The sequence below is a fragment of the Spea bombifrons genome, chromosome 4 (genome assembly GCF_027358695.1).
Source record: "Spea bombifrons isolate aSpeBom1 chromosome 4, aSpeBom1.2.pri, whole genome shotgun sequence".
Lineage (NCBI taxonomy): Eukaryota > Metazoa > Chordata > Amphibia > Anura > Pelobatidae > Spea > Spea bombifrons.
The window spans coordinates 79,668,635-79,812,813 of NC_071090.1; the positions used below are offsets into that span (position 1 = coordinate 79,668,635).

The following is a 144,179-nucleotide window of genomic DNA, read 5'->3' on the forward strand; positions in this document are numbered from 1 at the left end:
GTATACCTTAGGCAGGGCAAACACAGAGACTCAGTAAGTTGGCCCTTCATGATATATATATATATATATATATATATATATATATTGATGTCAGAAAGTTGGAATGTCTCAAAGCAAACAAATTAACTAAATTATCTAAATTAAATTACAGTGAATAAAACCCAGAGTCCCCCAGGTAGCCCTGTTACCATGGACATGAGACATACCGAGCAGCACTAAGCACACACAGAGCTCAATAGGTATTAGCTGTGTCTATACCGACTGACATATTTGTGAAATACAGCAGTCGTTCTTCTTAGAGTTAGTCCCGTCTCTATACGATGCCCCCTTTGATGTGACTGATTGCATGGAGATTAACAAAGCCAATATCATGAGATCTACAGAGATCAAAGCAAAGCATCAAAAGCCACAGATTATGCTGCAGTTGTGGGGAAGGCTCGTTAAAGTAAACTCCACTTGTCTCCTGTAAAGTAAACTATAAATAAAACAACTTGCCTCCCCTATGCCATGCAAGTAGAAGTCACACAGTATACATACATAGGCAAACGGAACACTAACCACCAGCACCACCAAAGAAGGTTGTAATTGGCTAAACAGAACAAGCAACTGGGGCTCACTGGGTTGCCAGTCACATTACATATATTTATATAGCACCTGTAGATCCCATAATGCTGTTACAATAAGAGGCAGCAAAATAATTTAACAAACTGGTACAAAAGGAGGAGAGGGCCCTGCTCTTGCAAGCTTACAATCTAGTTGGTGGTAGAGAGGGAGGTGAAAGAGCAGGAGAGGACTGCTTGGATGGGGATGAGTTGATGAAGGTGCGGATAATCTGTAGAGGTTGTTGATCACTAGGATGCTGGCTGAAAGTGGCTGAGGCTGTTAGGAGGAAAAGTTGTACATGGGTTTTCAGAGAGCTTTGAAATTTGCATACAAAGGTGACAGAACAGGGAACTCCAGAGAAGCATGGGTGCAATAGAGCTAAAAGGGTGTGCAGAGTTGTTAAGGGCTCTGTAGGTCAGGGTCGGATGCTTAAATTTAAGTCTGGAGGGTATGGGGAGCCAATGTAGTGATTGGCACAGTGGAGCAGCCGATAAGGAATGGTGACAAAGTCAATGCCACCAATTATATACTGTATTTGCTAGTTCATTAGTTTTATTTAATGCGAACACAGGACAGTCACTTGCTCCAATGAACCACTGTACAGTGCATTGTCCAGAATATGATGTGTGTGTTATCCTTGCTCTTCACTCTATGCAGTAGGACAGGACTGGCCATCTTACAAACTGGATGGATACCTGGTAGAACTGCATACTTACCGGTACAGACGCTATAACAGCACATTGAGTCTTACACAATGCACCCACTGGATGGGTTTGTGCAGCTGCACGCTGCGTGAAGGAAAACTTAATGTGGTACCCCACGTATCCAGACGGCTTCAACAAGCATATCATTTGTTGGGCGCTGGCCTCAAGTGCCAGTGTCGTCTAGTCATCCCCAGTTCAGCTCTTCTATGCAGTGATAAACAGCAACTTTGTTTCTCCCCTTCCTACTCCTGATCTGTCATTGTTAATCACGCTCGGATTAGCAAGCAGGACTCCATAGCCCTGCACTGCTGATCACAATGCATGCAATCAGCCAGCAAGGGGTTTTGAATACATTTTTCTAAAGTAATACACATTTTCACCTCATGGAAGCTGAGATCTGGGTCAAAAGGTGACACATTTAATATATATATGTATATTTATTTATATTGTAATAGCAAATTCCACAGCACTGTAGTTCTATATATGCAGCTGAATTCAAACGTTTGCACCCCTAACCAAATTACATGTTTTGTTGATCTCCTAAATCTAACATATCTCTGCAATTTGTCTGATTAATGGAACAGAAAAAAAATCAGGCAAAAGTGCAAAAGTTTGGGCACACTTCAAGTTTATTGACTTGTTAGGCCTTAAAAGCACTGTTCCACCTGCTCTGTGGAATTTGACACTTTTGTAGCTAAATGCAGTATTAGATAATTCCTTTATTTTTTACAAGAACACTTAATAATGTGACATAAAAGCAAGCACTTATAGGCACTTATAGGTTGTGAAATTGCAGTTGAAAAACAATGCTGCTTTCATGGAAACAAAACTCAGATCATACAAAACTCAAAAATAATAATATTTCTAATTGTTTTTTAAAATGAATGTTTACAATTGTATTCTAAAATTATGTAATTTTTATTGTGATATAATTATTGTTTAACCGAAAATCTGAACCATTCAGTAATCGTGTTTGCCTATTTTTCCCCTATAAACATACCTGGGAAGTCTCTAGGTTTGACCCGGAGATTGCCGGGTGAGCGTTGCTCCTCCAGTCCTCCGGTCCTCCGGGTCAAGACCCAAATCCTCTGGGTCGCGGGAGCAGGGTCTTGATAAGCCCCACTCCCGCCCATTTTTTTCCTTCAAATGGGGGTGTGCAGTGTGCAGTCCTGGCCGCGTCCTGCAAGGGAAGGCTCCGGGTAGCTTATAAGACTTCTTGCTGTTATAAAACACCATCCAATGTGAATCAATGTAACATCCTCAAGATTGGGATGGGGCAGCATTACAATCAGTCCTGGGACATAAAGGACAGTGGTCAAAAAATGACATCCAATGTTGTGCGCAGCTGTGAGTATTCATCAGTAGGCCACACAATAAAAATGGAATCTGCAACACTAAAAGCACCTAAATGTTTAGATCTAAAGTTTCAGCTACAGTATTGCCTCTCTCAAGGGTATGACACAAAAGTGGGCTCTCTAACCCCAGTCAGTGCTTCTCATTGAATAATGATGTAAGCCATGTTCCAGGACTACATAGATAGATATTGGTTGTACTAATTTGTTTTTATTTTCTGTAATAAAAAAATCTGTTCCAACCCCTGTGTGTCTTATGCCATCCTGCGAGTGCCCCCTGTCAAGACATTCCTCATGTATGATGTGCCACATATGACTATTTTATCTTTGAGAGTGGCTGAAAATCCCAATCAAACCTAATCAGTCAACCGAGCAACATCCTCCTCTATTGGCTGAGATGTATGTATAGTGATTAACATAAAACAACGGATGACAACTATTCATACAGGTGACAAAATTAGTCCAGCCCCCTTTGAATTTTTCAGGCAAGCGTAACGGGTTTTCAGATGCTCCTGTTGACGCAACAGACAGCATTGCTGGGGAAACAGAAGTAGGGGTAGCATGGATTGCAAGGAGCCTTGGTTACATAGATCAGTTACTTGAGACGAGTCCAGCACATTGTGTCTGTAAACTCAACATAATCTGCAACTTTTTTTCCAATTGCGGGGGCATATCTGATAAAGTCTTAGCTATGCCTTTGAGATCCATAAGATTGGTTAAGTTGTTCTGTCACCAGGAGATACAAAACTCCAGGAAGTTTCAGACCAGAGTCACAGGCAAAAGTGCTATAGTCAAAGGGCATAGCAAAACTCATGGTCAGACAGTTACTAGACCAGGGCGTGCAGCACAGGTTAATAAAGCACAGAGACAATCTGAGTCAAAACTAATAAACAATACCAGGATAAAGTGGCAAAAGCGAAACAACTAAGCACTGGTAACGTACCAAGCTGGGCTGTATACTGAAATATGGCTCCAAATTCTCTTTGGAGCTGCATCGTCAGAAGTTGCATGAGCTGGATGTGAAGACGCATTAGGTCTAGACATGAGATGTGTCCTACATTATGACACAGTGCGACTTACTCTGGGATACTCGAAATTGATGCATTGTGTCTGACACCATCCTGACACTAAGACAACGTTCTCTGCTACCATGAGGTAAACGTTTAGACTGCTATCTACAAAACAATTAGGCTCACCGTCAAACAAAATGCAACAGCTCTATTGGTAATCCTAAATTATGTGATGGTGACATTTCCCCATCAGTGCTCCAAGAAAATGCTTTTTCCACAGGGCTCCCCTTTTAACTAACAGAATTTCATTTGCTTTTTTAAGTCCTTGGCCAGAATTTTTTTTTGAAAAGCAACCACATAAACATTAATTAATGTAAACAGAAGACTTACCGCTTGCTGCAGGTGTGTAAACAAGAAGCCCTGGAACCGGAAGTCAAGTGATGTGTATGTAAAGTTTACAATCTCTAATGCCCTCAGAAAAGAGTAAATCCACAACAGAAACCTGGACTGGGTCAAAGCTTAAGGGTCATGGGAATAAAAACAAAAGCGAACATTTCCAAGTGACTGGAACAAACATAGAGATTTAATGAATGTGTGTGTTCATGGATGTGAATGAGTTAAAGCAATTGAGTTAATTGGGGGTGTAAGGTGGGCTCCTGAAGTCCATGGGTCCTATGTGCAGTCACTGGTTTATTTTTGTGCAACATTGGTACTTTGCTTTAATTTGCTCCATAATAAAACAACACACGTAGAGTGAAAAGTTTTCAAAGATTTTGGTTCAAAATCATATGGGAGGGGGTCTCCTCAACACAGATAAACATTTTCTATAGTGAAGGGACCACCCTTATTAATATTTATTTATATAGCTTCATAATATTGCGCAGCATAATAAACAGGACAGAACACGTATTGTATCACATAGCAATTTGAACAGAAACAAAAGGTAAACAGGGCACTTAAGGAATTCTGACTATAACATAAGATGTAACATATACAATATGACAACTTTTTGGACATCCAATTCCAATGGGCATTACTGTGTAGTTGGTCCCCCTTTTGCAGCTATAACAGCCTCCATTCTTCTGGGAAGGCTTTCCACATGATGTTTCTGTTGGGATTTTTGTCCATTCATCCAGTAGAGCAGTTGTGAGGCCAGGTACTGATGTTGGATGAGAAGGCCTGGCTCACAAACCGGTGAAACACCCACATTTGACATCCCCTCCCAGCACAAACAAGTCACGCTGGAGTTAATAGGCAAATGATGACCAAACAAAGGGTTTGGTTGTAAATAACCATGATATAGAAATAGGATGAGGTCTGTTCATGGCTTACATTTCTTCTTACCCATTGGTTATTGGACATTGACTTTCCACCTCACATAGTAGTCTCCGACCAGGTCATCCCAGGGATACTAGCCCAAGGGGCAAGTCTATCACAATCCGCCTTTTTGCTGGTGAATCTGAGCTGGCTGCCTGAAGACAACCAGTCCTCACACAAGAAATAGTCCCCCCTTTTAAAGCCACCACATAAGTCCAGCAAAGGTAGGGGGTGGGTAGGGAAAAGAGGAGGAGCCCTAGGCAGAGAACCACCTTGTATATTGTCTAGCAGAACGTTCCCAAAATCCTCTGCCTGGGGCTCCTCCTGGGAAAAGCCTGTCACGGGTTAACCCTATACTCCAGAGGGGATGTAAGGTGCACCCCATGATGTTTCCCTTGCCCTCCATGCAGATGTTGGTCAGTCCTCCATCCAGCTTCAGTGCTGGCTCACACAAGATTTTGGGGGGGGCTCCAACAAGACCCCTGTGCACATGCACATTTGTGGGAGTCCTTTTCTGACAGTGATTGGCTATTTCAAGGTTTTTTAAGTACCAGACTAAAAATGCATATCTAATTTTAATATGCATTCGTGTTTAGTTTATTATTATTGGATATTGGAATACTGAGATTATTGAGTTCAGGAGGTTTTCAAAGGATAACAATAGCCATGAAACAATAGCAGTCACAGTATTAAAATAAATGTTATTGATCAAACTTTATGGTAGAGGGACCTGGTTAGCATAATGAGATGTTGAAGCCAGTGGTCATGCTGTATAAAATGTTTTATCTTTGGAAAGACACAAAGAAAGCCTCTATGATGCAAACGTAGCATGAGGCAGATAAGGTAAATTATTAAAACATATTTTTATGTAAAGATCTATACATTTCTAGCAAATGACTAGCAGGGTGTACAGATCAGTTTTAGAATATATTCACAGTGGACTTGGCAGACATTTGGTGTCATTTAATACAGTATATATTTTTACATGTATGAATAGCACACATGCATTTAGCAGATACAGAATATGTGTCTCACAAGTAACCTTTTACTGGCTGATTGGGCTGTTTATCAATACGCAGAGTGAATACCACTTTATTAGCCATAGAAGTTATTAAAAGATCTTTTTGGTATGTATATCATGAATTGTGATTTATATTGCTTTGTGATGACTTTACATAAGAAATGAATTGTTGAATATATTTTGTGATTTATGTATTATATATCAGTTTGACTCTTATTGTGTGCATTGTGGTTATTATGTTATAATTATGTATGTAACCATGAGAAAAGAAATCATAGTTGGATAAACACATCTTTTCAATGAAGGACTTTAGATTCTACATGGAATCTGAGATTTGCTCCTGTATAGATCGTACGGATGGGATGAATTACATAAAACGGTTTATATGTCCTATTTCAGGCACGGTGGGAATTTCCTGTAAGGCACGCAACGCTTGAGACTTCACTACCTGATGTGAAAATTAACCTTCTTGAAAACAATAATATTTTCTAGTGTTTATTCATTCCTTCAATATACTTTGATCTTCTATGGGAGGTCTTTCATGTTTAGCCCTGATATCCCAAACTACTGGGATATGTGTGGATCATCACTGAGAAACTTTTATATCCATATGTGTCAACTACCTAGGGCTGGTTCCCCAGAGCTACTCCTTCTCCTGCATATGTATGTGGATGTCCGTGAGCGTGTGTCAAAGTATGGTAGTAAAGTGTCAGATGTGAGCCGGGAGTTATTGGTGAAAGGGATAGGTGAGCAGGAGGTAGTGTATGTACACTATGTATGTATGTGTAATTGTATGGTGTTAGAGCGAGTGTGTGTTAGTATGTGCCTGTGTTTTTGTAAGAGGGGTTGCCAAAGAAATACTGCCCCAAGTTGTCACACACCCTAGGCTGAAGCTGAGAGGTTTAGAAATAGTGGCCTGAAGGACTGGAGGTGTGCAGCCCTGCACTAGGGTATTTCAGAGGATTTTATCTTAATTTGCTAAACAAGGATTGACGTTGCAAATGGTTGATTTTATTGCTGTTTTTTGTGTTATGGTATGGACTTATCGCACAATTATTCTCTAAAATGGATTGTGCAGGACCATACATTTTAAAGCAATACCAGCACTAGATATTTTCCATTTATTGTAAAGTCCTACCAAACAATCAGTGTTACATGTTAGCTTTGTTGCGCATGTAGAGAACAGAAATGGGCAGACTAGATGGGCCTAATGGTTCTCAGCTGCTGCCAAATTCTAGGTTTCTATACGTAGTTATCATTAGATTATACCATTGACCCCTTTGAACAGCTCTAAGAAAGAATTATGAAATACAAAGTAGTGTGATGATGCCAAATTCTGCTGATTGACACATTTTCGTAAGACTCTGCAGACATTATAGATCATGTTTGTGCCCTACTCACCTGTCCTCAACGCTGCTAAAGTGACAGATTCCCTCTTCATTTGATAAGGATGAGAGTGATATAATTCCCTTAGGCAACCACAGCGGTTTTATTACATGACCAAAAATATAGGAATTTGTTTACGTTAGTAATATACCCCATACTGTCCACTACAAAGGAACACACAAGTGCAATTGATGTTTTTTTTTTTACATAAATAGTCAATGTTAAATTCCAGTCTTTCATATAAAACAAAACAAGATGTCTCCCGCAGTTTCTTTGATGTTGAAAAGGAATGCTTTGGAAAGAACATCTGACCCAAACAGTTTGCTTTTATTAATGTATAGAACACTTTAATTTGTTATATATCATTACTAGGATTTTGCAATATTAGAAAAAAAAATGCCAGATGTCCATTAACAGCCTGGTATCCTAAAACCAGGAAATGTTTTTTTAATGTTCCTTTTTAATGGCAGCAAATCTGATTACAGTGGAAATCCTTGGATATCGAATTTAATATTCAGAATACAGGAAAAATTATCAATTGTGTGTGTTTCTTTTTTGAATAATCTATCAAATTGGAGAACACTACAGTTATTGTGATTGATTGTGACATTTTACTTTAATGTGTACCGTAATTAGACTTCATTTTAGCATTTACATAGCAATTTATAGAAAAAAAGAAAGAAAAAACAACTAGTATTTGGTTGCAGAAGAATGGATGGCATATTGAGTCTTCCACCTTGAAAAGAAAAAGATTAGAGCTCTGTTCAATATCCTATTTAATTAGATTTGGCAACCATGGTATGTTCTCTGCCATGCAAAAGATCCACGCACCAGGCTTAGGAAACGATGACCTTTCCGATTTTGTGAGATTAAATGCTATGGCTGAGAATGATCGACCTGCTATGAAGAACTGCTACCTGGCACTACTCTGTATAGACATGAAAAGGGTCTTCCTAAAGATGAGGTAAGTGTCCATCATGTTTTTCAAGGATATCCGGCACTCTTGGAAGAACTGAAGCACATTGTGACTCACCCCAATAGAAACGGGAAGGCAGTGTAATCTTAGTGAAGTATTTAATCCATTAAAAACACCCTAAGGAAATAAGGCTTCAGGAAATGTTGTCACATTCAGGAAACTCACCGGAGTTTACGGTTACGGATGAAGCCAACATTTGGGACTACAATGCCCTCAAGGAGAATACTAGCAAAATAGTTCAGCGCAGAACGACAAGGAAAGCATGGAAAACTGTCAACGTGAAGATCTAATAATTACCACAATTCAAGTTTTACTTGGTGATTCTGCACATTGTTCTGTCTGTAGGAGAGGCTGATAATTAACTTACTATAAGCAGCAATTTTACTTCAGATCCCGGGTCCAAGAGCTCTTGGAGCATGGTAGGTCAGTAAATGATTACTTCCCACAAGGGATCAAACAGATTCTTTTGGTATGCTATCCCTCCAAGTGGCAGGTAAATAAGATTTGGGCTAACCAACCCATGTCCCCTAGTAATTGGCTTTACTACAACATGGAAATATTAAGCGGCCAGTTGTGGTCATATTGCAGGCATATGTTCATTAAATGACCACAAGAAGATAAATATTTTTCAATAATCAATAATCTCGACTTTATACCTCCCAACATTTTAGACAGCCAAAAGTAGGACATGTCTTTTTTTTGGGGTGTCGTTAGAGGTGTAGCAGGGGCAATTCTTTGCAGAGTTGCAGAGTTGACAGGAATGTTGTGGTTTTAACTCTCCCACTTGATTATTTATTATGAAGGGCCAACACTGGCAAGCTTCTCCAGTGTGAAGGGCTGTGCTGGCTCTACATAATGTATAGAGAAGTCAAGAGGCTGAAACACAATTCTCTTGCAAACTCTCCTTTTAGTGAATAACCCCAAAAGCTGCGACCTATTGATGCATCTTTAAGTAATAGAGTAAGTTTAAAGTGTACTATTTGTTATTAAACCACATTTTCTGCACATTCTTACAACTCTCGGAGCTCTCAGATGAATCTGGGGCACTTGAAAGAGAGGTATGGAACGACTACATAGCGCTAACAGGTTGGAACCGCTATTAGAACTCCAACTAGCCCTCTGCATTCTAATATTCCAGTTGAGGGCTCTAATACGCAACCTCCTTTTATAATCTAAACATCTGTACATCTTTGCATCTGTTATTCAATGCGCCATTTAGTACATTTAATGATGCAATCTGTTTTTTAAATGCTGTACAGAGAACGGGGCAAGTAGCCTTTCTGTCGGTATCTTACAGCGCACGTGATTTATATTGATTCACCTTCTTGGCAGATTGAAGACTGAACCATCCGGCCTTATCAGAAACTGTTGCCTGCCCTTTTCTTTTACTCTTAAGTGTTCCAGTAAAGAGCTGATAACATCTGCCGGCTTTTGTCATCATGACGCGTATTTGTTTTTCTGAATGCGGGCTGGTTTCAGTTACCTACTCAACTGCCTTAGCTGAAATGTAAATGTGCATATCAGAGAGGACTTCCTAATCGTCTGTACTGGATTTGTTAAAAATAATATTGGACTAAGAACAAATCTTCTAAGTTACCGGTAAGGTAATTACTTTAAGAGTTCTTAAAAAACACAGCAGAATTCAGCTTGGTCTGATAACCTTTAGGACCGAGGACCAGGTATGTGATAGGGCCCTATGTATTTATATCTTGGGTAGCAAATGTGTCTCCTCTTTCTATCCACGGTTTTATTTTAGACTCACAGGACAATGTATTGTTTCAGCAAATATCGTGGAACAGGTGCCTCATTATAAAACACACACTATATGACCAAAACTTTGTAGACACATACTGTGGACACTCATAATTATAAAGTTTAGGTGTTTCAGCCCCACTCATTGCTATCAGGTGTATAAAATCAGGCACATAGGCAGCCAACTGCACAGACGCACATTGGAAGTATAATGGGTCGGCTGAAGAGCTCGGTGATTGTGTGGCAGTGTCATAGGACGCCACCTTTGCCACAAGTTCATGACATTTCTGCCCTGCTAGATCTTCCCCGTCCACTGTTAGTGCTACTTTTGTGAAATGAAAGCATCTAGAAGAAGCAACAGCTCAGCCACGAAGCGGTAGACCACGCAGGGTAGCAAGGTGCTGAAGCGAGTAGTGTGTAGAAATGTGCCCTGTGGCATTACTGACTACAGAGAGCTGCACAGAAGCTGAACATCACTATGCACAATACCAAGCATCGGCACCCAGTCACTGGACTCTGGACCAGGGGAAACGTATTCTCTGGAGTGACAAATCACATTTCACTATCTGGAAGTCTGATGTACGAATGCCAGGAGGACAATACCTATAGGAATGCATAGTGCCTACGCTTTTTTTTTTGTAATGGGATGTCAAGCAACCTGATATGTGTGATTGTCAGTTATATATCACATAGTGTGTGCGCATGTGTGTGTGAATATATATATGTATGTACATATATTGCTCGGTTTTTGCAGCCATCGAAGAATATCCTGTGTATGTATAGTAATATACGTCATCTTGTACTTTTTTTTTCTTTTCTCAATGAGCGTGTATCTCATATCATTCACGGTACATGCATTTTACTAAATTACTAGTCTGCTGTAGAAGAGAGATGTAGTGTATTTCCTAATTGCCCTATTACAGAATCAGCACAGGCCAATGAGGTCATTTATTCCCTTAACTATCAACAGGCTCATTTAGAAGGCATTTTGGAAATAAAAGCGGGTTTCAGGTCTCTATTCACCACGATCTCTGCATTTTATGAAAGTTTCAGGAATATTCTATATTGGCAAATACATTCTTCCACCCTGCATGATTTAAGCCTAGCTGTGTATTAATCAGTTAATATTAATCAGATTCTGTAGGTGACTGTGATATTAAGCACTGAACCTATGATATTAGAAAAAATAACCCTGATTTTTTTTAGAGTTATGGTAACTATTGTTTCCCTGTTTTTTTTATATTATTTTTTTAGGTTCAGTGCTGAATATCACTTTTAGTTGGAAGAGAGTAAACTGCTGAGAGCCCTGTCAATCACAGCAGTTTTAAAGGACTGTTCTGATTTTATTGGCATACCTGTCAATATAAAATAAGGTGAATCCAAAATCCTCAACCGTAGGTTCAGGGCATTTTTAATTTAGAAACTTGTACTGCCACCATATAAATCGCGTGTAGGAAACGTGTACAGAAAAGAAAACAACTTTACCTGTGGATGTTTAATATACTGACCAACACAACATTAGTCCTGGTTCATCGTATGAAGTAGCGCTACTGAAATGTTCCATGGGTTGGTGTTAACATTGAACTGCTGTGCTTTATATTAGTTGTGGACTGTAAATATATGTACAATGCAGAAGGCCAATGTGCACTATGGTTAAAGGGACTCGAATGCATATAATGGCTGAATGGTCCCTTTACATTTCCGTATTGTGCCCCTTGAAAAGGAACGGATAATTCTGCAAAATCCTTCCGTATGCATCTTTTCCCCCACCCTTAGCTCCTTGGCTTGCAGGACATGTGTTGGGCAGACGCATCTCCTGCTGCCTGTGCCCTGTGGCACGCTCCCACCAGCCATCGCCAGTGCTGGCACAGCAAGTTTTCCGCAGGTACAGTCTAACAAGACTATTTCAGTTGTTTTTTAATAGGTTGAAGAATTTATGCTTATGAATTTTTTTCCCCATTATTTATTAGTGAGGCTGCTGCGGACACTGGGGTGTCTCCATATAACCCGATGAGCATTTGAGGCATTTTAGGTAAACGTTGTTGACTTGTTAAGCAATTTGTGAATTTACCAACTAAACTAAAGATTGTTAAATCCAACTAACTAAAGATATTTTTGATTATTTTTCTACTGAGTTTAAAACGAGAAAGCTGGAATATTTAATATTTAAGGAAAAGCTGCAACTTCCACCTCCTCTGTGGTGAGATGATTTTCACCACTCATCGGCTGCTTGAAGCAGGAAAGATCTCCCATCGAAACAGTGTCATGAGATATACTTACGGCCAGTCTGGTGCAGAACTGGCTCGAAAAACGTCACAAGGAAATAATCAAACGAGACCCCCTGTGCACACACATAGTATCATTCATTGTATGTATGTTCTGTATGTACCAGGTTTAAGACACCCAGAAATAAAACGTCAGGGCTCCTGTGTCCATTGCCTATACTCAAAAGGCCCTAGGCCAATGTTGCCATGGGCTTTATAACAGACTTACCTCCATCAATGGATCAGACCACTATTTTAGTAGTGGTGGATTCATTCTTAAAACAGGCCCATTTCAATGTACTACCTAGACTTCCATCTGCCAACCAATTGGCCTCATCTTTCATGTCTAAATTATTTGTATCCATGATGCCCCCAATCTATAGTTTGAATCATGACTTGTGTAAACATATGTGTATATCTCTTAATCAATCCTTAATCAAATTGACAGGCAGAGAGAACTAACCAGCATTAAAACAATGTTTGTATGGATGTACATATCTGAGGAACAATCCAACAAGCAGCGTTGCTCCACTTAGCGGAACAGCAGCAGCAATATGCACAAGGTGCATATTGTAAAGGTCACCTGCCCTCCCTTGCTAGTGTGATTGCGGGGAACGCAAAATCAGTTAAGGTCCCCTAACTTACCTGTTATCCTAGAAGGCATCAGGGAGGATACAAACCACTGCAACACACTCCGACTGCTTCAAAGTTGGTTTTATAAATCCCAGAATATGAGCTCAGTGTTCTCTGTGTGATGTTAATTATGGAACATTTGGGATGGGGTGGTTATGTGACCTAGACAACAGTGTCTATCTGATGCTTGTAAACCTACCAGAAGACAGAGGTTCTTAAAAAAATTACCCCAAAACAATGAACGAGCATGTTTGTAGCTTAGTAACTGTACTGGGAGAACCACTGTCTTTTAATGTGCCATTATATGCTGTATTTGTATTGTTTAGGACATCCCAACATAGCAAATTCCTATTAAAAGAAAGTTAATATAAATCTTACATCTAGTGTGTGGGACTACATCTCATACATAGCAACACAAAAAAGAATGTCAGAAGCTACTAAAGCACCGACAAGGAACATATGAAAAATAATAGCAAAAATATCAAACAAAAGCCTCAATATTATGTGTGCACACTCATACGTACATACATACACAGCACACACACATACATACATACATACATATGTAATACCTAGAGGATAATTAGCAGACCCATCACTAGAAGAAAACAATTACATCGATAGCACATATGGCAATGGGTGAAAAATGACGATAAGGATGATAGACGTAGTTTTCTTACATAGTTTAGAACAGAGAATAAAAACGCTGATTTGCCGAGCTTAAAAAAAAAGATGGCACATTTATTGCTACATAAATGTTATATACATATTGTGTTTCTGTTACATTGACAGAAAAAACTTTTGAACTTCTTGCTGCTGGTTGAAAAGGTTTCTCAACAATACGTTGAATTTGACACAGGGTACAAATCTGCAATAAACCAACAATGGAAACTGGAGAACAAGATGATAAGCACTTCATCTTGGACAATTAGCTCTTACAATACTCCATAGGTACTACACTGTATGCTAGGACCCTACTATGTTCTTATAATGCTATTGTAAATTTCTGATATTAATGAGCAGGTTATGGTAAATAACCCTACATTTTTACTACCTAATATAGTAAAATAAAGTAAGAAACTTTTTACTGAAAACTTTTTCGATTTCAAAAATCTAGAAAGAGTAATATTTAGAATTCAAGAAATTTTCTTACAAGATTATTGTATAAAAGACTAACTACAGTGAAAAATAAGCCAAATGTTTTTTTCTTTCTATTTTCTGAAGGAAAAGCTTCTGGGCATACTGCAAAGTCTATCATAGCCAAAGGAAAGAAGAAAAAAGAAAAGAAAAAGAAATAAAAACAGACAAGCGTAGAAGGGGAAAAAGACCAGGCAGTGGCACGTGAATGCTTTCACGTCATAAGCAACGATGTCTGTTTAGTCGATAAATACTGAAAAATAACAAGGCCACAGATCTAGTCCCATAATATTTGATGATAATATAAGCAACATGAAAATATCCACTAACTTCATCTCTAATTTATTTTTGAGGGACCAAGAATAATATAATTAAAGGTTCCCAAAAATGATTTTGTTCTGCTCAGAATCCTCTTAGAGTTGTCTGGAGACATTTTGTTCTAGCCAAGACACCAACTTCTTCCATGTTCATTATAGTGGAAGACCGCTTACATGGAAGTACGCAGGGCACTGTATAGATCAGGGACAAATAAATACTTTAAAAAAGGGTTTCTGCTAGAACAGATTTATGGATTTTAGAATGCACAAAGCCAACATTCACCACTTTGAGAAAGGTTGTGTGTGTGGCAATGGGCCAGATCACTCACTAAGAGTGGTGACCATTGCCGACGTTGCAGTTGTTTTATTATTAACCCACTGAAGGTTTTTTTTCCACTATACCTTCTAAGGTAAGCTTTACAGATAACTCAGAATTACTGCCTGAAAATATTCCCTTGTACTTAGTTTGTGCAAACATACTGGTAACAACTTATTGTTCTACATGTAGTACGGAAGAGACGGCTGTTCTAACAAAAAAGTACATTTGCCCTCAACTTACACTCTGCCTTTCAAGCTTTACTATGAAGCTGGGGTTTCATTGCGTTTCCCTTTAATAAACAATATGGGGACGATCCCTCTTTGTATGATGCTGCTAGGTCACAGTAATGCTCCAGTCTCCAACCTCTTCTACAGTAGCTAATGCCTTAAAGCATGGAGCTTAGCGTGGAGAGTTTACTATGACCAGAAACTGTTCAGGTTACCAGAGACAAGAAATAACATTTAAAAAAAACAACAACAAATAAAATAAAAGGTATACCAAGGAATATTTTCCAGTAGGTGGAAAACACTAGTTATATGGCAAAAGGAATAGAAAGGACATCGAATGATGTTTCCCTCTCTTCTTTAAGACACTAATAGGTATGCTGGGAATGCTAAGGGTGAAAGGTTGCCACTGCTTTTATTCTCTGTGAACAGCTATAACAAATGCTGGCATCAACTGAAATCTTTACCGTGTTCAGCCCAACTTTTCCCTTTTATATGTAGACCTTTACAACAGTTCCTTAACAATAAATAAAATTTGTAGATACAATGCATTTGTCAATTAATTTTAGGCACAAGGCAGCTTCCACAGTTTGTGGAGGAAATATGACAGTCTGATTGTGCAGAAACGACACACTGAAACGGTTATGATATGTTCATACGATTCGATGGGCTGAAATTCTATCACATGATTGGTAGATTTCAACTTCTTGATGCAGGTCTTCAACATTTGCTTTAAATCGACAGACTGTATTTTGGGTGTCTTGCTTCAAGTTATGAGTTATTACCCCCCCTCTTCATTTTTCTTATTAGCCTGTCAGGAGTGTGTCGTCAATGTTTAAGTTATCTGTGTCCTTGTGATGACAGGTCATCTCCTTATATATCCTTTTCATAGTGCGGGAGTCCTGGAATTGAGAACAGTTATTGAGATTATGCGTTTCATTACTGGATCATTTAACATTGTCCAGCGAGAATGTTATAAATGCATGAGCAGGGCATGGGCCAGGGTGGCAAACTACACTTAACATTGTAATGTGTTTTCCAGCTGTAGTAAATAAATGCCTGCAGTCTTCTAAGGTAATAAAAACATGTTTAATGTATTTAACCAAGTAGTGTAATTTTGTGATGTAGATATATTTTTTGGTAAACCATGATCTGCAAAAGAAATATTGAGCCACATTTTGCTATTATGTTATAATTTTAGCAAAATTTGACTCAGTATTGCTTTTGCTAAATTGCTATTGACTAACCTGTGTGTTTCATGAGTTGTGGTTTCAACCTATACGTTACTTCACTATACATTATACCATATTGTACAGAATATCATGGGGCTATATGAAGCAATAAATAATAATTATGAAGGGCCAACATAGTTGTCTCATAGTGAGCTTGGCTGGGTCTGGATAATGTATAGTGAAATCAACAAGAGTTCTTCAAAGTCTCCTTACACATTGAACTATGCATTATACAGGGCTAGCTCAGCCATTCTTTAAGGGAAGTTTGTCAGGGATGGCCCTTCACAACCTGTTAGGGATATTCCCTAACACACCTGAAAGGTCTCTGGTGGCCAATCAAGTGGTAAAATTAACAATAACATGGTATCAGTTGTATTAAACCACCCTGTCTTTTGGCAGAAACCAAAAATGAATTCATTCTTTAGCAAATAAAACTACTTGTAACCGATGCTGGCCGTGACAAATCTGGAAGAGGGGGTCAAGGACGGAGAGCTGTGAGACTCAAATACATGAAAGAACAGCTGCAAGTATAAAACTAGTCTTTATTCTGCAACTGTAGCCGGTCTTGTAGAGGAAAAGGGTAATTTTACACTCCTGCCCTTCTTATCAGTGTACACATTTAAATGTAAACATAATTATAGGTTAAAAGAATTCACAATGCCAACTAGTCCTATACTGCTATTTTGTAAAAAGGTGTATGTGTTACTAAATTGTTTACTACAATGTTACACAATGTCGATAAAGGTTAGCAATGTTAGTGAATTTATTAGCCTGTTGAGGATCAAGTGGTTTTTCCAGTAACTCCAGCTAAAACTGACTCATAATCAGCTATAACTCTATAGCGACAGCTGGACATATTACAGAAAAATGAATACCCTCTACATGAGCTGCCTTAAACACGTAAGTAAATAATAATAGCCGGCTTACCTGGCTGATGTTTACATATGACCCATAGGGTTGGTAGTATCAGTAAGCCCAGGGTGAGCTCCTGGGTGTGTGTTTGGGGGTTCTGCCGATACGGCAGAAACTTTCTCTTCTTCCCTTCTTTTAAGGCAGGCTGCTTTGGGGTTGAGGTTCCGCTCTGTAAAACATACAAACCAAATTATTAAAATCCTTCATTCTAAAATAGCGTTCTATGCTTTATATTAACAATGCACAGAAAGCTTGAAATCAAACGTCCTTCTTGAGATCTATAGTGCTGCCTTTGCGGACATATTTCAACTAATAAACTTCTGGAAAAAACTGGATTGCAGATTAGGAACACAATGCCAGCATTACAATGGCCTACAGAGACCTGCCATTTATATCATGTATAGATTTTGTTTTCCCTTTAAAGGGTAGGAATGTTATATGTTTAAGCAACAGGTGCAATGTACAACTCACTAAGACAACATACGCAAGAGCTGATGTAAGCAAGAAAAAAACGTTCCTGGACTTACATTCATCTCTAATTCATATTTCTATAACAAAACAAAATGTCTTTTTTACATTCCAACTAAAAACCCAGTGGAGTGCATAGAGGAAAGTATGTGAGCATCATATTCTGTTTCAGCACAGGGGCCTGTAACATTATAACGCCCGTTATTTCCCAGGCAAGCGGGGATATGCATCTGATTAATAATAATCCAATCATGGAAACAATCTCTCACTGGGTACAACACAGGAGGTCTTTGACCATTAGCGATAAATGCACTAACATAAAAAATATTCAAAACCAGGGGAAAAAATGAAAATTTGGAAACATTTGTGGAAAGACGTGGTCATTACTGCAGTTATAGTTTCTGCATAATGTAATGTTTTCAGGCAGTTGTATGTTAGCCATTAGACTGCTTATCATGCTGCCTGTAGTAAACTATAGAAAGGATTAGTCTTAATCGCCCAGTCAGATAATAAAAGTCTACAAAGGAAGATACTTCATTAGCACTGCCATAAAGAATCAGCTCAATGTGGTATTTGAGCAGGAAAAGTCACCCAAAATATCACGACGATGGCAGCCTCGGTAAAATTTTAGTTTTTCCTCACAGTCTGGGATAGAATTTAATTTTTTCTCAAAATCTGAACACTACGCTGTAATGAGCCATAGTCTATATAAAGCAAATTCCAGTTTCCCTAACAGTATGCAGGATTCAGATAAATAATTATGCATTTTCTAAACCCTGTCATATGTCCACTGAAAAGAATAGATTAACAAATAAATACCGCGAGACAAACAAAACAATTATATGCATGGCGGATGGGAAAGTGCTTAAGGAGGCGTGAATACTTTGATGTTTTAATAGTAATTCTGGTACTGACCTCTGACTTGTTGTTCTAGATTAAGTATAACTGCTACAGCCTGGTGAAGAATTAGCAGTTTTGTCTGAGGTTTTTCGCTCTTTAGGTGCAGCTGACACATGCGCCCAAGTTCTTTAAATGCTTCGTTGATGTCTCTGACACGCAAGCGTTCTCTTGCATTGTTGGCCATTCTCCTTTCTCTTTCCCTCTCCAGTTTCTGTTCTGGATTTAAGTCTTCATCTTCATTAATACTACTAAAATAAGCATGAAATATAAACCTCTTTTTAGTAACCAACCACATTTTACTAAAATATACATTATATATACACAATAATATATATATATATATATATATATATATATATATATATATATGTATATATATATACACACACACACACACACACACACACACACAACATATATATATACTGTTCTTCAAGCCTCATCAATGTCTCAATAACTTACAGAAGGCAACTTTTAGAATCAGAAATCTACAACTAGTGTTTCATATTCTGCACCATTTAGCTGAACACATAATAACATTCACAGGCAACATTACACCCATCCAGATGGTGACTTCTGAGAATGCTAATTTAAATTTTTAATAGAATTTACCATGTATTAATTATGTTTCCTTGTAGTTAGGCAGTCTTCTTAATAACCCTACAGGGAGCCCAGCAGCTTGCTAAAGCTTTCCTCTTCACAACCTAAGCACATCTATAGCTGTTTGCAAGCCTGCGTGGGGATTTACTCAATTCCCCACTATCCTGCACATTCGATACAATCGCTGCTTTGCCTGAGAAGCTTCGGGATATCATTAAAGGGACAGCACTGTCCAGTCCCACTAAGTACTTCCCATTGGATATTATGCAATTAAGTTATTAAACTGCAATAAGAAAAAATATAGGTATATAAGACCCCAACTCTAAGACCCCATGTGATATTTGGGTGAAGTAAAAAATGTGAAAATTTTCTTTGTTTTGTTTCTTTGTCTATAGTCTCTGTACTGTGCATTTTACAACATTTTCAGTGTTATTTTTCCTTTTCAGTGTTATTTTTAGCTTAAAAAAAATGAAAAATCAATCAACAGAATCAAACTCTCCACCACAAAATATTTGTAAAATGCAGACATCACAATCTCAGGAAAGTATTTCCTAATTGCCAAAACCCCTTTAACTGTAATGTGAAATTCAAGTGAAACTACCTTGTTCTCCCTCTGGAACTTTTTAAGTCTTTCTGCGATGATTCGTCGTCTGATTTCATATCATCCGAGGAGGCTGCGTCATGTAGGTTCTCGTCCTTTTCTTTATGCTCAGACTTGACTTCTATGAGGCTTGGAATCACAGGCTGGCCTGGCAATCCAGCAGACAATGCTGTAGATAACGGTAAATACATTAGACACAAATCAAACGTAATGTTCTCTTTAAGAGAGACCATGTAGAGTTTGCTTATTGAGCAAAGGGAAGTGTGTCATAGGTAATCACAGAGCGGTACTTCTTCATAACAGACACATTTAGCTAAATCAAAGTAGGGGCATTTCAAAAGGAAGGGCGAGAAATGGTAGAACAAAAGCTTGTAATCTAAAACTAGAGGGTGGTAGATAAATAGAACAGCCTCCCAGCAGAAATGGAAGAGGCCAATATACCGTATTTGCTCGATTATAAGACGAGGTTTTTTTCAGAGCAAATGCTCTGAAAAATACCCCTCGTCTTCTAATCGGGGTCGTCTTCTAATCAGACCTCAAATAGAGGTCTGATTAGGAGACTAAGATCCAGATCCCCCGCACCGCTGCAGGGGACCTGGATCCTCCTGTCTCACCCGACCCCCCCCCCCCATCATACACACTTACCGGTGCTTCCTGATGTGTTGCCGGGGCAGCGGGTTGACGTCTACGCGATCCGCGTAGACAACGTCCGCTGCAGCCGGAAGGAGGTGTGGCTAGCAGCGGGGGTTGTCTGCGTCCGTCGCATACACCTTCCCCGACTGTCAGAGATCAGACTTCCCCGCACCGGTGCCGCACCGGTGCGGGGAAGTCTGATCTCTGACAGCCGGGGAAAGTATACGCGACGGACGCATACAAACCCCCGCTGCTAGCCACACCTCCTTCCGGCTGCAGCAGAAGGCGACGTCAACCCGCTGCCCCGGCTGGAAGCACCGGTAAGAGAGGGGGGAGAGAGGGGGAAGGGGGGGGAGAGAGGGGGGGGAGAGAGAGAGAGAGTGTGTGTGTTAGTTAGTTAAATGGGGGTATAGGGTGTGTGTGTGTGTGTGTGTTAAATGGGCATAGGGCATTTCTGGAGTGGCGTTAAGGGGGCATTTAATAGAGCACTCTGCCTCCTGAAATGCCTTATACCTCCCTATATGCCACTCTGCCCCAAAATATGCCTTTTAACCCCCTAATTGGCAGAGTGGCATATAGGGGTATAAGGCATTTCTGGAGGCAGAGTGCTCTATACAATGCCTTTTAACTCCCTTAATGCCACTCTGCCTCCTGAAATGCCTTATACCTCCCTATATGCCACTCTGCCCCATAATATGCATTTTAACCCCCTAAATGCCAGAATGGGATATAGGGGTATAAGGCATTTCTGGAGGCACATAGGGGGTCAAAAGGCATACCATGGGGCACAGTGGCATATAGAGGGTTAAAAGGCATATCATGGGCCACAGTGCCATATTGGAGTGGCAAGCCTGGGGGCAGATGTGCGTAACTGGGGGACAGGTTGGAAAATACAAGAAATAAAAACAAAAAAAATCTTTTTCTCAATCATAGCTTTTATTAAAAAAAATAGTTTACATGAATTAACATTTACTGGTAAAACTTTTTTCCTTTGGGGTCGTCTTATATTCAGGCTTTTTCTTTTTTTCCTAAGTTAATATTCAGATTTTGGGGGGTCGTCTTATAATCAGGGTCGTCTTATAATCGAGCAAATACGGTAGTGAAATATATATATAGTCTAAAATAAGGAATTTAAATATGCATGGAATGGGCAAAAAGGTATTCTTGATCTAAGACAAATCAAGGTCTGAATCTTTACATCAGGAAAGTTGGGCTGAATGGTCAAGTTTTACGTTTCTACGTTTTAAGTTTGCATTAAAAATAACCTTGAGACGAGGCTTGCTGCACTAGCAGCGGGACGGACCGTCTTACCTCTGTAACTTTCTTGTGTTTTGTGATTGAGTTCTGTGCTTGAAGCAGAAACAGCGCTAGACAGAGCAGAGTGGTCGCTATTCAGACTTACAGATTCTTCTCTGTGATTTCCCAGCTACAGAAAAGGAAGGACAACATTTGCCATCATCAGAAATCCGTTTATAGGTATATATGTTCGTGCTGGAATTAAAGGATTAGTCCATACATAATTTCACTCAGTAGATATTTCAATTATAAACATGCAGATTTATGTTCATGGATTCGGAGACCGTGGCACAGCTGTTCTTTTCAGCAAAACCACTATAGAAGTCAGCTTTAAACAGTCTTATTTTTCCTAATGAATGGCTTTCTTTCAAGATGTTCATGATTAAGTGCATTACAAAATCAACACGTATTCACATCTACATGGAAAATACATTTTATCTTCTTGTAGTCACTTAATGATCATTCAAAGCAAACACAATGATATTGAATGAAAAATGCAAATAAACATTTCCAAAAGGTGTCCGTGAATTAAAAAAAATATGCAAAACAATCCACTGTGTGTTAGTCATTCATGAAGAAGAAAAAATCATTCATTCGCCAAAAAGATGTTTCACAGATTAAACACTTTAAATGCCGCTAACAGACTATGATCGTTTTGCTATGTGAATAGTGAGTTTTGCATCAGAGGCTCTCTATATAACCAGGATTTTCTTTTTAATAGTGATATTTAAAGGAAAATGACACGGCAGAGATATTCCTGATATTAGTGTTGCAGCTGGTAATTATAGGTTTTGCCCAAACGGCCGTTTGAACAGTACACACGGAGCAGCACCTCTTCAATCGATTCTTGGATTGCAGCGTTGAGCGTTAATGCTGCGTGTTATGCCTTCAAGCCTTGGGTGGATTTGTACAAATCAGAGACCGCCAGTAATCGAAAAAGCTCTGACACACTGACAGGAATAGCCGAGTAAGAATATAGATTTTACATCACATGTAGTCAAACCGATTTAAAATAAAAAAAATCTTAAACTAAATGAAACAAAAAGATGACCATATAAACAAAGACAATGTTCCGTGTGAATATTAAGGAGCACATGAGGGCGTATTTCCTCCAAGAATTGTATCCTTGAACAAGTAACACTTAGGTACGGAAAGACAAAGCTCTAAATCTGTAGCACAGATTCAACTAATTTGCGATATTTAGATAAAAGATGAGAAACGGCCAGCTCAATAGGGAGGAATTAATTATGGACTAACCAGCCCAGGAATGGTCCTGTGGATCGCTTCACACTTAATGGAGGAGGAACACTATAGGAACGAGATGCGCAGAAGGTGCTGCTCCAGGCCCGACGCTCTGGACCTTAGTGGAGGAAACGGGTGATAACTAAGGGGCACTGTCTTCTTCTCACCCCACTGTAACTTAAAGGGGAGGAATAATCATGCAGATTCTGAGAAGAGGCTTTTTAACATACTCTTGTTACACACACACTAGGTGGGTTTTGTAATGTGTGTGTATGTAAAATGTATGATTTTGGAAATGAGAAAAGATCCAGGAGAAATTGGTAAAAGCAGCATTCTCTTGGAATATATTATATATATTTGTTTAACTAAATGACCACTGGACAGGTTTAATAAATTTCACATGTCATTCAGTATTGTAGTTGGTGGAAGTGCGGTGTCAATTCCAGACTCTTAACCTCTCATCTTGGGTCAGATTATTATTGCCTCCGCACACATGCTCCTTCACGTCACAAACACACGCAGATCCTCGGGCCCTTTAATTATTTCACTAAAATGGTTACACTTTACCTAAGGAGCTTCCTTGGATTCCGTAAAACGGCTTAAAAAACAAAACTCTGGCAGTAAATGAATAAATAAAATGACATCTTGCTCATGATGTTGATCATGATTAAAATATTTGATAGAAATAATTGATCTTAGAAGGCATGCTCCTGAAATTGTACGGAAGGTTTAAGGGCAATTAAGCTTTTATAGGTGTGCCTGAAACCCCACAAAATTGAACGGTAATAACTATTTATTAGTGCTACCCTACTTTACTTCCGTGTTTGGTCCAACAATATAACGCGCGGATCTTTGTTTTGGAAGAGCGAAGACAAAACCGCCAAATACCAATTATTTCCGTGGAAATGGAATGTGAATCAAAAGCTCGTGTTTCTGATATTAAAACACATGTCTATAAAAGCGATGACCTTTCTGTGGAGTTCACTTTATTTACATGGTTAACTAAATCTTCCCATTGCGTCACCGCTCTCAGGAGCATGCAATTCAAGCTTAATCAAATTATCAGAACTTCCTTTCTCCCTATCTGTAACCGGATTCCATTTGCGAATGTTTCTTGTATGTTTCCTGAAGAATGTAACTTTCACGGCCACCGCTGTCCTTTTTAACTTGCGCTAAGCCGGCGGCTTTGTTCTCGTCTTTCAACGCCATCGCTGCCAAGAGGCTTGCGAAGCACCACACAGCCATGAATTGTAAGGCTCTGCAATCCCCGAAGTGTTAAAGCCATTAGGACGGCAATGTTCACACATAACAGGTGTACAAACAGTCCTTTGTCTCCTCGGAGTGGCCTTCTCAGCGTGGCCAGATAGGATGGCGCTTTAATTGTGCGGCTCATTAGCATACAGCTGACACGCTGCCGCACGCTTGTCTACATTTCAATGATTACAGAGAAGACTACGAGTGACACTACACCGGCCTTTGAACTTTCACCAGGGGCCCGCCGCTATCTGCTTTCTTCTAACGGATCGAACAGTTCGGCCAAAACCTTACGTGGAACGCACGTTGCTACATTTCATAGCTCTCTATACTAAATGAAGGCTTGCAGATTAATATAAGAAATGCGCACTCACACAAAACCCACCCAACACATATACAATGGGGCAGGGTATGATTATTCCTCCCCGAAGTGGGGGTCAGGAGGGGTGAGATGTGGGACAGGACATTTATTAAATCGCATTGCCTCAGCCATAAGCTGCTGCCAATCTCGGGTTCCATAAAGTCAACTTTTAATGAAATAAGCCTAAAACACACAAGCAGTTTTGATAAATAAACTTTCTAAAAGCAGTAACAGATTCCTTCGAAATATATAACTATTTCTTGCTCGGTACGGCCACTTTTACTCAAGCAATCACGGAGAGAACATGACGCATAAATAATAATTGGTCTATTTCATAACCTGTGTAAAAACATTAAATAGTACTTATACTAATCACATGTACATTGCTGAGTGCGTCTTATTTCCAGGCATCCTCTGCCAAGTTCATCTACTTGGTAAATTTAATTTACGTATTAAACTCAAAAGTCTAGTATAAAATGCGTCTGCCAGAAATAAAAATATCACTATTTAGGGCATTTCAAAAAATACATTACTTTTATTCTATAATTAGCTTTATTTTACACTAAAGTTTACTGCATTTAATTCAAACCAACTGGTTTGAAACATACGGCATATAAATACAGCGTAGTAATATTTTATGTACCTAATATTTTCTGCAAAGAAAGCGGTGTTTGCAATTAGGAAACGTATGCTGCTCCCAATAGCAAACAGACAAAAAGAACACGTCAGGGAAAAGGACAATAAGCTGCGGACAGGAACTCTCTGGATGCCGATGGTGCTCGGAAAGACAATAATTGTCCGTCCGCTTAAGCGAGGGCTAGTTAATTAATACCAAAGTTATGAGTTAATTCCATCTGGTACACGCACAGGAAATTGGAAGAAACTTCATCGGTAACGAAAACATTGTTGTAACACGACCTTAAGAAAAGAGCAGCCTATAATGACATGTAATGTTTTTCTAAAAATGCCTTCTGAGCAACCAAAGGATGGAAAACCATAAGAATGTGTAATACTGTTGTGTCTGCATTACAGGAGAACTAAGCGGAGCGGGTGGACGTAGATACCAGTCAGTCTCACACCAGTCAGAGTCACCACTGGCTCGCTGAACGCTGCATCGAGGGGTTTAGACCACCATGCGCATGTATAAAGTCTACCTATTGATTTCAACTGAAGCACTTTCCTACCACTGATTGGCTGCTCGAACTGTCAATCATTTTTTGGGACGAATGCATATTAAAGCACTCACAGGGTAAGGGTTACCAAGAGAGTAATTTAATATTCTTCTATAATAGGGGTGTCAGTGACAATAAAACGTCTTAAGAGAGAGGGAGGGGGTGAACCACGGAGTTCAGGATTCAATGCAACCCTCAGCACCGCCACTTCATCATGATACTGGATAGCTCTTCAACACGCATTAAAACACCATTAAAAAAGCCCAAAGTCTACATTTGTAACAGTGTCACAAGAATGCATATATATATTTTTTCCCAATGATATCCTCCATCTCCCCGCCATTCCTTACATGGTTCCCATGCCTTTAACACAGACGGAATGGATTATTTGACACTACTTTGGGATTAATCTAGAAATTGTTTCCTCTCCAGTGTTACTTCCACTACAGCTGTGCTCAAACTCCATTCATTTTTTTGTTGTTGTGTGGGGGGGGGGGTAGACATGGGGAGGAAGGGGGGCAAGAGTTAAAATTTTTAGGCCTGTTCAGACTAACATTCACATTCAGGCTGCACTCTGCCAGCATCTGCTATTGAAGTCTAGTTCCAATTTACAATAAACAGCTTTTCCAGACCAGAACGCTTGAAATTCAGTCCCTCTTGACTGCTTTTCCTATTCAATCTCTCTGCGCAATATTTCAAGGAGAAAAAAAAATGTTCTGCCAATTATTACACATCTGGAAAAAATGCATGTATAAGCTAAAATATCCTCGGCAGAAAGTCTCTGCTTTCGGCACAGCAGGATTTTATGGGCCACTGACAAGGTCACCGTGTGCGAGTTATTCATTTTCTTCACTCCTTACTAAATGCTGTACCTCAAATTTGAAATTAGTAGCAGGTGTCCTACCTTAATTTTGTTTGTCTGCCAAAAAAAGATTAGGGTTCAGCCCTTTCGTGGACGTAGTCGTGAAGCCAGGCTATTGCCATTGCTTAGATTCCCAAGACATTATTAACCCTTTATGGCTCATGCCGGAAAGAACGCCATTGCACGTTGTGCGAGAGAATTTCGACCTACCATTGAAGACTGTCGACTGTTTGCTACGAGTCCAGCTGTTCCGTAGTTTGAGGTCAGGCTGCCGATGGGTCCGTTGTGGGCTGCTCCGAGTAAACTGTGTATATCGGCAGACATGCTTGTGGAGGGGCCCACCGCGTGATTCCGCAGAACATGGATGGCATCATCGAGTCTATCCAAGCGGTCTTCCATTCGCGACTGCTGCAAAGCAATCCAGCGCTTGGTTAGAATTTTAAGCTGCTTCTTAAATTACAAACATGAAATTAACTTTCCTACACGGCAAGATACTGAAATCCACGAATCCTGTTATAGCCCTGGGTATGTTAGAGGGAGCAGTAAAGGGTTAATGAAGATCCAATTTTCAGCCACGGTAAGTGAAAAGGGAGTAAAAGCGGGCAAACTACTGGACGGTGGCACTGGCTGGAAGTATTCCCTTCCTTTCCATCCCGCTCCGTGTTTAAACACATGCACCTTTTCATTTGTAGGCTTTCGTCGCATGTAACAGGTGCTAATAAAACACGCAATTACCCTGACTTTAGCATATGCTGAGAAAATTCAGAAAGATACTTCCAGCAACCAGATATTTCCACATCATTTAAAAGACGCCAGCTGGGGACCCAGGTGAGAACCGGGCTTTTGTGATAATCATTTCTTTTCACAGTCTATAAATTTAAATACGGTCTGCGTTATTCCCATGTTAAACACTGCGGGTTGTGGCACACATGTCCGCTAATTTGGCCATTGTTTTTTTTCATTACGTATTTGGTAAATAAGATTGGTAAATTGGTAAATAAGAAAAAAAACTAAACATTTTGTTTTCCCCAACAGGTATAGTATGGGGGAGGGAAACAGATTTCACGTTTACTTTTAATGCTTTCTGTGAGCAGCTGCATCGCACATACCACTGGTATTTAAATGGTTAACACGGAGATACGTTACATTTAAACACATGCACACACAAAGAGGCACCGTCTAAAGAGAAATACTACTACCTCGCAGACATCCTTTAAGAAGGACATAGCATCTTGCAAATGCTCGTGTAGCTGCTGCTCAACTCGATTTTTCTGGCAAAGTCAAGACATAACAAGAAGCAAGGCAAAGGTTAAGACTAATTAAAGAGGAAACGAAAAGACAGCTGACATGCACGGCGGCGGGGAACGTTAGTCAGGTTACTGCAGGAGACCGATCGCACAGATAAGACCAGTGTTAAGGTTTAAAGGACCGTAACGTCTTACAGCAAAGAGCGTTTGGCACCCATTGAGAGAAGACAAGCAGATAGTGTGCAGAATCAGAAGGAAGAACACCAAAAACTGTAACGAGCCTTGCCACATTCCCTCTGTTAAATGTGTGATGCTGGCCATTTTGTATTGAATTTTGGGGGGTTCTTACGTACATAGCGTAAATGAACGTGTAAGTATATAGAAATACACACGCGCACGCACACACATGCTAACTCCACTAATATTTAACAACCTTGAAAACATACACAGTGTGTAATATAGAAAAAAGCTGACACGTTAGGAATATTCTACAAGAAAGCTATAATAAAGGATGTGTGGGCTGCACATACAGATGCCAGAAAATGTATCTTCCTCGCATGTATGCAGGAGAGAACACGCTTAGGGGCACAAAACAAAAAAAAGGGTGTTTTGTATGAACAATTAGGATGTATACATTTACAAATGGTCAGTTTCACGGAAGAAATTGCAAACCAGCTCGAGTGACGTGGGGTGGTTTAAGATGTGAATCTCGGCCAAGTAGCAACTTCTATTAGAGATTTGAAGATCGGTGAAGTTTTTTGCATACATATTGAAAGACAGATGCTAGAGACTGTAAGTCTTCTTTTTTTAAGTCACTTTAAGCATGTTAAATTCATTTTATTAACTCTCACTCTTTCAGAAGTATGAGCTGGCAGTGGAAATGAGCTTTGGGTTTATGGAAGGCTACTGGTCTCCCATAACAGCAATTTAGCAGCAGCTGTCTCTTAAACACAGCCCGGGCGCCCAAGTAACAGATGGTGACAGACACACCCTATATGTTTTATATTGTTCCGTGAAACCAGACCATTTGCTTGCATGGAATTTGTCTGTAACATCATACGGCTGATTTCTTCAACGAGTGGACAGTTATGAAAAATGCAAGAACTTTAAAAACATTGTGTTTCCTCTTACCAGGGAGTGGAGGGAGTTCTCATAGCTTGGAGATGACGGTGTCTGCCCACCTTGTCTCGACCACTGGTTAGCACCTGGCAAAAAATTAAAACATTTTAATACACAGTTAGACAAAAGGAGAAATAATAAAAAATGAATACAAAAAAAGATTGAATATCACATAATTTACTGGTTTTATCATGATGGATTCCACTGGTTTTATACAAATTAACTGTGGAAGCACGATTTAAAGCAACGTATTAAAATCCAATTTGGGCTATAAAAGTCAGAACAGAACTTGCAGTTTGCACAGTTTTGATCCGAGTCTATAATCCAGACATTTACATGTCATTGATGCATTGCAGGAATAACGCACAAGCCATCTAACTATTTTAATGGTAGAACAACGGGTTTCATAAACTGAACAAAAACAATGCCCTCGCGACATACATGATTCATGCGTTTAGGACCCACTTTTCATATAACGTCACCAGCTGAATAATGCAGTGATAACATTAATAAATTATGGAGATAGCACAGAAAACCAGAAAAGCACATCAAAGAAAAAAAAAACCCTATGGGTATGTTTCTTCAATCACAACTGTGTCTGGCGTGGGGAGGGATAGGTTTATTACTAATCCACAAGCGAAAAGCATTTCAAATAAGAGGAGAGCATGTTTGTGAAACGTGATATGGCTCCAGCGCACTAAATGCAGTTTAAGAAGGATCTTGAGGCCCTTGTTCTCGGAAAGCTACATTTCGCTCATGGACTTTGTCAAACATATTGATTGAAACCCTGACAATTTGTTACATGTTTACGCAGACGTACAGCGCCCATTGGGCGTTTGGGCAATGGAAAGGAGGCCAATTCTCAATGTATTTCCCTGCCATGTACAACGACTGCCTTTGTCACCCCGTCTGTTGATTCAGATGCTCACGGATGGCTGGTGTTTTATCAGCTGTTGTCACATATCACTCTACTTTGCGCACTTTAGGCAGAAAGTCTCTGTTCTGCTTTTGTATACTTGAGATATGTTTTTGGATGCTTTTGTCCCCTGGCTGTTGAAAAACGTGATGCTAGGGTTAATAGCACATGAACACTACTTAACGGAAACTTGAAAACTAATCTGAATATACAGCCAACTACAAACCAGTAAATTAAACAGTTTAACCTCAGCCTTGGTATATTATGGCCAAAACACCAATTTTTTATATAGCAATTAGCACTACATAATTATTAATGAATCACATATTGATGTTTTTTAACATCTAAATGGATTATAATAATAATTAACAATTTAATAATCAACAGTGACTTAATAGCAAAAGCCCACTGACGTGCCCACACTATCACGGATCAGACCGAATAAAATCCATGGTTTCCACTGTATTCCATCAATAATCTAACAGAGCCTCAAAGATATGTGCCCCTCTGTTCAAAAATGCTGACAGCAATTGAAAGAGAATATAATAATCGGACAGTGGTTTCAATTACATGCCAGAAGCTGTTTAAAATTTAAAATAAATACTGCTAAATGAAGGCAAGTGATGAAAATAATACATTGTATCGAATTAAAATGGATCCTCTTACATTAACGTGTCTTATTAAAAAAGAAAAAAATGTCAATGGAGCTTTCAGTGCCGGTGAAGAGCAGCTGCTAGGATTTCGCTAAACAGCTGAAATAGGAGGGTCGGGGTAGGCTGTCCACCACAGCTCATTCTTCACACACCAGATCACTTTCATACAGGGGTTGAGAGCAGCTTCTTTATTAGCTGCTATAGCGGAGGAGATCAGTCGCTAGTACAGTTATCTCTTTGGAAAGCAGCAACAAGTAACCGTGCAAAACGACTGATTTCCAACATACAAATCAGGTATTCAGGACTAGACATATATGATACAGTATTTAGAATAAGATCAAGCTCTACAAGAACTTTACTATAAATAAGCTAAGGCGTCTCCATCATTTATTTACTAGACAGCCTCAATGCTTACTTAGAAAAAAGCACCAGAAAGTTAATTCGAGTGTACCTGGTAGAGGTGACGGCGATCCAACAGGGGTTGAAGGATTTGATGGGAAACTACTGCTGGTGTGGTCTGGAGAATAAATCTACAATAAAGCAGAGAAGCAGGAGTTAATTGTTGATCATTTCAATGTACAAGCAGCACACCAAAGTGTTAAGCAGTCAAATCATTTTCTGTAGGAATGAATCCATCCTTGTCATAGGGCGTTACTAAATGCCTGTTATTATGACAAAGAATTCTGAACCCTAATATCTAGTGTTAACCGTACATGTCAAGCTTTGTATAAACGGTTAAACTTCTTACAGAAGTAGGGAGAGTATGAGCTGCACTGAATGAAGCCTGCAACTATCACACCAGTCACACATTCAGAGAAAAACTTATTTTCTGGGTCTAATCCCCCTTTTAAGGGTTTACGGATAATTAAATGTAATAGTTTAAATAATGATTCAGATGTGTTATTAACTAGAATGTAAGCTCGTCTGAGCAGAGTCCTCCTTACGTCTTGTTTCTGTAAATTGAATTGTTATGTTATATACTACTTGTTATGTCCCGTTTACCCATTGTACAGCGCCACGGAATATGATGGCGCTACATAAAACAATAAATAATGATTAACTAGGGAAGAGATTGTGGCACTTTGTAGGTTGTAACTAAAAACGTTAATAAATTGCAGTGCCAGGTTAATGCGTCTTTTCCGTCTGGTCACTAGGCTCCACTCAGAACCTCAAAGACAGCAGAAGCTCCAACAATTTCCTAAGCGGCCTGAAGTATTTTGGACAGTGTTTTTCCAGTGTTTATGGTAAGAAAAGAGTCATCACTTTAATGCATTTGCATAGCGAGGGGTTTAAAGCGCTCCTTAATCAATTCCAGCGACAGTGATAATCTTCCCTCTGACATTACATGATCTGCATGTGCATCAATAAACATACGTGTACAGTCGGCACAAAAGTACGTCCGCATTCAGCGCTTCCAGCAGTAAATGGCTAATATGAATAATTCCCACACCTTCTGCTGGGTCTAATGGCAACACGCCTCATTTTAAAGGAACAAAACCAGCCTCCTCCCACGGCGAGCCGCGGCCCATTCCTGTCAGCGGGGGGCCAATATGCCCAAACACAATGAAAAGGGACGCGGACAAAAGCCACACAATGGACAGCCAACAGAGCCAGACCATGGAGCTGTTAGGCCAATATTTTAAACACCACGGTGTACATTTCAGTTAAGCTTTGTCATGCTAATATTATTGAGTCTCGGAGCTACAAAGAAACTTAATTCATGAATTGCATTTTAAGTCAACTTCCCTGAATTTTCATTTCCTTTTGTGCACGAAACCCAGCGGCTTCTCCATGAAGCAGACGACACGGAATCATTGTACGGGGTTCATAACGCACGTTATCGTAAAGACGTCTCATATAATCAAAGTTAAATAGCACTCCTATTTGATCTTTTCAAAATGAAAGCCTGGATGTTTTGATTTGGCATCAGGCAATGAAATAAACCAGATGTTCCTTCCTTCATATAACCCTCCGCGGGCACAATCTTAAAGGGTTATTATTTGGCAACCGTTCAGGGAAACACATTAGAAATGGCACAAATACCCAGATTTTCTCTTTCTTTTCCATCTACACTAGTTCATTATCCAAACTAATGCATAATCCACGGGGCTTTGGGAACTTTGTGTAAATACTTTCATGTACAATTCTCTTTCTTGGCTACCCTGAGATTAAGACCACAATTATCCAGGCTTAAACCTAAAATAAAAGAACCTTTGCAAATGTATTATCTGGCCTTACATGTTTAATCACATAGTATGCTGTATGCTCTTTAATACCTAAACTGAAGAACAAACGCTCCATCTTCTGATCCTTTACACATGAAAGGCCTTTATGAAATTTGCATTGAGCAGCAGTTTTACAATAAGCGCTGCCTAAGACAGACAAAGATATTTCGATTGCCGTATTTTTATTTACAGCTACGCGTTTGCCTAACGCTTCATTTGAATACAGTTGAAGAGTTTTTTTTTTCTGAAATATACGGAGCAGGAGCTTCCTAACTGTACCGTAAATCTACAAAACAAATAAAAAAATTCAAAAAGGAAAAAAAATTAAAAGAAAATAAAAAAACAAACAAAAAAAAGGCAACCGAGTAGGAGGATGCGAGGATGAACGGAAGGAAAAGATGCAAAGTGTGCAGACTATGGCATGTAGTCACAGAGCAGATGGAATGCATCTCCATTGGAAATGACAGCAGTGATTTATGGAACGACCTGACTGCTCCTGCCAAACACAGGATGACAGAAGCAAGTCGCCATGACAACCAAAGCCCACCCAGCGCACGGATTAAACCGCTATGCTTCGGCTCCATTGGACGCGATTTGAGACGGTTTCTAAAAAACTCTCTGTTTCACGCAAACTGAACGATATACACATAAGGGCCCCATTCATCACATGCCAAGTACATGTAAACAATACTGTAAACTCAGGGACACGCACAGCAGCATCTCTAATTCTGTAGGGACAGAACAACTCTTTGCTGGCTTTACTGAAACGCTGCCATGAAACATATGCATATATACAGGCATATAAGATCTCTATTAAATGACTTCCGCGTATGTTGATGCTTTAGGGAAATAGATCAGCCAAGCATGTATCCATCAGTAGGACATCGTGTAACACTTGAAAAGCCGGAGGATGCTACTGAAGACTCAGTATTTTACATGGTTTGCGTGTACAGAAAAAAAACCTACATGTAGATACTTTCATGATCGTAAAATAAAAAGTCTCCCTGACTCAATGCTAAAATGCATGGCACGACAAACTTTAAATCTTATGAATGAATGTTACTCTTCACAACTTCCAACTTACATTCCAGTGGGAGAGGCAGCTGTTTCCTTTAGAATATTTTGGAATTATCAAACCCTGACCACGCATCAGCATTATTATCATACCGCTAGAAGTCTACATTCCCATTTAAAATAACCTTAGGGGGATAAACAGTTATTATAGGCCACTGTACACAAATACCCGTATTAACCAAGGCTGGGTGATGAGTCAATCGTTTCCGGCTCGTCTATACAGTGAAGAGGGGTACTTACAGAAGCCAGAGCTTTTCCAAGTGCGTCCCCTGTTTGTGAAGCCCCAGCTGCGTTAACTCGATTTCCTGCACCTAAAAACATTATCAAAAAGGGAAAAACATAACTTATTAAATGTGCAAGCATTCTAAACATAGAAGTCAGTAAGAACACTGAATTCCCCAAAACATTACATAAAAGCTTTATTAAGGTTAGCTCAATTTTAAAAGAAGGCATTAGCTGTTATCAGCTACAATGTGAAATTTGCATTAAGGTGTGGTGGTTGTGCAATATTTATTTATCTGCCTCATTATAAATTGGTTTGTTTCAAATTTTACAAACAACCTCTTTTAAAGCAAAGTGATAGCTAAACGGCATTCCCCGATTTAGGAATAAGACTTACCCAGTAGATTGTCTGATCCATTTACAGGGGGTGTGTGAGAAGCAGCCACATATGAAGAGCTGGTGCTGCCCCCCCTATGGAAGCTGGACATTGGAGGAAGACTGGCATTTATATCAGTTGGTGACACTGGATGTGGTGGGTAATTCTAGAAAGAATGAAAAAAAACACACACTTATTGGAAGGTTGGTTTACAACTTTGTGCTAAGTGATTCTTAACAGATTCTTATGATAGTATATTGCGTTTCAGATGAGGGGTAATGACAAAAAGTGAAGGGCGAAGAAGAAGAACACAACCTTAAATAACTTTATACAAAATGCAAGCCTAACAAATTTCAACTCAACTGGTCCCACGTCTCAGGAGGGCACTTGTAAACTGCACTTAAAGACAATTTGAAATAAGAACTCCCACTCTTACCAAGCGGTCATGTAGGCTGCCATAGCTACTTGACTGTGACATGTGTGATGATGAGCTGCCCAACATCCCGCCGTATCCGGGCTGGCTGATCCCATTAGTGGAATTCCACAGCTCTGATGAATTATGGCTCCCATCTGAAAGTAAAGTTTAACCCATAATGCATTGATAAAAATCGTTAAAAACTATTATCTTTACAGAGTCTATATATCCTCTGTGTGTATGTCCGGATAGTCCGAAACCGCATGCCACAATTGGAACTCTGCAGAGCCACCAAGACATGAGCTGTTGAAGTTCATCTCCTACAACAGACAGTTGTAACTCATACTTTTGTATCTTAAATCATGGAGAGAATAGAACAGGCTACTTGTGTTACTGTGCACATGATTACATGTATGTAACATATATTTTCCAGAGATAGGACAATTACACATGATTTCTTCCTAAAATCTAAAATAACCAGTGCCAAAATTCCATAATCAGATCTTTCATGTAACCTCCACATTTATCAAATCGTAAAGGAACGGTTTTCTGCCCTACATGTGTAACCCCCCCCTTGTAAGACATACCTTGGAGAAAGAAAGTGCTCGCAAACATACTGCTTGGTGGTTTGGGAGATGGGTAACTTGGAGATTCCCGGTTAAAGTCATCTGAATTTGGAGAAGGTGCATAGACCTGAAAGTAAACAAAGAATGTTTATTACCCTATATTCTACTCATACACAACACAATTGAACCGTTTCCTGCATTTCAAACTCATTAGATGTCATCCTGACGGCGGCAGATGAAATAAAGCAGATTAGGCATCCGCTGTATATAAATGCACGTTCAGTGGCGATTAAACATAGACAGCACCAGTGAGTTTGTGTGCGTACGTTCGGATAGTATAGACAAACAATTGTCTACCACCTCCTCCAACCCCCGCCGTAAACCACAATCCATGTCTGGAAGTTTCTCAGATTAGATGATCTTTGAATAAAAAAATCCCAGGCACGGGGTTTGGTTTTGCCATTTCCATCAGTGACCCGCTCATACAGATAAGCACTTTACGAACATTGAGAGTTGGCAAGTGGCCAACATCCAGAAAAATCCTGAAAACCAGAGTCAAGTAAACAAGCCATCAAACACCCCACCTACACCGAACATCTGCATCGAGGGCCGATACATCAAACATTTACATTTACTGAAAGCTGCAAACGTAAATGTTTTATGTATCAGCCCTCATAGCAAGGAATGTGTTTATAAATAAGCTAATGGGCTTCGGAGCGCGCAGAACGGCTTCCATTCCTACGGTGTCAGGAGCTTCCACCGGCGCAATTACAACAAAGCATTTAAGAAATACTGGCGCTGGAACACGCAGATGAGTATTAGAGGACAGGCATTAGTATGTAATAGACGCTTTACGACACATACGCATGATGCGGTTCCACTCAAATCCTTGAGTAAAGTAATAGCAGATTTCATTCTTGCATCAGAAGGTTTAAATCATAGGAATACAACAGTTATATACCCAGAAAGACCTTTTCAGTTTTATTAGCAACAACCTATCACTGTCTGCTCGTGTCACATGACCTATCACCCTGTGTCACATGACAATTAAGAGTCCCAAAAAAATGATAAATGAGAACGAGTCGTTAACGTCTTTTACAAAAACAGGATAATGGTACGTATTATCTTCTCCTCCCTTTAAACTATTTATTTCTAATAACGGTACAGCACTGGCAACGATGTCACTTTAATACCAGTTCCATTGAATGCTGATTAGGCGATCTACCAATCATAAAAGGTACCCTAAAATACGGATTACTCACAAAATCTCCCAATAGTACAAAGACTCTCTAGGTACATATGAGGACAGAGACTAAATTTTGGAACCAGATACATTATTTTATATAACGCTAATTTACACATAACTGCTTACATGACAAAACTAGCAGTGACAGACTAAGACAAACGGACACATTTGGTAAAGACGGCCCTGCTCGCAAGCTTACAATCCAGAGGTGTTAATGTGTCTACTTGTTCTAGGTGTGCCAGCTCGGCGTACACCTCCTATACACGGTAACATCTGGTCGTGGACGTTGTGGATGTCCGGAGATCACACTTCAAACATCTTCAAGACAGCAACGACTCAAGTGCGTTACCTACTGGGCGAGCCGACACGTCCATTGAAGAAGCGACAGGCCGGACACACGCGAACCGATAACAGCTCTGCCGTCATTGTACTACGAATGCACTAAAACCTATGACGGTTATAGAACTATACACAAGAAAAGGAAATGCGATCAATTACATTTTAGCACATTCTAATTTCACCTGAAACCTACAACACAATTTAATTTCTATAAGAAATCTAATTGTCAGACTGACTCCGGGCTGCAGAAAATGCCGCGTTAATCTATCACTGTCACAAACCAAGGATAGCCATAAAATGAGGCGAAACACCTGCAGGAGCAGCGCACAGATAAAGCGATTAATGGGAATCACATATGGCATGTTCCTGGAATATATCTTTACAGCGTGCCATAAAGATACTGCTATTGGTACATAAAGCCAAGCGTTACTCCTAGCGACTTGACATTATTAGTCATAAAGTCAAACGCAGAGAACTCGGCACTCCAAAAAGCATGCTCAAATTTAATTAGACTTTACTACGCAAGACTACCATACAAATAGATACTTTTACATTACAAACGTGCTGTGTTCTATTGAAAATAGTGTTTTATTCTGTATATACGGCTACGTATTCAAATGAGGATGTAAAGAATAAAAACAGTGCAGAATTTAATGCACAAAGCCGATTTCTGAAAGAAAACAAAAAACTGAACAAAATGTATATTTAGCATTTGGAATCAGTCATCCAAGATTTAAATAAAATTAAAACAAAATGGATTTAGGTAGAAGTGCGTAAGAACATTGTATTTTACTACACTTGTGCAAAAATAAAGAAAACGAAACAACTAGTTACTAAAAAAAAATAATAATATGAAGAATAATAAAAAAAAATATAGCAGTGATATTATGCCAACTACGATTCTTCACATCAAAAGAGCTACATTTCATTACCTCCAGATGCGAGGAAGTAGCCGGCCAAACCAGTGAAAAAAAGAGAAGGCCTTTTAGATGCAATAAGAAATGCCTACAAATAAAAAGCAGATGGCCGTGTCATCCGATCACCTGCAAATAAACGCCAGAATTTCTGTTTAATGCTAAGACTTGAGGTGGTGCCCGTCCACGGTGACTTCTATTAACTTCAGTCACAAATCTTAAAAGACTTAGATCTCAGTTTTTTCCTCTCTGGTCAAACTTGTGAAACAAACTGTAATGTTTTATTGTAACAAGTACCAAGAATCAAACGAATAGCTATGTGCCATGTAAACAGGAGTTATCACAGCTACTGAACCATTAAAAACAAATCCACACAGCGGAAATAATACAAAATAAAACCGTTCCCAAGACTAACACTTCATACATTTTACCTGCCGCTGATAAAATGCAGTTGTTTGTAAACGTAAAGAAGCAGAAAGGGAAAGATAATAATAAACTGTTTTAAACCTTCTGGAATGAAAGCTCAAACTGTGATGTGATCCTATACTTACTGTTTATTCATTTATATGGTGGCATCATAATCCACAGCAATGTACAACAGATAGACAGGACACAAGTAGTGTATAACATAATAAACAATAATAATATGTCGGTTTTACCCACTGCGCAGCGACACGGAATATCATGGAGCTATATGAATGAATAAATGATATAGCATTTCATTATTTAAGTATATTGACACAGATCTTCCCAGCTTCTCCCTTAAATGGTTAATACACTGCGAGGCCGATGGACATGGCAGACGAACTGGCATCGCTGCATCCTTTTCTGGGCTCTTAAGCGGCTAAACCATAGCTTGACTTTAGAATGAAATTGAATATGGAAAGTATCTTTGAAGTGCGTTGTATAATTTACAGAAGGAGCCTATTATAGGTTACACGGCTCTCTCGTCAGAATCTGGAACACAAACAAAGACTTTGGGAAGCAAACATGGAATGCCGACGTGGACAACAAACTCTACATGCTGTCACCGCAGGCTTGGAGGAATCTTTTACAGGGACATTAGCCTGAGACACGTTCCCGTAAATAAAAGGGAGCTCAATTAATCAAGGCAGATTTTCCCATGCTAATAAACAAAGTGCTAGCGGACACACGCCAGCTGTAACCCGCTCAGATTGAGCAAGCAAACCGGATGGCTAAGGATGATGAAAGTTGTATTCCAGCGCGAGGCATAAAGTTGCAGGCAACATGCGACCCCCTTCTGCAGTCACGCAGCCTTAGTGGGTGGGACAAGGATAAGACATACGGGACAATCCGAGCCAATCAGGTGCTGTAGGGTCATGGCTGGCTAAGCGTCATGGGAGCTGTAGTGCACAGTCTTACCGGGTGTCACATGCCATTGTGATTCCCGTAATGTCTGTGCACCTGTTGTGCTTACACTGCCTTCTCTGTAATGTAAAGTGCTGAGTACACTTCTAATGCATACAATTTGGTATGGAAACATGTTCACTACATACCATTCTCAAATGCTGTAGTGATCAATTATTTATTTGCACCACTAGTGTAATAAATGCCTTGCATTATCATAATTATCCTAAAAATACTTTAAACACATGCAGCCAGACAATTATTATTATCACTCATCACTTGGAAACCAGAATAAATTATATATATATTTATATAAACATATACATATACACAAGGGACGTTCGAAAAGTTTCCACGCTTTTATATTAAAACTTCCCATATATATATATATATATATATATATATATATATATATATATATATATATATATATATTTTATATATACACACACACACACACACACACACACACTCACTTACATGCTATGATTTCACTTTAGAAAGTCATTCAAACTATTTTGAGTTTTGTCTCTGACCCAAGGGAAAGTTCTTAGACATTAGTCCTGGTTCAGGGCACTATATACTGAGCAGCATGGCTATTGTGCCGGCACTCGTATCAACATGTCCTGCTGACGCGAGGAAGAACTAATCAGTAATAGAAGAAAGTAAGACGCAGGACAGCACTAACTTTCACCTGCGGGGCTGTAAACGTTACATATAACGCTCCTCTTTGAATTGGAAAACCTAAATGGGTGTGAAGTACTCTCATCATCACACAATGGTTTGAGTTATTACTTTATGAACCAGAGACCTAACGTTTTACCAAATCATTCCATATAACCTCGTTGGTGACACTCTGCTCGCCATATGAGATATATACGTCAAAATCTAATCGGTAAAAATCCCACACTACATTCTCATTTCAAACAGCAAATTATTGAGCCTGGTAACTAAGCTGGGAAAGCTCAATAAATATAGTCTTCATGGTTTGTGTAAGAGAGAGAATTATATTTCTATGCATTTAATACAAATAGGGGATGTTTGTGTGAAACTGCATTATTTTTTATTTTCTTAATATATACAATTAGAATATGGGATCTTTCCAGTGGCCAGAATACGCACGCTCCACTATGACTACCCAGAAGAAAAAAAGAAAAGGAAGAAAGTGAATTAACATACTGCACAAAAAGTAGAACACCGTGTGTATTATTGACCTTTTCCTATGTTGGGTGATATTTTCTCAGACAGGGAAGATAAATCAAATAAAGGACACCCAGGTATTCTATGATTAAAATTTGTGACTCTGTTTGCAATGAAGGACACAGCGAAAAAATAAAAAAATATGACCCAATGGCTCAATCGTGGAAAGAAGAAAGTGAAAGATTGCAGCAGTTTCCAGGAGCTGCACGGAGGGAGGATGCAGATTAGGCTTTCGGCATGAGAAAGATCCTATATTTGCTGTCCCGGGGCATTGTGTGCCTAGAATAGAAATAGGGCTGTGTAGGGGGTTGGTCGTCTATAGAAATGACCATTGTACAAGGCTCGTGGTATTAAATAATACAAAAAGGCCAGATTACCCCCAGTGTTTCCAATACAAATGCCCAGCCCACCGCTCACTCATCCCCCCTCGGCTGGCTGTCTGACGCGGGGAGGAGAGTTTCATTTTCTTTATTCAGTTAATGGCTGGGCCACCATGCAATTTCCCATCGGCTCTATTAAGCTTTATTAAACGGGGCCAGCTCCAATCTCTTTACTTCCCCAAAGTCTTAAAAATAAAGCTGTCTGCATTTTATTTATTTTCTCCAAGCATATCAAATGGAGTCTTCTTGACCCAAAAGATCATCACCAAACAAGTGGTTCAAGAGGTCTATTTTCATTTCCTAAAACATTTCAAAAGTGTACAAACAAACCCAAAAGCAGCCTAGAAAGTCTTACTACAGAATCGGAGCGGCAAATCATGATCTACTAAGAATAAAAATCTTTCCATATACCCTTATTCTGAACAGACAACCAACTGACAATCTTCATGTCCACGTAGCCGACATAAGCATAGTGAACGTGTAACAGATAAGCCTTAAAAAACACAAAAAAACATTGGGTGCTAACCACGACTTTCCTAAAAATGAGAAATCTCAAAAATGCGATATATATATATTTTTATGCATGCCTACCGACTACCTCGTTATCGTAGTGATTGTTCCCAGATACAGATATATCGAGACATAGTGTAATTATCTATCATTTGTTTACCAATTGCACAGGCTTGTAAATGTCACCTCTGACCTATGACATACACATTGTATGAATTTCCAGGCGAGGCATCCCTTTAATGTACCAGCAACCCCCCCCATCCCCTGGAAGCCTGGAAATGCTTAATGACATCAAAGATTTTTATTTCCCTTGCCACAGAACAAAGAAAAACACATGTTCCCAACTAAGTCTTTAGTCACTAAAGTTACATTTGCGCAAGTAAGTATCAAACTAAGTACATGTGTGTCTGCTAGGTGATATTTTTCCAGAAATCAAACATAATGATAAACCACTATTATTTTATTTACACATACATTATATACACACACACACACACACACACACACACACACACACACACACATACACATTCATTCGTATATACGCTCATCCCTTAAGAGAAGAACTGAAAAACTTGCGGAGTCTCAAACAAGTGGCTTTGATCCGCATGTTCTAGAACCTTCCGCAGAGGCATCAATGAACTTCAACCAATTCGATCTGTGACAGTACTTTTTAAACTTAACTAAACGATATTTGATGCGCCGGAAACTGAATTAATACAAAAAATAACTGCAGATAACGAAAACTAAACAAACAGACCTAATGGGATCCCTGAACAGGTCCTTTTGCAGGTACGTTTGGCCTGAAGGCGTAATGATTTACGGGCAGGGCAGGGTGAAAATGCTCATTTGATTGGAAGCAGATGGAATAACGCTTTGCCCAGCCGCTGGACCTCAGTCTATACAGGAAACCCCAATCTTCCCTTAATCATTCCCAGAAATTCAAAGTACTGCTTATTCTCAACAAAACAGAATTTACATCAACATTTCTTCTAAAACAAAATAAAACAAAAAAACTGCTCTATAACGGATCATTTATAACAAATGTCTGTTACTTGTTGCCATATTTATCATACATTTGGCACGCACACATCAGAAATGTCGTTCTACGAGCCCTGAGAAAATACATTTAATGGATATTCTGTCTTGTCTGCCCGTAGAGCTTTACTTCTAGTTAGCAAAATAACGTTTCACCAAAAAAAATTAAATAAGAAATACTATTCGGAATAAACAGCGCACAATCATTAGGAACTTTTGTTACGGGCTAGCGTCTTCTGCCTCAGGGAAGCCAAACACAAATAACAGGCTAGGACTGGCGCGTGACGCAGGCAGTTAACACACATTAGGCTATCTCACCGTTTTTCCATTGTAGTAGTACATCAAAGAATTGCTGCCCACTCCAGCCACAGGGTATGCACAATACATGTTGATCCCGGTGAAAGTGCTTCAATCCCAGGCATACATCCACCCGATCACACAGCAAGCCCACCAGCACTGTGCCTGCCCCGTCTACACATGGAGCTACTCAAAAGAAACTTATGCAAAACAGGGCTGAACCATCCCACACAGAAAAAAGGGGGAGGGCAGCCACATACAGTAATCTCTTTCAACCCTGATCACACCCTGATTGTGTAAGTGGTGTCGCGATCCAGTAACATCTCTCAGAAGGTCGGAGGGGACATCAAAGCTATGAAGCAGCCACCTGATTCTAAGGTTAAAAAGTACCAACTATGTGCGCGCAGAGGCAAAAGAAGAGTTAAATGCCTAAAAGTATTATTCAGATTAAATTCTAGCACTTGTTGAAGCCAAGGCAGAGTTGTCTCGTAAGTGGCAGCACTATATTGTAGGCTTATATGCCACAACTCTCAATACCTCAAGCAGCAACTATTAACCCTGGCACTGCCACAGTGGTTATTCAGCCAGCATGCGCAAACATGCTAGCCAAATCTGCAAAGGCATTGACTTTTTTTTTTTATCACAGGGTAAAACTGTATCAATTGTCAGAGTGTTGCAAGCAATAGTTTTTATTTATTTGCCAATGACATACTGAGTGAAACATAAAGGTACGCCATGCGCATGATGCAGGTACATAGAATATAAGCTCTTGCGTTAAAACAATACACGGCACAAGAACTAGAATTGCCAACACCTCTGGATTTTATGCCCATTTGAGCAGGGGTCTCCTCACCTGTTTCTGTAAGGTCTGATATGCTATATACTACTTGTTATGTCCTGTTTACCCACTGTACAGCGCTACATTATATGACAGCGCTATATAAAGAAATAAATAATGATAATCCAAACACAAAAGTCAATGCTTGTTAAGTGGTGGGTACACACATAAAGGCTAATATATATCTATATATATATATATATATATATATATATATATATATATAAAAATTATATGTGTGTACATAAATTAGCATGAAGTGGGGGGGGGCACTGGTTATTTAACCTGTGTCTCTCCCTCCCACAACAGCATCTCAGTTTCCCTCCCTTTTTTAAGCTCTCTCTCCTCTTTTATTTGTCCCTTTTCTTTCTTCATTTTCGGGAAGGGGGGGTTGGTTTCTTGTTCTACCTTGTATGTCGGTCTTGGCACACCTCAGACCGAATTTGCTGCCGTTTACCTCTGTATCCTGCTATATACAAACATACATATGAAAGTGGTGCTGTCTACGGATACCCCCTATATATTACATGCACTGGTAAAAATGGCCATTCGTTTTTTAATAGAAAATCGGTAATTTTCCTGTTCACCAGCAGAGTATTCAGTATCCAACAGCCCTGGCAACACACAGAATGCTGTAGTGAGGACCTTGTAGGCAATTAATCTATGTCTTTGGTCTAATTATGCTCTCTGATGCACAGGGAGATAAAATGATTTGTAACAAATTATAAGGAGAGCAGCCTGGCACCGGGTCCAACCGCAAGAAATGCGTTAAATAGTTTGCGTTAAAGTATCGCAAAGGTGTTCTATAAATCTTTCTTCTGTCTGTATAGGGAACACTTGGCCCGGCTTCTGGTATGAAAAACATACCTGCCAGCACCTGGGAATGGAGTAAAATATATAGAAAGGGGTACATAAATGAGAGTAAGAGTGTGAGAGCACAAGAGAGTGGCCACTAATTTTGTTTCAGAATGTAAAAAGCCCTTTGAATTTCATCTGAACCAGAAGGGCAGGAAACTAAACGAATGGAGCAAAAACAAAATGAACAATTAGTCCAAGTCTATTAGGTAACCTTTAATGTATTTATAGCAACCTATGAAACCAAGTCATCTATTTGATAGAGCATTTAACACACAAGGTTCACCTTTTTCCACATCATTAATCCCCCCATTGACACAGACGACAATCTGTAAGGTGATCCACTGCTTGCTTACGTTACCAGTTTGCGTGTTTTTCTCAGACCACACACAGACCATGCCTCCCCCAAGTGTTTCCATGTTTAGGATGGACCGCTCCTCTTCAGAACAGTGCGTTCAACAGCACTAAAAGTCGCCCCATCCCCTGAAAGAAGTGACTCTCCTGCTGTTTGAAATGCTGGGAGATGCACGTTTTTATTTTGACCCAAACAAAACTGTTTCTAATATTATGTTGCCCCAAACACTATATGAACTACAATATAATTACATTACACAAATCGCTGTATAAATAACACAACGAGGCAGCGATAACAGTTGCAATCAAAAGGATCTACGCTGTATGTGTAATGTCTGGGGTGTATTTTTGATTACTGTGCCCTTCTTGCATATTAGTAAATAACGACGGTTACTGTCACAATAACGCTGCAGAGCATTGCATCCGCCACGCTTTGCCAGCTGCCCGGACTGCTACATCCATGTTCATACATGTCATACGTCAACACTAACACAGGAACGTCTGCATGCACACGCCATTAGGATTTTTTGGTACACGCAGTCAGGCAAACATGCCTTCCAATGAAACAATTAGCAGTTTGTAGGAACGCTGAAACAATTTGTAGCTATTTACACCCAGACAGCATAAAACTTTACACAATGCTTTACATATTACATAGAAAGAAAGGGGGAAAAACTGTCTCAATAGAAAAGGCGCAGCAGCTGCTCAAAGGCATCACGGTGACTGCTGCTGAATGATCTGGGAGCTTCTTCCTCCCCCAAGGACCACAAAAGCTGGTTTCAGTACTCGGAGGGCTGGGTACGGAGCTTTGATTTGGGCTTTACAATGACTTGTCTCTATTCCCCATTAACAATGTGTAGACTGTTCCTAGACAGGAGCTGTCAATGGCGTACAAATGGTGTGGGGGTGTCACACACCGCAAAAACGCAAGCCGCGTCTCGTAAAGCACTGTAAACATGAAACGCTCCGGATTTTACCCCAAAAACCCTTCCGAGTACATCTGTAAGTCCATTTGGGGCTTTAAGGTTAATTTAACGACAAGCGTGGAGAGCGTAGCTTATAATTGGAGCGCAAGAGGGACAAAAACAAGTTTCTGAAACTATTCTTGAAGGGGAAAAAAAATTCCCACCAGCTTCAACTTCATTAAATCCCATTTTCTACCTGGTGGTCATCACTTTATACAAACGGATACATTTTTATATTTCACGTTTACGCTTTGCCAAATTTTTACACATGTTTCGTGTTTCATAGCTTTTTTCAGCAAAATAAACATAAAATAAATATGCCTTATTTACTCTCCAGGTCAATTTCCTCAAAAATAAAAGAACATTCTTTAAAAAAAAAAATACTATAAGTCACTTTATTCCAGAGGCCGTCTCTTCTGCAGAGTAGCAGTGAACTGACCTGCACTCCCCTCGCAGAATTGTTTCCATTCACAAGCCCACATTGTTAAGCTAAACAAACTGTGTGTTTCTCGGAGCACAAATACATTACATGGTCTGACGCACACAGAACTAGCTTCTAATTATGGATGGAAACCTATATGTTAACTCTTTCTCTCCCGCTTGCCTGTATTAAAAAAAAAAAAAATCCTTGATTCCGGATTAACTACACTTTGCTGGAGTATAATTTACCAAGACACACGTTTAGGTGCAATAAATTACATATGAGTAATATAAGCATCAGTTATATACAGTAGCTCGACATCCGTGCTTTGCTGTTAATTATACATTTGTTCTACAAACTTCTGAAACACGGCATTAAGGTGCAAACCAGTCCAAACAATCATGTCTCACCCAAGGACGCATCCACGCGGAATATCAAAAACGTAGGCAATGGACCTAACAATGGTTGCTGAAGCATAACTATCAGGGTGCTGGGATATCTCCGGCCATGAAATCGCAGTATTGCCTATTTATTTATTTTTTTGCTATCTTTTTACTGGAAACAGACAACGCTGATGTTTCAATTAATGATCCTTTAAAACATTGCAACTGTAGTAGGCGAGACTCTTTTTTTTTGTTATGTTTGTTATGTAGTGGGTCCAGAAGCAGACATGCATGTTTTTTGTTCCCCACACAGGGTTAATGACTCCAGAAGACAAGCTCAATTTGAATTATTCTCTACAAGGAAAATCAATTGTCATGTAGGCTTACTGCCACTATAAGAGTATTAAATTCCATCTCCGCTAACCTCGACTGCAAAGCCCAAGCACTCTGAAACACTAAATGATTCATGTAATCCTAAACAGCCACTGCCTGGGCCACAAAGCTCACTGTTTACTTGTGGAGGGGGGAAAGATTTGGGCAGATCTACGAAGCCGCGTGTAGACGGAGCTCATCAGCGTTGCGAGGACTTTCTCCACTCTGCTGAACCTTTTCAATCTCTCCGCAATAAAACCATAAAGGACAGAAATATGCTCACTGTGCTATAAGCAGTAAATAGGTCGGTGGTGTTAAAGAGAATAATAAAGTCACGCACTTTATCATTGCAGTCATGCGGACATGACCCGGGCGTGTGGATTGTTTACACTGCAAGCCAGGCAGATGGTCAACTAAAGTCAATTATCTTCAATTACCGTCATAATGAGCCACACTGTGTCCGTCACGGGGAGAGCAACAAAAACCCATACGATAAACCGCACTAGATCCTTTTTTGTACCCTAAACTAGCAACAAACCAATCAAGTCTTAATGTAACACCCCGACTCCTACATCCCAAAGATACTGGGGGTCAACAACTAAGATAAGAACAAAGAAACTACGTTGCGGACACACGGTTGTGTTCTTCAGCCGCTGTGTAGCTGGATCTTCTAGTAAAGATCAGACAATATGAAGCATTGCTATTGCCGATTTCATTTTCCGCATCACTATTGTTACAATAATATTATAACTAGTATTACTTGTAACAACAATAAACAATATCTCAGTGATAATGAACATTATAAATTTTCTTTTAAATGGTATAAATTAACCTGTTCCTGTCACGGGAAGCTTAACATTATTTCCAGGCCAATCTTGGGAGAGAGGGGAACTTTGAGAGGCTCGATGATTTCATTTTTTTGCAATTTATATATATAGAGAATTATGAAATGTAGCAAGAAGATGTTACCGGTGTAACCGACGCACACAAAGCCAGGGAGACGGCGTGTGAGAATGTAACGCTAAGTATATATAACGTCTAATTTATGGCCAGAAGTGTTTTGATTGTATGGCGGGCTACGCTAGGAAGCAAAAACAGCAATGGTTACACACTAAATTCAATGTAAACACAAAAAACACAAGACCTCACAGAGAGGGGGCAAAGATCATGTCAGTTTAAATCTGGTAATAAAGTTTCAAGTGAAATACCATTATGAGCAATTTAAATAATATGCACTGACTCGCAAAACCATATTTCATCGCTGCCTGACCCGGAAACATATGGGGCTCGCAATATGTTTCATTTACAAAGAACGCAGAAGTGCAAGTGGCTCAGGTCACCGTAACAAAACACGCACGCGATGTCTAAAATAAATGAAATTAATTTACTCTTAGCTTTAAAATGTTTCCTTTTACTTTGCTGCGCAGGGTGTACTATTTGAGACCTCCAGCCTTACCATTTTCCAACGCTGATTTCACAACGTATCACAGTAACGATCAGAAAACAAGCTGTGGCAGACAGTTACAGAAACGGTTAGCATGTCTGCTAACCGACGCTAAATTAGCAGGGTCATACAACCCACCGCCGGACAAATGAAGCCGCAACGTTCGGGGAAATAATGGGGGCATTCACACATCCAACTCTCATTAATTGCAGTTTAAAAAATATGAAACAATGCTAAACTGTTAGAGAGAGAATGCCTGCCTCCCACCGAGAAGCTCATGTCTGATACAGCCAACTGTTTCTTTACCCACATGCAGGGCATTTAGATCCCTCTCATTAAACCCAAACAATATGAAGTCATGGAGCTGCGCAGACCAAGTGTAAACGCTGCTGCTCGGGTGCAGTGTATCCAGCGGGCCTGCAGAGGGCGCTGTAATCTCAACCTTGGTAGGAAGAGACGGGAAAAAAAATACACGCCTGCAACTTATTTCATTTATTCGTGATCTACCATATCACAGTCATCAAGACAGGAATTATTGATTACAAACCTAAGAAGTATGAACCTTTTGAAGAAAGTAAGTGGAAAGTGAACACATATGCTAGAATAACGCATTTACATGGGTACCGGGTGTTCTTTGTAAACAACTCACACCCTCCTGCGCAGCTCTTCAGAGGAGCTGTCAGACGCACATGGCACTCATAGAATGGGTTATCAGAGGCGAAGCAAAAACATAGAGCCTTTAACCATTGTTATAGTTAAGAGACCTCAGGAGAATGGAGGTTATCTGATCATATAAAACAGATGTTAGCAGAAATGTTAATGGATATTCAGGTTTATTTCTCCATGCATTTAATTACGTCTCTGTAGCCTCCTTGTGCATGGCACAGTGTGAGTAAAGGGCTTCTTGGCCCAGTTGGCAAAGCACAAGTACATGCGACATTAGCCACTAGAGAAGAGTGCACGGAAAGCGCACACGCTAAACGTTAGTGGTACTTCCTCACCAACGTCTGCGGGAAAGTGAACAAGCTGCACTTCAAAGTTACAAAAAATAAAATTAAACTAAAAATCAAATCAGGGGAAACAGGTTGGAGGGGGAAGTGGTAAATATTATTTTAAACAAAATATACCTATGAGGAGTTAATAAGCAAACAACAATTCTTTAGAAACAAGCGTCACGGACATGTGTGCTGACAAATGCATAGGTTACGAGAAAAGCGGATGAAACTTCATCTGCCTTATGACATCATATGCAAATGGCCCATACCACTGCAACAACTATCACAAAGTCAGATTAAACCATTATGCCTATGACACAATAAAACATGTTTGGCGGAAACTTTTAATGAAAAAATAAGCATCTCATTCTTCAAATTTCACATCTTACAAACGTGTTATTCCCCCCACCTCAAAAAAAAGGCCATAAAAACACATGAATACATCAACTAATACAAGATATTATTAAGTAAAATAAGATTAAAAATGAAAGCAATTCCACCACAAGTATTAATGTGTTATTTAAATGTCACCAGCACTCGCAGTCGCATTATTATATATTAAATGAAAATTTGGGTGGGTTACAAGTTGTGATCGCTGGCACCTCTAACGTATCTTTTGTTAATCTGGCAGAAATCAGCGGTGTCAGAGCTGAGCCCCCCTGCATTAGAGACGCTGTTAAAATGTAAATCTCTGAACTATTTTTAGCTGCTAAGAGGCAAAAAAAAATATTCCTGGCCTGGGGAAAAATGATTTGAAGCATTGTGTTCATTTTGTTTATCAAGCAGCTATTCAGCCTCTAGTGGAGCCCAAGTGCTTATGCAAGCAAAAGCTTTTAAGAGAGCGTGCAGCTGCAGTCCTGGCTTCCAGGTATACTGCAGGTTCAGGGCACAGCTGCCCCGGGCTGTAAAAAAAAATTAACAAAAATCATATATATAAATAAAAAAACATTTACGCTCCATCAGGAAGGTTAGAAATGGATTTCAAATCAAGGATTTATCTGCGTTGGAAGAAACTAAAAGAAAAGCCATAATCCAAAGTTGAGTGTTGAGGAGCACCAAGCCTACGTACTATAGTACCACGCTAGATGTTCTTCAAACACTACTGCTTTCAGTCATGACTCGCCCGACTGCACCTGCGCCCATGTGTTAAGTACTGCCAAATAAAAGCCCTACGTCCATTCACACAACAAAGACATGAACCCCACAAGGCAGCAGGGCTCTCACCCTCCCTTCTCGTTTGTTCTAAGCAGAAGGAAGACAGAAAACTAAGGGGGGGGGTGACTTCCTTCGGTGCACTGGGATTGTGACTTCACGTAGATTTTTGAATGCAGATTCATTTACAAACAATTTTCTTCCTTTAAAGAATAAAGCATATTTAATACCACAGAACACCCCTATAGATTATCACAGCTATTAATGGTTTTTTTCCCCAGCCAAAGCCCTTCCAACATTTTTCATCAAAGCCCTTTATTCTCTAAGGATATATTTTCGAGCAAAGAGGGATCAACAAACTAGTTGCTTGAAAGCCTTCCTGAAGCTAGACTGAAGTTAGGAACGGCTTAATGAAAGCTTTAAAATCCGCCAGGGTTTCACGCTGAACATCTGACTCGGTGATTTATGCATATTAATAACCACAGCTCTACCGAGGCAAGCTGAGTCGTACGTGTCCTCCGAATCTTAATGTCTTCGGCTCCATTGGGATTATTACAAATGTAAATTTCCAAGATTCTTGGCTATTAATCTCTGTCTGTCCTCCTGCTCGGCAACATAATGACTAATTAAACATCAAAAGACCTGTACAGGAGATCTTCTTTGACAGCTCCTGGCCCTACACTCCTCCCATGAGAGGAATTCAAATGACAGGGACAAGGGGGCGAGAGCACATCACAGCGCTACAAATCATTGCCGTGAATCCGAAAACTAAACATCAAGTGTGGATTTCCACCTAATGAAGCTCTGCCATTGATCAAGGCAGCCAGTTTATGGTCACCGTGGAAAACCGGTTTAATATGATTGCTATGACCTGTACACACGGTCCAGAGAGCCCAATTTATTTCCCATAATAATTTTAACAATGTAGTACTTACGGAAGAAGGCAAGCCAGGGGGGACCTTTCTTATTTTCTTTGTTTGTACAGGATCTGCACATACGAAAAAAAATAGGAAACAAAATTGGGACATGAGCTAAGTTTTTAACATCGCAAAGTACTCAACATATAAGGAGCAACCAAACACCCGAGTTTTTCTGTACAGAAATTCATAGCCTTTTTAGAAGGAACTGAACAACAAAAAGGACATTTTCACAAAATGTAATCTTTACGATTTATTGTCAATAATATGACTAAATTACCAACTAGTGCTAGCGTGTTTAGCAATAATAAAATGAAAATCAAAAGACTGAATGCAGGCAATGGTGCTTTGCTGACAACTGCAAGAGAAGAATGGAGAGCTATTGTGAAAAAGGATCTAAAAGGTGGGCAACAGTGCAGTAGAATGCCGGGATGCCCCTCTTCAGATGACTAGTGAGACCTCATTTAGAAAGGTTTGCCCGGTTCTGGACACAATGTTTTCAGAAATCCGTAAATAATCGAAAGAGCCTTTTAGGGCCACTAGCACAGCACATGGTCTTTCTGACAAAACATACCTGGAAATAAACTTTAACATGTACACCCTAAAGTGTGAAGAGACAGAGCATGACAAGAAACATTTAAATAAGTCAATGGAATAAATCAAGTTGAAGACTGAAACATTTTTAATAAAAAAGATTGACGACCCTTTATAGAAGTGTAGTAGATACCTGCAAAAGCCTTTCAGTAGAAGGAGAGACAGCCAAAGTAAAGGAATTCAAAAAAGCTTGGGATGTACGTACGTGGAATAAACAATTAGAAATGATTCCAAACGAGCAGACTAGATGGGCCTATGATACATAAGGCCAGCTCAATATCAGACAGACGTACCGCAAAAATAAACAACTTCATAATCAGGACCAAAAATGTACTTAATTATGATCTTTAGGGATTTCAGCAGTAGCAGTGTGTAGGTTAGAATAACAAGTTGCTAAAGCGTCTGATACAGGGGCAAAAAATATTAAATGAAGCCTTTAAATGACATGGTTTTCTGCATTAATTGTTCATAAAATGTAATCTGATCTACATCTAAGTCACCGGTATAGTCAAACACAATGTGTTTAAACTAATAACACACAAATAATGATAATCTTTCATGTCTTTATTGAACGCACCGATTAAACATTCATAGTGCTGGAGGATAAAAGTGAACCCTTGGATTTAAAAACTAGTTATTGGCAGCAATAAACTCAAACAAGCGCTTCCAGTAGCTGCGGATCAGACCTGCACAACGTTAAGGATGCACGTTAGACCATTCTTCCTTACAGAACTGCTATAGCTCAGGCATACCCCTAGGATGTCTGCTGTGAACGGCTCTCTTGAGGTCATTACACAGCATCTCTAATAGGTTGAGGTCTGGGCTCCGACTGGACCACTCCAAATGGCAGATTTTCTTTTTTAAAGCCATTCTGTAATATACTTCCTTTGATGTTTAGGGTCACTGTCCTGCTGCATCACCCAATGTCTTCTGAGCTTCAACTGGCAGACAGTCACCCTGACATTATCCTCTATGATATCTTAATAAACTTGGGAATTAATTGTCCACTCCATGATGGCAAGTTGTCCAGGTCTAAATCATGATGCTCCCTCCACCGTACTTCACCATTGGGATGATCTTTTCAAGTGGGAATGGGGTGCTCTTTTTACTCCATGCGCAGTGCTGTGTGTTCTTCCCATACAATTCTATCTTGAGTTTCATCAGTCCACAAAACGTTGTTGTGGAGTGTCAAGGTGGTCTTTGGCAAACATAAAGCACATAGAATCTGTTCAACGTTTTGTGTATGGTAGACTCAAACAGAAATCTTAACCAGTTCTAATGATCCCTTCAAGCCGTTAGCTGTTATTGTAGGGTTCTTTTTCCCTAGCTTTTATTGAGGTGATTAGCCTAGGGGTTCACATACTTTGTCCAACCCGCATTGTAAATACTTGTATGATGTATTCCATATGGATAAAAACAATACAATTATTTGTGTGTTTTTAGTTAAAACAGACTGTGTTTGCTGAAGATTGGAATTTAGATGAAGATCATATTTTTAGACACATTTATACATAAATGATGATAATTCCAAAGGATTCACTTATTTTTGCCACTGTATATATCACAGCACACTGATCAAAGAGACAAGTGGCAGAAAAGGGCATTTTGTTTCTAAGTATCATCATGACAAAGTGCAATCACCATGCATGTGTGTCTTTTACTTCAGCTGCTTACTTTGTTCATATTTTGTTTGTATATATCTCTGAGTGCCTAGGGGCCAAATACCTTTTTCCTTGTGGGAGGCCCTTGTGTGTCAGAGTCAGAATTACATGACATAGATGCGATTTACCTAAGAACGATTATATATATATATATATATATATATATATATATATATATATATATTCAGAATACGTTAAACTAATCAGAAAAACCTACCTGAAAGCACAATTTGCATTCAATCACATGATATCATAGTAATAAAACTAAGAAAGGATTTCCCTCGTTTTAAAACCAAATAAATATTTCCAAATACGGGACCAAAGTATTATATAAATACAAGTATTGCATCATTAAAAATCTGAAAGCACAACTACAAAGTTCACATAATAGCGATGTTAGACTAGACAATGGGCAGATATTTGTACTTGCATACTAGCCGTTGTTAAAAGGTGTTTATTCGTATAGTAGATGCTAAATAACGTAAACACTTCTTGTGAGTCATCGGTACGCAGTGTTCGTAAAGCACACAGTTCACCTTTTGGCAAAGCCGGTTACATAATATGCTTTGTACAGACCCTATAAATATGAATGACATCACACGTATAATCTCTAAAGCCTTTTTCCAATCAAGGTCAGTGATTTAATCGCTGGTCTCAATGTTTCTTTTCTTTTGTTGCACGATACTGTTCAGATATACACTACCATTCAAAAGTTTGGTGTTGCTCAGAAATGTCCTTGTTTTTGAAAGAAAGGCAAATTTTGCGATCCTAAACGTTTGAACGGTAGTGAATAAAGAAGTCTGAATCATCAGTTGCCTTCCTCATAATTTCTAAAAAAAAAAAAAAAAAAAAACATGCCTTCCCTAATTTTGTTTTCTGATCAAATGTACCCCTCTTTTTTATATTACACAAAAAGAAAGGTTTACATATATATTCTTGACTGCATGTTTGGTTAGGATGGGTCCTCGTAACCTTTAAGTCTTTACTTATGTGTGTACAGCACAGAGGAATATGATGGTGCTATATAAAATCAATATTAATAAATATGTACATATTTTTCACATACTACAAAATACAATTAAATGCATTACTTTACTCAAAACTTAAATTACAATGTTGCAGGCTTAGAGAAAATTCAGGAAAGGGTAGTAAAAGTAGCAATAAATTGAATGCTCCCGCTGAACATGCCACTGATCACACTAGATCTGCTTTCCATAAATAACCCTTCGTAAATGAATAACACTTTATAGAATATAACTAGGTGATGGGTGAAGTGGCTGCAGTAAAGGAAAGTCTTGGCACCTGTGGATCAAAATCCTGACTTAGAGGAAGACTCCGCACAGCGGTCCCTCATTGAGCTATGTGAGAATTTCTCGGTTACATACACAGTGTAAAAGTCACAGAAGCTTGATTGTGTGCTGCCAACAAGATTCTGATCTCTCTGGTGCTTACCTGCCTTTGTCAGATCACTGATCCAGAAGACTACTATACAGCAGATACAAGGGTTTATTCACTAAAGGAAAAGATGTCAGGAGAGTGATTTCAACTCTCTCAAGTCACTTATTCATTATGAAGGGCCATTGCTAGCAGGTTTCTCCACTAAGAAGGGCTGAGCTGTCCCTACACAATGTGTGGATGACTCAAGGGATGAAGAGATTTAGGGGAAGGGTCACTGATTTAAATATGCTGTATAAAAGACCAGACAAGCTGAAACAACAACTGCCAATTCTCCCTTTAGCGAACAGACCAAACATACTATAACAATACATGCGTGCAAGGGTACAGACACATCCCTTACACCACACCGAGGAACAAAAAAGAAATGTAATAATAATAATGTATATGAAAAAAAACTTTCTTATGGCTGGAAAGCTAGGTGATATTTTTGAGCCATACATGTGCATACACACACGCGTACACAAACATACAAAATGACTAACCAATTGCTGCTGTATCCTGCAAGGGCCTCCGACGCGGATTTGAAGCAGAGAATGGGAAGTAAGGACTTCCTGGTTTTCCTGAGGGTGGAAGCTGTCCTGAACTTCCAAGTCCAATGTCTGCTCGAATGAGGTTGGGCTGCAGAAAACACACAAAAAAAAATGATTTATGCTTTAATACCAGGTTCCAGAGAAAGCTTTAACATATCTATGCTTCTTAACGAACCCTTCTGTTCAAACATATTGCTTGCCAACTTTTATTTTCAATAATTACAATTATATCATCTTCTTCTTAGAGAACTAAAGCACTTTACCCAAAACATTCTCATTTAATACGGGACACTCTTGTATGAGGAACCTGAAAAGCCACACAAAGTTGAACGGTAACTAAAATAACAATGTTAGTTAGTGGCTCCTTTATTATGGTTTGCATTCATTTCAGATGTGAATGGTTATCAGAAAGATGCTGGTTTGATTTTGTAATTGTAATGGCAGGCTTTATTTAGTTAATGTATGTCTGGTTTTTCCATTTTGCCTTGATGTCTCCCCTTAATGAGATATTGTTTGTTAGTTGATATTGCAGCAGATTAGAGCAGCTGCTACAAGAATTCTGGGGAGATGTTTGGAACCCATCACAAGGCTATTATCTTGTTCTTTTTTCCCAGGATATTATACCTACAAGTTGAAGGAGATGAATTTACTCCATTAGTGGGCTACAGTCAATGTATTCCACTGCATTTTGTAAGGGCAGAAAGTCGTGACAGTGCCCTATACAGAGCATTTTACACTTTGCCTCAAGCCTTTTCTGGCTTCTGTATATAAAGCGACTGAAATGAATACATACAAATATATTCCTTACACTTGTCCAGGCGATGATCTCTGTGCCACCAACTGATATCACATGAAAGCTTTAACTTGGGTAAACCTGTATTACCGCCAGGATTCGGTGCCAAAAACATTATCCCTTCTCAAACTGAAGTTTCATAAAAATTCACACCATATCCATCTCAACAAAATAGTCCATACATTATGACAATTAAGCTCAAAATAGGTCAGCTCTTGATGACACAACTCACTTCAGCTAAAACCAGCGGCACCAACTCCCTGAGCGGCTGGATGCTTTTACTTAGTTTGGATTTGTCTTCAAGCTGTTGAATTGAGGAGAACTGATGGCGCTGGATTTTCCCTTATTTGACCTTTGTAAACTCAGGAATGTCTGTTTTCATGCACTGTACACCGAGATGATCATTAATCCCTAAAGCATAGTTTTAGTAATAGAAATGGTAATAAACTACATCACAAGCATGTTGGAATGAAGGAAAATCTTAATGCAGTACAGGGCCAACCCAAACAACAAGCCAAGCTAGATGGTCAATCATGCTACACAACGCACTCTTGAATCTTACATGGACAACATTTGGTAAAGATGATACCTTTATTGGCTAACTGACATATAACAGATTGCAAGCTTTCAGGACTATCTAGGTCTCTTCTTCAGTTATAGAAATTAGCTTTCTCTCTTTCTATAACTAACACGGTAGAACTCTATGCCTTCATAGGCAACATATCATAATTGCTGGATTTTCAAATCTAAAGGAAAGGAAACTGAAAGTGTGAACAAGCCCGTGCCATTAATCACTATTACTGCAATCATTCATAAGCCTGAATTAGTCTGGAAGTTTTCTATAGAAGAGGTCAGAAAAACTAAAGTAGTAAAAGTGACAAATTAAACTTCTTTAAATTCTGTATTTTGTTGTGAAATAGACTTAAACACACCTCTAGATTGTAAGCTTGTGAACAGGACCCTCTTATCTAATGTATTGGTTTGTCTTAGTATATCATTTCTGGTTTCATTATACCCTTTAAATATATGTATTGTATGAAGCGCTGTGTAAATAGTTGGCGCTATATAAATAAAAGTTAACCATAATAATACACAGTATAAATATAACATAAATGAGATATGCTTAGTGCATTTTGTTGCTTTGGAAGACTGAGGAGTAACGTGAGAAAATTCTACTTTACAGAAGATTATTTAGATAGCTGGAATCTGTGGAGGTAGCACAGGCAGACCCAGTAAAGGTGTTGTTTAGAAAGCTATCCTAAATAATTGGTAAGTAAAACACAATTTAAAACTGTCTAACTAGATAGGTCAACTTGCTCTTTTAGGCCATCTGTATCCATTCTGTGCCTTCTAGATAGAGAACAGGGTTAAAGGGCGGACTGGTTCTTACACATCCGCTATCAATGTTTTTGGTGCTATTCTGAATTACAAAAACCTGTTTTGTCAACAGTCTTGTGTTCAGAGTTGTCACTTCAGCAAGTAAAACCAGACAGGTCTTTGTTCATTTCTTCAACAAGAACACATAGTATGTTTTATTAATCTATTGTATTGATTTATCTGCTCATTTGAGCCAGCTAAGAGATATTGATTATAACTGATCCTATCTTCCCGGCCTCCTTCAGGAGAGAATACGTGAAGGCACAAGGGAATGCACACATTGTATAAAGTCCTGTGTTTATTTGCATCAGGCTTATTCGCGACCATCTGTCTATGGTGCTTATAGACCCATGTTCATTGAGAAGAACTTCTAACCACTTTATCACACACCTGCTACACATTCACCCAATTAATGGAGATCAATTGTTGGTTATCTTCAAGCAACACAGGTTAACATGTTGGATAATATAATTGCGTATGTGCAGTAGTCTAATGTTGGCAAAAAAGACTGCTTGCTGATGCTTACCAGTTACAAAAATAATGTTTCTGGTTTTGCTCGTTGGTCTTTCTGAAACAATACTGTCTGTTGGCAAGGTACTTTACATAAAGCAATCACCGGATGAAGATGTGATTTGGCTAGCTTGTAATTTAAGTAAGACCTGTGCAGCTTTTAGAAAAGTATGTTAAAAAAATGTAATGCCACTGTTTTATTGGACTAATTAGAATAGCCAAGTAAAGTTGAGTTCAGAAAGGCATTTTGAATGGAGCCCAGAAGCACCTTTGTGTAAACAATCACACTTATGGCTAATTCCCACCGAAGCCTCCTTGCTCTCTTGTGCCTAGAGGGACTGGACTTCACTGACGAGGACCATGAAGGCAGAGGCGTTTGTCTGGGGTTGTTGGCTCCCTTGTGAAGAGGATATTGGCCTTGCATTTTGGTTGTGAACTGCCCTTGGGGTAGAATCAGACTGATATGGTGATGGAAAATTTTCCTCTGTAATGGTACACAATAACTAAAACTGAAGATACTCCCAAGTGGGTATATTATGTAGGGCAGGTTCTTAAGGACAGCCATCCTCGGTGAGTTATCTTGCATTTAACATCTCATCAAACTCTCTGGTTTCTTAGACGCTCAACTAAACTTGTCTTTTTATGCAGACCAGAATATATGTCTTTGGGGAAGTTTAAATAAATCCCATTTGATGCTTCACGTGATCAATACAGCAAACAAAATGTTTAATTGCAGGCTGGATAATAGGAGGAAATCTTCTCACAACAATGTCTAAAAAGCACACTGCTTACTCCCGCGACAGGATTGAAAAAGTTGGGATTATTCTTTTATTATAATGTAAATCCACTTAACATTGAAATTCTATGGGTAAGCCGGCAATTATGAGCATGTTGTTTAAATGATCCAATACTAAGGATCTCATTAGATAGTGATGTGAAATACAGTTGTTACAATTTCAAGAACAAAGGAATCTTGAATGAGTAATCAATAGCAACTGGCAGAAAATGAGACGTTAATTATGATCCTCTCTAGTGTTTTGTCTCAGACAAGGTTTCATTAAATGCTTTGTGCTAACCTGTAAGCATTTCAAGTCATCCTCCGTGCGCCTGATCACATATTCATTCCTTTCCCACGTCGCTGTGTTTTTGTGTGAGGTGTTGCCTTTCGGTCAGTGTAACTGATCGCTAATAAGCCAAGAGCACATCCTCTCCCCAGCTTGAAAATGAAAACTTTCAGCAGACGCAACGATGGAAATTTGAATTATAATCTCTACCTGCTATATCGTCCAGCAAGTTTAGGATAATGACAGTCATCCATCAATTGTATCCTGTCACACTAATCAGAGTAATCTTGCTAGAAAGACAGCACGGAGACTGCTACCTAGGGTGAGATGTTTGAAGTCTGCTAAATATAACAGTAGAGTTCTGGGATTCAGGACAGCTGGAGCACATTGTCAAATGTTGGAAGGGAGGAAGCACATATTAATAGGAATCCCATTGCTATTTGTAAAATATCTACAGTATATATATGCTGCATTCTATTCCTTTAAATACTACATTTCTACTACAAATCTGGAGCTGAGTATCTCTTTTTTTAAGTTTTGCCTGCATAACTTTTGATGATATTAATAAATGTTATGATTAAATCAGAGATTATTTGGGATCAGTTTATCTGAAAGTATGAATATTATTTAACCTTTGATCAAGAAAATACTTAGCAGAAAATGTAACAGCGAATGCGATGAATCTGATCTTGAGGAAGACAGTAGAAATTTCTTTCCAAAGAGAAGGCAAATTGAATTGTGTCTGTTATCTCTTACATCATGCCAAAATGATGTAATCATCTGCGTACAAATGAGTCATCTCGCTTCAGTATTATGACAACGGAGTAACGGATAGCCTATTAAACATAATCAGCTCCAGCCATATTACTGGACATGTTGATGGATTATTCTGCCATTGAACTGTTTCTGCATTGATCCAGAATGCTAATGGTACATATATCTTTATTAATGAAAGGTGGGAAAGCAATGACAGTTAAAATAAAAGGCTGTCTTACCCATTCTTTAAGTCGAACAAGACTAACATTACTGAAAAGAGCAGTTTGTTTGGTATGCATGATACCGATTTAACCATATTACTCAGCAGGTCACACTACGGGACATCACACACATGTATAATGAAACTGGAGAACACTGTTACAATGCATGTGCCCCGCCCCCCAAAAAAATCATTGTAGAACTTACAGCAATCAGAAATTCTATACGTTTTATTGCGTGTTGTTACCAACAATGCACTGTATGTGTCACCCCAGCAAAGCCCATCAACTTAAACCAGTTAATGTCAAACTATGGGCTGAATGACATCAACTTTGTTTGAGGAGGGCTTTCAAAATGGTACCAATGGTGCATTTATCTAATGTGTTAGCGCACAGACACAGAGATAACAAGTGCACTAAACTATTGTTAAACCCAGTAGCACTTATTTTATAAGATATCCATCCATTGTGAAGCAGACTGAAAATAACACAAATTGCTGTACTTACTTGACAACCAGGCACGGCTGTGTCTCTCCCATACAGTGGGAATGGGCCTCTGTCCGATGCTTTCCCTGCAAATGAAACACAGAAATTTATTCCCAAGTCCAAGTTATTTTACTATTTGTAAAAAGGGGGTGGAATGGGTAAGAAAAGGTAGACCATATCACCCTTCTCACTGGATTCTGGATCTACAGGGAGAGAGGATGCTGTCATAACGGAGTGAACGCCAGCAAGTAATCCACATCAAGTAGTAGTATCATTTTTACCAAAACACTGCAGGACGCTGCATGCTGGGCAGCAATGGGTACTAGCTAAAATCCTAAGCACTGTACAACATTTTAGTGAAATATCTATTGATTTGTGATGCATATCATTCACGTAACAGAATGAAATGCCTGGGGTAGAAACAAATCATCAGGATACAATACCAATGGACAAAGTGGCTCCATAGAATTGATTAAACAATACCACTCGGCACATTGGGAAGTTATAATTCACAGTACACGGCCAGATTAAACATATAATAAAGTAGCCCCTCTAGCCCCTTTGTCCCAACAATCAGTGTTGGGGTCACCAACGCTGCATCCTCATCAATAAACAGCGGCACAAACCGCTACCTAGAGATTGTGCCTAGGGACGCCAGCTTCCATATATATTGTATTGAATAATGGCTGTGTAAATTATACATCCATTTAATTAATATACAGATACAATAATGCAAAGAAAGGGAGAATTGTATCATTTTTGTTAAAAAAAAATTAATAAAACCAACAAAATTAAAATTCTGAAGGTCTACCAAGAAAAAAAAAAACACATACAATTTAGAAAAAATATCATGCTTTAAACAGAGTAAAAATATTACACATAAATTAGGCAGAACAATTATCTTTTCATCATACTTCAAAGCAAAAGCTGCCACTTAGCATTTCAATCAAATAAATAATTGTACACTGAAATTTGCACCTAGCAGTTCTAAATTAAGCTAAAACCTGGAGGATTGATGCGACACAAAGTCTCTCAATCAAAGCTTAACCGTAGCAAGCACCCTTTGCCCAAAAAGGGGAGGAGGGGGGCATTTATTAAGAGATATATTGTGGCTACTGAACTAAAACCAATAGGCAATAGGTAGCCTTGGCTCGCCATCTTTATGGATCGCTTAAACTGCATTTTCTCTTTGACCTCTAAGAAACACTGAAACTACAGGTTTCCAGGCAAATGTACCATATAGGAACCCCAAACTAATGACCCCTTCACAGAAACCCCTCCTTAACATACAGCCAAAAAATATTAGTTTCACTCGCAGTGCTTAACGTATGCCAGTCATATCGACGGAGACAAAGCAATACGTAAGGCAAGGAGGACCCTGCTTGTAAGGCTTGTTCATGAAACCGTGATACACACAAACACAGGTGAGCGTTGGAACGTCAGCGAACTCACTTTACGATCATGCATCATGGAGGACGGACACAGGGAGATAAGCAGGCCTGACGTGGCAGTTTAGTATACACAGAGAAACATTATGGCTGGACTTCTACGACGTGTACTTCAAATCGCCCACAAACCCCAAGAATGTCATGCTACCCTGATGTATATTGAGAAACAGAAAAATATTGTTGCCTACAAGAGTTTTTATGAGGAACGCACATCTACAATTTTAAACCGATTTGGTCTCCTCACTGATGACTGTTGATGTAGTTAATACCATATCCAATCATACCGGCTGAAAAATGAAATGTTCTGCTGTTTTAGGATATTAATTCCAAGGAAAGGATATTTAAGTAACAGACATCAGGCTGAAAGCAAATAAGCAACTAGGCAGAATTACTTCAAGTAGCATGAATCATGCTGTTAACATTAAACAGTGTCAGCATTTCCTTTCCCTAAAAACGAGACTCGTACAGAAAATGATAAACAACTTTGGCCCAGGCGTGCAGGACTCTAAATAGGTTTCCAAACAAATATTCTTGTAACAGTAATTTATAGATATGTAAAAATTAATAAGTAGGATGATTTATGCTAGATGGGCTTGTAAGCTGGACTGGTGGAACAAACCATACAAACCGGATTTAGAACGGAAACTTTTCTTTGCTATGTGCCGATTACAGTGAAATACAGAGTCTGTGGAATCTGTTCCAACTTAAATACTCCGAGCTCTCATCTGAAGCAAGGAAAGGCCAACATATGTTTTCTGTCCTTTTCTCGTCTTGTACTAACCCCACTTTCCCATTCGCTCTTTGTCTTCCACTAACCTGATTCTCTTACACCACTAACCTCACATTCCCTCCTTTCTACAAATACACTCAATGCAGCAAATAACTGGTTAAAAAGACCAATAAAACAATCTACCACCCATTGCGTAAAGACCCATGTCCTCTGCTTCTCATTTACCACTTTCATCTTAAACACCAATTGTCTGGAGAGTCTCTTGGGTATAGAAAAGCTCAATATGACCCCAATTTCAACATAATGTGGTTTCCAGGAAAATATTCTATGCCTTGTATGCTTCCAACACAGAGTAGGGTCTTGATGTTACTCCTCAAATCCCTTTCTGGATGGAAATGCTGACCACTTGCACGTGGACAATAAACCATGAAGACGACACATGCTTATGTCACATCCCAGATCGAGTCTACTACGTTGCTCCAGTCACATGTCACCTCACATTACACAGAGCAGCACAACGTTAACACTGCAGTTAGAAGATGGTTAAGTGACAAAATAAAAAATGTGTATTAAAAAAATGGGAAAATAGAAAGATAGTAAACAGGATATTTAGCTTTTTGTGATAAAAAAAAACAAAAAAAAAAAACATGGTAATTCAAAAAAATGTTAGAAAGCATAGATAAGAACAAGAGATAAGGAGAGGGGACTGGAGATGTATTCCTGATAACACAAGAATGCAGATGTTTAGACTGTGTAGATAAGGATATATTTGGAAAGCTGATATTTATTATATCTTATCTTTAGAGTCAGTGGATAAGTTATTTATCTGCTATCTCGGGCTTCTGAAAAAAAGCAAAAAACTATTTAGAGGTACTGCATTCCATTAAAATAACCCTGGTTATTGAAGGGCCAAGTTAAGGCACCTGGTTCAAGCCAACGCTTTGTGAAATTTACAACCAACTCACAGCTGGACGGAAAACAGCGGCTCTTAGGTATTGCCAAAGAAAAGAACCTGGGCAAAAAAATTGTTCATAACCTACAAAAGCCTAATTTACCATTGATGCCAATGCTTTGTTGTTAAATCTCTGCACTGCTGGACTCCCTTGAACAGTAATGTCGTGCATTTGGGGAGTTTTCTTCATTTTAACAAAGGTTCCAAATTTCATGTATTATAGAGCAGTGCTGCCTACCTTTTGAAATGTGGAATGCAACGTACCATTAGGAAGAAGAACCTGGTTAGGTATGTAATGGATTGCGACTTACTTTTTCCTCACACAAGCTACCCCAGTATATGGAAAATTGTAGGACAATGTGATACAAAATATATAGCAACCCTTGCGAATTGCAGTTGTCTTTCCATAATGCTGCCTAGTTTGTGTCCATTTTCCATGGACCACACAGACATCCTCCGTAATCTAAAAAGCATTATAAAAGTACCAATTCATTTTCATTTGTAAAGGTAGTAGAAAAGAGTATTTAATAAATAAATATATATATATATATGTTTTATAAAAAGAAATCTATTTAAATTTGGTTTCATTAGGTGGTCACAGATTAAAATAATTCCAGTCACAATAAAATGACCTATAATTTTTGCTGTTTCATTAATCACTGCTTTGTTATAGCAACATTTAGTTTAAACGATCGCTCACGAATGCGGACATCAGAGGCAGGGTCATTCCTTGTACTAATCACCCTCCCTTACCAAGGCAGTCTCAAACAACCAACAACAATCAACAACTTAGCAGAGGGGGTGTAATAATGTGAAAGACATGGACGGCAGCTCGCAGTGCTATACAGCAAAGGTAGATTCCCAATAAGGAGCTTCTCATTTTAATGCGTAAACCCATTTATCCATGTTTAGTGGGTACATAGAACTATGATATCTGTGAGTTTGGCCAAAAGTTATCTCCTGCAGGCCAAGAAAGTGGCGCACAGGGGAACAATCCAAACGCATAGACAGGATTCTGATGAACCAGTTTGCAAGTGAAAAAATACCAAAAAAAAACAAGTACGTAAACACAGAGGATTATGGGGGCTACACATTGAGAGGGTGCAGTGTGTGTATAATCACGAGCTTAGCATTGAGAAATACTACCGGTAATATGTTTTTGATGACACTGGTGCACCACGGATACAATCTTTCTCATCTCCATTTTGTTAGCATCTCATTGGCTCATGGAATTTACTAATATTTCTGCATCCTGTTGCAAACATGCGCAATAAGCTTTTGTCTACGTTACATGTAACCTATAATTGAAGATTTGTTAACATACAAGAAACCAAATCTAACCAAAACGTAAATAACAAAAATCTTTTTTGTAATATATTTAATATGAATGCCTTCCTTCTTTTATTCATAACAATTTAATCATTACTGGCAAGGGCCTGTGCCAAACATGCTGCTGGCTACAGTGAAAATGTTTAAATATCAACAATAAGCACAGCTGCTGGACTTGCAGCACCCACCTCCTATTCTCCCCGTGCCAAATTACTCACTCGACTATGAACGATGAGGCAGCAACGTACGAAAATGCCAAGCGCAAGTGAGATTAGTGATAAAGCAAAGGATCCCCGCAGAGGTCAGTGATTAGCAGGTCCCTAGATGTAATCACTCTTCTAACCTAGTCTTTATCTCATTGAGTTCACAATCACAGCCCAGTACAGTCATTCTGAGAAGGGCATTGGGGCCGTCAGCTCCCAATCAATACTCTTTGAGGCTTGGCGAGTCAAGCCAGTGAAGCCTGGATAAGTCTAACTACTTCTGGAACTATCTGAAGTAGATGTTCGGTGACTAAAATATGGCATTGCTAAATTTAGAGGGAAAGCCTACTCTCACATGAAAGAAAGCAAATTGTAAGTGACAAAAACCCTAGAGAATGATGAGACATGGAATTTCAAGCTGTCATTGTAAAACTCATAATGATGGAATGAAGAAACTTTAAAGCATTGTGCATGAATGGCATGAAGAAAGAAGTAAGCTTTTCTCAAAACCAAATGTATTGGGTTTCCTGACTCGTCTGTGTTATTCAAGAAAGCAAAATACCTTGAAGGGATATGGAAATATTACAAGACATATTAAACATGCACACTCTGGTATGACAGAAAGTACTTTTTGCCACAGGTCATGTAACATCAAGGACAAGTAGATCATTTCAGCACATTGCACATTGTTTTATGGACAAATACCCAAATCTATTAAAAAAAAGGAGATAAAAAAGTAAGCGATGTCCGATAGGCACCCTGACCGGCCTGCTGCTATAAAGCTTCATACACAACAAACTGGGATGCATTACCTTTTTCAACAATTTGAGCTACACCCATGACCCTGTCTCGGGTTCACCACTTTCCCTTCCTTGGACCACTTTTTATAGGTACTGACCACTGCAGACCTGGAACACCCCACAAGAGCTGCAGTTTTGGAGAAGCCATGACCCAGTCTTCTAGCCATCACAAGGTGGCCCTTGTCAAAGATCCTTATGCTTGTATGTTTTTTCTGCTTCTAACACAAACTTTGAGTGTTAAATGATCACTTGCTGCCTAATATATCCCACCCACTGACAGGTGCCATGATAACAAGAGTTACCCAGAATTAACAAATCTGGTCATTTAAGGTTCCAAGCATTCAGGCTAAATAAGCTATAAAAAACAGACAGACAAACCAACAAGAATGGCTTCCCGACAAAACCAAAATGCTGAATGGGAAGAGGATATTCTACAAGCTGATTTGCTTCAACAAAATTGTAAGCAAAAGCATGCATCCTGGCCATGTTATCTGACACTAGAATATATTAACTACTATCTAATCTAGGTCAAAACTAAAACTGATGTCTGTTAATAACATCTCTACATTTCTACATTTGACATTTCCTCATGTCAAAAGGGTTAAAGTGATGACTGACAGCTTCAGTGTAGGCTATTAATTGGTTACTAATGGCTAAGATGCCTGAAGCTTTTAAAATTAATGGACAGTTAATGTACTCTTCAACATGATTGTTTGATTAAACATTTGTGCGTGAGATACGTGGAAACTGAACCTTTCAAACATTCACGTGCACAGTGTTTTAAAAAGGCTCATCTTGATATACAGCCATTGCGAAAAGCCTCAGAGAGAGATGCTCACAGCATCTATTTAAAGAATGTCTTCGGAAGTCACTGATGCATTATACAGGGAACTGTTCATTTCCCACGTGAGTAGAATATCCATTCTTTGACTCACAGTTTCCATTCATCAGGAGAATCCTAGGGGTTGATGGCAAATCCATCTGTAGCTTGTGTATTCTCCGACAGGCATGTGTATAACAAGATCATGCTCTGAGCAGTATAGAAATGATTTCATGTTAAGGGGAACTGCCACCTTCACAGCTTTTACCATGATTTATTCAAACTACCTGTAGCTGGCGCGTTTCGGTTTTTCACCTGTATAACTGCGTTGGGGGAAACTGAAGTACATAAAACGAGTTCTTCTGGTGTGTGCTACGCAGAGGAACTATAATTCTAAAATGCAATGCGTGTTAACACTTTCAGTGACGGGTTGGGAACATTTTTCAATAAGGAGGGTTGGGCCAGCTTTGTGTAGTTTTGCTATAGTTATACGTGGGTGGTAAAGAGCTTGCACTTTGTTTAGGGAAAGCTATATACTATCTTCTTTCAGGACAAGTTAAAGGCACAACCTCCACTGTTCCCCTGAATACTTTAACATGCTTTCTTCAAAATCACCCACTCGATCTAGAAGCTGCAGCTTCCTTCCTCCTGCTCAGTCCAAAGAATTCTTGCCGCTGATTGGCAGCTTAAAGCAGCCAATAACTAGCGGGAAAATCTTTCCATTGAAATCAGCTGGAGTGCTTTCAGCACACTGCACAGGGGTGCGCACTGGAGCTGATCGGCAGTAACCGCGCATGCCAACATGTTCAGCCAGGCACATCTACTGCATGGAAAATTTCTAGGTGACAGGGGAGGTTTCTGCAATTTGCATGGAAATGTAATGTATCAAAGTGCACATGATAGCTGGAGTGTCACTTTAAGCTATTCATAGATAAATACGGTAGTTTAGGTCATGGTGGGGACGTCTGTGTAAGTCTGTGTCAGTAACAAACAGAGAGAGGATAGAGAGAGAAAAGAAAAGAAATAGCAGCTCTAAGAGAACACCAGGGAGTGTATTCCCAATTAACAACAAGAAATTAAATTACAACAATGTAAAACTGGTGCGAGAACTTAATTGATAAACAGTGAAATACATTTTTCTTTTTTAAATTACATAAAATTTGAATTCAAAGATGATACACCCATGAAACAACTTTCATAGCATTCCACAATATTTTAAAAACAACACTCCAAATATTTTCACATCTGTACAGATGCTTCTACCCCGCAAGATTTCATTGGACTCCAATGTGAAAAGCACTAATATTCAAAAATATTGCGCAACGCTATAAGAGTGTTTCATGGATGTATCATCATTGTATTAAAATTAGACATTTTAACTGTATTCCACTGTTTATCGATTGAGCGCTTGAACCAATCTTGCATTACCTAGCTTAACTGTACAAATAGAAAGAGGTAAGAAAAAAGGCAGCCATTTCCGTTAAAACAGCGAGCCTGTAAAAGTAAATTAACTGTTACATGGTAACTTGTCCCCTTGAGTAAACACTGGTTTTCTGTTTGTCTTACTTTTTATTTCAAGCATTTTCTAGGTGCCAAACCTAATAAGCACTGTTCAGCAGAAGTACCATTTTACAATGTGTAAATCCAAAGACTGAAGTGAATTAAATATATCTATATATATATATAGATATATAGATATATATATATATATATCTATATATATATATATATATATATATATATATATATATATATATATATATATAAACCACCCCAAATTTTAATAGCTAATTTGATGTGAGTTTTTGTACTACCTTAAAAAAGCCTAATTAGAAAGGCAAAAGAAAAGTAGCTGTTTTATGTAACGTAAATCCATCTGGATGTTTTCTGCATCCTATACTATAAACCTATGATCCCCAACCCAAGTGAGTTATAGTAAAGCTGCAGGCACAATCATCTCCATATAGCACAATCCATTATCCCTGTCAAGTTAATGTTCCATGTTCAGCCATATGGCACGGGTGCATATTCAACAAAGGAAATTCCTTAAACTTGTTATAATCAGCACTCGCAGTCATCCAAAAAAACTGACATAAACAGCTTTATTGTGTTTTGTGCATCTCGGTTAATATCCATGACAAAAACAGGAAGCCGGGCAGGAAAAGGAGGAGGAGGAAAGCGGGGGAGCTGTAATACGAGGCAGATATTGCGCGCTTATAATTAGCCAACGGTCTCCCAAGCAAGTGATTTTCAATTACAATAAACAAGGAGCAGACAATGCAGGGTCCAGTGCATTTCCCAACAGTTTATCGTTTGGGTTATGTCACCAGAATATTAAAAGCTTCAGGGAAATTGGGAATATTTAAAGAAATGTTACTGCCATCATCAGTTTAGACGCACTGATGCGGAAATTCTAGTGTTACGTCGATATAAACACCAATGTAAAAGTATTAATGAGCCCTGGGGTTGCTCATGTTTTCTTAAATTCTAGTCTGTCTATTTTGGGTAAAAATAAATGAAAACACGGCAAACATTTTTTTTTTTAATCTTAGAGGCACACTGTAAGCAACCCCGAAAAGAGAACTATAAAGGCCTTATTTAACCTGGGATGGTATAATAAGTCACAAGCGGGTCATTTAGACAGGTGTCTTCTATATATGCTACGCTTTGTGTAAAGAGTATACATGGTATGATAAACTTTGACAGACACAAACCAAAACACATTAGAAGACCCTGTTTGCACACAATCAATAATGCTTAAGTAACAAGATCCTGAAGAAGGTTTGGAAGGTTCTTACAGCTGAATTTTTTTTTTTTTTTAAATCAGGCTTGCAAAATATTATAAAATCTAGATATAAATATATTTTATTAGAAAGCGTAAAAAAATAATACAGCATATAGGCGTTTTAAAGCTCTATTGAGAGAGTAACTAGATGCCGGTTAAAGCATAAATCCACCTGCTTATTTATGATGATTAACCTTCTAGAACGTGACACTTTATATGTGGCGAAGATCTCCCGACCTGTATGTATGTGCATGTGTGTAAATCAAGTGATTAGCCGAGGGCTCGTAAAAATAAAAATGATTTCTGTAGCCCGGACAAGATTTTGGGGGTCTGCTAACTTTTTTATTTCCATTTGCAAGTAGGCCTTATGGATCAAGAGAGGTTAACCCTCGGGCGTGAGCCTATAATATCTGGCACAAGCCATCACAGAAAGATTCGGTCAAGGTACAAGTAGAGCAGAACTTCCATTCGGCCCCTGCAGTGACAACAATAAAACGCTGAGAAAACACACTAACAAATCCTGAACTCAGCATCAATTTCTGTTAATTACAGCCTTGTCAGCATCGTGATTATTCAAACAGCTCATGCAAATGTTAATGAGTCCTTATTTGCATATTTATTTTTTTTCTTTGTTGAAATGTCATTGATTATTACATTCTACAATGATGAATGCAGTCACTGATGTGCTCTGATATGTAATTAGTCATTAGGTGCAATGAATAGATCAATTATGAAAAGGGACCGAGATTAAGAAATATCAAACAACACTGCTCAATACAACCGTAATGTACTTATTCATACATTAAACACATGCATTCTCGTGTAAAAAATAAAATAAAATCCAGTAGTGAGAGTACCAGATTTATAAATATTCCAATAAATGAAGACATACATTCATCGCATGCCACAGGCCTGCACTTTACATCATCACCCTTGCTTCGCTTTGGCCCAAAGGATTTTCTTCTAGGTCTTTCCAGCTTTTGGTTGCTAACTACAGATCCCTTGCGGAAAAGAAATATGTTTAATCCTTGCTCTGAGCAGGAAAGACTTGTACAGCTTTCTTAACTGCTAGCTTTTGCTATCCAGCAAGCACTTGCTATTCGCCGTGGAAAAATAGAAGGAAAAAAAAAAAACACATTACTGCAGAGCAGATGGGAACATTCCACATGACCAAACCAATCAATCACCTCGGTGGGGCGCAGGTGCAGCACAGCCGTGTAGCAACACACCATTTCACAGTCTATCGGGCACAAACACATGGTCACCAATCAATGGCACCCTAAGGACCTCGGAGGGGGGAGGCTCTCTCGAGTCTTACTGGTCCATGCCTGATGACTTCATAATCACACATCATTTCATTCACTGGAGGATACAAACTAGCATTCTAATAACCTTCCACTAAAAACGGTCATGTTGTGCATATTAATAGAGTACTGTTTATTGGGGAGAAAAACTGACTTTTTGCTGCAGTTGAAGCATAGCGTGCAAGCCAGAGACAACCTGAAGCTAGAAAACTTCCTTGTATCGAAGGAAGGATATTCCATTCAGGCTGAGATCAATGATTACATTATTCATTGTGTCACATCAAAGACTTGCTGTACACATATATTTCAAAGAAGCACTGCTGAACAATAGGAAGAAGGCTAGATAAAGATGAGAGCCGACGGGAATTATGGCAAAATTGTGATTTGTCTTTTGCTGCATTATATAATAGACTATAAAGATGTTTAGTAAAAAAAAATCCTAAAACAAACAGTATAAAGGGACAAATTTCAAGCTTAAATCCGGCATATTTTGACATCCAGATTGAGTCTGATGTAAAAATAAAATACAATATATATTTAAATAAAAACATACTGTACATACACACTATACATACACATATGACGTGAGCACCACACACTTCAATTTTAAAATAAAGGCATTTGGTAAAATGCTGACAATATTTTTTTAACTTCAAATTATATAAAGTAGCAAGTTCTACATTTACAAGCAACCAATGAGTTTAAAGAAGTTGCCTTTAAAGCCTCCTTCAACCGTGCGGCTCCAATTTCAATTTATAAATAGCCAACAGTGTGAAACGCACAATTAATCATAATCTGATTTAACATATCAAAAAAAGAAAAAAATAAGAAAAAAAAACCAAAACGATTTTTTCCTGACTGCTCTACAGATCACATTTTGCCTGATTTCATAAACCAATTATGAAGTGAGAAAAGTGCATATTCCTGCGATGGTTTGAGTTTTAGTAATGCTCTACCATAAAAATAATAAAACCGCGTATATATATCAATAGATGGAGCTGTAGGTCTGTGTGATCATTTTTAGTAAATGAGATTACTTTGGAAAGAGCCTAAATACATTTTAAACTAGTGGACTTAGAGGTTACGCTCCAACATCCATCAGTAACTGTGGGGTCCTGAGCAGGCCGTGTGCCCATTCTCCTCTCTGTTATGTGACAAGGGCAGTTAATACGCCACCCGACAGCCATATTTGTATGTTTTATCCTCACAGATTTTCCTTATTCAGACCGTCCCCACCCGAGGTAGCCCATCACAAAGCAGTAACATAAGGAGGTGGATTGTGGTGCGATAGTGCTTAAAACAAATTAAACACTGAAACTACCATCATCTTAAAGTAGAAGCCAATAACATATAGCCATAGTTTTATTCTTTTTATTATTACTAGTTTTGTTTTAATTGGACCTTTATTTTGTTTTAAATGCCTCATTTCCTTTTGCAAAACAATTCAGATAATAACAATGTTTATAACTGCATATTTCTCCACAGGCTGACATACATCAGTAAAATGCCAATAAAGGCAAAGTGTTCCAACACCAAAATATGTGTGAGTATATATACATAATATATATATATATACATAATATATATACATAATATATATATATATATATACATAATATATATACATAATATATATATATATACATAATATATATATATATATATATATATAAATGACCGCCTTAACAAATGCTTTATTTTTCACTGTTGAATTAAGTCACTGAGTTTGTTCTTCTTTCTTCTGTTGGGCTACTACACCGAGGCTTAGTGGCTCCCGTGGAGTTCTGCATCCACTACATTTTTTCTAGCTAGCAGTGTTATAGGTATTTTGTAGCAATCCGGGGCCAAGTATGAAACGGCTTCCCAAGTAGTGAGGCACTGCTTTTCAAAAAATGACTCACCGTTAGTGATGAGAGGCACACACTCATGTCACACTAATAGAATCCCCAAAAGTAACAGAAGTGAGTCATACTCGTAGGTTTTGTGACTATATACATGAGCAAGTGCACTGAAGAAATAAAACGCTTCTGGCTGATCAACCCATTGCCAGGAAAAATGACATACAAGAAGTGACAAGAAGAGAAGTCACCCTTTGGGAATCGAGTTCTTCTGAGAGGGCATATATTACTCAATAAAGCTTCCAGAAAAGGGAAAACAGCGACCTTTCTATGAAATGACAAAACCATGAGATGCTTTCAAACAAAGGTTAGTTGAAAGGTACCATAAACACATAATATTGTTATAACAGCTGCAATTTTAAGTATCCCACAAATGTTGCGGCCAGTTAAACAGGTATTCCAAAAATGTCTGACGCAGGTTAATGGTCCTGCACTCGTAAGACAACAATTGTTTTGGGGCGTCTGTTTAGGGCATGTTTAAATAGATAGGTTTGTTCACGAAAGGCAGAGTTGTGTTTCGGCTCTTTGACTTTCCATTTCAAAGGGCCGAGTTCCTCCTGCAAGAATTTATAATTCAAGGAGTAGGGGGCTTTGAAATTCCCCTGATTTAACTATACATTATGCGGGGCCAGGAAATATCCTTCACTGCGTGCTTAGCCCTTTTACTTGATGGAAATCATGAGAGCCACCAGTTGGCTGGCCCTTAGTTAATGCAGATACCTCCTTATTTACTGAACAAATGTGTTTTCTTTGGTTACTTCATTAAAAGGTGGCAACGATATCACAATGCACAAAGTAAGAAACACTGCTGATTTAAAAAAACAAACAAAAACACGGGCAACAGATTTTTCAGTAATAATAATAATAATAATAAACACAATGCAATGATGCCGTCTTGCAAAAGACCCATTACCAACCCTATAAAAGATACAGATATAAAGTATTGGGTAATGACTGGCTTCTAGTGTTTCATAGCATTTCATATGTAAGTTTAAATGAGGCAGTAATGTTTAAAAAAAACAAGGAAAAAAAACCCCTACCATCTAAGGTTTATATGACTGGTTCAAATTTGTTTTCAGATTACTGCAAAAGCTCTTTAGATTTCTCATAATCCCATTTTAATCCTGTGGGCTTCAATGGGTTAAATTTAGGATTTTGAGAGGCCGGGTGAATTGCGCACCACAGCTTTGAATTCTCAAACACTGTTTATTGCCACATACATGCAAGGATTCTACATCCTACACAAAATATACATTTTCTTTGATATCTACTAATAAGAATAATGTGATGTAATAATAAAGCAATAAAGGACACCACACATTTCTTTCAAATACGTACAAATTAGGCTTCATGTAAGAGCTTGATTATTTGTGAACGTAACGCAGACCATTTGGTGCCCCATACACACCATGCAGCTTGTGCAGCGTACAGATTCCCTTGGAAGGAGCGTATTCATGCTAAGCACCTATCTGGGGAGATACAAGGCTTCCCGGACGAGCAGGAGCACCATGTACGAGGGATGACGAGCTGCAGAGGATTGCCTAAAGCAGCTAGGTTTTAAAAGTAAGCAAAATGAAAGCTATGGAATATGTTTGATGTGTTCACATACGTCACAGCTTGATTAAACAGCCTTTGCATACACAGGTTAGGCAATTGAAAGATGTATTTAACCCTTCTGTTTCCACCCCTCTTTTCACTCGGACTCGCAGGGATCAGGCAGAAGGGCTCTGCGTCACCGCTTTATTAATAACCTACGAATGATGAGCGACAGGGGAATCAGATACCCCTCCAGGGTATATTGGTCAGGAAAACAGTTGTATTGGGGGAAAGGGCCTGATGGACCATTCTTAGATGATGTAGATGTCCTGATGGTGCTTCAACACGTGTAAACACTTGGGTGCTGAACGGGAAAGATTTGTAAAAGCTATGATGCACACATACGGATAATTTCTCTAACAATCCAATTCCTATGTTTGTCAGTATTGGAGGGGGGTCTTGCATTTCACCCTCCTACTCAACACTTTTTGGAGGCCTGGATGGGCCTTGATAGGCCATAAAAGATGTTGGGTGGCCTTTGAACACATGCTTTGTATATTGCTCATGTTCTGTGTATTTTCTGCTCCCCAACTTCTGTAAAAGTTTAATAAAAATGTTGAGCAAAAAAACTGCAGTCCCATAACATCGACCAAAACTGCAGTTTTAAACTAAAATATAATTTAATAAAAGAGGAAAAATACTGAATAGTGTGTGTGGCATAAAGCACGGTTATTAACCTGTAAACGTAGCACAATTTGACTTTGGACTGCGTTTCTTTTCCTCTTGTAATTAATGAATCATTTTATGTATTTCTTCCTCTCTAGGAAGTTCAAGCTGCTCTTTCCCCTGGAGAAATATGGCTCTTGGATTGTTTTACAGGAGCGGTGTTCCAGCATTTCAAGCTCTGAGAGATTTATAGAGGATAGAGCCAAAGATTTATGGAGGAACGGCAGATAAGGAAAGCAAACAAAACACAAAGAAAGTAGTTACAAGAAGACAGCGATACATGCTTTTGTATAAAACTGTCACTATACATTACTAAATCGTGTACCGCGTTTATCCTACAGCTCAAGTCTGAGTTCCCTTTAAACGTGCCAATAGCGTGCCAATGCTTACAGCTTATTTAGCATCCAAAACGCTAAATAAAAAAAAACATCACCTAGTTAAAACTATTTGCGCTCTTTGACACAGTGGAGCGACCAGACATGGATTCACATTGCTCCAGGGATTGATATGAAGAGCAGGCAGTAACCCAAAATAGTTTTACACAAAAGTAATGCTGGAAACCCATGAATATGATGGTACATGATCTTCCCACTTACACATACAATACATATGATATATATACATACATGCTCACTCGTGTGTATATTTATGATCTCTATGTCAAGCAGGCTATATACAAAGTCAGGGTAGCAGTCTGGAAACCAATAAAAAAGGACCAATAGCATATTCTACTGTTAAAATATTTTGAACTCAAAACACCAAGGGTAATGTGGACAAAATGTATCTTTCATGAACATAAAGAAACAGGAACTTTGTTTTGGGAGGCAATCAAACAATACAAAGGGAATTGATCCAGCGCAATGCTTTAACAGCTCGCCAACTGGGCCCTCTCTACCCAAAGCATCGGTTTGTCTTAGCCCGCCAGTTCTAGCTTTGTCATTCCCCTTGAATATATGTATTGTACGAAGCGCAAATGGTTGGCACTGTATTAACAAACCTAATAATAAAAATATCTAAAAAAAAAATTATTTCTCAGCAACTGGGAACTGCTGTGAGATTTCACGCTGGAGTACGTCAGGGTAGAAATTAAATAAAAATGGCCGATTTCCAATGAAGTGGATTTTAAACCACAGATGGGGGGGGTGTTGTGGTAATGAATCAAATGCCCTTCTCTTTGTTCCTTTCTTTAACAATCACAAAAGGATTTCTTTTTTGTTTTTTATTAGCTGTATTGATTTGCCAGGAGACTGAGCTTGTTCCAGAGTCTAGGAAAAATAAATCACAAGAGGGATTGGGAAGAGCTGCGAACACCAATGAAGCTCACACTCTCCATGCTGCCAACCTGTATTTTGGTCCAAGAAATATCATCTTTAATAGAATGAGGCCAATTAAAACTGCCGTCTCAGTCGAATAGGGGATGAGCCTGTTCGTTTAGTGCAATAGAAGCCAAGCGGACTTGGTACGATGAAACACGCAGTTTACTTCCACCATCTACTAAAGAAGATTAAACATGACACGTTTTCGAATGTAATACGAACGTGAAACCAAGCCACAGAATGTACACGACTGGATCGTTCAATATAACTTAACCTGAAGAGTATTGGAGCGCCAAAGCAAGGCGTGCTGGTCTCGGCATCGGAGAACGGGTTAAATGCCTCTGCCCAGTCGTAACACAAAGCATTAAAAATGAAGCAGCAAATATACAATCACACCTGGCAATACGCTATGAATCCTTCAGCACCCGTACAAACTCATGTTTTCTTAATGCAGCAGGCTGCTTGCACATTTGGTTTTCATTTCCAGCATGAATCTCCAAAGATATGGCTGTAGACGTCTAACAGCTGGACACCTACAGAGAGTGTTAGCAAATATTTCTGCGCATATTTTGACAGCTAACAATCTCTAAAGGGAAGAGTGGGATTAACATCAGATACATCGCTCTGTGCCAGAGAGACGCGAAGCATGCCATGCCTATTTCCAAAAAAGCCAGTATGATTGCTCAGCCATGTGTAAGAAAACCTTGTGCCGCTCACTAAAATAACGACTGCATTTGGCGGCGAACTCATCGGGATGTTCCTACCAACGTTATTTGAGATTGAGTTTAGGACTGTGCACCATACCAATGGAAAGGAGAGGAAGGGGGGCGATAAGCAAAATAAGTGACCGGACGTAGCGTAAACTTTCCACTGAAGATTAGGGAAGAATAAAGTGAAGCTTTCTACCCTTGTGCACAATCTCCCCTAGGGAGTGGTATCACGTTTGACCCCAGCAGTGACCAGCCCCTGCCCTTGTGCCAGTGAATGGGAAGGGAGTGCAGGGGGACTGTGAACTCGATTCATGGAGAAAATCATTTCCAAATGGCAAAGCTACTGAGTGTTTCTGTCAAAAATCTCACTTCTCTAATGTGTTTGAGTCTGTCCACAGCTCCAGGTAATGATGGCCTATGCGTGGCACTGAAGAACAGTCTTGTCGGTTTTGTGACATGCCTGTTCCTTTGGCTGAGAAGTATGTTGACAGCAGCCTCCCCATGCTCTATACCGTGTTAGTATTAAATCCAGTGCACTGCAGGCGTCCTTCCTAGAATCGGACCCCCCAGCAACGTGAACCCTCAATATACATTACATTTATTTGTATAGCGCCAGCAGGCCCCGTAGCGCTGTTACAATAAGAGGTAGCCAAAATAAATCATTTCAATTGTTGGCACAGAAGGAAGAGAGAGCCCTGCTCTTGTGAGCTTACAATCTAGTCGATTCATATTACTAGTTCATATATTCTGTATTAACGTAAAAAGTGGAATTTACAGTTTTCGTCATGGCTGCAACAGATTGGTTTATTACATTTAGGGTTTTTTTTTTAAATTAAATTCTTTTAAAAGTAGCAGTTTCGTGCAGACAAATTTACTTGGCAATTTAAGAGCGAACAACAATGATGTAGGATTTCATGTCCTGTTAAAAGTTCCCAAGGGAGGCGGAGGGGGGGATATACTCTTAAAAATTGAAAGCGCTGCGGCAAAGCAACAAAATAATCCAATAACAGGCATTGTTATTTTTTTTCTTTCGCATAATCTGTTTGCAATAACAATTGTTTTAATTACTAGGCAGGTCGCTAAGCAACGGCCTTAGGGACAGTTAAATCACTAGCATCAAAATAAAAACATGCCCCTCCTATCGCTTTACAAAGCACATCGAGCTCAGACGGGAGATCCGACGGGGGGGGGGGTTAGTACAGCTACCCGACTTATAAGACGCACACATGCTTCCGGGGGGCTTCTCACCTAAGGTAACATCACGCGACCTCCTCCTAAATGTTAATCGAACTCTGCGACATAAACAGTAAGTGTGGAAAATAAAAGGATTTGCAGAAACATGTAAACACAAGCATTGCTGCTATACTTTATATAGTGATTGTGGTTTTGCGAGAGCGCTTGGTACCCAGAAACCCGCAAACAGAGGTTGCTGAAAGCGTATGATTACAGAATAGGAGGGAGGGAGAGAGGATTGTCAGTAACTCCTCTGTCGTGTAACGCACACCTGCTCTCGTCCCCACCTCGCTTCACCGGGTGGAGGGCAGCAAAGATGGCCTACTGAGATGCATCTTCCGAGCAGCTGCACCGCAGATTAGCCGCGCGGCACCTGTGACCCGCAAACACTCATTTCAGAGCATTCTCCGCCACATCAAAGTCAAGGCAAATCCCAGCGCAGCGACAATGTTCAGGGGGAATACCTCAACTAGAGCTGCTCGCCAAACTCACAAAATAACACACGCAATATAGCGTATTTGCTCGATTATAAGATGACCCTGATTATGATCTGATCTGGATATTAATTTAGGAAAAATAAGCCTGAATATAAGACGACTCTCGAGGGAAAAAGTTTTATTACTTTTTTTATATTTACTATTTTTTCATATTTAATAAAAGCTATGATTGAGAAAAATATTTTTTTTTGTTTTTATTTCCTTTTATTTGCACATCTACCCCCAGGCTTGCCACTCTGCCCCCAGAAATGCCCTATACCCTCCTATTTGCCACTCTGCCTCCAGAATTGCCTTTTAACCCCCTATGTGCCACTCTGGCATATAGGGGGTTAAAAGGCATATCATGGAAATAGCATCTGCATGGATTCTGTCACTTGATACATTGATAAAACACCAAACCAGATTATCTCATTACAGAGGATCTGAGAACTATTCTGCTGCATCTATCATCTCCCCCACCCCTGATCACGGGATATGTACCTCTCCATACCAAGCCAGTGCAAACCCTCACAACTGGAACTACACCATGACTTCTTTGTGAAAACAGCACTTGTTTATGTTAAAGGTTTATTCTACATGAACTCCTTGGCTGCTGTTTCACCGACTTCAATGGGAGTGCAAGAAGTTTACATACGAAAGCTTTCTAGTTTCAGTAGCCAGGTGGACTGAAACGAGATAAAAGTAACCCCATACACATTAACCCCAATAACTAAAAGAATGCATGCACCCACACAAAATAAAAGTGTGATTTGTGGACTGCACTGTTTCTACAGATACAGGGCTGGAAACCATTTGTCAACGAACAAAATCTTTGGTGGAACAGCGGTGTGGTGACTGGGCACGGGGTGTTTGCCAGTCAGTCAGCGGGCAAACATTGAACAGCTGTACAAAACAGTTGCATAGGTGACTAATAGATCAAAGCTCAAAGAAGTGGAGAAGAGAAACATATTAATACGGACAGCGATGGGAGACCTATTACTAGCAGTAAGAAACAACATCAACAGTCACGTATCCCTAAAAGTTTACAGCCAAAAACATTGTGATTAAAAGGAATTAAGTATTTCTATGGAAACAGAACTATAATTCTGTCAGCTGTACACTTCAATGACTGATGTCAGAGCTGAAATTCCAAGTGTGTATCTGCCTAGTAAGAGAGTCTAATGACACAACATAAAGACACTGGCACGGAACAGAGGGATTTATCATTCATACACAACAGTGCCCAGTGTGAACACGCTGAATAGTGTACACAACATAACATCATGAATAGGTCACACACTGCTCAATTCACCTCCCTTCTGGGTCACACAATGCTTAACACACCGCACCGCTGTTCATTTCCTACACCATGTATTCTTTAACACAATATAGAAAGTGGTGGGGAGGTAAAACTGACCCTACCGGTGTGTGAGATGCATATTACAGGTGCAAACACTTTAGAGCATGTTTATTTACAGAGTGACTGCCAGCATAACAAATCGCTAACCCCTTCATTCAGTGATGAAAAGGCCACATGAATGATCACTACTTTAGAGGGCGTTATAAGCCGATCAGACAACCTGTTCTTATGTTTCCAACTTTATCTCATGTGCTACCAAGCAGTTCATTGGAAAATAAAGCAAATCTCTTTTTACAAGTTGTAAATGTTTGTAGTGTATGTAGTGCTTTATGCCTTCTACAATACCGATTTGTGGATGGGGACAGTATTCGTTGCGCTCCCTTACTTTCACTACATACACACACGTATTATATTATTTATTCTTTCTTAAGAGCAGCGCAGTACAATATAAAAGGTAGGGTGTTTAACAAATATACATTTATGCATACAGATACAACAGCAGCTGAGGACCCTGCTATCTAGCCTTATGGGACTTTTATACAAATTTCTTAGCCAGAATGGTAGGTTTAAAAGATATTTATACATTACATACACACACATATGTAACAAAAAAATCCCTTATACATAAAAAAAAAATGCTTTATAAATGCAGAGATCAGAGACGCCACACCATGCAAAAACCAGAAATGTTTTGAAACATTTTTATTCTAATACTAGTAATAAGAAGATATTTGGTGGAAATTCCTTTTTAACTTTACAGATGCCTGAAACAGAAAACCAGAGGACATGATGACAGCCGAGGGTCACCCACAGAAATAAACCACCCCCAATTCCTCAAAAATAAAGAGGAATACTTAAATAAAACCAAAGTGACAAACTACTTGTACATGCATATAGCTCGAAACACAGCCTGCACACTGAACCCGCAGCTCTCTCTTCTCTGATCTATCCTGTCACTAGGCTCGACATGTCAAATAACCACCTACTACACACAGTGACGTTAACACATGCAGCCTGTGTCATGTCACCCAGAGATTAACCTAGTGATCGGCGTATCCAGTGAGGCAGTAGCCAAGTCGAGTTACTTTTCACTTTTTTGTATTTGATTTATTAATACAGTCAGAAGACGGCACAGGACGTACTTTGAACGCTGAAAATCCATCGCAGAGCCGGGTCCCCTAAAAAGGTCCGGTGTTTCTGGTAAGGAGGGGCGTTAGGTAGCTCTTTTGAGCGGCACCCCCTCCTCCTAACAAGCATTCCAGTGATCCCCATCCGTGCGGGGAGGGACCAAGAAGATCCGGCCCTCCTTACGGACAGGGAGGGAAGGAAGGGGCCGGTGAATGTAGATTAGTGTTTAATAATGCCTCTGCCATGTCCAGTTTAGGCAAAGATAGGCTTCTGGTATACAAGGTTATGTTTATAAATAGACGTACTGTCAAACACAATCGTGCTATAGGCTCATGAAAAAAGGTAAAATTAATATATTTCACTTAATTAAGCAACACTGAAAATGGAAGGTCTATTTAGATGTCAGCTACAATAATTGCACCTTCTGGCGTTCTCAGATAGCTGACTCCGAGATGTGTTTGTCCCCACTCAGCATGTCTAAACAGGCTATGTCAACACAATGCCATACTGTAGAACGAGGGAAAATGTTGGCAAAATTCAAAACAAATGGGATTTCAGACTAATGCAGCTACATTTTATTAAAGCTGTCACACGTCGCATAAAAAAAATCACCATATAATATTTTTTTTTAAAAAAAAGCTCCCCTACTATTCCTAGCTTGTCCTCTGCGGACGCTGGCACGGCAGCCTCTCAGTAAGGCATGGATAGAGTTTAACATTAAGGCCAGCCGTCAGGGCTTGAAGCTCATGTATGTAGATAAAACAGATCTGAATCTGTTATGGTTCCTAGAATATGCTAGCTTTAGGGGATTTCATTGCTTTGTCGACTGCAAGAACGCCCATGGATGCGAGGCATGCGGATAATTATTTTACACATTTCAGATTTTTAACACTGCTAAGTATAGTTGCAATGTGTCAGTCTGACGTCGCTCCAGCTCTGATGGACTGAGCCAGCAAGATCACACGATGCTCAGGAGGATGAAATCAGCTTGTACTGTACGTGGATAACTATTAACTTTAAAAGGACTGTAATTAATCTACAAGCGGGGAAAGAAAGGAATGTGAATTCTAAATAGTGCCTCTTAAGAGTAAATCACAGCTATGGTCAAAACGCAAAAGGACTTATATTGGGTTGTCCTTATAATAATCTGTTTGATGCTAATTGCTTACCCATGAGCCAATGGATTGGACGTTTTTCATCTCCTCTAAAAGCAGAGCCCTATCTCTATGCCTCTGAATCAACAGGATAATTCTGGAATTCATTAGTCGGGAGAGAGAGAGAGAGAGAGAGAAGCTCCATAATAGCTTTACTGCATGCACAGCACACTTCAAAAATAACTAAATGAATATGGAAATGCATCTTTCTGTGGCAAATTGTTCATTATTGAATCATTATCAACCCTTGTTAGAATTTTTTCTCTCTTCTGCTATGTACAAGATCATTAAAGTGTTTAAGAGCTCCATCATGAAAGACAGTGACACTTTATAATCCACTATCTCTTCAGGCAAATACGCTTATGGCTGAGCATAATACTCAAAATAACAACATCCTCTTGACGTATAATTCCTCCTGTTTTAGTAATGATTCTTTTAAGTGCTAACAGAAGCAATGAAATATGAGGCTGAATTTGGCAAGCTTAACCCATTCAGGTTTCCATTTGTTTGCATACATTAACTCTTGATTAACTACAGATATTTGAGGTTGCAATATAAAATGCATATTAATATGAAATAAATATGTTCAAAATCGCAAAATCTCTTAGATTTGTGAATTGACAAATACTTATCCAATAGGAGGCCAATATCTTAATATAAGAACTATAAGAACTATGCTTGTATTACATTTTATTTATGTATACCGTCAGTATCAAGGATAGGCTGTTTATGATCCCTGTATGTGAGATATAATTAAATAATGTGAACATGGTTTGTTTTTTTTAGGGGGGGTTGTTTTAGGGAACCCCGACACTTTGTATTTTATAATGCATTTAATAATTTCAACTACACAGTGTGCTCTCCGCTGCCCCCTTCTGGTATTACACTGTTGACCACTTGCTCATAGTAAGCATTTGGTACATTGCAAGTTAACTTGTTTTGCTGGATCATTTGTTTAACATGACGGTTATGGACAGGATACCAGCAGCCCCATTGAAATAAAACTATAAAGACCTCGCATTCTGGATAATTTCAATAAAGTGCTTTTTATTGTACAGCAAGGTGCTAGCAATAACATCAGGAGAGAGACAAATGGTGCAACATCATAATATTGTATGTTGCATAATAACAAAATAAGCTACACCACTAAGTATACACACCTCACTATATCCAACACTGGCCAGTGGTCTACATTCTGATTAGTATTAGTTAATATTTATTTGAATAAAATAATGCTAACTTTATAAACTGTGGGGCGTGTTCATTAATGTATTGCTGTTTAGCTTATAAATGTAAGTCAGATATGATGCACCCGCTGCTCATTGTAGGTGAAACAGATCACCCTACAGATAGAGCAGTTACTCAGCACCTCGCGTGGTCACGCAACATTTACCATCATCTTACAGTATCAAAAAATACAGCTTCATCTGCCCCCAACATCAATAAATGCTTAGTCGAATTTAAAAGGCAAGCATAAAATTGAATGCTCTTTCAAAATGAAGTCATCTCTTGATTTCAATGTCTTAAACCAGATTAGACCGGGGTACCGAAAATAAAACTTCACACGTTTTCATTTAAGAATGAGTGTACATATAAATGCTGCACTGGGATTTGGAAAGTGACATGTGTCTACTTGGCAACCAAAGAGGCTTTACAGTCCCATTACTTTCTAGTTACTGTTTCTACTCTGCAACAAGCAAAGTAGTTAAACATATAACGTGCACATTTACAGTACTTCTATGTAGAAGAAGAAAAAAAGACGTGTCGCAGCACTGATGGCTCTGCTACGCTATAGTTAATTTTTAATTGCTTTACACCAGCGACAAGATTCATAAGGTAATAGCTGTAATCACACGTTAGCAAGCGCCTTGGATGAATCTCTTAAGGCTTGAATAGTTACAATGCATCAAAATGATTAACCATTTTTGTAATGACACTTCCAGCAGCACAAGTCACCTAATACACCAGACTTCTGTACAGCCTGCTAAACTAACATTAAAGCAAGCATAACTTTATAAATAAAAAGCATATTCTCCCATGTGGTCAGATGGCGCATCCTGGTTTTGAGTCATTGGCTCTATTATCTTACAGCAAATTACAGCTTCTGGAGTTGGAAATTGCTGAAATGTCAACGTGACACAGAAAAAAAGTCTGCCCCTGCCACAAGTGACTTCGCCTTCAATATTTACATGTTTCCACTTTTTCCCCAAGCTCTTTTGTATTTCTTTCCTTTACTTTTGCATGCTGGAACACAATAGTGTTCATTAGTGAAAGTTATTCAATATTTGAAAGGTATCAATCACATAGCATGTGACATAATTGAACTACCTTAATGGTGGGTATTCTATGTATGTATATGATGTATGTTGACAGTTTGTCCCCAGACAATATAATTGCTTTAAACAAATAAAGATTAAGGAGAAAACACAGACAAAGCAGGAAGATTTCCAAAAGAAATTGCAGACCACCAGGATTTGGCTTTAACTAATCCACTTAGATTATCATGGCTGTGTCTTGAAAGGACAATACGCAGATCACAAAATAGGTCACATAGACAACAAATATAATACCTTGTAGTATTAACACTCCATGCATTAACAGGTGGAATAAAAGTTTCTATTGAAGACAGGTAAATAGTTCAACAAGTGTACCGCACAGGTCTGTTTGGAATATGCAGCTCAGTGTGTGTGTATCTATCTATCTATATATATATATATATATATATATACATACACACACACACAATTTTTATTTAAGGCATATTTAATTTATAGATTATCTAGTTCTCTTGTGTTAAGCATCTCGATAAAGAACTCAGACAAGTGACCCAATCAGAGTCTATTAAAAGAAAAAAACTCTCAGGCCCAGATGCTAGATGTGTAATTCCTGGCTAAGGGATGAAACATGATGTCTCCGAACCAAAGAGGCTTTCAGGGGCTGTTCGCAAAGAATTACCTACTTACCCATCAGATTTGAGTTCATGAAAGGTGTCGGGGACAATCCTTCATGGGGCCCTAATCGACTGTCATTCAAGTGATCACTGTAATGAGGACTGTCTGCAAAACCCTAGGGAAAAGAGAGCAGAGTATTAAGCAGATTATGTGGCAGCCTTGCTAATTGAGTGTAATGACACTCCTAATTCATGTATAGAGTTGTAATTGGCCACTGTCATGACAAAGTTAGCTTTCAGCTCTAAATATGTTAAAGTCATCCAGCTTACATATATTATCTTATTAGGCATAACAGAAAGGGCTCGGACTGTCAACTAACACAGCTCCAGCATACGTTACTTGACATGAGAAAAAGAAATTCTTTACTATTAGCTGTAATTTGTGTCGGTGATCAGCAGGCTGTATAGTAAAGCATGATATGAAACAGCTGGAATTTCAACACCAATGAAAGAAATAATGCAATGGAGAATTTAGTCTCCTCAAACAAAATTTGTTCCCATGCTCAGCTTGAAAAAATGGATCGGTTTTGCCGTTAAAAAGTACGTAACAGCGCAAGCACCTTACAAATGAATAAAGCGGTACGGCCGGGGCTTTCCTACTTTCTTTGTCTCTTTTGCTGTACCAGGTTAACACTGGAAATTCAAAGAGTACAAACAAATGATTTCATTATTACAAATATCACTTAGCCTGAAGTATCAACCGCACGTGTCCAGCTTTCAGTCGAAAAAAATGTGCCCGCTGCAAAGGCCCTTGTTCAGAAGAATTAACACAAACAGCATTGAGCATTTATTATTTGTTCTGCCTATAGGCCAAGAACCACAACATTGGAGCTCTAAGAAGCTTCTGCATACTTACTGAGGTGATGTCAGTGCAAAATCATAACTGGAAGCTGCCAAAATGTCAACTCAAAACAACGCCTTCAATTCACATCATCTCCCGCTGATGCTCTGCTTTAGAAGGTACTGTCTGGCATGTCCTCAATTCCAGACTGATCTATAGCCCGCTCTACATGTTATACAATTGGCAATATAGAAGAATGATGGACACGAAAACAGACTTGGCCTGACATTTACAACTTGATCGTGACCACAAGGGTCTCCTCTGGTAGCCATGGCTGTAGCCCCGTCTGTCAGATAGGCAGCTTGTAGCTGCAGCTGCCAAGGAAACCAAGTGGCTTATAGCCAAGGTTAACACATACAATTTAGACCGAATGTTAATGTTAGAGAATCTATCATAAAGGAACTGCCCTTCTGTTTTGGGGTTTTAAACGGGAGGCAATGTCATAGCTCTGAGTTTTAAGTGGATAATAATATGTAGCGCTGTGTTAAAGCTACATGTGTATTTATTTATAGATTTATTTTAAGCCTCGCTGATCAAGAACTTGGTAAAATAAGACTCCATATTACTTCATTACAGGAATCAATTTCCATCATAAACAAAATATAATCAGATTCCAATAGTCAATATGTTATTGGGGGAGTCTCGTAACAAGGCATTCAGCAGCATAAGTCTACCTTGCATTGGATTCTTTTTTGTCTACCATACCATAAAGGAGACGGATGAAAGAGCGGCTGAAGAGAGTCTAGTACTGCATGCACAACCTTGGAGAACACTATTCAGAGCATGTCGGTTCAAGTTCTATAGAAATAATAAGTAGACTAAGCAGGCTTGTGGCTATTGGTAACATCATTTTGACTCTATTTCATACTATACACACCTCATATAAACACAGATAACCACCTACATCGTCTCAGTGGGAGAAAGTTGCATCATGTCCGGGGTGCTCTTCCTATACGCGGAACACTTTACATATAGAAACATGGCCAAGGAATGATCTTATTTCCACATCTGAAAAGGCAACCACTGAAGGCAGACTATGCAATTGTCAAAGGTAATTACATCCAAATACAGAATAAATCCACATACTGGGGACAGATGTTCCTCACCTACATGGGAACCAATATTTCATTCTAGCATAGTTGTATCAAATCAAAAGGTTTCAGCATCAGTACACACATTTGCTTTAATTTATATTTTCATTAGTAAATATGGAATAAATCACACCCACATTTTAGAAGCTGTGCTGAAGACTTTATAAGGAAAAGCAAAAATCATTTGCAGGTGTCGCTCACTTTAGTGAATAAACCACCAACCAAATCCCTTTTCTGTTCCTAAACATTTAAAAGAAAGAAAATAACAACTTTGTATGTAGGGTATTGCAAAATATTAAATTGGAGCTTTTTTCAACAAATGCAGCTAAAAACCATGATAAAAATATATATATATATATATATATATATATATATATATACACATATATACATATACATGTAAATATATGTCTAGGATACATTAAACTGGGGGGATAAATAAATTAGCAACCAATTCATAACGGTTTAAGAGTTACTTTTTGTGGTTTTACACATAATTTGAAAAATGTTTTAAAGTACCTTGTGTTTTGATTCACTGTAAGCAGAGACATTCAATTTATTCTGGCAAACATTTTTGGATTACTAATACAGCACTAAAAGTTAGATTTGGTTATCTCAGAGACTGCTCAGGGGCAAAAGGAAACGTTGTCCATTAAAATAACATCAAACGGATCAGAAATACAGTGTAGCTATCCCGTTTCATTGATTGGACTCCATATTTGCTTACTCCTGACGCCAATTAGCTTTTGTTGAAGTCATTACCTAAGGGTTCATATACTTTTTCCAAACCATACTTTGAATGCTTGAATGATGTATTCAATACGTACACAACACAATAACTTGAGTTAAAGCAGATTGTGTTTGTTCATTATTGTAACTTAGATATTTCAATAAAGATTTTGACATAAATGCTGGTAATTCCAAAGGTTTCACTTTTTTTTCTTGCCACTGTAAATGGCCATCGTCCTTGGGTGGTCTTTAACAAAAGAGGAACTGTGTATTTAGATTGGGCAATGTTATACACATCTGCAAAGTGTTTGGGTATTATTTCGTTTCAAACTCAATGTATAAACAAATGCATGGGAAGAAAAAGAGAAAAAGGGAAGTAATGGCACAAGAAAATGCGACATCTGAATAACAACAGAATGGATTATGTCAACCAAGGATATATTGTAAACATATAGATTAATTCCCAAGGAATAAGCAAAACCTCAAGGGACACAGAAAAAATGCTAGTTTGTAAAAAGATCATGTGACATTATACCTTGGATTCTGCTATGGAGGTTTGCACATCTAGACCTAAATGTAATTTTTTTTTATTGCAAAAAGGCTTGTTCTATTACAATAAATTAGTATAAAAGAAATGCCATCCAATTATGTCAATGAAAAATACCCTGAAACCTTTAATGATGAACTTCACAATGAGAGAGCAGCTTTAAAATGGCACCATTTAAACTGGCAATCAGGACAATCTCCTAGTGAAATAAACAGGAAACAATTACATTCACAAATTAAATGCTAATCTTTTAAATATTTGTATGAAATTTAGAACAAGGAAAAAAAACACTTTTCTCTGATCACCAGTCACACTAACCCTGTCTGTGTTCAGCTAGAACACAATTATCATCAGATTCATTCACCTCTCATTTGGTGTGAAAAAGCAAATAAATTCCCCCCAGTATCCTGAGTACACAATGGTACATTGCTCCGATAAACTATATCATCAATCACTTTTATGGTTTTTGTTTGGTTCTTTTTTGTTACGTATGTGTCCTTAGGAACATCTTTTAGAAATAGATAATTCAACACAACCTTAATTACATTTCTGTACATGTTTTTATTTACAAAAGTCCATGAAGGACTTTGTATTTCCACTGGTAAGGTCACAGAAGCACGGAAAAATAAACAAAAATAAACTTTGAGGGAAAAAATCTTTTTAATAGCGCTTTTCACATTCCACGTTATGGTGGAGGAACCAAAAACTTGATTCTTTCCTGCAGAGATTATAAGTATACGTTGAATCTATTCTAAAATACACACATAAAAGGTTACGGCAATGGAACATGCGTATTCTCTGCTTCAGTAACGCCATAAACCTGCTTGTTGCTCCCGTGGGAGTTCTGGACACGCGGCTAAAAGGCTAGCAAAGCCAACTTACTCTTGAAGATTCGTACGATGGGCTGATCTGACCGCTTGTTCCCCACGAAGCTGTAGCTGTCCTTTCTTCCATACCTACAATTCAGAAAGTGGGGAAAGACTTAATGCCTGGCACAGGGCCAAAAGATCATAAAAGCAGATACATTGCCTGAAAAACTGTGAATAAAATCTTGCAAGGATAAAGGAAAAAAGTATTTCCAATAAGAGCCATCACAGCCTTAGTAAACAGCTTATTCAGTAAAGAACAAATCGTAAACGATCACTTGTGTTTGTTATGTTTGTGAAGCTACTTAGAATAATATTTAAACTATTTCCATCAAAGTGTTTACTAGAATGTAATAATAGTCATTGTAATAAATCAAAAGCAATGTGATAAGTCGCAGTTGTTAGACTACCACCAAATAATTATTTATATATATATATATATATCTATATATATATATATCTATATATATCTATATATATATATATTATTCACCGTATATTCTGTTTAAAGCTGTAACGTTACCCATGAAGTCATAGCTTGCAAAGACGTCTACAAAGGATTGGATTTCCAATCAATTCAGAATTAAAGTGTATACTATATAGTATAACATGAGGAAATAATACTTAAATTACATTTTAAAGCAAAACCCCACCGTAAAAGCACGACAAACAAGCCAAGACAATATACAGTATGCGTTCACCATCTGTTATATGTTGATCAAATAAATGCATCGGACCAAACAAATCTAATTTAAGTTCTCTGACAGGTATTGAAAACAAGAATTTCTATCTTGAACCGTTTTTATCTAATTTTGTTTTGGAAATAATTATATTCCTCTGAGATTAGATTTAGCAGAAGAAAATTATGAGGTATTTGTAAGTATGGTTGTGTGGGCATAAAAAGTATGTTGCAGATGAAAAGGAAAAACAGAAGAAAAAAAAAATAAAAAAGACAAAAAAGTGGTTTGTGAGTGAATCACTGGAAGCATTTAGAAAATATGTGAACTGCAGATGTCTAAAATACAGTAAAAACTCATTTGTGGATCACAAGACCTGTATTTTAAACCATATATTTTTGCCAGTCACACGCACTTAGTTTGGGTGCATGAAAAACATCTGGCGTATTCAGAGGAAGAATTATATACAAAACAACAGCCCAGTGTTTGATAAAAAAAAAACATAGCAACTGGGACCGAAAATGCTCAGAAACAGTCTTTTTAGACTATTTTTTTTTTATATGCGCTAAAGACAAATATGTTACTTAACAGGTTATTAATAATTTATAGGAACCAAAAGACATAACACGATACAGTGAGTCAGTTCAAATGAAGAAACAAAAAGAAAGAAAAGGAAAAACAAAAAGGCAAAAATAAATATGCTGGAATTTACGAGATATTTACAAAACGGTCATTGGCGGCAATTCATTAAATGGTGTAGAGTAACGAGATGAGACCTCAACTTTTTAAGTATGCATTTGGACAGACTCTTATACGAGAATAATTACGAGATTATGAGAGTTTCCATTTAGTATTTATAACCAGTGGATTAACGGGCGATGATTTGGTGATGGATCCATTTGACTCTGAAAACAAAGCCAGACCAATATAGAGAGAATTTACTTTTTCAAGATATTCAAGTATTCTGCATAGGTTCCCGCAAATATGGAAAATTAGGAACACAACATACTTTCCAGAACAGCATTTAGGAAAATTAGTAACCGTGAAATAAGAGCATTAAAGAAACAAACCTATGTGGGAAGGGGGTAAGAAAAATGCCTCAACGGGTGTGAATTCGATACAGGATTGAAAGCTTTTTGGGCCTTTTTTAGGGTATGAATTTCCGAAAAAAATATTTCCAGCTATATAAAAAAACAAATTCTGCACACCCCCCCCCCATATAGAGCCACAAGCAGAAAAATGTGGGCTAACTCTAGCCGTTTCTGTGCAGCGCCATCTGCTGGGGACGTCGCACAGCAGCGACTCTCCACGTAAGGAATAGCCAAAGGGCTCTCTTCCCAGCGGAAATTAGGGCTCAGAGCTGGCATATTTAGTTCACAGCAGCTGGAGAACAGGTTAGTAGTCCCCGGTTTAATCCCATTACCAAACTGAATCACACTTTTTAATCGGCCTTCTCGGTATACTCAAAAGGTACAAAGCACCCGTGTCACATTTTAAAGAAGCAAATTAACAGTAACCGGGACAGCATTGTGCATTTTGCATTTCTTTGGGGGGATATCTCTACCTGAAGAAGGTGACTCCCTCCACTAACATTCAGCCTACAGAGCTAACAAAAAAAAGACCCAAAAACAAAAAATAAAACAGGACAGGCGAAAATATTATATTATATATGTTTTATGCTTTGGAATTGCAGTAGTAAAGAAGATAAAGAAGGAATGTCGATTTTCAATTCATGAATAAGTCAAAAGACAATCTCTATGTGTGCATTCAATTCCAGTAACATCCGTAATAATTATGCACAAGCCCTACATTTGTAGTTTATATAAGATAGCTACATAGCTAGATAGATAGCTAGATATAAATACACACACGCGCACCAACACCTACCAAGTACCACATAATTAACTAAAAACCCTTCTGAGTTTAAAAAGTAGCTGCATGCAGGTAAAAAGTCTAACTGTAAGGCTGCTAGACAGCGTAACATTATAAGGCAGGCCTAGGCAACAAACATTACAGACGAGTAAATAAATGATCACGAATGCAAGTATATGCAGAATTGAAAGATATGGTTAAAGGGACAACGCAGCCTTTACATGCACTTCCATGCTTACGATGGTGTGCCAATACATGGAGGGAGTCATCGGAAACCTCCCTATACGTTTCCCCGCAGCCCGGCTTGGCCAGCGCGCATGTGCGTTACACTCAACGTCAGTCGGCTCAAACGCTCGCTCATGGAAGTATTGCAGGTGGTCTGAGGCAACTCTACACACAAAGCGCCCCATTAATACAAATTGCCTCTTTATGAACATGTGTAAAATAATATTTATTTTTTATTAATAAAAACGATGACATTATTTCACTGATAACAGGAGTACATCAAACGTATTCACCAAACTCTCCAAGAGCGATGTATTCCAAGGAACTGTATTACTGTAGCTTCCAAAGACACCAAAAGCAAAAAGTAATGCTGTCAGTGAAAAGGCAGCAAATCACGCGGGTGCCGGCGCCGCTTCGCGGTCCATGTGCTGCGCATGTCGGGGTAAACCAAAGGTTGCCGTAACGCTTCTCACTTGAACTATTTTAGTAGGTAACGCATGCAGCCTTAAATGCGTGTTTAAAACAGCTTTGTCTTATTTCCCAATAGAAGCGGCCTTGACAGCCTCATTAGAAATAGCAGCTCACATAATTCATGAGGGACCAATGTGTTGAAATGAACAGAAAGGGGACTGCGCTCAACCCGATCCTAGCAGCGTTTCTCCTTTTAAATGGAAACTTTAAAAAAAGGACAGGGGTTATTTACTGATAAATAGCGGGAGAAATTATTTGAACGTTAAATGGATAGTAAAGAAAGCTGGGGCAGATGACTGTTACGTTAATGAATACATGTCTAAAAATGTCTGACACAGCTTCCCTTCTAAAGTATTTCTCCGTGAAACGCTCTGTAGCGAGCCCTAGCTCACTGTGTAAAGTTAACACAAAATACGTGCCACACACAGGTTTTCTAACGCTCAATGAATGCCTCAAATTTGCACAGAGCAAGGATCTCCCCCTCGCCAAAAGACACGCAGGATGTCCATGTGGAGATTTCTGCTCACATTATAAAGGTGTACATGTGCAGGTGTGGAAGCGGGTCCTTTTAAATAACTTCTCTAATGTAAATGTTTTTGCAGTACACCCCCTCCTTAAATCAATGCTGCGATGTTCATTTTATACCAGATTTTTAGTACATCTGGTGTTGGTCCACCTTAATAGTCCATGAAATGTAACGTGGTCCACGTGATCTGTCAGGTAAAGAGAGAAAACCAAGTGGATATGCATTTTCGTCGGTTTCCTAAAAGTCTTCCTAGAACATAAAACCGGGTTTAAAAAGAAATATAATGTTGCTATAGGAACACCCTGTCATTCTCCGACGGCCCTCCTCTCCAATGTTACGTCAGAGCAAAAAGAGCTCGCTAAACGCCCCCCATCAGCCAGCTAATGCACATTAAATCAAAACGCAGAGCCTTACTATTACGGTAATAGAAATAACCGAGTCATTACTTTTCAAGTACGCTCTTCATTGTTATTTGGATTCTCTTCTTCAATAAATGCAGGGCTGGCCAAATCCACGGTGACTTTAGGGGAGAGTCAGGAAGGCAGACATTCACATAAATCTACAACAAATACTATACTAAGATTAAGCAGCACAGAGAAATAAACGTCACATGGCTAACCGGCTCCCGGACCTATCCAACCCTGAATTCATAAATTGCTTTTAAAAATGGTGGGATAAGGTTTTGGTCACTACAATAGGTACGAAAAATGGGCATATCAGTCAATATAAGTTGTTCTTATCAACTGTGAAATCCTACATAGCTGTAATTACAAACAGTCTCATTTGAAGAGACTACATGGATGAATCCCCTCCTCTTCCACTCCGAGCTCCCACTCACTTTATCTCTAATCACTATTATTCAGACTGCGACCGCCACATTGACATTGTGTCATTTTAATCCACTCCAATACCTTCATTTTGATTTCAGAAAGACCCCACATTTTTCCTTTCCTACCTAATGACGGGTTACGTGCCGGGTGGTCTGTTCTCCAAAGGGAAAACCGACCGTTTGCAAGAAGATAATTTCACACGTGAGTATATTGTGCCGTCTCCAGAGATCACCCCGAAGATATGGAAACCAAGAATTCCCCAGGGTATTGTTTGAGGGATTCATATTATCTGAAGGAAATGCCGTAATCCCGATGGAGTGCCTCTCATGCCATATCTGGAGCATGTTATTACAGTGTGATTATATATATATATATATATATATATATATATATATATATATATATATATATATATATTCTATACATCTGCGCACTCAGCAGTCACAATATATAAATAACTGATGATGACAAAGCGAACTGATAAAGCCCCAAGAAAAGTGGGAGGAGGTTGGAGAGTTTATTACAGTAATTAAAAGGTTAGTCCTCGGAGGATCACATTTTCATATTAACAAACGTGAACCTTGAAGCACCGAGACGCTGCAACCAAAAAAAGCCTCAGTTATTTCATGAAATCGTCGTCTGTTTGGGTTTATATTATTAACCCATAACTATATAACAATCAAGCACTCTCCTATACTGATTTTACAAACGGATGCGATACATTTATGGGTTTGGGCAGAAGGAACCGTCTTCAAAATAAAATACTAAAACATTAGCGGTTTACAATTCACTAAACCATGACAACGCAGCAGTGTCAACACATACACTTTTTTTTCTTTAAAGAAACAATAATTTCACACCATGAATATCCATCGTCACTGTACAAACCCCAGGGAAACGCGAGTATCTGCCACGCGCACGCGATGTAACCGGTGTGTCCTGTCATTCATCCTATATAGAAATAACACGATTTAGGGGGAAAGGGCAACACAACAGACTATACAAACCACAAAATACAGACGCGGACGGGTGAAAGACACTATTGTTTCAAAGTAAAACTCAATTATTTCTGCTGTGTGGAAGGGACTGGATGCCGTTTGTGTTTTTATTGCAATAGCTGCCAAAATAAGCTCATTTACATGCAACTCCTGTCAAAAGGAGAGCGAGGGTGCATTTGCCATTCTCATTATATGTTGTGTGCTATTCTCACGCTATACGTTGTGTGCCCTTCTCACTCTATACGTTGTGTGCCCTTCTCACTCTATACATTGTGTGCCCTTCTCACTCTATACGTTGTGTGCCATTCTCCTTGTACGTTGTGTGCCCTTCTCACTCTATACATTGTGTGCCCTTCTCACTGTATACATTGTGTGCCATTCTCACTCTATACATTGTGTGCTATTCTCACTCTATACGTTGTGTGCCATTCTCCTTGTATGTTGTGTGCTGTTCTCACTCTATACGTTGTGTGCTGTTCTCACTCTATACGTTGTGTGCCATTCTCCTTGTATGTTGTGTGCTGTTCTCACTCTATACGTTGTGTGCTGTTCTCACTCTATACGTTGTGTGCTGTTCTCACTCTATACGTTGTGTGCTGTTCTCACTCTATACGTTGTGTGCTGTTCTCACTCTATACGAAACAAAAGAAACAAAGAACCCAACTGTCTTTTTCAAAAGATGAGGTTGTGTTTACACGTAAGTTGCACATGAAGGTGACAATACACCAAATATCTAAGGGTAGGCATAGATAAGAAGGGGTTAATTATAAAAAAAATATTAAATGGGTACAAACGGCGCATTTACATAAACATTCTGGCTGAGGGTGACGAGGGTTGTAGTCCAGAATTCCACTTTATACCCCGCCTGGGAGCAAACCGCTTTCCTCGCTAAACATACCCTACAGTACAACCGGAGCGCGACGCTAAATAATCCCGCGGATGCGAGTCTCTGCCTGTCGCACGGAAATAACTTGCTCTGGAAAATCATAAATAGAGAGGCCGTAACGGGGAAGTGGCCTGGAATACACATTTATTCTAAATTGTGCTCAACATTTTAAAAAACTGGTGTATGTTTTGCTGGGTAGTCAAGAAATGTTCCGAGACACAGGCCGTAAGACCGCAGCAGGGGCCGTGCAACTATTTACACTCACAGATCACACACAGCATTACGTATCTACGCTGCAGAGCGCCTTTGGGATTCACGACTGAAGTACAACGACCCCAAGAAAGAAATGTATGGTTTCATTTGGAAGTGGATTATAACACACCTTTGTTTTTAGTAAACAACACACCAAGCATTCATGCTCATGGGATCTGTCATCACCTATATATTTTTCCATACAAGCAAACCCAGGTTTGGTCTCCAGGGTATCCAAGGAAGAATTTGTAAGCGGAGGGGATGCTGCTCGTTCCCTCTGTGGGTTCTTCCAGATGTGTTCAATGTAAATATACAATATTTTATCTTCTACATCCGGCACAGAGAGATGCCCCTCGCTATAAATATATACAGAAAATGTCCCATCAAAGTGTCACGAACCGTGCTTTCTAACGCTCAGCTACGATGCCCTGACACAGATGCCCGGTCACAAAGTCCTCTCTCTCTTACACACGGCGGAAGAGCCAACGTGAGACTGCTGAACGCCCGGCACCAGATCCGAATGGGAAGAGACACCACAGAACTGGGCGTCCTCACAGCTCGCCTTCCTTTACTCTATGGCCGTGATTTATGCCATAACATGTAGGCCCTGGTTAAGGTAACATTAACTTTTTTGTCTCACTTTCACAACTATAAAAGGCCAACACCTGAAAAAAGGGCCGAGTTTGCCCTGAACAGTAAGTAAAGCTGTGTGTATAAACTCCTGTGGCCACCAAGTCGTTGATCAGGAACAGCTCCTCTATAACAGCATGAATATGGATATGTATTTTAGGTGAACATGTACAATGTAAGCATGTTTGGATAGTAATGGCTGTACACCGCGCATGTAGATCTACATATCCATAATGTGTATTCATAGTTACAATTATAGCGGATAAGACAGCATACATGGTGCTAGGATTCTATGTATTTTTACATGTACTGGGAGCTTTATTGTTCAGTATGTGGTGTTCAACTTTTCAGATGATGCAAGAATCCGGCACGATCAGCGCTTACCGCGTTACCTCTGGCTACATCTGAAGCCTTTCATTTACGAGCTGAGCTCTAATTACACTTGTTCACCGAGACGTAAGCCATGCCCAGTATTAAGCATGGTCTGGGAAAGCAATTAGAAAACAAGAATAGGAATAGAAAGGCAAAAACAAAAAATAGGGAAGCATACAGCCAGCATACAAGTGGTAACTGCCGACAGGCTGACACCCACTAACCAGTCTTATCGCGCTCGGACAGCCGCTGAACACAGAGATAACCTGGAGCCCGACACTCCTGCAAAGAGGTTTTCGGCCCTCGAACTACCAAAGCTTTTGTCTGTACAGTAAATATGAAGCGGGAGCAGAATAGCAGAAACATAAAAAACCTGTTTACAGGTCTAATGTCAGTGAGCAGCCCCCTGTGTTTTTGCATGCATATAACAGGTGTTCACCAGGCTGGCTGAGAGACATAAGAGTTGTGCTCCAACTACAGCCATAGTTTAAGCTCTGCTCTAGAAACTAAGCTGGAGCCCTTCTGAATACGGAATATCCGGTCATGTATGAACCATCCGACAAAGGCATTCAAATCTTTCTAGTAAATAAAATTTATTTCTGGTTTTCCAAAGAAATCCCCCGCAATATTCACGCTCACACGGATACATCCCATAAACATTTCAAAGAGCACTTTCAGTTTCTATGGCAACAACCAATCAGTGAATGCTTTAGTGTCACATGACAATCAGAATCTTACATAATTAAAGAATTATTGCGAACGACACTTGGGATGATGTTTCTAGCAGAGTAAGTGGAAAGCACTTTTATGTGCAAAATACAGAAAAAGAAATCCAAAGAAACTTTATACAGATAACTAAAATACTAGAGGGTGGGTTCTGAACAGCTGCCAGGAGGCAGGGGACAAAATTCACTAAAAGAGAAAAAGAAGATGTCCGTATGAACAATACACAGCACGGTCCCTGAAAGGGACACGTCTACATATCATTTGATGCAAACACCGTCTCTACGAGGATATACGCAATGCTGATAATTCCAAATGCTTTTTACTCATTGAGGATAAGAAAACCTCGAGGCCTCAATATTTGACCGATCTGCATGACTTTTACTCCTCTACTTCGATACACGCTAAAATATCTTGGAGGGATTAGAAGGTGAAATGGAGAGCGGGTGACCTCAGGACAGGTAAGTGAATAATTTAAACAAGCAACTCATGACATTAAGGCTAGGTTTCCACTTGGGTTTTTGTCCGGCGTTTTTTTCTTGATGAAAAACGCCAGGAAAAACGCCAAGAAAACTGCCGCTGCATTTACCTGCGTTTTGGCGTTTTTTTCTGGAGTTTTTTCTGGCGTTTTAGCCTTTCTGTGGAAATTGCTTTTTTGACCTTAGGCAGTTTTTCCAGCCTTTACAAGTTAGAAGTTTCACCCAGCTAAAAGGGATTAGGATAATTTACTTGGTAGACCCTTTTGTCTCTTTTCTGTGGTTTGTAAGGCATGCTTTATTTCGAATGTCTGCTCCTCTGGGAAGATTGGCCCCAAATGATGGTGCAAATTGTTTGCTGTTGCTTTTGGCACGCAGGATCCAGTTGATGCGTCGGGTATGTTTGTTTGTAATGGCATGTTTGTTCCAAATGGTGTAAAATTCAATATGAACCAGTCCAGGACACACAGATACTGGGTCCATCCTCTGCATTGTAACTGTGGAAAAAACGCCATAAAAAACGCCAAGGCAATAAACCCACATGGCTTTTTCATGGCGTTTTTTCTCTCCCATAGACTTCTATTGGAGAAAAACGCCAAGATTTCCTTGCAAAAAACGCCAGTGTCAACATGCTGCGATTTTGAAAAACTGCCACAGAGCCCAAAAAAGCAGAAAAACGCCAAAGAGGACTGAAAAAACGCCAAACAGAAAAACGCCAAGTGGAAATGGCATTTTGCGATTTCCTATTGAAGAACAGCTAACATCTGGCTGCAGCGTTTTTTCACTAAAAAAACGCCGTGTGGCTGAATTGGCGTTTTTAGCAAAAAAAAAAACAAGTGGAAACCTAGCCTAAAGGAGTTTTCCCCAAAAAAACTGCCTCGAGTGAATGTCAAGTTTGCAATGCAATTTTTGGAGCTATGAAAGGCAGAGGCTAAAAGCCGCCATTTTTTATTCACACATCTTGTCACCGGAAGCACTTTTGGAAATGCTTATGGAATAAACCACTTGGTGCAGGGGGAGATCTGTTCAGTTTAGCTATGTTTCATTGTCACTAAACACATATGGGTCAGCCAGACAATCAGTAGCGAAAGAACCAGCTGTGTATGGGCCCTTCAAAAATGCTTGGGCCCAGGGTATCCCAATTTGCATCGTGGTGGAGATGGCCCTAAAAAGAAGGAGGGGGGGTTCCTGCCAAAGGTTAATTTTAATTAACTATGCAAATGAACTGCATTTTACTTATTCCCTTTAAAAACCAGAGCAAATCGGAGTAAATAAGGACTCCTGGGCTCCTGTCCTGGCATGCTCTTTCCAGTGTACTGGGGTTAAAAAGGAGAAATAAACTGATTCTAGAAAAAAAAAGTCCAGTGTAGTCATTTAATACAAAAAAAGGAAGGAAATGAGACATGATTAGACTGACTGGGCCCGAAATTGAGACATCCCCGGTAGACACATTTTGGAGCTGACAAAAACAAAAAGATCATGTGATTTAAGGAAGGCTTTTGGATTTAGCAGAAAATGTACCTTTTCATCTTAAGGAAACATCGGAGGTTCCCAAAGTTTATCTAATTGTAATTCAACTATATCCATTTACCTTATTATAGAAAACGCGCTCGGCACGGGGGAGTTCTCTTTGCAAGGTTCTTAAGTCTTGTAAATTACACAAAGGATAACAGAGTAGCAGATCCATGCTATGCAAGCCAAACAACACATCCGCTAATAAACACGATCATCCTTTACATCCATACAGCTCCAGTGGTCGATACACTGCGTATAACATCAAGACAAACTCGGTAATGTAGAAAAGTTACAGGTAGACTCGTCAGCTTTGCGGATCATGGCTGAAGTGTACGAAGACTGATTCACATTCAATGCTAGTCTGCCAGCCGCACGACCACGGACAATGAGCACAAAGTAACGGGCAATGCTTTGCTCCTCTGTCTGGTAGTAAAAAAGGCATAAATACTAGGGCTGCAACTAACGATTATTTTAATAATCGATTAGTTGGCCGATTATTTTTTCGATTAATCGATTAATCGGATAAAAAAAAATGAATGTAAATTTTTCATTTATTTAAAATAATTTACTAAACAAATGATGTTAAATACAAACAGCAGAATAAAAAAACTTTGATAATACATTTCTTGTCTTTATTTCCCAACCAGCCCCCCAATATATGCACATTTGAGGCCAGGCTTGCTACGCTGCCTCCCAGACATGCCATGCTGCCCCCCCACATATGCCACGCTGCCTACCACAGCACTCCACGCTGCCTCCCACATATACCACACCACGCTGCCTCCCACATCTGCCACGCCACGCTGCCTCCCACATCTGCCACTCCACTCTACCCCCCACATGCCACTGTGCCTGATACGCCTTATACCCCCTGAAACACCACTCCATCCTCCCCAGACATGCCACCCTGCCCTCCCCACATATGCCACGCCATGCTGCCTCCCACATCTGCCACTCCACAAAGCCTCCCACATATGCCACGCTGCCTCCCACATCTGCCACTCCACGCTGCCTCCCACATCTGCCACTGTGCCTGATACGCCTTATATCCCCTGATACCCCACTCCATCCTCCCCAGACATGCCACCCTGCCTCCCAGACATGCCACTTCTCTACCCCCAGATATGCCACTCTACCCCCAGATATGCCTTATACACCCTGATACACCACTCCGTCCTCCCCAGACATGCCACACTGCCCTCCCCACATATGCCACGCCATGCTGCCTCCCACATCTGCCACTCCACAATGCCTCCCACATCTGCCACTCCACGCTGCCTCCCACATTTGCCACTGTGCCTGATACGCCTTATATCCCCTGATACCCCACTCCATCCTCCCCAGACATGCCACCCTGCCTCCCAGACATGCCACCCTGCCTCCCAGACATGCCACTTCTCTACCCCCAGATATGCCACTCTACCCCCAGATATGCCTTATACACCCTGATACACCACTCCGTCCTCCCCAGACATGCCACACTGCCCTCCCCACATATGCCTTATATACTGTATATGCCTTATACCCCCAGATATGTCACTTCACTGCCCCCAGGATTTAGATTCCCCTAAATTAACCCTAAACTCCCCATTAACCATAACTGCCCCTAAATTAACCCTTAACACCCCCTTAACCACAGCATCCCCTAAATTAACCCTAAAGACCCCATCAACCACAGCATCCCCTAAATTAACCCTAAACACACCATTAACCACAACTGCCTCAAATTAACCCCAAACACCCCATTAACCACAGCTGCTCCTAAATTAACCCTAAAGACCCTATTAACATAACTGCCCCTAAATTAACCCTTAACACCCCACTAACCATAACTGCCCCTAAATTAACCCCCACCTCCCCTAACTTTCAGTAGCCCAAATATATATATATATATATATGTATACATTATATATATTTATATATATTTATATATATATATATATATATATATACACATATACTTACAGTTAGATGAGTGTCACAGCCGTGTGGTTCTGGCCTGGAGAAGGAAGGGGCGGGGCCAGTTGTCACAGTGATTACAGGGAGGGGGAGTAAGTAGGAGCTGCTGCTGTGAGACGGTGAGTCAGACTAAACGGATTATATAATGAGGGGGATTTTTCAGAGCGTTTGCTCTGAAAAAACCCTCATTTTATAATCGATAATAATCGATTCAACTAATCGATAATGAAATTCGTTGCCAACGAATTTCATTATCGATTATTATCGATTTTATCGATTAGTTGTTGCAGCCCTAATAAATACCAATGTGTTTTTTCACTACGGACAAAGCAGTTGCCGAGCGAGTTCGGTGTGATTCATTCAGATGGTAGTGAGAGGAGGGCTGTAGCTTTTAACAAGATATTTCAGATGTGTTATAAACAGACAATGGGATATTGAGGATCGACCGAGGCCCTGCGTTACACAAAGTTATACAATAGTGATATCTAATGAGAACTGTAAAGTATATAGTGTTAGATATAGTTGCATACGCTTCCGGAGGGGGGGCAAGTCTCCTGGAACACGTCACCTCCGCCCTCTACACCCGTATTTCACTTAAGGCAGAATGCCAGAGGACGAAAGCTTATAAGTGATGCACAGTAAATAACAGCTATGAGATCCTTATTAGAAACTCATTATCACCACATATCAGCTTTATGACTGCAACATCAGCATTTAATGAGAGAAAATATTCCTACAAAACTGGTTTTCCATTTTTATCAATGAGTTGAAGATGAAATTGGCTTCAAAGGGGAGAGCTTCCCTGTTAGTGATTGGCTGTTTAGGGAGGGGGGTGCATGTATTTACAGGCATTCATCTTTTCTGGGATTGTATGCTCCTCTAAGGAGTATGTTGGAACAGAATATCGAAAATGAACATATGGGATATCACATGGAAGTTGTTTCTTTAAATGGACAGAAATGCATTGTGCATAAACTATTTATTTATATAGAACAGATCACCTACTGAAGTTCAAACAGGGATGTAAAACATGTGACTTTTCTGCCTTTCATGCAGCACGCGGATTGACTTCTGGGTGTTTTGTTTTTTTTCAGGAGAAAGCTATAAATGCATGATATTAAACTAATGACGCCCCATCGCCTGATGTAAAATCCGATAACGCTTACACTACTCAAGTCACATTTTTTTTCCCTTCAAATACACAAACGCCTCTGAGGTAGATAAACAGATGTCATTTAAAAGCCATACTGTAGTGTTTAACAAGTGAAATAAATAGTATAGTTGAGGCAGCTGGTATATAATTGAGGGGGCAACTGCTTCACTTTTTTGAAAAGCAGAGAAACAATTAAAATTAAAAAGACATTTTACATTACAAAGCGGCCCCTGAATTCTACCAGGTAGCACTATCAGGAATACGTCTATGCACGCAGTTACACACGCCAATTCCCGAAGCAGGGTTAGGAACCCCGCAGCAGCACGTTCTGCCACCGACAGCGTAGCCCGCTGGGTAACACACACAGCTTGTGAGTGACGCGCCAGCTCTACATGGGGTTTCTCACGAAAAAATTGTCTTAATGTAAAAGGAAGGAACATTAAGCTAATATCGAAGACATTGCTATTTTTTTTTTTTTAAGCGATTCTAATTTGGTTGGCAATTTTGTTAAAATATATTATATATTTTTTTATATGTTTCTTTTGTTGTAACTGCAGGGAAGTTAGTCGAAGTAAGTTGGCTCGGCTTCACAATAGCCAAGAGTGTCAGCTAGTCGGACCAGGTGATAAAAATAAATATGATTCTAAACTATCAAAATGAAAGATTTTTGTCTATTACTATCTATCTTCAAGTCAAGAAACAGTGAAAAACACTATTTTGCCGTTTATTTTTCATGTTTTTTTCATAATAACATTTCGCTACATTCATTATCCAACCCAATTCTGTTTAGTGAGCTGGAAAAAATAAATATTATTCAGATACCCAACTGGTTACCAACATATAACTAGAATGGAATTAAAGGTTGTTGGAAGGCAAAGTATTTACTTATTAAATGGAATTCAGTAGACAGTTGTTAACACTCTACGCTATAATAGCTAAAATACACAAAAACACTCACACTGACAGAAAAGAGTCATAGCTTTCAGCCGCCGCCAAACATTCCGAGCAAAGACATTAACAGAGCAGAAGACAGGCCGCAGATGCAATAACAGTTCCACAACAAGCGATGGAACCTCAAAATAAAAAGATTTAACGGCGAGCGTTTCAAAATAAATCTGCTGACTGAAACTTTCTTAAAAAAAATAAAAACAGAAAAAAGTGGGTCTCAACAGTACCAATTTTCAAGAAGCTACATAACCTTGTTTGTTTGTAGTAGGACCTCAGACGACGAGCACATCATTATTAATCATTAACATATTACAGTTTAAGTCAAGGTCTGATACATCTGTATCCATATAAACCAATGAACATATTGTCTCTGGGCGTTTATGAATTACGAGTGACAGTTGTGACCAGGCAAACATTTCACTTTTTTTTTTCCCCTCAGAATTTCTGCTTTGTACGCAACTTTCAAAACCTCTCTGAAAACCCACCTGTTCAGGGACGCGTACAACGTTTCTTCCCAAAACTCTCAGCCAACATCCTAATAGAGCCATCTGGCTGACCAACAACTTCTACAGATCATCCTGACTCGACCAACTCGTTCCCATCCAAACAGTCACCTCCCCTCAACCACCGACTAGATTGTAAGCTCGCAAGAGCAGGGCCCTCTTCTCCTTTGCACCAGTTTGTTATTGTGTGTGTTATTGTGTGTGTTATTGTATTTGTTATTGTGTGTGTTTTGTCCAACTGACTGTAACAGCGCTGTGGAATCTGCCAGCGCTTTATAAATAAATGTAATATAATAATGCCCTGAATTCCTGCTTTGTTTTGCACACTTATTGGTCAGCAGCCAGGGAACCTGTATTTTTCTGCATTTAAGGTTGTATATTTTTGGCGTAGTGCATACTTGCAGGTTGTGACCAAACCTTAGGGTTGAGCAGCACCTCCGGCCTTAGCTAGGTGTTTTTTGAACGGTATGCCCTGAATTCTTGCTTTGTTTAAAGTAATCACGTCTCACTCAAGCTTTTACAAACACCAAGCCTATCGTCACGGATACACATTTACCATTAAAATACGGCAGGCTTAATTGCAGTATTTCCTATATGCTTTCATTAAAAGTTTTACTTTCTCACTGCGGCTGTCCTTTAAAGTGCCTATGATACCCGGAGTGTCCCTTTAAAAACTAGATCAGGAAATCAAACGTTGAGCCATTAGTGTGGAACGCGTTTGTCCATCGTGCTCCAGTACAGCTGGACATAGAATACAGAACGGCCCCGCGTGTCTCACCACTGACAAGGAAACACACGCATGCTATTTTTTTATTTATTTTTTAACACGGCCCAAAAGACATATACAGCTGTGCATTGAGAGGATTACGCACCTACCGATACATTTCTATTTCTGGGCTCCAATAAATACCAGGGTTTAAGCTGAGCTGCTTTTTTGACTTAAGATTTTTTCACGCAGTCAGCAACTTACACTGGGGCACACGCTGTAATACCAAAATACTCACGGAAGGAGCCGATCATACGTAGTGAACTCATGACTGAGCTAATGCAGCCGGCAGGTAACAAGAAATAAACCTATCCACTTATCAGAATCCCCATCTTATACTATGCCAGAGAGGGAGAGAGAGAGAGGGAGAGAGAGAGAGGGAGAGGGAGAGAGAAGGAGGTGCGCATTTGCTTCCTACTGTGCTTCTTCGCCTGGTTTAAGGCCAAATTGTTTCAATTCTGCTAAACTTCACAGAAAGACATTACAAGGAAAGGGGAAAACGGCTGGAATAAAACACGACGACTAGACGCTACAGTAGAAAAAGGCTGAGGTTCTTACACCCGTAAAGGGTTAAACAGAAGAGGGTTTACCTTGCAATGTGCTGCAGAGAGCGAAGGCCAAAAGGATCTCTTTATGGTTACAGCACCTAAATCATGATTCATACGAGCATACGATGATGAGGAGCCAAGTAGCGATTATATCTAGTCGTTAGATGAGCAGGCAGGCAAGAAAAGGGACAGAAAGAGGAAGGAAAAACACACAAAAAAACTTTCCTTTTCTGCTGACTGTGATTTGTGCATTACATTAGACATTAATGCCGGATTTATAGAAACACCTTAAGTAATATGCTACAAATTATCTTCATATTTTGGGTTCATTCCTCTTTAAAAACTTCAAGAACAACCTTCCTTGAATGAACTTCAGTGCATCACATTTATTACATAAAAAACCCTAATTCTAAACACTGTTTACAGCACAAAAGCCCTTCCTGGAGCACGAGCCGGAAAGCACAGGGCATCGCACGGAAGTCGTGACCGTCTGTTGGGGGGAGTTCATGTAAGCGAGTGCCAGAACACACATTCATACACTACCCAATAACATCTACATAACACAGTATACCAATCATACTATTTCCATTAAGACCGGCAGTCCCGACAGTTTGGTGTTTTTTTAGGGAATCGCTGTTCCAGTCTTCTGCAATTCTCACCCGGGGGATGCCTCCTGCTGTCAATCATGCGAGTGCAAACGAATCAAGTCATTCACTGCCTGCCTTTTCCGCTTTTGTAGCTGGTTTATGTCGGTGTGTGTCAATGTGCGCACGGGTATACAGCGGGTGTGCGCACGGGTATACAGCGGGTGTGCGCACGGGTATACAGCGGGTGTGCGCACGGGTATACAGCGGGTGTGCGCACGGGTATACAGCGGGTGTGCGCACGGGTATGCGGTGTTAACCATCGTTTAGATGGTGTAGAAGTTAGGAGCCAGATAGACACATGTATCACAGCTGGATATGTTGCTGGTACTCCCATAGAGAGCAATATAAAACAGCGCAGAGAGGTAAGAGCCAAGTCTATGGCTAGGGGGATACTAAGGTTTGTCAAGCGCTATAAGCAACAAAACGAGCAGCATTGGGAAAGGAATACAGTTCCTGACAAAATACCTGTGCGCAGCTTCGGTCTTTCCACGGCTCCTCTTTCACTGACCAAACTCTGTCAGCATCTCTCGCTATGTATGATTGGGTAAACAATGGGACCTCTCTATGGAGCACGCAATCCAATTCTACGACAAAGTATCTTCTCCTTGTACTAGTACACCGTAGTGCGAGGAGACGCATTCTTCACACGTATGACAATTGCCGCGTTAATCTTGTCTCTGCCTTTCAGTTTGTCTCCACTACACATCATGTAATATAGGTTATTTGTTCTGTTAGGCAGATACTCTAAACGTACTACTACAAAGCAGTGTTTAGCTTTAAGTGTATAATCTACAAATAACCAGATGTGTTAGACATATATATTATATACACACACACACACACACACACACACACACACACACTGTATGACTGCAGACTGGATGACTACATTGCCTCTAACCTGCATTAAAAACCTAAGCGAGACAGCAGGTCCGGTTATATGGCCAATATGAGTAAGAAAGAAGACGGGAATTGATCACCTCCGCAGCATATTTTATTGCTCTTAAACTGTCTATTGGCATTGTGTATTTTTTTAAAGGACATTATCTCTGAACTTTCCATTAAGTCTTTCTCAGATAAGAACTGCAAAGAACACACTTTTGGGAAACCATCAGGCTAATCTTAAGGCTTTTTTTCAATTCAATAGAGCAATTTTAACCATTCAGTAGATAAAAAAGTCTAAATGTGAAGTTTACGGCAATAGTGTGCTTGCATGACGATATACCAAAGGACACATATATTTACACTACTTAAAATAATGCTGTTATGAATAACCTTGAAGCAACAAACAACCTATAAACCCAAAAGAGTACCTTGTTTGTAAAAACAAGCAACATTTTAAAAGGTAAAATCTCAAACTTTATGATGTTGCATGAAATCTAGATGTGTGTAGAGCTGCCATTGCTTGTTATACGGTATCAGCATATCAGAAGCGTCTCTTTACACATCCGTCAGCTCCTGCACATTCCCACCAAGTTGCGCCGTTCTTTTTCCAGTAGAGCGGAGCAAAAAAAAATGAAACCCGAGCAGCGTTTGAGTGGAAAATTGTACTCCGTAACATACGCGGTGTCTGCCCTCTGACATCATGGGTTCAGTAAACAAACCTGTTGAGTAGATGAGTGAATGTGCATGGAAACAGTCACAGTGCCCCCCTTGCAGCTGCACTGGGTAGAGAGCCCACTACTGCCTCTGTCAGCGCCATCAACACACCGAAAATAAATGACTGAAAGGAGAAAGGGCCTAGCAGCATTGCTCCAAATACACATTACTCAGAATATCCCGTGTTACAGCGATCGGTAGTTCCTTTGCCCCTGCCCTGCGCATGTGATCCTTCAAACCATGCCTTTGTTAAAGCACTTAAGATATGCTCGATCCAGGGGATTAGTGGAGCTGTAAAACGTGCTAGGAATACCAAGTGAATCCCAAAATTGCACCAAACAAATAAAAAGACATTAACCCCTTTGCCTACACAACCACAGCATTTATGTTTTTAATGGCCGTTACTGAAGGTTATACTTTCCTGATGAACTGCGCCCCATATGCACTCGGAGTCTCAAACAGTAGCTGTTTCCATGCCAAGGTTTTTGACTTGCAAATAAAACCTTTGTGTGTCTTATCATCCCTTATCTGCTGGATAAACAGCGACTTTTGGGTGTATTGTGATACAAAACAACAGATGTGTTTGTCTGGCTGAGCGGAGAACAGTAATGAAGATCTGCCAGGAAGACACCTCAGACTCTGTCGAGACAAACTTCATGCTCGAGTTCTAAAAATTCTTATTTGTTTATTTCATATTTGTTTAAAATCAAACAAAACAGTTCAGAGGAAATCAGTCTTGTGGAACGTGACTCGGGGAGTCTGTGCAGAAGAGAGCGCTACAAATGAGACAATTATCCAGTGACATCCAGTGAGATCCAGTGACATCCAGGACACATTATAACTATTTAGCAAACAAAAGTTTCCTTTTTCCCCTCTCTCCCTTAGTATTCAGTTACCATCTTCACCAGAAAGTGCCCCCTTTATGCTTTTACACGTTATGTTTACAAACACAGCTTTGTTTCACAGATCCAGCAATACAAAGCATCGATTCAGAGAGAATACCAATTATCTCACCCCGAATCACATAATAGACGCAAACCTGTCCCCTGAATCTCTACTAAATCACGCATGGCAGCCGACGGCATGGCGGAGAGAGACACGCGACGCGGCGTTTATATCGAAGGGGATGCCTTGGACGAGAGCTAATGTCAGATCTCTACACGTCCAATCAAGCATTAGAAGTACGAGAATAATCAAACGAAACCGGTCCGCAAATTTCTACGAAAACGGCCATATTCCACCCCCCCCCCCGCAATAAACACAATTATTTCCTCAAGCTCCTTGAAAGAAACAAAGAAGCGTTTGTGGCGGATTTCTATTGCCCCGAGGCAGGTGTTTGAACTTTTATGAAAGATCACAAGAACCGGCTACATATTTTAAAAGAACAAGATTATTCTGATTAGCAAGTGCAAACCTACCCAGCCTGTCTGGATTTATCTTCCAAAAAATATAGATTTATCTATCAAGTAGCGTGCTTATTCTTAGACAATAACAAGAAAAGTCTGAGACTGTTCTTTACTATTATTATTATTATTTGCCCTTACAAGGATGAAAATTCTGTAAATACTGCCCCCCCCCAAAAAAAAGTACCGGTATTTATGCAGATAAATAAACTAGGATAAATGGCTCTCTGGCTTTGTCTAATCCTGAAAGGATCCTTACGCAAAACCCAAAATATAGCAAAATATTAGATACATCTGTGTGCCGTTTACAATATAACTGGAAGAAAGTGCGCCCTCACTGAAACTCAGATATTTATTCTTCAAACACTTCAAAGGGAAATCAAACCAAACGATGCACTTGGGCTCGTAACACAAAATACACCGGGAAACAAATTTAATCAACTTGTAGAATTTTACTAAGCGACCACTTTAAGAGAGCTACAAAAGATAACAGTTTCCCCAAGTTTCAAGAAAGGACTCTCAGTTGGCTCTTATCTGGGTTTAATCACTAACCTGGGTGAACGAGTGTCTTTACTATCTGACACCTCAGGTTTAACTATTTAACTATTACCATATTTGCTTGACTAAAAGACAAGGTTTTTCTCAGAGCAAATGCTCTGAAAAATACCCCTTGTCTTATAATCAAGGTAATCTTTCTAATCAGACCTCAAATGAGGTCCGACTATGAGACTAATATCCAGATCTGGATCCTCCTGTCTGCTCAGCTGCTGCCGGCACTTACACCGGGTCGTCTATCACCGAGCGCCGGTGAAAATGCCAGCGGAAGCGGGGGTTGTCTACGCGCATCGCACATACCTTCCCTGGCTGCCAGAGAGAATTCCCCGCAGTTGACAGCCAACAAACATCTGCTCGATGGGCACAGACAACCCCCACTACTATGACGCAGCACCGGCGTCACACGACCATCCGGTGCTCATAGAAGTTCCGGCGGAACACCCGCTGCCCCCACCAGACACCAGGGAGTCAGAAGCACTGGTAAGTTGGGGGGTGTTGTATGGGTGGCATAAGGCTTTTCTGGAGGCAGAGTGTCCCATGATATGCCACTCTGCCTCCAAAAATGCCTTATACCCCTTTATATGCCACCCTGTCCCATGAAATGCATTTCTGGAGGCAGAGTGGCTACAGAGGGTTAAAAGGCATTTATGGGGCAGAGTGGCAAGCCTGGGGGCAGATGTGCTTAACTGGGGGGGCAGGTTGGCAAATAAAAGGAAACATATTTTTATGGCTTTTATTAAAAAAAATAGTTTACATGAATTAACATTTACTGGTAAAACTTTTTTCCTATAGGATCGTCTTATATTAAGGCTTTTTCTTTTTTTCACTAAATATTCAGATTTTGTGGGGTCATCTTATAATCAAGCAAATACAGTATATATATAAATATATATATACACATACATACATATACACACACACACAAAGTCTTAAAAGCGAAATGGTATTTAACTTAAGGTGCATTTTTAACTTGAGTTTGCAATTATGATTTGCCTGGAAAGACTAAGGGACCTCAATATGTATAGTGTGGAGGAGTGAAAAGAGATATAAAACTAAAGGGACACAAGCTTAGATGTAATGTAAGGAAGTTTTACTTTACCGAGAGGGTGGTAGATCCCAATACAGTGAAACACAGTGAAATAATTTAAAACCATATATGAGATCGGTATAAAGCTATCCTGACTCTAAGACAAGACCGAGGACTGATTAAGGTTTGAGTTTGTAATCAGGAAAAGGGGGCAGGCTAGATGGTTCTTTTCTGCAGACAATTCTACATTATCCATGTGTCTACTATTTCAATTCTGGTACCACCTAAGGCCATGGACTTTCTTTGCACTTGTCTGAGTGACAATATATATTTTTAACCATTGAAGAGGGCTATACTTCAGAAGGGTGATTGGTACAACAGGTGGGACATGCATGCCAACACTGATCTTCTGAATGAGAGTAAAGCAGAAGTACCAACCCTCTGGATTTCTGCCAATCCACTTACAATAAAAACAAGCCTATCCACCTCATTCACAACACTTCTGGATCCACAGTGCACTTCGACAAATCCAGATTTTGCCCAAATCATCATATTTGATTTTATGCCACCATACACTACACGATAAACCCATCAACCTGCAGCAGTTATATACTAAATGCATGCTAAAGCTGTGAGTCCACACATAGACCTTGTGGAAAAGGGGCCATGAATAATATTCTGCCCATGTTATAAACTTCACTTTAGTTTGCTGGACTTTAAATTGTGCTAAACCTTATATTAAAAAGGTCGTGCTGGTATTACCCTTATATCTCATTTTATACCATCTGAAGTCACTATCCGAGTTATTATACGCTAAATAAAAAAGAAATAAAATCCTCAAACATACGGGTTTATTTTCATAAAACGTAAACAAGGGTGTACATTACATTTCATACAGCTCATTATTACACCAAGTAAAATGTAATTGCGTTCAAATAAGTGCTTGTGGCTCGTCATTCAGCGGTAGGTTTCTTTCTGTATCATTTACGGTGCCGCTGGTGTACATTTCCAATGGATTTTACGCTTAACACATAAAAGCATTCGGAAACATGCACTAGGAAAGGACAATCGAGCACATGCTTAGTGACAACAAAATGAATACGTCAATAGCGATTATGTTGGTTGGGCCTCACATATAACCAATGTTACCTTTGTCATTAAGTAGCATTAAACATACACAAAAGCATTGCGCTGTTAAGTAAAATATTTCAAAGAAACTGGTTAAGATCTCTTGGCTCTCTCTAAGCTATTGAAGTTACAATTTTGAGAAGATTTGACACTCTCAGTGTTCCATTTAAACAAATGTGAGTTTATTGCTTGTCAAAAAAAGAGATACTAATGAGAAGATGGAGCTGTGTAAAAGCAATCCTGCACTGATTTCACAAAAGGCTAAGGACGTGTCGACTTTTCTCGCTCACCGTAAGCATACCTAATTTGCCTGATTAGTCCTCAACAGACAGATGTAATAAACAGCATTCAGAAGTTTTCCATATCCATGTAATAAAAAGGCTCACACGCTGCTCCGTACCCAACATACAATAAGCATGACTCCACTCCACATGTACAGCAACATAGGGGATTTTATACAATGCACTACAATAATGCTCCATCAGCCTCGCTGATCTTTAAATAGGGTAATTCATCATCTTAGGGGTCTGATTTCACATATTAACCCAATGATTACAATGACAGAAAGCACCTCTGTAGCAGCATCTGTAGAGAGTATGCTCAATAAAGACTCAGAATTACAGCCACCCAAAATCAATAAATGTCCAGAAACATTCTCAATCCACATACCAAACAGATTCTAAGAAACCAGGACCTTTCATTTTAAAAAATACATTCACTTTAATTTAAGATGGTTATAAACGCTAAAAAAAACGCAAGCCCAAGAAACTGGGCTCTGAGATTAGTGTTTGGGAAAAAGATCCTCATATTGTAACGCCACTTCCCTCCCGCAGTCTATCTTAAACATCGTGAGAATAAATGCCTTTGGAAGGTGTGAATTCTTACATGAATTTTAATGAGGAAACACCTAAGAAAATGATTGACAATCATGTTATTGTCAAATTAGCTCTGAGAAAAAAAATGCCCCTAGTATGTCATTTAGGTTACACTACACGCAATGCACACATCGGTGCACTTCTTGACAATAATTACACAGAACACGTTCTAAAATGCAAAACAAGAAATAATTCCAAGTGTGGAGTTAATGCTCGCCAATATATATATATATATATATATATAATGTCAAACGTATATGTGTGTGTGTGTGTGTGCGCGTGCGCGTGCGCGTGCGTGTGTTTATGTGTATATATGTGTTTTTAATATTCATTTGAAGTGTGTGTGTACATATAAAATTAAACATTTGATCTACTATCATTATTAAGTTCAGGGAATGATTATTTTAAGAAAGTATGAAATGATGCAAACCAAAAAATAATAAGGTGATTTCATTTAAAGCTCTACAAAAATAATATGATAAGATCTAAACCGCATCCTGATTAAAGTAACACATGGTTTATAGTGTATTAAAACAGTGTATTAGATCATATTGTTTAGTGCATAGCTTCAGAGGACACAAGAAAGAAAGCAAGTATGCAAGAAAGGAACAGCAAAAACAATTCAAATACAAAATATTGGTTTATCTTTACGCAACAGCAAGAATAAGACAGAGAGACAAATTATACATGAAAATCAAGAGGAGTTATTAAACAGTTTTTTAAAAAGTATCTTGATTAATCAAACCGCCTGCAATGCACCCAAATCGGTCCTGCTTCAACCTAAAGAATCAAACATGGATCTTGGATGCACACTACCAATGTCAGAAGAAACTAAATCCCATCTAGATGTTTATGCTGAAATTCATTCAGACAAGGTTTCCTCCTGTCATAACACAATCTGTCTTGAGTGCTACATCTGGCTCGGCTGGTTACATGCAACCAAACATGTGGAACCAATTTAAATGCTATCCATACTCATTCCAGCACATTCAGGGGTGAAAAAAACCTGTATCTTTATGTCGTCCCGCAGAGGAATGAAATGGCTTCCAGCCAACAGATGTGGGTTTAAAAAATAAAGAAACAGACACACAAAAGACTTTCAGATTACTAATTATTTTTTCTAATACACTTTAATCATACCAGAGACCCTCACAACAAATGGAACTGCAACTGAAAAAATAGGATTAAAAGCAGGCAAAACCATGGGTAACGCACACCCCATGTGAGACATTCAGACCAGGCTTGGGATATGCAATTTAAGCGTGCCAGCCCACTGCAGATGTTACCACTGTTGCTATAGTGTCACTTTAAGAATAGCAGTATACATATATATAGATATATATATATATATATCTATATATATATAGATATATATATATATATATATATATTAGCAAGCTATAGATAGTATGTCATTTTTGTGTTAAAAACAAAAATAGAAATGTCAAAAAAAAAAAAAAGGGCCGGGCTAACTGTGATAGACCATAAACTTCTTAATACCATTAACAAAATGTTATAGTTCAGAAGTGATCTTAAAGAAAAACAATGCCGCTTCTGTGATATACAACATGTTCCTATACGGTGCCTAATTGTATAATGTGAAGACCGTCCTTACCAGATCCACTGAATTGGCTGCTTCCTAGTGTCGTCGGTCTGGTTTTCCCACTATTAACAGGTGGGGAAAACATCTGGAAAGAGAAAAAGCATTTTGTTTTAGGTAGACTATACTTCTCAATACACAGCAGCGTCCAACTTATTTAACAACCCCCCTCTGTTAGTGCAAATTGATTTAACTATATTATTTATTTACTGAAACAAAAGGATTCCAGTTACGGTAAAAAAAAAATGCATTGGATTTCATGGCAAAGCTGATCATCTCAACAATACAGATACTACACGCTTCATCTCTCCACAGAGACGCTTAATGAATATGCAAAAGACACCAAAAACAGACAGTTCCATTTTCACGTGACAAACATATAGGTTATAAACAGGTAGAATCAAAACAGAGTTTATATAGGGCAGCATGCAAGGATTAAACCATTTGTCTAAATAGGTCTTGTGCCTTGACGGCTAATCCGTCACCAATTTGACTACTACACTTCTAAAAAAAAAAATCAGGTAAAATAAGGGGACGTAATCGGGTTTAAACCGAATTTAATTGGATTGGCGCTTTTGGGGTCAATGAGACGTCTACAACTTGTAAACCAATTGACCCCCGCAGTCTTTAAAGTGATTACAAGTTGGGAGTCTAGACATGACATCAAAGTGAAGGTGTCCAGTCCTCAGGCTGCCTGCCTGGCGTGCTCTCTTTACCGTGTGTAAGAAGTCATAAGAAGAGCCCGAAGGATATCGTACCGCACTGAAATCCAGCAGGTCACTCAACTCCTTGTCTGTTCCTATAGCGGCCATCCGCTGCTGAGGATTCATCGTCAACCACTCTGATCAGCTCCTAGGACACAGCAGAAAGCACACTTACCATCTGCATCACAACACCCCCCCTGCACTACACTGCCACCATGATCAGCCCATCTGACTCTATGATAGAGGGTGGGAGGGCGCAGGGAAAGGGATAAAGCACAGCTCTTAAAAAGTAACAACTGCCTGGGAAGTTTCAATCACCAGCCCCGTCTCATATGGAGGAAATGGGGAGCACAAGTGACTCCTGGGATCAGAACACCAGCGAAAGGAAGTAGAAGAAAGGGGAAAAATAGAATACTGAGAGATGAAAAAAAAGACAACTCAGACAAAAAAAAAAACCATGAAGTGACTCACCATCGTCTGCAACAATAGAGCTGGCAAGTTAACTCTCCCTGTGCAAAACTACAAAGCCCGATAAGAAGGAAGGGGCAAAGGGGGTACAACGCTTAACCCTTCCAATGCCAGGAGGCAGTGAACTCATTGTACAGCTAGCCCCCTAGCCGGTTAATTACAGCCGGGAGCTGCTGGTGCTGAATAAAACTAGTCACATTAAAAAAGCAAAGGCTCTCGAGATAAAAGGAGATGGCAGAAATCTCCTCAGGTATGACGGGGTTCTTTAAGGGGTGTTCCCAAGTTTTGGATGAGCTGCTCTCGGTATGGGGTGTCCACACATCCCCTTGCTGGAAACACATGCACAGAACACACATGAAAAGGGGTGCACACACAGACCAACCGACCCCCCGCTCCATCCCCGCACACGCAGCCGGCATTTACCTTGTTTCCGTTTAAACATCCAACAATTGGGTTGAAGTTTATTTAGGTCCCGGTCTACCTTCCTACCCGGTGCTTGACGACTGTTGGCCCCTGCAACCGGATTGAAACAGAATAATGTCCCCTAGAATTCAGTGGTTTTGCGTTCTTTCACTATTCGGAAAGGTTTTGGATTTCACCCGATAGGAACTTGTGGGTCTCCCTCAGGCAGACATTTTTTTGCTCGTCGAGCCTCAGCACCACGTTAGCTACCAGCTAGGTATTCCTCCGCCATGCAGAGTAAGAGATCCGGTACTCCTTTACTTCAGTTAACTCCTCCGCCGAACGGACTGTGCAGACCCTGTTCTGGAGAACATAGATCCGGCGAATAAGAGGGCGGAGGAATACGGCGGTGGGGAGGGGTAGAGTGCGCGCCTGGAATATGCTGGGATGCGAGGGCGCAGTTCTGGCTCGGTTTCGCGTGCTTCTAACTCTCCTGTTTCGTTACCGCAGAGCTGGTCCCCTCATGGGACTGCGCTGGTCCCACCGCCAGTGTAAGGATACTATTAATTGGGATTGGTGGAAGTGTCCTTCGCAGAAGGGGTCGGTCACAGACAGCAGCTGCAGGATCAGCAGCTCTCCAGGGGTATCTATTGTGGCAGACAGCGATCGATACTGTCAGAAATTCTTGATAAATGTACTGTCGTTGCAGCCTTTGGCTTCATTAAGGCATATCAAATTCAATGCCCCCTTCCTTAAATCCCGCAGCTTCGCGGTATGAGGTGAAGCTCTAACTAAACTCCCTAGTTCAGTGCCGGTAAGCGTGTATGCGGTTACATTGAGCCCTTGTGGTCCCACTCTCACCCTGTTGTGGGGTTACGGCCCTGTGTTTAGGGTGTAGTGCCCCCACTTGTTACGTTGTAAATTCGCTGTTTTGCGATGCGGCCTGCCGCTCTGTTTCGGGAGTGAACGTGTTAATGGAGCGCGCGCCCGGCTCGTCGGCGGAACACGTGACCTGCCTTTCTGGTGGCTGAGCGCCAGCTGAGGCTCCTGAGTTCAGATGCGCGGCGCAGGGGCACAGCTTGCAGCTGCAGGCCGACGGTGCCGTGTGTGAGCACAAAGCGCTCTGCGGCCTGCCTGCTCCTTACATCTAATAGACGCGGCTAGTCACAGACGTTTGGATGGTGGTTGTGGGAATTACGTCAAACAGCTGCCTATCTGAAAGTACATGTCATTAGTACAGGGTGATGGAGAGTATGGTATCTGCTATTCTGTAAAAATATGACGTGAGAATTACAAAGATTACGTCAGTTAAAGCCAATGCTGGCTTCCAAAGGATGTCTTGGGTCAATTGTAAATGTGGGAATCAATTGTTTATCGATCTTTACAGCCCCATCATTTTCTGCTGCCCTGTACTAAATATATATATTCAAAGCCAGCAGTTTCTTTGTGTCTGCAGCCATGTGTACATGGTGGTGCTGTATAAGTAAGAAAATGTTCCTTGGCCAGGGATTTGGCACAGATTGCCACATTACAGTTGATGTCCCCAAATTGCCAAGAACAGTGAACTTTCCCCAACAATGTAGGAAAACATGGGGTATGGTTTGGCTTGGTAGGCAGTCTCGAAAGTCCGCTGCAAAGATGTTTTGTTTAAAAAAAAAAAAAAGATCTTTAACTTTTTTTTTCTTTCATTGGAGAATACACCTAGGCGCTTTAAATGTATCTGTTCATGAAGACTTCATGACTATTATAATGCAACATAAACACTTACATGTTTATGCCATTTGTGAATATGGAAATAAACATGTTCCATGTTTACCATTGACGCAAACACCGAGCGCACGCATAGGGGGTCTTCAAAGGTTACAAACCTGTCATCAGTGTTCTTCCAAAGCCACTATCATCAAGGTAATTATGTAAATGCAGTCATGCTACATCTTTTGTTCCTGGCAGGAATAGAGCCAACCTACTGTATATATCATATTGTATAAAACACAGGGTAGAATTGGATTGCAAGGAGATCTACTTGGAGTGCTTTGCTAATTGTAGGTACTCAAAGGATTATTTGTGTCAGTTTGATGTGTAAACATGTAAATGCACCTACTGGGTGTATGTAAAACAATTGGATGGCTTACTGTCATGAAGGGTCAACTCCAGGTTTTTTTCCAGCAAGGAAAGCTCAATTAGTCCGGTGTTAAAAGCACTGTTGAATCATAATAGTCCTCAAAATACCGTAATATAACTGTCTGAGCTATGCATTATATAGGGTCTGTTAAACCTTGCCAACCATCACCAATCGTAAAGCATAGTGAAACCAACCGGTTTCTGTGTGTTCTGCGAATGCATCTGCCATCTTTAGCTTTAATGAATAGTCTCCGAGGCGCTTGATTGAATATAAAGGGGAACTCACAGGGTTTTTTTGTTGGTGGTATAGTTGTACAGTGAGTAGGGATTTAACCCCTTAAGGACCAGGGTTATTTTACAGTGTTTTCCAAAAGCAAAAATATATACTGGTATATCGATTTTGCATGTTTTAGCGTTGACTGTTTCCCACTAACGGATTTTAGTGTGCAAAGACAAGTAGGGCTTTCTTCTGAAATAGGTCTATTATTATTATTGTTTTTATATGGCACCTTCAAAATCTACACTTGGCAAGTGCAAATAAAACACATTTTTATATATGTTGTTGGCTCATATGCTTGGTATTTTCATTTATTTTGGTAGTTATGGTGTTAAATATTTCCAAACTAGATTATTTAAAAAAAAAAAAAAAGTTAGCCCCAACAGCGCTAGAAAAAGCAATTCTGTTTTTTATTTTAAGTTCAATATTTTACTAGAGGCATATTTAACACATTGACCATTTCAGTGCCAATCTACCAACGTTGGCATAAGAGTTAGGGTATTTTTTCTTTTTCTTTCTACATTTCTATCCCAGGGTATTTTTCTGACTGAATATGTGAAAGTATTCTGCATGCATGGTTAAGTCGTGTTTCTCAGACGCTGTGATGTTACAACTGGAACAGTTTTCATACTTGGAATTTTAACACATCGCTTTAATGGGCCCATGTCTCATGCGGGACACAGAGGTTCCATATTCTTATTTAACCTCATAAAATTATATATTCTGTAGGAGCACATCTCTTGAAGATTTCAGACAACCTGCTTACCTAGGTGGTCTACAGTAACCACAAATCTAATGGGAGTAATCTCCCGCTTCTCCTGAGCACGTGGAGATCACATATGTGTTGTGTTCGTGTTACACAGTCACAAGAGACCCCCCCCCCCCTTATTGACAGTGCATGATCACAGTTGAATTAGGAAGGTGCACCTCATGCTTTTGGTGGTAAAACTAACCCTAAACACCAAAATAAGCCACACACCCAAAATAAGCCACCTTTCTAGGTGGCCCGTTGCAAACACAATTCTAATGGGAACCTGGAATTTTCTTTTCAGGTCAGGAATATTTTGAGATGGTTGGTGCATGCTAGGTTACCTGGGACAGTAAAGGAAACCCAAAAAGGGTGATCCCCCCCCCCCCGCTTAGCCTGAGTGAGTAGATAGCACAAATGTGTGGTTTATTCAGCGTTGCGCAGGCACAAGAGACCCTCGAATCATGGGGGTACAAAGAGGCTTCGCATTTTACAGATGAACCAGCAAGGAACAGAATCTGGGGGATTTTCTTCCTGTAAGTTCTATCAGCGTGGCACATTTTGGGATGGATGCTGTACCCTTGGATACCTGGGGCAGCAAAGAAAACCGAAATACAATAATCTTCCACATCTCCGATGTAGATACCATACTGTATATCATATAGATCAGAGGTTGCAATTTTTATTTCACAGCTGCGCTAGGAAGACGCACCATGTTTTTGAGGGGTAGTTGTGGGGACCTGTTGGTGGTTCGTGAAAGCATTAGGTACAGTTAATGTTAGGGTCGGTTACTGTATAGTGATAGGGATGATGAACAGATTAGGTCACTGGCTATTACTCTATGAGTATAATTAATAAGTGACCAATAGGGATAATAATCGGTGGTTTTTATTAGGTAAAAAATGAAATATGTATCGTTCTGTGCACAGATTGACCTGCAAAACATACATCAGTGAGATGTCATTCAGTATATTATGCAGTGTCATCTTATCGTTCTTATGGAATTTAGTGAATATGCCTGTCTGATAATATTCCTGGATGGAGTTTTCCGACTGCATGATTAAAAGGTTATGTTGTTTTTGTAGTCAGATGTTCTACTAACATCCTACATAAGCATGTAAGAAAAAAATAAGCCTGCAGCATTGCTTTGTAATAATAGCAGGGCTATGTTTCTGCAATTTCTTACAAGTTAAGCAACCCGTTTTTCTTTAATGTCAGTGCTATAGCTAATGGCTGCAAACAATATAACATGAACAATTACTTTGCTGTTTACATAAAATAAACAAATCTAACTTCCTAAGATTCAAGCAGTGGAATGACTCTTGTGGAGCATCCAAGAGACTTTTTATTTTATTCATCTAGCTTGGTGTTCGTGTTTGTCTTGGAGGGCAGTGCTTTTTGCCTTAGTACCCTGCTGTGAATTCAGTCTTTCTGATGGTGGAGTCATGAGATGGTGTTATGCCCACATACACTATTTTGAGACACCACCTTGCACGGTCTGCGGTGCTCAGATTGGTACAGGATTTTTACCAGGCCGGTGGCTGCACTTGAGAAACAGTGTTGAGAGTAAAAGCAAATCGCTACCACAGGGTATCCTCAGACAGTTGATAAATCGATCTTCTAGCTTGTTTCAGCAGGGTCCTCATCGCACGTTTCTGTAGCTCTAAATTTCTTGTATACACTTCTTGTTATGCCCTGTTTACTCATTGTACAGCACTGTGGAATATGGTGGTGCTTATTAGAATAGGATAAGAGTGTCATATTAACGGTCCAATGGCCCCCAGCTGCCCTTCCCGACAGGACGCCCTCATGTGCCAGTGCTCTACATTTAGTTGTGCAGAAAAGTTACTATAGGGGGAGATTTTGGATCTTTCAAGCTGGTTCATTATTATTATTATTCACCAGGGAGGTTATTTGCCCCAAACATCTGCCCTCCAACCTTTAGCTCTCATTGTATGCCTAGTCGGACTATGTGGCCACTGTCTTGAGGAATTTATTAATGGTTGGGGTTGCGAGCGTGTTAAATGAGTATCTGCAATGGTATTTGCATTGATCTTTTAAATGTGAGAGACTGTGGTTTATTGCAGACCAATAGATTTTGCTGATATGCTGTTTTGCATTTTTTCCAAGCCAAGGGGGTGGGGGGGTTATGAAGGTGTTAACTGCGCCTAATGATTGCCTTTATTTGCATGCAGAAAAAAGGCTACAATATGTATATCCCCTTAAAAACAGAACAGTGCTGAAATAGTAAAACTATAAAACTGCATCAGGTTAAACAAGAAGCACACAAACCGATAATTATCTTTTTTTTTTTCTCAAGCGATTTGTGCAGCACTTTACATAACACATGGGTTCTGGAAAACTCAAAACGGAGATGAACCGACAGATAAAGAGTGACCTGCCATCTTTTACCTCTTTCTCTGTAGCTTAGTATTTATAATTTATAAATGAAGCTGTTGCTGTGTTTGTAAACCATGACCGATGGTTCTGCGTAGTTTTGTGGGCTAGGAAGAAACCTGCTATTTCTTAGATCAAATCAAACACTTCATCCATAGTCTAGTGGCATTAACCGGCTCCAATAGAAGAAAGGCACGCCGTAAACCCTACAACTGAATCAGAATGCATCCGAATGCCATTACTCACATTGCAAGGACGAAACAGCTGCTATAATCCTTAATTTCATTTGTTATGAGCAGTGCGTTTCAGATGCTGCCTAGCCTAGCGAGAGCAAGAATTAATGTCAATGATTTAGCTATTTTTAACGTTTATATATTTAGACACATAACAGTGCTATGAACCATCTCGCCCCCAACGACACAAATTGATTTTCCTTCACAAATCCCCTGCCTTTAACCTCATCCCGTGGAAAACTGTTGATACAATGTAAGCCTTTTAGGAGGCAGTGGAAGGTCATTAAAAGAATATTGATTTATATTGGTTGGCGTATGTTTATGGACACCTAAACATAAAATGTGATAATTAGAAAAACATAATACTGTTACAATATATTAAATCAAGCATAACTCATGATCCAAAGGACACATCTCATGTTGTTGGCTTTCCCTTCAGTACAGTGAGATTACCAGGGTACGACAAGCATGACGTCCAGCTGTGGATGAGGGGTCTGTGGTTTATATTGGGATAGATGAAGCTAATGCCTCTCTATGACTTTCCAACTGGTTAATGTGAAACAGAGTGGGGGGTCTGAAGCAGTGGTTATGGGAACAGGGGGCAAAGCAGAGGTAAAAGGAAGCAAGGAACCTTTTACAAAAGCTCATAACAACCAGTATCTGCGCTGATGTGTACACGGCGAACACGGCACAGACAACGATTACATATTGTTACAGTGAAAGCTGTAGGTTTATAAAGCCTTATATATTCAAAATATATAACCAAAAGCAGCACCGAAGATAAAAGATCTATCTGAAAATAAAATGCAAAATATGGAGAGAAAAAAAATCCAGTTCTGTGATAAGCAAATAAAATGAGACTTTATTGGCATTTTTTAACCCCGTTTCTTATCAAGATGCGTGTCAGATTTCATGAACTTGTAACTCAATAAATGCCGTTATCTTTTGAAAACGTGTTGAATTTATCATTTTAACTCTCCTTAACCCCTTAATGACAAAGCCCGTACATGTACAGGCTCAAAATGCATTATTTTCAATGGGTTTAGGGACCGCCCATTGTCCTTAAGGGGTTAAAAACTCATATACTTTCGCTATGGGCCACACTACTCTACTACTTGAATCTTCAAGTTACATATCTGAATCTAGCTTTTCTGTAATCTGCGGGACATAACGTATGCGCCACAGGTATCGGGCCTATTCCATTCACAGAATAAACACAATAGGCACTTGAACTTTTAACAGATCTAACACAACACACTCGTCAGCCCCAAATGTGATACAATAGACACCTAAGAAATAGGGGTATCTACTTGTAAGAGAGGTTGATCTGACTGCAGTATTGGTGGAAGCATGGTGTGTGCATTTGCCTCTGACTTACTTACCTAAATGTATTTTGACACCAGACAAGGAGTAGATGAGGTTTTAGTCTGTGCCTGTTTTAGCATAATTTCCACAAGGGCAGGGGTCTTCTAACTGGCATAATTATCTCCCCAAATCAAGGATCCATCTGAAGAAAAAAACCTCCAAGATCCCGAAAACTTACATCATTTTCCGTGTTTGCCCGATAAATGTTATTAAATCTCGGCTCTGTTTTCTCTAATGTGCCAACATCAATGTTTCATATCAGTGCCAAATTCAGTATGCAATGACTTCTAACTGTCCAGAAGTTCCAGATGACTGCAACACAAGTAGATTACAACTTAGACATCATAGTCTTTTGAGCTGCGCATGTGAATGTAATTCGTGATCTGTTTAAATGCTTCTTTATCATTGGTTCATGTGTGTGTTCACTAAAGAATCCGGTGGTGTGCTGCCAATAAATTATAATGGTAGGTTAGGAGACAGCATGTGGTGACGGCATTTGTAAGGGTGGGTCTTCTGCAGCTAGGCAGGGTGTTTTATTACATTGAAATACTGGAAGTCTCATGGAGGCTGAGGACATCAATCTAATCACAAATATTTCCAAAATACTAACAAAGCGCAGTTTTTTGAGTAGAAATGTTATTAAATCCTTCCTAACAGTGTTTTGCACTTTTAATTTAGTTTATAGCGCATTAGCAGGCACTGTATCACTATTATCAAAAGATGGCAACGCAAAATTATTAAAAAACATTAAACCTGACAGTATACACAATTGACAGTAACCTTAACGCATACTAAGACATAATAATACAGAAAGGGAAGGGGGCCCTACTCTTGCAAGCCGATGTGTATTACACTGTTGAGTGGGAATGAGAAAGAGAGGGAAAAGTACTTTATCAATGAACTTCAGCTGCATGCATCCTAAATTAAGTGTTATATGAGTATTTGCCCAGATTAAAGTGTGCGGATGTTGGTGGCACCTGAATTTGAATTCCTGCATAATGTGGTGGCTGATCAGGATATGAAGCTTTTAACATCAACATTCTCATCAAGACAGCTTACATGATGTATTGCGGGTGGCCATAGAAAACAGCAGACAGTTTATTCTCTATTGACTAATGGAGCACAAAGGGTGCATTGTTGGTATGAATTACATTGTTACTGTCTGGTTTTAGTGGTTTAATTTGTCAGGGATGCCACGGATTCCATGGGGTGGCCTTTTGTTAGATTGCACCTATTTTCTACCTGATTTTTCTGAGGGTCGAGCTACTGTCTGTCGATGATTCCCTGATTCAACCTTTTATTTTGTGCTGGGGTGGGGGGTCCAATGGTCATTGTCCAGCTCTGTGAACAACAGTAAAGCTGTAGAAATAGACACATATTACCTCCAGTACCGCATACAAAACCAATGCTAATGCCAACTTCTAGTCTACACGATCCAAACAGAGGATAGTTGAAGTCATTAAGATTTCAAATCTTAGGAAACTTGTGAACTAAGTATTTATACTTGTTGAAATGTGTATAATGACACAGGGGTGCCTGATTTATCAGATTTATGGCTATGCAAGTGGCTCTTGGGTGTAAATTGACTGTACCACCCGATGTTGTATAGTACTTAATCACCAAATGCATTGTTACAGTCTCATTTATGTTACGTAGTAGATTTGTGGATTCGTAGAAATTGCAAATTTACATGATTTTGGTAAATTCGGTGATTAGTACCAAGCCCCAAAAATGTGACAAATAAAAACAAAGCAAAAAGCTCTAACTCTCTCACAGTTGCATTCTCATTCACGCTCTCACACTCTCTCTAAATGTGTCCCTATCTTCTCTGCCTACCACTTCCGCTTCTGCACCTACTTCTGCATCTTCTTCATCTTCTATCTTCTGTCTTCTTTCATTTAGGAGGTGTGAGTGTGAATGTCGGCACTGGACAAATTTGTTGCCCAAAAAGAAATAAAAAATAAAAATAAAAAAATGTGTCCAAATCACATGTAATAACTTTTTATTTCACAGAATATGAATGCTCACTTGTTGGGGTGAATGAAGGAACACTTCTAATGATTTGCTTCATTTTGTTCCAAATAACTTCCTGTCTGCATTTATGAAGGTTGCCATTAGAGGAAATGTTAGCGTGTCATTCCCTACACAAGCACTACACTGAGAGGATTCTTTACGCCAATCCTACATAGACTTCCATTAGATGGTCCTTCTATTGTTTACCATACTTGAGGATGTCTAGTACATTAAGTTTGGATAAAAAGGATAGAACACAAGCAGTGCAGATAATCTACAGGGTGAGATAAGTCAACAGACGTCTTAGCGCAGGAAGTGGAATTGGTAAGCAATCGTCAGGATAACAATTCACTTATTGTCTTTAATATCCAAGGATAAAGCTGTTTGTTCCGTGCTTTTTATCAGAGGCTTCGCACCGTAAGTCCCCATCTAATTTCTCTCTAGTGATAGATAGCTCAAGGGACAGAACTTCAATGTGAGGTAATTATGGTAGATGTGTGTCTGCAGTAATGTCTAATTTGCTTAAGTCTTTTTTCATGTTAACATTTTAATTACTTAATTTGGCCAAAGTGTGACATCCTTGTCCATCGCGTTCGCTTAGAGATTTCTCACTCCAAGCTAAAGCTGTGATGCATAACATACTTTTGTCGTAATTAAAAGTTAAATGACTTGCCTGATTGAAGATCTATTTATGTGATTTACATTGACCAAGTTATGTAGCTGATACCTTAACGTCATTTTAAAAATAGAAATGTGTATATTTAGCAGGGATATTTCTAGAAATGTCAGTAATGAGCAATAATGAGTTTTAAATAGATGCACGTTGATTTCTCTTTCAATTATGTTTCGCTGTTTTGGTCATACTTCAGCTCACGTATACAGACTATAAGACTATTTTGGATGTTTTGTGACCCATGTCTTCCATATTGACCTTTAACATTCATTGCTAAAGTTCACAGGGACTACATTTTAAGGTTTTTGTTTCCCTTATCTTGTTATTATTGGTCATCATAAGTAAATAATGACAGGGCGGGTCAGCTGGTTCTTTTCTGTCATCATCATCAATGCATCTGTGTAACGTGAATACACCAACATACTTCTCTTGGAGGGTATGCTGTAGTAATTTTTGAAAAGCTGTTAAAGAGGCTACCAGAGACTGACAGTAAATCGTGCAACACATTCTATTTAATTTATAATGTTGCAAGTACCATATTTGCTCGATTATAAGACGACCCTGATTATAAGACGACCCCCCAAAATCTGAATATTAATTTATGAAAAAAAGAAAAAGCCTGAATATAAGACGACCCTATAGGAAAAGTTTTACCAGTAAATGTTAATTCATGTAAACTATGTGAACAATTGTTTGTTAATAAAAGCTACGATTGAGAAAAATATTTTGTTTTTATTTCCTTTTTCCCCAACCTGCCCCCCAGTTATGCACATCTGCCCCCAGGCTTGCCACTCTGCCCCAGAAATGCCTTATACCCCATATATGCCACTGTGCCCCATGATACGCCTTTAAACCCTCTATATCCCACTGTGCCCCATGATACGCCTTTTGACCCCCTAAGTGCCACTCTGCCTCCAGAAATGCCTTATACCCCAATATGCCACTCTGGCATTTAGGGGGTTAGAAGGCATATTATGGGGCAGAGTGGCATATAGGGAGGTATAAGGCATTTCAGGAGGCAGAGTGGCGTATAGAGGGTTAAAAGGCATTTCTGGCGGCAGAGTGGCATTAAGGGGGTTAAAAGGCATTTCATAGAGCACTCTGCCTCCAGAAATGCCTTATGCCCCCCATTTAACACTCCCTCCCCCTCCCTCCTCCAAACTTACCGGAGCTTCTGAGTCCCCCGGTGCTTAGTCCGGGCAGGGTGTAGATCTCTACGCGATTCGCGTAGACAACTTCCGCTCTACGCGAATCGCGTAGAGCTCTACACGCTGCCCGGACTAAGCACTGGGGACTCAGAAGCACCGGTAAGTTGGGGGGGAGGCATAACACAGGATGATCCAGGTCCCCTGCATCTGAGTCCCCGGTGCTTAGTCCGGGCAGGGTGTAGATCTCTACGCGATTCGCATAGACAACTTCCGCTCTACGCAAATCACGTAGAGCTCTACACGCTGCCCGGACTAAGCACCAGGGACTCAGAAGCACCGGTAAGTTGGGGGGCGCATAACACAGGAGGATCCAGGTCCCCTGCATCGCTGCAGGGGATCTGGATCTTAGTCTCATAGTCAGACCTATTTGATTATAGGTTTGATCGATTATAAGACGAGGTTTTTTCCAGAGCAAATGTCGTCTTATAATCGATCAAATACGGTAATATCTAGAGAGACAAGCAAAACACATTTTGAAGACTCCTCACTGCAGTCAGAATTTATTAAAGGTGGACTAGATTTTTTGTGGTGTAATTTCTTCCTGCCACTTTACAGACCTCTGATCAAACCTTGTATTGTGTCACAGTTATGAAGACCCCATCTCCAGAGGTCAGGAAAACGTCCATGATTGTGTGAAAACCCCAAAATATAAAATATCAATGTAACATATTTCCCAATGTTTTTAAATTACTTAGATTGCAGACATTGTATAACTCATGCAAATATCTAAAATAGTCACAAAACTCGTCAAGGCAGCTGGTACCTAGAGTTTGCCTAGCACTTATTTAATCAGCAACACGGTGACGTGTTATTTTTAAAACAATGTTAAACATATATTCAAGCAAAAGAATGTTATATCGTAAAACAAAACCACTAGTATGCCCTATTTTAAAGCAAACAAATGTGACACATGTACCAACTTTCTTTTGGCATTTAAAAAAAATTACCATATACCAAAACAATTCTTTCTTTTGTAAATGAAAGCATGGAAGATTAATCACAGAAGAAAATGACAGGTAAATATAACATACTGTTAAAATAACATGTTTTGAAAGACCTGATCCAAAAATTGCAATAATTCCAAACTTGTAGTATTTGAATACTCACTGAAGAACATCACAATAGAAAAGACATGCTTGAAGAATATCTTCAACAATTCATAACATTATTTAATGTTACACTCCTAAAGCGTCATAGACCTGAATGTATTGAAACCTTTGCGTGCCAGATGTCTGAGCAACACACATGAAATTTGCATAATCAAGATTGCTGTAACATTATGTTATCATCAATCAGGGAACTTATTATTTATGTACTTTAAATGTGACATTATATATTAAAACATAATGAATGGTGTAAGAGCGTATTCTCTAATCAAAATATACTATTCCATACCACCTATAGACCAGCTGTAAAAGCTGACCTTCTTTGTTATTCTCTGCATTAGCATTGCTTTCAGAAAAAGTATAGGTTGCATCTAAAGAATGGACTGACGTTGGTGGAACGGCCCTGAAATTTTAATGCTGCCGCCATCTTATGACGTCAAAGTGATTGGGTGAATGTGTGGAACTATGTGGCCAGCAGCATGTCCGTGACAGATAGCCAGTCCTGGCCTGGTTGCATTGTAACAAATTTAACAAAAGAACATCAAATGCCAGCCTTGTAAAGATCGCCCAAATCTAGCAGCCAAATCAGCAACACGTAAGCACAAAGCTGGTGAAGTCCTCGCACAAGCGTACTATGCCGAGATGCTGCATGAGTGGAGTTGTCGTGTGATGTCAGTAAGTTCTCTTAGTAGGTGTCCTTACTTACCTACCTGAATTCGATTTAAGCTTGTGACCTATCGAGCACCCCTCAATACCTCTGCACTTATCTCCAAATCCTCTTTTAACTACCCTCTTTACTCTTCCCATGAATTGCATCTCTCTTCTAGAATTATGACCGCTTCCCACTCACCTATCCTGTATTTTACCCATGCTGTACCTATTCTCTGGAATCAGTTCTATCAGGCTTTCTCCTACTTTCTGTAATTTTAAACCCCAAAAAACACATATTCTCCTTCTGTACCAATATGCCTGAACGTGCTAATATTATTTGTATGTTGTGAAGGTTATTGTTAATTTCACTCTCCCTTTATTATAGCAGTGCTACAGAACCTGCTAACGCTCCATAAATACAAGTGGCAAGAAAAAGTAAATTAGCCCTTTGGAATTACCAGCATTTATGTCTAAATCTGTGATATGATCTTCATGTAAGTTACAATAATGAACAAACACAATTGGTTTTAACTAATAACACCCAAATCATTGTATTGTTCTTGAATACATCATGCTAACATTCTCAGTGTGGCTAATGACTTCAACAAATGTTTAATGGGTGTGTTATCGCTGTTTGTGTGTTATTAGCTTTTTGTCATAAGCACATCGTGTTTGTCTATACTTGTGACTTAGACGTGGATCAGATCCCATTTTATGAACAATCAATGCAGAAAACCAGGTAATTCCAAAGGGTTAATTTACTTTTTTTGCCACTGTAAATGTACTATAATACACTAAGGACTTTTAAATTCTGCATGTATGTGTAAATCGTACAGCATCTACTAGCATTCTAGTTTAATTTAGCAATGATAATTAAAATATCAGTTAAGTTTCATGACACAGCTTGCAAAATCTTGTCATATATCTTGTAATAAATTAAAAGTCACAATTGCATTTATTTACTTCTTTTAACAGCTTTGGATTTCTTTTGCACTAGCAGGAATTTGGGAAGGGATAAAAGATAAAAGTGTGATTGGTTCCTTAATGGAGGGTTTTAACTGAACTTAATATATGCATTTTGATTGGGAAACATACTATTAACTGGAATCACACCATTTGTCGTCTGTATGTGGCATATTTATTGTGACTTTGTTCATTTGTTTTCGTACAAACTTTATTTTTAACGAAAATTGCCTTTTTTGTTGGTTCATATGATTCAACGAAAAAAAGAGCGTGATCTCCAACGAAACTGACGAAAACGAACTGCAAAAAATTTGTCATGATTCGTCTGTTCGTCGTCGCGTATAGCCCCTGCTCCTGAGTAGAGTTTAGTTGATTACCACCGTTGGCCATATATGCTACTAGCCAAACCTGTAATTTGTGGACAAGATGTTTTTATTATCTTTCTATCATATCATTTATTATTCTACATTGATAAATATTGGTGACAATATAATATACATAATAAATAATATTATTTTATTAGGCATGTGCCTATCATCTGCTAGTGTCTGCCTACCTAGATCCAGTGCCCTACTACTACTACTTCTACTACTACTACTACTACTGATGCTGCTGCTGCTGCTGCTGCAGCAGCATCTCTTTGACTGTCCTTACTCTGGGGGAACCTTTTCTTTAAAAATTCTAAAATGAAAGTTAAGTCCATAAGGTGTCAGAGACCTCCTCCTTTTGGAACATCCCCCAAATGTTGTTCCGAATCAAAAAAGGTCCCCCGGAGTCACACGGATAGGAAACGAAATTCGTTGCTCGAAAACAAATGCGGCAAAAACTAAACAAAAATTTTGTCCGAAGCAATTTTGCTCTCCATGATAATGTCTAATGTTTATATTGTCAGTAAGGTATCTAGCAATGTGTTCTAAGTAGCTTCTGAAATAGATCATAGGTAGGGAAGTACTTACATGGAACACAGATTATTATTTATTGTTTTATATAGCAACATCGTATTCCACAGCACTACACTGGGCAAACAGTTCACAACAACAAGTAGTATATAACTTAACAATGTGACTTACAGAAACAAGGCCCTGCTCAAAAAGAGCCTACAATCTAGAAGGAGTTGGGGTATATTACATGTAAATATAAAGTTACTACTCATGCCACGCTTTGCAACAAACATTGCATAAATATTCCTTACATTAGTAAGTCAATAACAAGAGGACATTAAATTCCCTTCTGAAATGACCAGTCTTTCTACAGTGCTGTTCGATTTCGATTAGAGGTCTACAGTCAATCCTTTTCAGTTTACAGTTTTTATATCCTCACAAACCCATCATGTGGTACTTGATGGGAAATGGTTTCCATGCTTGGATTATGTAAATATTTGATAGGACTAGACAGGTAATTTTCAAAACTAGATCATAAAGCTATTTTGTCTAAGGTGATACTGCCACCTAGCCAGTAACTCAGGTGGCTGCTTAAGGCTTTTACTATTCAGAGTACATGATTAGAAGGCAGCAGCTGAGAAAGAAAGAAAGAAAGAAGTGAATAAACTGGTAAAAAAAAAAAACACATTATGAGTGACCTGAAAATAATGACTTCAGCAATCATTTGTTTTCTTTATGATCAGGAACATAAGTGTTGGCACATCGACAAGGCCAGATTAAGAAGCTTTGGGCCCTGGAGCAATTACACTGGATAGGCCCCTTCTCTGGTTTTCCTGTCTTTTCCTCACTTTTGTCTGTCGTCTTTCTCTTCTATCTTGTCTGCTTTTTATATTTTTCGTTATTTTTTTTCTTTCTATTCTATTCTGCCCCAATCCAGATACATGTAGACATATACATATATACTTTATATACACACTCACTGGCCACTTTATTAGTTACACCTTGCTGGTACCCGGTTGGACCCCCTTTTGCCCTCAGAACTGCCTTCATTTTTCATGGCATACTTTCTACAAGGTGCTGGAAAAAATATTCCTCAGAGATTTTGGTCCATATGGATATGATGGCATCACGCAGTTGCTGCAGATTTGTCGGCTGCACATCCATGATGCGAATCTCCCATTCCACCACATCCCAGACGTGCTCTATTGGATTGAGATCTGGTGAGTGGATTGGAGTGCAGTAAACTCATTGTCATGTTCAAGAAACCAGTTTGAGATGATGTGAGCTTTGTGACATGGTGCATTATCCTGCTGGAAGTAGCCATCAGAAGATGGGTACACTGTAGTCATAAAGGGATGGACATGGTCAGCAAAAATACTCAGGTAGGCTGTCGCTCAATTGGTACTAAGGGGCCCAAAGTGTGCTAAGAAAATGTCCCCCACACCATTACACCACCACCAGCCTGAACCGTTGATGCAAGCCAGGATGGATCCATGCTTTCATGTTGTTTACACCAAAGTCTGACCCTTACACCAAAGTCTGAATGTCACAGCTGGAATCAAGACTCATTAGACCATGCAACGTCCTTCCAGTCTTCCATTGTCTAATTTTGGTGAGCCTGTGCGAATTTTAGTTTCAGTTGCCTGTTCTTAACTGGTGTGGTCTTCTGCTACTGAAGCCCATCTGCTTCAAGGTTTGACTTGCTGTGTGTTCAGAGATGGTATTCTGCATACCTTGGTTGTAATGAGTGGTTATTTGAGTTACTGTTACCTTTCTGGCATCTCAAACCAGTCTGCCCACTCTCTTCTGATCTCTGACATCAACAAGGCATTTTCTTCCACACAACTGCCACTCACTGGATATTTCCTCTTTTTTCGGACCATTCTCTGTAAACCCTAGAGATGGTTGTGCATGAAAATCCCAGTAGATCCGCAGTTTCTGAAATACTCAGACCACCCCCTCTGGCCCCAACAACCATGCAACATTCAAAGTCACTGAAATCCCCTTTCTCCCCCATTCTGATGCTCGGTTTGAACTTCAGCAAGTTGTCTTGACCACGTCCACATGCCTAAATGCATTGAGTTGCTGTCATGTGATTGGCTGATTAGCTATTTGTGTTAACAAGCAATTGAACAGGTGTACCTAATAAAGTGGCCAGTGACAGTGTATATATACCCATCAGGTCCTACAATGTGCAGCAATCATCTTCTATCAGTGGCATGGCGTGCAGTGTGAGTGGGGGTGACTGACACGTCGCAGGACACAATCAGATTGCCGCCTTGTGGCAGAGGTTAGAGATGTGGACCCATTGGAATGCTGGGGCCCTGGAGAACGCTGGGGCCCCGAAGGAATTGCTCACATGTATTATACATGTGCTTACGAAAGCATGCAAAGTGCTGCCATGCACGCCATTATGTGCGATGTTTCTGCTCACAGAAGGTAATCCACCACTTACACATGGTGATTCATATAAAGGTTTATGCTGTGATTTGCCGATTGTATGAGTTTATACAACCCACCTACTACACAAGAGAAAGGAGGGACCTGGGGTGGAATAATTTTAGAAGCAGATAAAGCAGCTGCTTAGGGTCCCTCATTAGCATTAGGCCTTCCTTTGAACAGTGAGATTCCAATACAAGTGTGGAAAGTGTAACCTATATGAAACGTTCTAGGATGTCGACTTTTTGGGGCGGAATGTCAACCCGTGACTCATGTGCTTTTCAGCTGGCATGTTGATTAACACATGTGCAGCACATCAATTAATTGCACCACGGGATTCAATCAGCAGGAACATTCCCTAGTTGCTATGGTGATAATAGCACTTTTCAAGCTTCACATCAGAACCACTAAGTATTAACTATTTTCTCCACAGTTCCTGATCACCAGCCAGCGACAATGACAGTTGGCACCGGCACAAATCCCCCGCTCACCAGACTGACAACAAAAGACGGGAAGTCCTTACACACATTATGGAGGAAGGAGTCAATAGGCATTCTAATAATGAACAAATATTGACATATATAATTTAATGGGAAGGGAGGCAAAGAAAACAGTCCATAAAAGTCACAAAGGTTAGGTGATGCTCCTCACTCCAAGATCTCACCATATGCCCACTCTTCCTACAGCTTGAATCCAGTGCACGCCACATGGATTTCACAATGGTAGGTGATTGTTCATTTAATCAAGCTTAACCATGAATAGTTAACTAATATAACGAAAGGCACATATTGCTCACTTTAGATCAGCCTAAAAAAAGACTCGTTCTACTCATGGGCATTTGATAATCAACAAGGAGAAGCCTTCTATCTCTGCATTTCCATTCCTGTCATAGTTGCCGTTTGTATTTTTAAGTTGCTCGTATTTTCTGTCACTGTGATTTTCTGTGCACCTAATCATTATAAATCATTTGGAAATATTTTGTTTTGCATCAGAATACAAGGATCTTCTTTGGGTTACATTAATTTGGTAATTTGTATCTAATCATAATCTTAAAAAGCAGACTACTTTGGCAGCCATCAGTATTACCGTATTTGCAGTGGCCTGATATTTGTAGTTATCATACTTCTGAAACAGGTTAAATAAAAAAGTGATGGGGGAGCATTACTCATTTTCTTATCTATGTGTATATGCATAATTTGCTTTTGGACACAGGAGAGCAGGAATTCACTCCTTTGGTCTTAAAGAAAAGATATTTTAATGTTTAATGACAATCACACCTTTGAAATGAGGCGCTAAATAGAAGTGATTGTCCCTTAAGAGGTCCTGCTAAGTTGAGGTCAATGTGTTAGAAGACCAATTTCCTGCTCTTTGTTATCACAGTCATGGGAATACCACTTTGTAAGAGGTGTGAGAAGAGATCATTGAATTGCAAAAAAATAAAATCTTTCCGTTATAGGTTAATTAATTTAGTTTTGTTGGCACACTGATTTTCTAAGTAAATTAGAAACATACTGTAGCAGTTAACAAGCAATAGGTCCATTTATTCTGGACAATGATCATAATCTCCTATAACTTCATATTTCTTTACTCTTTAGAAACAGCAAATAGGTTCTGAAAGCTTCCCCATCATATGTGAGATATGGGTGGCTATTGCTAAGGTTGTGTGTGAGGGGGGAATGTTTAATGGAAGACAACAGATACAGATAGAGAGGTGATCTAGTTAAAATGTGGTAAGAAAGGAGGGATAGGATAACAATGAATTTTTTTTTACCATGAGCAACTTCTCTCAAATCTACTTACTTTGATCTCAGCTTGATTAACATTATATTTGTGATTAATGAAGACTATTCAACGCTATTTTATATAATAGTAGTGTTCAGAGTGGTATACATGCCAATACATCAGTTTCATAAATCAGGATAAATAGACAGAATTCATCAGAAAACAATGTACCACTTGATAAATATGTGACTAATCAAAAGGCAAAGTCCATCAATAAGTGACTCTGTTGTCTATATTCTCAAATGTTACCTGTACTTGGGTGAAACCATTAGGCAAGTTAAAATATGCATATACAAGTATAAAGGCAAAATAAGGTCTATCCTGTCTGGCACAGGAAGTAGCAATGCTCCAGTAGCCAGGCACTTCAAATTGGTGGCATAGCTAAGGTTCCAGGTCATCGACCATGTCCCTCTCCCCAGGCATGGGAAGTTACAATTACAAAAAGAGAAAAAGTAGAAAGGGCTAAATGAAGAGCATGACCTCAGGCACCATCCTTCCACGGGGCCCTCCAAGAGTCTCCTCATTAAAGGTTATCGTGTTGGTGTAGCATCCTGGTGTTGCCAGGTTTGCATCCACCTTCTTGTGGTTCTTTTAGGTTTTCTATTATACGGTACTCAGGGGCGTACCTAGAGTATTTGGCACCCGGGGCGGATCCTGTATGTGGCACCCCCCCACACACACACACTTTAAAACTACCTGGCCGAAACTGAATATGACTCCCCCCCACACACACCATAAAAAAATCTAACACTTTTAGAGTAAGTAACACACCAAAATAGGACAAAACAATTAAATAACAATATATATATATATATATATATATATATATATATATATATATATAATTGTTAACAGCAATCACATTCCTATCATGCCCAGGCATACCCAGATTCCAGGAGGCACTCGCAGACTTGGCATGATAGAAGTATGATTGCCCTATCTACCCCTTCTCGCTCCCTTCTGCCATATCTACCCCTTCTCACTCCCTTCTCCCTATCTACCCCTCCTAACTATCTACCCTCTCCCTCTTTGAAGTTCACTTACCTTTCAGGAGTCCTGCGGTGGGGGTGCAAGGCCTCTGTCTCCCAGCTCTGCCACTGTATGGAACAGTATAGAGTGATGGGAGTTATGATATACTTTAAAGCATAATTATATAATGAAAAATACATTGGAAATGGTACAGCATAACACCCATCACTCTCACACACTTACCAATCCACACGCATACCAATCCACACGCATACCAATCCACACGCATACCAATCCACAAACACATACCAATCCACACACATACCAATCCACACACATACTAATCCACACACATACCAATCCACACACATACTAATCCACACACATACCAATCCACACATACATACCAATCCACACATATACTAATGCACACACATACCAATCCACACACATACACCAATCCACACATATACACCAATCCACACATATACTAATCCACACACATATAATAATCCACACACATATACTAATCCACACATACCAATCCACACATATACTAATCCACACACATACACCAATCCACACACATACACAATCCACACACATACACAATCCACACACATACCAATCCACACATATACCAATTCACACACATACCAATCCACACACATACCAATCCACACATATACCAATCCACACACATACACCAATCCACACACATACACCAATCCACAAATATACTAATCCACACACATACCAATCCACACATATACTAATCCACACACATACCAATCCACACACATATACTAATCCACACACATACACCAATCCACAAATATACTAATCCACACACATACCAATCCACACACATATACTAATCCACACACATACCAATCCACACACACATACCAATCCACACATATACTAATCCACACACATACCAATCCACACACATACACCAATCCACACACACATACCAATCCACACACATACCAGTCCACACATATACCAATCCACACACATACAGCAATCCACACACATACCAATCCACACACATACCAATCCACACTTATACCAATCCACACACATACACCAATCCACACATATACCAATCCACACTTATACCAATCCACACACATACCAATCCACATACATACACCAATCCACTCTCACTGTATGCTTTCCTACCTTTCCTCTTTTCTCCTTACAGCTCCTTTTCCTGCTCTTCGCTCCTCTTCTTCTTCAGTTCTTCTGTCTTCTTCCGAGGGCACGGGGTTCAGAGGGCACGGACAGCGGTTGGCGCGGCTTCAGTGTTGTGCGCCGGGATCTTACAACAAACCCCGGTGCACAACAGCTGTTGCCGCGCGGATCGCAAGGGAGCGGTATCGGAGGTCTTTAACAGACCTCCGGCTCCCTTGAGTGATTTTAAGCCGGGTTCAAGGGGAACCGCCTTAAAATCACTCAAGGGAGCCGGTGGTCTGTTAAAGACCTCCGATACCGCTCCCTTGCGAACCTGCTCCTCCAGCGGCGGACATTACTGTCCGTCTCTGGAGGGGTGCCGGCAAGTTGGCACCCCCCTGGTGAGCGCCACCCGGTGCGGACCGCAACCCCCCCCGCCCCCCGCTAGGTACGCTACTGACGGTACTAATTTGCTGTTTAGTCATTTCAGCCTTGGTACTCTCTCCCTACATGTCTATATGTTGCTTTTAAAGGCCTACACTTGTGTTAGGTATAATTTTATCTTGCCTTTTGCTATACTACATACTCTTGGAACATACATTAGAAGCCTTTATTTTCCCTATACATATATTCAAGGGGTATGACAAGATGAGAATTGGCAGACTAAGACAAACCGATACATTAGGTGGAGAGAGCCCTGCTCGCAAGCTTACAATCTTGAGACACATTTCCACAGTTGGCTTTGCTATTTGGGCACATAGCTTGATGTTTAACTCATCTCTATATTTCCAAACTCTCATCACTACAGGGAACTTTTTCTTAGCACAATAGAGTATAAATGCCAAATTAAATAGTTCCTTGACTTTCACGCAAGCAAAGCAATAAATCTGACACTTACCTCATGAAGGGTTCTCTGCCAAGGTAGACTATATTTCTTTAAGGAATTCCTAAAATGAAATTGGCAAAGGAGGCATAACAATCCTATAATAAATGATTGGAAATGTTTAAAAAAGAAATCAGATTTGCCTTCCGCTGTATATCTAGGATTTATGGTTAATGGGAGATTTTCTCTTTGCAAAGAGAATGATTTATGCATACATTTTGATGCAGTCCATTTCACTGGTACACATTCCTGTGGTATTGATCTGCGATCAACTAAAAGAGCAGCCACCTTCAAACCTTGTGTTAGCATCATTGCTTGTCTTTAAGTTAAATGATTGGCACTTTACTGGAAAACACCATTCATATATTTTCCTAGTGGCTGCTTCCTGACTTCTCACTGGCTAGCACCGGTGAACAGTTCACAGGCATTGGCAGTAAGCTTTTCCGCCCTGCCAATATATTCTGCACTGGCAGCTGGGTTCTCATTCTCCAACTGTCAGTACCAATGTCACTCTAGCCTGTTTAACAAGCCCGTATGCCAGATCATGGAAGTTGGCCAAGCAGCTCTGTGGAGTGTTTTACATAGATACTCTAAGCTGGGCACATGGAGTCAACAGGGCATTAGGAAATCATCTGTTCTTCTATGCTTTCTTTTAGGAGAGTAACCCATCATATTGCAAACATGATTACTGGACAGTAACCATTATCTCCCATTGAGGAATAAGGTATTTGTATTACCTAGGCTACACCTGAATCCATCATCCTGTGTGTCACCTTTGACACTATTTCCTTAGCTACATATCATTTTACAGCAAGTCCTTATTGTCGGTACCTTGTTTGTCAGTGTGCTCCAATTTGCTGTATTTTTGTGCAGGTTGGCCTGCATAAAAATCAATAAGTATCATTTTGCTTGGTCTATTGGTCTGAATAGTTTGCGCACCTCTGATAGTTACATGCACGGCAGTGCTCAGGGCCAGCCTAGTCATCTACTGTACGTATCTGCTTATGGTACCAAGTTGTCACTGGATTTTAATATGGTTACTAATTCTAATTATCTAAATAAAGTGATAAAATAATAGTTATAATAATAATAATGTATTTTTTTCAAGGGCTGCCTTGGTCCCCCATCTGTAATGTATATCTGTAACCACGTAGCATGGTTACAATGTATTTTTCTGCTTTCAATTCAGTGCATGCTTTCTTCTGACTTCTTCCGAATTTTCCTCTTTCCCCAAGTGTATCACCCCCACAGTATCATTCCTATTGAAGTCAATGGGAGTGCTTCACCATGCACACCTGGCAAAATCTACTCATAAACTGTAATATTTTGTTACTGAGCATACTCAAGATGCTTATTGCTGCATTGGGACACAAAATCTTGTGTTATTTGCTCCATAAATATGAAACAAACAGGAAAACAGTGGGGAAAACCAAAACAAGCCAAACACTTTTGAAGGGTGGTAGAAGTCTTGCACAATAGTTGAGATGTTTTAAGGAGTAAGGTGGCAGGGAAATGTTAAATTACACTTAAGAAATTACATCTTAAGAAAAAGGCAGGGCTAGAAAAGCCAGTTATTTACTGTACCTTAATAATACAATATGCATCCATGCATCCTGGACTGGTCATGCTATTGTTGGCATCAGTATGCTTAGTTTGTTAACTGTTCCAAAATAGCACTTATATCTGTACACACAGAGTAATTCCGCACTGTACCATACAGACATTTGTACTAACCCGTGAAATCCCCATTTGAAGAATATTTTCCCAGTGATGTCAGTTAGAGTGCAAACAGAATTTCCTCAATGAAGCGTTCTGTGATGAAAACACATGGAATTAAGTTTATTGGTGTCAAATTGTTTGCTTTCCACTTCACCATCTGTTGCTTTCACCAGTTCATTCATAACAGCCAGTAATACATTTGATCAGGAGAAAGTATGTCACCAGGTGCTTTTGAATGTTGAGATTAAATAATGATGCATTTTCAAAACATTTCCCATTCTGAAGAAACTCGTAGAAGTACAAGTGTTTTGTTGTACAGCATTTTGGAAAGCTGAGATTCTTAGTAAATTCATATATGTTTATATTTGCACAGGGGTAATGTCTGTGTATTGCTCTTTAAAAAGGACAGTTAACTGTCCCCAACAGCCTCTCTAAAGAAAAAACATGGCAACCACTCGTTTTGGCTTCCCTTTTGGCTTCCTTTTGTCAGCAGAGAAGTATACATACTCTTCTCTCTTTCTTTCGGTCTTGCTTCACGGCAGGATCATGCAACCCCGATATGTTCCTGACTTCCCATGTCAGTTCAAAATAGTTTAGAAAGGGACCTTCCAAACTGGACCTGCCTGGTCCAGCTCGCAGTGGCCCTTTCTGAACAATTATGAACCAGCACTCATAATCTGTAAGAGATGCTTAGTATTCCTCAAGTGTCTGGGCAAACCAACAACAGGGCCTTGGAGATGGTAATCCACCCACTAGGAGAGATTCTGATTTCGAGATCGCATCCCTGAAACGACTGGTCTCCCAGGGCCATTACATAGGGTTTTATGTAATTTATCGAATACAGGTAACTCCGGAAATTGAACCACTAAGAATAGCAAAACTTTTTTTGTAAACACCCCATCAGATAAACTGTTGAATCACAACTCTACAAACTGGGGTCAGAAAGTTGTCTCAGAGTCTTACCTCTATAATAAGAGGTATTATTTTTATCAGAGTTTTTAATTATAACATCAGCTCTGTTTTTAAGATCAAATAGCGCTTGTCGTTCTGACTAGGTAAAATTGTCAAAAGTAGAGACTGGTTCCCTCATTAGACGACATAACTCTCTTCAATGTAATATGAAAAGCATTTAAGGTGGAACTCTTAGGTGTGATAAAAAAGCAGGGTTTTTAATAAATTCATAACCCATTGCTACAGGCCTCAGTTTAAGTATGGTTAAGGATATAACTATGCCAAACGAGTACTTTTCTGTTGCGTAAGATGTACAAAATTGAGATTTGGTAAGTTATCACTTATGGTAGAGAATAACCTCTTCTTAAAACATTACATGGGAGGAAAGGTGTCCACCTATCATATCATAATTCAGGGTTTCTTCAGGTTTATGGGACAGAGAGACAATGTTTGCAATGTTTCCACAGTATAAAAACCAGAAGCCAAAACTAAAAAACTATCAACCTTATCTTTATTAGAAACGTGGGTATCAACCAAACTGGAAGATACATTATCCCTCATGTCCATAGTAACATCCTCAACAATGTTATCAACAGCCATAAAGTTTTTAATACCTAAAACTTTACTTGATTTCTTCCGCTGGTGATAAGTCATGAGATGAGCCCGACTTTACACTCCCTCTTGCACCACTTTGTGCATAGTCATCCGACCCATTTTTTGACACATTAGCAATATTTGTTGAGCTACCGCTCTCTAGATGTTGTACAATATTCCCAGCTGTGGCGGATACTAAAAAGGGCATTGAGCTCCTGCTCCGAATAGCCAGTATTCCTAAAGCTGACATTTTTCGTTATTAGCTCTCCCTGTTGAGGGGGGTCTTATGTCCTAATGCCAGTCATAATCAATAATAAGGTCATAATCCATTTTGTAATGCTGTAATTTGTGCCGTTTTTTTATTGTTGCTAATTCCTCATTAAATGGCATCATATGTTTGTAAAACTTGTTATCCGACACAAGGAATTTTGCATCTGCAACCCTGGTGTGTAACTGTGATTATAATGTTTCAATTTCCAATTGTACAACCATATGTTGTGTTTTATTAGCAAGCAGTTGGCGCATCAGGGAAAGCTAACATTGTAAGAGAGTATTATTCTGTGTCTGAAACATAAAACAGGGTACTTTTTCACCCTAAGTCCAAAAGGCTTTCAAAATCAATTGTCTGATTGCTCACACCACCAAAATCATAAGCCCCCTGTGCTGCTGTAACTCCATTCATCATCAACGCGATCTGGGGGTTCACGTAATAAGGATATGGGCAATCCCTAAATTCCATAAACCGAGGGGGAGAAAGCATTGGTGGGATTGGGCTATTTGTGTTTTCTCCCCCTCATATTAGAGCACTCTATGAGTAGGATAATATCCTTTCATTAAAAATCACTTACCTGTGGTAGAAGCTGTAGCTCTGCAGCCTCCCTCTTCCTTCATGGTTTAATGATTCTTGCCACTTATTGACTGCTTGAAGATGCCAATCGGTGGCACCAAAATCAATGGGCGCACTTTCAATGGTGGTAGGTCAGGTGCAATGAGATGTGTTCAGCCAAACCCTTGTCTTGCACAGAAAGGAGCTGGGAATGGGCAAAAGGGGCAAATGCAAATGGGGGATTTTTTACAATGTACTTGCAAAAGGGACATAATGAAAATGAAAAGGGAGCTCTCAGCTATTATTTGAACTAACCACCCTGCACAGTAGCTGACAATAACACATACCACCGATTGAGTGCTGCAGAATGCTAGACAGCAGCTGGGTATACTGGGCCGCATGGAACACGGATATAAAAATATAACGTATGGCCATGCAAATCCACACATTGACCACACACATCATCAGGCCTTAAAGTGCCAGTGCTCCCATGTTATTGCCAGTCCAGACCTGGCCGGAGTTTCTCTTTAAGTGAGGATAATATTGATTACATCTCCAAACTTTTACATCCCACTCCCCCTACTATCTCCAGTACTCCTACTAGTACTTAACTATTCCACCCTTTTCTGATTCAAATTCCATCCAACAACCTGTGTACCCTTAATTGGCCTTGTATCACCCAACCCCAGCTTCTATGTGAAGGGATGAGCTATGTAGAATACTTTGTTTGTATTTCTACATATGCTACAAATTTACTGATGGATAATAATACAAATGCCTCTGCAACATTACAAGTACATTACAAATACACATGCTAAATCACCTCAGCTATTTTAAGTTCGGAACTCCAAAGTTAGAAATACTTCCTATCCTTAGTTCTGCAAAATTAAAGAGATGCTAAATTTAGCATGAGGTGAGTGATACATGGTAACATAACCACACATGTAAAGGATTGAATGTGAAAACTACCTCTTAGTAATGCCGCTTTTATAACAACACAAACAAAAATACAACACGAACAACATATTTATGAGGAGGAGTTCCCAAGCAATATTCTAAATTGAACATTTCATGAAAACCAATATGACGTTCCTGCTGATTATTCCATATTATTCAATTGCTTTTTATAATTATGATGTCACCTAGGTATTGGTTAAACAATACAAATTAGAATGCTGACACTATGGATTCTCCCTTGCATGGTATAGAGTTCTCAATGGTTCATAAGTAGCCATAATGAGCAAAGCGTTGATTCAAATAGGAAATTACTAACACGAGGTTTCATGCACTGGGAATTTTACATAGTAATTTGATGATACACAGTGTTGCTCATCCTTCACTAGCAACTAATGTTGGACGAGAAGGCCTAGCTCACAATTAACATTCCAATTCATCTCAAAGGTGTTCAATGGGGTTAAAGTCAGGGCTCTCCTAGGTCACTCAAATTCCTCCACACAAAACTTTTCAGAACATGTCTTTATTGACCTTGACTTGTGCACAGGGGCACAGTCATTCTAGAACCAGAAAAGGTCTTCCTCAAACTGGTGCCACAAAGTTGGAAGCATACAAGTGTCTACAAATGTCTTTGTATTCTGTAGCAATAGCATTACCCTTCACTGGAAGAGTCCTAGAGCCATGTGGTCTTTCTTGTTTGCACTGTTACTTTAAATTTAGACTGTAATTTTAAAGCAATCCCCCTGAATGGTGTTAATCGTAAGCTAGAAACATGTGAATC

At 39.5% G+C, this 144,179-nt stretch overlaps 1 protein-coding gene across 11 annotated transcripts; it reads right to left on the minus strand.

Annotated features, from left to right (window-relative positions):
- Nucleotides 1-15,413: 15,413 nt before the first annotated feature.
- TCF12 (transcription factor 12) lies at nt 15,414-116,811 on the minus strand. 11 transcript variants are annotated; one of them, XM_053464192.1, is made up of 21 exons: nt 116,488-116,811; nt 115,609-115,744; nt 114,908-114,980; nt 89,745-89,818; nt 85,668-85,770; nt 60,818-60,882; nt 55,545-55,680; nt 51,368-51,420; nt 35,383-35,488; nt 34,817-34,950; nt 34,402-34,546; nt 34,023-34,093; nt 30,935-31,013; nt 28,927-29,000; nt 27,748-27,819; nt 26,759-26,953; nt 21,673-21,787; nt 19,729-19,897; nt 18,543-18,775; nt 17,175-17,328; nt 15,414-15,917 (listed from the first exon to the last, which is right to left on the minus strand). In XM_053464192.1, exons 2-20 carry the CDS (start codon nt 115,720-115,722, stop codon nt 17,186-17,188), a joined length of 2,154 nt encoding a protein of 717 aa, XP_053320167.1. In that variant the 5' UTR covers nt 115,723-115,744; nt 116,488-116,811; the 3' UTR covers nt 15,414-15,917; nt 17,175-17,185. The 11 variants fall into 11 exon arrangements, with proteins under 11 accessions (XP_053320167.1, XP_053320166.1, XP_053320174.1 ...); XM_053464191.1 differs by having other exon boundaries at nt 26,759-26,956; XM_053464199.1 differs by having other exon boundaries at nt 115,651-115,744; nt 116,488-116,810.
- Between the last annotated feature and the right edge of the window lie 27,368 nt (nt 116,812-144,179).

Bases quoted from the DNA above. Each gene is read 5' to 3' on its own strand.
- TCF12 (XM_053464191.1), bottom strand. From the start codon at position 115,722: ATGAATCCTCAGCAGCGGATGGCCGCTATAGGAACAGACAAGGAGTTG. The intron at 51,421-55,544 runs GTTAGTCATTTT...TCGTATGTGCAG, and splicing joins GCAGGATACAGCAGCAATTG to ATCCTGTACAAACAAAGAAA. The intron at 35,489-51,367 runs GTAAGTACTACA...GTTTACTTTCAG, and splicing joins CCCCTGGCTTGCCTTCTTCC to GTCTATGCACCTTCTCCAAA.